Genomic DNA, 144179 nt, shown 5'->3' with positions numbered 1-144179 from the left:
TTGCTCTGCATTCGTGCAAGGTACTAACCCAAAGATTCCGTGTAGTCTCTGACATACGCCTTCTACCCTATACCTCTGGTTAAACCTCCACTGCTTTTTATTGATCTCATCATGCACTGTTCAATTACTAAATTAGGCCAAAGACCAGCCCAGTACCGATCTGTGCGTCTAATGCTCTAGTAACCTGATTTACAGTACTGCTCATAAAGCCAATGATGTTCTGAATTAAGTGAGTGCATGGATTGAAAATATAACCGAGTACTTTTGGCATAATTTATATGGCCTGTTGCGGCAAATAAATTAAACATAAGCCTGATGGCTTCCAGATGTTCGTGCCAGTTCCCAGTTCTCTCTGCTCTGATGAACATTTTGATAATGCTAATGTATTCAAGATATTGCAACCATAGTTTTGCTGTTCTGGATAAACGGAAAGCTGTATTTATAAATTTTCGATAAGATTTGTGAATCTTAAAACTACACTGCTATTGTTTATCTCTTCCAAATCCATGTTTCATTGGACCAATTCCTGATACATATTTTCTAGAGAACTATTAGCTTCATTTTTGGGGCTTTGTTTAAAAAGTAGACTCATTAAGGAAGACTCAACTAAAAAGTGAGCTCTTAGTGCTCTAGCTACTGCTTTAACAGTCATTATATGCGTGACAGAGTTGGTTGTATAAATAAGTTCGAGTAATCTAATCAGCCCTGATCCCTCCATGACCATGCCAATACTTCCTAGGAATACAGTTAGAAAAACGATTTTTGTTGCTAATAATAAAATACTTTCACTCGTCCTAATGTGTGTGTGTGTGTTTATATATATAAATATATATATATATATATATATATATATATATATATATATATATATATATATATATATATATATATATATACAAATGCGATTTTACGAGGAGGAGGGGGGGGAGTTTACCCCCCCCCCCTCCTCCTCGTCAGTATTTTGACACAGCTCAGTCGGCTGACAGGCTAGTCAGGTATTTGACACAGCTCAGTCGAGTAAATTTTCGTTTTGAGAACTTTTTTTCTTTTTTTTTTAAGAAGTCAGTCAGTACTTTTTAAGGATTCACCCCTATATACATATATATATAAATATATATATGTATATATATGTATATATATACATATATATATATATAATATATATATATATATATATATATATATATATATATATATATATATATATATATATATATATATATATATATATATATATAGAGAGAGAGAGAGAGAGAGAGAGAGAGAGAGAGAGAGAGAGAGGCGATTCTACAAATAAAATGAGGGCGGGGGGGGGGAGGTGAGTTCTCAAAAAGTACCCACTGGCTTCTTAAAAAAAAAAAAAGTCCTCAAAACAAAAATTTACCCGACTGAACTGTGTCAAATATCCGACTAGCCGTCTAAATTTTCGTAAAAAACTGACTATAACTTGAAAATCACCTTCTTTGGAGGGTTACTTGTTAACAAAATAACTACGTGCAAGTTTAGAACGTTTTTAAATATTTTTATGGACGTTTTATGAGCTAGATATTCAAACCTTTTGTTAAGCTTAGTAAAATAATTTGATAAAATTGCGAATCATTTTTATGAAATAACTTGCATTTTATATTTATTATAGTTATTTATTAAAAAGAAAGGGAAATCAAATTATAAACATTTAGAACATGTTATTTATTATTTTCAAGTGCATTTTTTGTTCTAAGTTTTTTATTTATTTTGTTCTGTTTTTTATTAATTTATTTAAAATACATAGCTCTGAAAACTCTGCCTCATGATCCGTCATGCATATCAACGTCCCTTGGTATAGGTCAGGGGTCGGCAACCCGCGGCTCGCAAGCCGCACATTGCTCTTTTATCTAAACTGTGCGGCTCTCCAGGCTTTCCTAATTATATGTTATAATCCAGAAATGTCATTAAAACACATTAAACTATTATTCTTTTGACTCTTTAGAAGATTTTCAAAATTATTTTAGGAAAATTGGCTCTCTTTTTAAAATAAGTTGCCGATCCCTGGTATAGGTCATAGTTACCGTTTATGCTTGTTATTTAATTATTAAAATAGCGCAATAATAAATTTAAACGTTTTCTCAAAAATTTTAGTAAAATTTTTATCGAGGGAACATTTATTACGGGAGGGGAAGAAATATTTTATCGCACTGGAAAGTTTATTCGAAAATATACTTTACGGGGAAAATGCTCGTCCAAGTTCATACATTCCGGGGGGATAAAATGTATATAATTGACAGTATTTACTATTACTTAATGTAATGAATGAACGTTTTCTTATAATTATATTATAAGAAAAAGCGCATTCTTATTATACAGTATACATGTACTATCGGACCTGAAAAAATATATAAATTATAAATTTTGGGTTATAAGTTTGAAAATAATGCCGAGAGAAAAAACGCAATACAAGTACCAATGTCAAGAGATTATGTGCAATGCCTTAGCTTGTTCTGATAAATGGAAAGGTCACTGCAAAACGAAATACGCATACATATTTGGGAGGTTAGTAATAAATAACATTTTTAATATATTCCATACAATATGTTAATGCAAGGATGTATTTATTTCAATAATTTCTTCAACATTATAAATATATTGTTAGTACTGGATTAAATGCTAAAAAAAATTCCCCAAGTTAGCAAAATTTGAATCAGAAATTTGTATTTTTTTTAATACTTAAACTTCAAAGTCAAATTCAAAGTAATTGGATCTATAGATCTAAATTTTATGACACTGATTTACTAAAAATTCATTGCTTGATGACGTTGTTGTTAGTACACCAGTGTCAGAAAATTTAACTGATGTAATTGTGGAATGCATCATACCCGACCAAGTTTTCCTTCCTGCAGTTTTAGAATTATCATCTCCAAGTTCTAACGAACAAGTTCATGAGTCTGTAATAACAACTGAAGATAATGTTTGCGAAACATTTGAAACTAAAACAAGCGTTATAATTCCAATGCCTGCATCTCGGCTAAAAGGAAATAGTCAATTCATGTGAAATTGAAAATAGCGTTGAAAAAACATCTGTCGAATCTCAGGACGATATTGATATTGCAATGTTGTTAAATTCTCGTATAATTGAATCTGTTAAAAAGCAATTGTTATTTACAAACCATTTGACTAAAAAAACTTTTGTATTTCCACGAAAAGGTGACTGAGTTTGTTCGCAATCCTTGCTTTTAAAAAAATTACCTGAGGGTGAGAAAAAATCAGAAAATGGATTAGTTATAGTTTTTGGAAAGATAGTTTGTATTGTGTGGATTGTCTTCTGATTGGTGGACCATCAGCATTATTGAACTGGGTCAACAAAGGAATAAAAAATTGGAACAGTGCATCACGAGATATCGTAAATCACGAGTACAGTCGAGAACATCACGAAGCTGAGCTAGCAAGAATTAGATGGTGTAGTAAGAATTGTCAAGATTCACATTATATCATTAGAAAAGAACAGGCAAGTTGTATATGTGTCTATCAAATGTTTGAAATTTTTGTCTACTGAAATGATAGCCATTCGTGGTTACAATTTCAAGGAGAGTAAATTTTTTGAGAATTTTCTGAATTTGATGCTTCATCGGTCAATTATTTAGAAATTTTGAATAGTATTCGTTCAAATGATTTTCATGCGAAACCGGAAATGAATCTATTAAGTCTACTTAAAGTGCGGCGGTTGTTAACTAAAATGAAAAATTTAGTTGTTGAAAAAAATGTGACAGACGTGAAGATCCAAAAGGTGCGTTCCATAATTAGTGATGGAACCCAAGATAAATCTAAAATGAAAGCCCAATGCCTCGTCTTACGCTATTTAGAAAATACACCTGCTTGTCCACGCCCAGTTGAAAGAGTAATTGAAATGTTTACAACAGGTGAAACATCTGGAAAAATTTTGAGTGAGAGATTTTTTTCAATTTTATCAAACATCAAAGTAAAAAAAAATTGGATTATTGGCCAAAGTTACAATGGCGAAAGTAACTGCAGAGACAAACAAAATGGTCTAAAAACATTATTCCTTGTAAAGGCTCCAAAAGCCATGTATGTTTGATGCAGTGCACGTTAATTAAATCTAGTTATTGAATCCGTTTTAAAATGATGTTCCGAAATAACCAATGTTTTAGAAATTATTCAAGAACTGTATAATTTTTTCTCAAGACACAAGCAACATTCTATTTTTGTCGAAATGCAGCAGAATGCCAGATATACGAAATCGTTGAAAAGAGTTTTTGATACAACCCGAAAGCTGAGGTCAGCAGAAGACGGCATTAAAACCGTGCTTGATTGTTATAACTGCATTATTGATGCATTGGAATTTTTGTCAACAAATAGTCATGACTCAGAGACAACAAATTCAGCTAGTGGGCTTGTATATAAAGTAGACGATATAAGCTGTATGATGTGTATGTATTTTTTGAAATAAATATTTGATGTTACTTGGCCAGGCAGCAGATCTCTAAATTACAGTTTCACTTATTAATATTTGTATAAAAAAAACTGACAAAAATGCGAAATAATGTTGATGATCTCTACCGTGACATTGAAAAATGCGCAATATGATTTTGTATCTTCCGCAATATTGACACCAAATTCAAACCAAAAAGAAACAGAAAGACAAAACTCATGCCAGGGGAGACGGCTGCTGATAAACGTATCAATGATCCTGAACAAGCACTTAAATTGGGGGTTGTAATTCGTGAATTGGATGTCATTTTGCAAGAGATGAAAGAAAGATTCAGTGATAGCGATACTTTTTTTTTTAGAAAAAATTATTTTACAACTAAAAGTTTGTTATCATCTGAAATAGTTAGATCGTCTCAAATACAAAGCATTGGTAACTTTTATGATTTGAATGCAAAAGATATTGCAAATGAAAGAAATGATTTTCGGCCAGATTTTCAGTCAATGGTTGACTTTGTTGGCATAGAGAATATATATTCCGACAAAAGGAAAAATCAAGCAACAGCGGCCTGAAACTCTATGTACAAACGAATTTGGAGAACTAAGTAATAACGAGGATTGTGAAAATGATGACAAATGTGATGTTTCTGATGACAATCAAACTTCTAACAAATAGATTGACTATAGTTTTGTTAAGCAATTGCGAGCTCTAGAAGTACTGTCATTCTTTCCTAATTTACTTTGTTTTGTAAAAATATTGACAACTATAGCGGTAATAAGTTGCAGTGTTGAGCGCGCAATGAGTCGGGTGAAAAATATAAAAAATCGATTACGAAGCACAATGATTGATAATTGGTTTTCATCTCTAACAGTTTTAGCGAGCGAGAGAAACATAATGGAGTCTTTGCAATCAAAAGACATTATTGATCAATTTGCTATGTGTTCGATCAAACTGCAAAGGTTGTTAATGACCTAAAAGGAAGAGAATTAAATTCAAGCTTATCAGCAGTACACAGTGTCGGTAACTAAAGTTTTGCAAAGAAAGAAAAAAAAAGTGCAACCTAAAGCTTATTAAAATCTTAAATAAAATTGTTTTAAATAAAAAAGTTTTTATGCTTAACTAACCGGAGTATATAAGCATTTTGTTCAAAGCGCGTATATACTCCGGTACACCTCGTACCGGAGTATGCGTTTTGTTCAAAGCATATATAGCATATATGCGCTTTAAACAAAACGCTTCGCCGTGCCAAAAAATGTTTAACCCAAAACTGGGGGAAAGATAGTTGCTTCACGAGACTTGGGGGGGGGGGGGAGGGTTATAGACGCGCCTGTATATATGTATATATATATATATATATATATATATAGATATATATATATATATATATATATATATACTATATATATAGATATATATATATATCTATATATATATATATATGCATATGTATATATATATATATATATATATATATATATATATATATATATATATATATATATATATATATATATATATATATATATATATATATATATATATATATATATATAAAATCAGTCAAACGGCGGCTTGCGGAATAGTGATCGAAATTTGAAGTTACCCTCATCAACATTTGCTATAAAAATATTAACTTTTTGCTTGTGGTTTCATACTTTTCAATACATTCTCATAAAATTTTTTTCAAAACAAGTTTGACATACCAAGGAATAACTCAAATATTGTTTTCAAAATTATTGATACGGTTTATCATTTCGTCTTATAATGCAAAAATGTCGCAGTTTGTATTTAATTATAAGTTTTTTACTTATTGTATTACATTGATTATCGAATTGAACTTTTTAAATGAGTTATTAGTTTAATAACTCATTTTAAAAGCAAAATTAAACTAAAAAAAAAATACTAATTTAAAGAATGAAACAAGCAAGTTAAGCAAATAAATCATCGTACAACTGAGAATAATGTCTTGAGAGGGGAGGTAAAGCAGTTATGAAATGGAAAAGAAAATCCCTCAACTAAATTAGAATGCTACGAGCTGGACATCAGCCTAGTATTCAATATCTTGAATATTAGGCTTTATTTTACTTTTAATGAATGTGTAAATATCTTCATCAGAAATTTTTTTTGTAGTTGCTGGCTCCATTTCGTTATAAGCAAGATCAGCAATATCAATAAGAGATGTCCAGCTTGTAGCATTTTAATTTAGTTGAGGGATTTTCTTTTCTATTCCATAACTGCTTTTGTTTCTAAAAATAAAAATACCGTTACTTTCAATAAACTTGAAAAAAAAAAATACTTCTATTTAATTAAAACTTAATTTTAAATAATACAGCACAGTATATTCAAGCTTTTTTTAAAAAAAAAGCTTTATATACAGCTGCCTGATAAATTATAAATAGAAAAACTAATTTTAAAAGCTTTACTGTTTTCTGCGAGTGAGTATTGTCTCATATCCGAGAGTTCTGATCTGCTCAGCATCATTATTAATCATTGGGTAGAGAAAATTTTCAGTTATCAAACAGATACCATTATCAAAGGCTTCTTAGACTTCTTGTAAGACAAAGTACTACTTTACCTAATCCAATACCTTTACAAAGTATTGTAAAGGTAGTGGATTAGGTAAAGTAGACGACAAATGGGATAATTGTAAAATAAGTCTGAATCACGCTCGACGGTTAACCCTTTCTATACGAATTTATTGTTTATGCACTCAAGATGTTTCTCCGAAGACAAGTCTGAAAAAGCTTGTCAATTATATTGTTAAAGTTTATGCTCATCATATAGAAAGCTTTCAAACTGCAATATCCCCCCACCCCCCCCCCTCCCCCAGATTCTGTTTTTTACTATTAATCAATTGAATCTTATTAAGTTTGATGATGTAAAAATAATCGTTAAAAAAATTCAAGTTAATGACTAATACCTTTTAGTATCTTATCTGAAATATATCCTTCAGTGACAGAAGTTTGAATTGCTTCAAACTCTACTTAAGGTTGTCTTTGGAGCATCTATTCCCAATTAGTCCACTAATTGGAGCATCTATTCCCAATTAGTCCACTAAAATTTTGGGACCGGTTGTTTTTCCACCTAACTTTTATAATTGTGTCTTCTCTTCTGAATCTGCATTTTTTGAAATTATTTTTACTTTTGACTTAGGACTCTAGCTTACACTTATCCATTAGAATGTTATTAATGTCAACTTCCAGTAACATTAACAATATTCCGGTTTATGTTTTTTATTGTTGCAAATAGATTTTTAACTTTTGTTCCAATGATCTAATCGTTTATTAAAGGCAACCGTGAATTTACAGATAACTAAAAAGATTTTGGCACTTTTTATATTCTAAAACTAAATACTTTGTTCATATTATTATTACGAGACACATAAATTATTTGCAATAAACTAATATCATTTTATTAAAGTACTAAACTATTGAAATTTTCCACAAAATAATAACTTACTTGTTAATAATATTTATACGATTAGTAAAAGGTGCTTATTGTTCACTTTTTTCTATTTCAACTATATTATATCATTCTACAAAGGTAACGTTTATAAAACATAAACCAGTTAAGCATGTAAATCTTGTTGTATAGACTCGGGCGAATTAAAAGGTATATTTAAGAATTATTTATTAGCCGCTTATAAATTTGATTTTTTTGGCGTTTTAAATGTTAAGTTAAAAGCAGTAAAGAGATTTTTCTAAAGACTGCGAAACTAGGAAGTTAAATACTGTTTACAAACAAAATACAATACTTGAGTGCTTTAAAAAACGAAGAAAAATAAATTTTATAAAACAGCGAAAAGTAGTTTACGAAATATGCAAATCCACTAACTCTATCAAAGTTCCGCAAAAAAATATTCAGTTGCAACACTTAAGTTTGCTATTTTTGTTACTTAAGTATGTAAGTAAATATCGAACTTTATGTTGTTTAGCGGTACTTATATACCAAAATCAACCTACCCTAATATATATATATATATATATATATATAGATATATATATATATAGATATATATATATATATATATATAGATATATATATATATATATATATATATACATGTATATATATATATATCTATATATATATATATATATATATATATATATATATATATATTTATATATATATACATATATATATATATATATATATATATATATATATATATATATATATATATATACATGTATATGTATATATATATATATATATATATATATATATATATATATATATATATATTTAATTTACATGTATATGTTTATATATATATATAAATACATGTATATGTATATATATATATATATATATATATATATATATATATATATATATATATTTATATACATGTATATGTATATATATATATATATATATATATATATATATATATATATATATATATATATATATATATATATATATATATATATATATATATATATATATATATATATTTATATACATGTATATGTATATATATATATATATATATATATATATATATATATATATATATATATATATATATATATATATATATATATATATATATATATATATATAATAAGGTTGTGAGTTTCTTGTGGCCCCAAAACCCTTTAATATTTAACGGGTCCCTAATATTTAAAAAAAAAAAGTTTCTCGAAAATAGGTCAACCTGGTACTCAAATGAAGCGAAATTATATAAAAATTTCAAAAATAACATTCATTTTGAAATAATAAAGTTATTTTAGGTTTTACTACGTAAAAATCTTGTTTTTTAGCAAAAAATGAAAGAAGTGAATTTTTCATGATAATTGTGATAAATAAGTTTAAATTTCAAATTTATTTTTCAAAATGAACAATATTTTTGAAATTTTTATATAATTGCGCTTCATTTGAGTACCAGGTTGACCTATTTTTGAGAAACTTTTTTTTTGAAAATATTAGGGACCCGTTAAATATTAAAGGGTCTTGGGGACCTCTATAAATATGTTTTTTTCAAAAAAAATTTAAACCTAGTGTTTTCGTATTAGATAGAAAACATTTAAGGGGTGGAAGCAGATTTTTTTCAAAAAAGTTGTTTTTAGGGACACCCTAATATATATATATATATATATATATATATATATATATATATATATATATATATATATATATATATATATATATATATATATATATATATATATATATTTATATATATATATATATATATATATATATATATATATATATATATATATATATATATATATATATATATATATATATATATATATATATATATATATTTATATATATAATAAGGTTGTGACTTTTTGGTGACCCCATGTACCTGGGTCATTAATCGATAACTATTTGTTCAAAAGTAATAATAAAAACTTTTCAATTCTCTTAATGAAAAAATCGCCCACAAACCAAATATTCAAGTTTGCCATATATGTGCATAGATAAAATTTCAAACAAATTTGTGATCGTTATTTTTTAACTCTAATTTTTTTAATTGGAGAGTTATTACTAAAAAATACAGAAGTTATTTGCTTTAGTACCAGCAAAGTTAGTGGTGTTAGAAAAATAAGTGAATCGATGTGTAAGTATACGCCAAATAAATATTATAATTCAAAGCATGGCATTCCAAGCAATATGCTGAGCAGTTTTCTCAGTCCTACTATTTAACTCAAAGTTCTAACTAATGGTTCATTATATAACCACAAAAATGGATACCAAAAGCACTCACAAGAACACCAATTATGCGCAAAATAGCAATGTTGATACTCTGATATTTTACAGATGAAAGCTACCACAGAATTCGGAAAGCTGTAATCACAGCCGGCCTCAGAACCAGTAAACTGAGTTTTAGAGCTTTACCCTCGTTAGAAGATAACAAGAAGAATTAGATAGCCACTTTCAATTTGACACAAGCAAAAGTCTATGAGTAGAGTCAAAAAGATGAAACATTCATCATCCTAGGCAGGAAACAATATAATACAGGGTACATCTGCGTCCGGCTAATAGATAGGAAAAGTGTGCAAGGCTGGTCAACAGAATTATTCTGGTTAACACTAAAGTTTAAAAGGCCTGCTACAAATCAGTAGCTGGATGCAGTTAACATCTGTATATGTATATATGCATGTGTATGTATGTATATGTACATATATAAATATATATATAAATATATACATATGTATATATAATATATATATATATATATACATAGATATATATATATATATATATATATATATATATATATATATATATATATATATATATATATATATATATGTATATTTACATATATATAGATATATATATGTATATATATATATATATATATATATGTATATGTATGTATGTATGTATGTATATGTACATATATAAATATATATATAAATATATACATATGTATATATAATATATATATATATATATATACATAGATATATATATATATATATATATATATATATATATATATATATATATATATATATATATATATATAATATATATGTATATTTACATATATATAGATATATATATGTATATATATATATATACATATATAAATATATATATTTATATATATATATATATATATATATATATACATACATATATATATATATATATATATATATATATATATATATATATATATATATATATATATATATATATATATATATATATATATATATATATATATAAATTCAAAAACGAAGCAAATTTTTCAATTTGTAAAACCATTTAATTCATAAAATACAATACATGTTTCGACTAACACTAGTCATCTTCAGTTAAAACTAAATATTTAAAATTTGTTAAAATACCTATAAAAGTGTTAAAAAAAGCAATACAAAATATAATTATTTTTGTACAAACTAATAATAATATAATTACAAAAGTACAATAAAATTAATTAAAATGTTTATCATATCATACTAAAGAAATAGGAAATAACGAAAGAGTAGGTTAAAAAGATACGCAATATGTATAAAAAATAGTAGCAAACAAAAATACCAGGTACATATAACCATTCTATGAACATACTTTCTTTGAGTTTTAACTTGAATTTGTTCGAGTTAAAACTTAAAGAAAGTATGTTCATAGAAAAACACTTATCAATTATCATATATATATATATATATATATATATATATATATATATATATATATATATATATATATATATATATATATATATATGTATATGTGGGAGACCGGGGCACATTGGCCCACGGAATAGGTTGGCTCATTCGAGTTTATTCAAAGACTAGACGCTTTAAAAAGCTGGAAATCTTAGTGAAGATTGGTAGTAATTCAATCCTTAAAAAAAAAATTATATTTATTGGACCTTATTTGAGTGCGTAGGGCCGTTTTAACAACTTTTGATACATCAAAGTAAATTTTGAAAAACTTGTTAAACATGTTTATACTCACTGACGTTTGACAGTTCAGCATTATTCAAGTGTCATATTTAAAGCTTAAAGTGTAAGGATTATTTTAATATATAATGTTCCACAAAAATAGTTGATGGTTTAAGAAGAAAGTTGTTCATACTCTAAACATGACAATGGGGCAGATTGGCCCGATGCAACCGGGGTATGTTGGCCATGTGGCCAACTTGCCCCGTAGATTTTTAAAATAATTCGGGTAAATTTGTGACGCAAAAACTGTTTTTGTTATAAAAAATTTAAAACTTGTAAATCATTTTAGATCAGAAATAAGCCTCATAAACAACTTGGTATTTGTTGTTATACGTTTTTTTGGGTTTTATACGTCGATAATAAGAAAATATCACTCGTATACATAATATTTAAATTTGGATAAATAATCTTATTATAAAATGTAATTTTAACTTAGATTTACATATGTCTAAACTTAAGTATTGTATATATTTATATATTATTATTATATATATTATTTAACTTATAATATAACCCCAGCCGGCAAACAACGTTGAAATAACGTTGAACTTACGGTGAAACCTAACGTTGAATTTACGTTAATTTAACGTTTAGAATGAAAGTTTTTTTCAACGTTGATTTATCAACGTTAATTCAACGTTAGGTTCAAACGTTATATTAACGTTGACTCGACGCAAAAAAACGTTACAATAACGTTGAATTTACGTTGAAACAACGTTCAGAATGACAGTTTTTTTAACGTTGATTTATCAACGTTAAACCGGCTGTTAAAAAATGTTTTGTAATCACAGAAAGCGTTGATAAAAACCAAGATTACCATCAAAACGTAGTATGCATGTCTAATAGTGCTGTTGCACTTCTCTATTACATTATTAAGGTATATTATGGATATTAAATCTACTCATAGTCTATACTTAGACTATTTCAAACTTTTTCAGTTTAGTTTAATTAAAATAGTATTATTAAAGCAAGAGATAAAAGTTGTTTTATTGAAAAATATATTTAAATATTACATATATTTACATATAATTGAATATGATCTACAAATAATTGAATAAAATCTACACAAATTTCTTCTCTTTTTATCACCTTTTTGAAATGGAGTGTATTTTAGAAAATCAAACAATATTCCATTGACCCAGGTTTCTTTTGCTTCATTGAATACAATAGAAGAAGCTGTAAATAAAAAAAAGATATTTAAAAAAATCAAAAAAGGCAAACTTGAAAAAAATATAATGAATGGGAAGGTGTTACAACTTATAAAGGTATTCCATTTACAAAGCCATATAAATTAGTGATTCTAAGTATATTTTTCCAATAAATTTATGGTATAAATTACAGAAACATTTTTATTTTTAGGTATAAAAATTGTAATTTATAAAATCCAAGCACATAAAACTAATACCTAGTTGGGAAATTCTCTTTGTTTATGTTTTCTTTTTTCGTAAATAGACATTCTCATTATAACTTTTTTCTTTTGTAGTTGTAAATTCAAACTTTTCACAATCCTGTTTGCTTTCTGTGGAATTGAAATAGTTATGGGAATAGTTATTTATTTTGTATCAACAAAATAACTCTTCCTAACAAAATTATTTAAAAAATAACAATTGTAATATATAAATGTAATACCTGAAGAGAATTTAGTTTTAATTTGTGGAAACTTAAGCCAATTCTTCTCAGCATTTTAGTGTAGTCAATGCTTTGGTACCTGGAGGCCAATAAACAGTTTTATTACAAAACCAATTAAACGGAATTACACCTTCTTTTCCTTGAAAATCTTCATTCCAAACAGCTCCTTTCCACATATTTGATTTTGAAAATATTATATGAACTAATATAAAAACGAAGAAACCATAATGTAAGTGTACTAACAGGCCTAGTTAAACTAGCTAAATCTTGACATTTTATAACCATGATACTTGCTAAACAATAATATTAGTAGAAATTATTAGCAAAGATAAGATTTTCTTTATTTTATAAATTTATTATATTTTAAATTCATTTTTATGAATATATTTATTATTCTATTAATCTGCATAGTTCTGAATATATTATGTTTAAATAACTCAAGGTATCAAAGGAAAATAATGAAAGAATCCCATGTTGCTAAAACATAATTAACTATATAAGAGTAATACGGAATAGTGAACAAAAATAGATAATATTCATTATTAATACAAAATATAATATAAAGTGCATTATAAAATATCACATAACAATAACTTAGTTTGATTGATAATATAAAAGCAACAAAAATTTAAAAAAAAAACATCTCAATAAATAATAAATTATCATTCAAACAATTTTAAAGACCAAATAATAACTTGAAACTTATTTTTTACACATCTTCATTTAATAAACATTAATATTAATACCAATTTTTAATACCACATCATTAGTATTTTTGCTTTTATTAAAAATCAAAATATTATATCAGTTAAGCTTTTCTTATTTTACTTAAAACATCAATTCAATCCTACGTTTTTTTATAACTGAAATTTTTTTTTGGTAATGTTGAATTAACACTGAAAACAAAATATTAGTAGACATCAAGAAAACATTTCTTTATTGAAATATATGTAAACATTTATAACAATCAATCTAATTTCCTTTCTTTTCCGCCACCTTTTCGAAATGGAACGTATTTTAAGAAGTCAGACAAAATGCTATCAATTAAAGTTTCAGTCGCTTCATCGTATTCAATAGAAGAAGCTGTAAATAAAAATAAAAAAGTTTTATATATCTTATAAAGGTATACCTTTCATAGCACCATATAGTCGGGTAAACTTCTGTTAGTATAACAAGAAAAAAAATAATCAGTTCTTATCTGAATAACAAGTTAACACCAGGAATAGCATCTGATTGTAAAAATTGTCTAACCTCGCTCATAATGTATTATAATCATATTAATGAAAATGAAACTGTAGACATTTAACAATAATTGCCCTTAAACCATTGAAATATACTACCAAATAAGAACCCATTGTTCTAATATATACAGTTTTTTTTTTGTTTTTTTTGTTATTCACCTCCTCAAGGCCGAGAAGGCTACTTAATGAGGAGGCTACTTAATAGTGGTTATAACCCTCTCTCAACTCTATAACTCCGAAACACGAACTTTGAGGAACATGGCCGCTGCGCGGAGAAACAAGTTAAGCGCGGTACTACCAGGGACGTGGTGGGGATCGAACTCGGAACGAAAGCAAGTGTGGTGGTCAATACTGTTATTTTGGTCTTGAGACTGTTATACAAAAAGCTGTTTTTGCAGATAGCATAAGGCTTCTGCTATCAGTATTGCTAACAGCTTGTTTACTTATTCACGTGAACAGCAGTGCTCTACTGCCATTTCGCCAGTTTGTGATTCAAAGAAACATCGTTTTTTTCAATTTCAAAACTGAGAAAACACAGTGTCATTGTCACTTTGAGACAAATAATCATAAAGAAATTCTTCACATTTATAATCGCTTTCCGAATTTTTGTCTTCTTCTACTTAACTGATATTTTGTGTAAATTTTGAATTGTCATTATTTTTTCGACTTTCTCTTCTTCACTACTAGAAGATGATTCTGCCAGAGCTAGAACATTAGAGTGGCATTTTCGCCAGTTTCTTAAATAAGCCATTAATTTATTTTGTTGTAAGAACAAGTAGAAATTTGAATACTAAATAAAATGTTTTTGAAAATTCAAAATTTCAAACATAAACACCCTCTGTTTAGCATATTATACTAAAATATTGCTTTATTACTTTTTCGCTTTAACTATTTTTACTTTAAGCACCAATTCAACTGACGGTTTTTTTATTAAGTTTTTTTGTCAACGTTGATTTAACGTTGAAACAATGTTAAATAAACAACGTTTAAATCGTACCCAGCAAGCAAACGTCGTCATGTCAATGTCTTAGGGTGGTTGAAATGTTAACGTCAGAAGTTTCAACGTCTATTTCACGTTGATTTGTAGTTGATAAACTAACGTTGTAGAAAAAGTCGTTGATTCAACGTCTTATCGAGGTGGAAACCTCAACGTCAGAATTTTCAACGTTTATTCCACGTTGATTTATCGTTAATAACCTAATGTTGATTTAATCAACGTTAAATCAACACGTCTTTTTACTTTCGTTTTGATATAGAGACAAATAAGACTTCTTATTAAAATAAAGATGGCTAATCACTCGCAGAAATGTGCTATTTTTAATTGTATTTTATTTAAAAGTGGTAGTATTTACAACATTACATATATGTTTTTCATTTATGGGTAATAATTAAAGATTTTTTAGTTTATAATTTTCGTTTTTTATTCTCCTGGTTGGAAGTAAAAATGCTTCAATTTTAATATTATTAATGATTATTGAAAAGAATTCTCTTTTTCTTACGAAACATTGTTTTACACAGCTTCAATTACAAAAATACATTTTTTTATTTTTTTGTAACTAATAAGTTACAAAAATAAACTGGGTGTTATTTTAAGGTTTTCTTTTAAGTTCCATTTGTATTTGGAAAGGGTGGTTGAATTTTGTAGTTTTCTGTTTACAAATGTAGCCATTCCAGACGATTTTTTTATAATCTAAAAAAACATATATAATTTATATCATCGTATAGAGCTTGACCTGACTTAAAAAATGAGGGGTCATTCGACCTTTGAAGTTAAGCGGATCCAAAGTTATTGAATTTTTTGTAGTGCAAAAATTGATGATTTTTTGACGAAAGGTATAGGGCTTAAGTATGGAAAATTTGCAGTGTTATGGCACCGAAAAAGAGAGTATTTTTGGATCATATTGACTTTTGAATAACTTTTGAACCGTTATTACATTCGACTTGAAATTTTCCATAATGATTCAACAACTATAAGAAAAGAAAATACAAAAAAAAAATTTTTAAATTCTGTCGGGATTGCCCAGAACTGTCTATTTTACAGACTGAGGGTTTTTACTTATTTACTTAGTTTTGGTGTCATATTAACTCTTGAATAACTCTTGAACCGTTATTACATTTGACTTGAAATTTTCCATGTTGATTCACCAACTATAAGAAAATAAAATACCAAAATATTTTTATTTAACTCAGTCGGGATAGTCCAGATTTGTCTATTTTACAGACTGTGGGTTTTAACTTATTTACTTAGTTTTGGTGTCATATTAACTTTAGAATAACTTTTAAACCATTATTACATTTGACTTTAAATTTTCAATAGTGATCCAACAACTATAAGAAAATAAAATACCCCAAAATTTTTTTGTTCAACTGACGAGATTTACCAGAATCATCTATTTTACAGACTGAGGGTTTTCACTTATTTACTTAGTTTTAGAAAATAAAATTTGGGGTTATATTATAATAACACTATACAAATGTGCATAAAGGAACCATGGAATCCAAATAGTACATCATTTTGAAATCATTGTATAATTTACAGACCGGTCAGTAAATTACTGCAAAAGGGCTACACAAACCAACTGGGCATACCGACTTTGAATATATTTGATATTTTTCAACCGTTATTAAATTTGATTCGAAATTTTTCATAATGGTCCCATTTTTATTCATCTGACGAGATTAACCAGAATCATCTATTTTACAGACTGATGGTTTTCACTTATTTACTTAGTTTTGGAAAATAAAATTTGGGGTTTTATTATAATTACACCATACAAATATGCATAAAGGAATCATGGAATCCAAATCATACATCATTTTGAAATTATTGTATAATTTACAGACCGGTCAGTAAATTACTACAAAAGGGCATTAAAATCTGTCGAAATTATTCAGAATAACCTATTTAACAAACAGAAGTTTCTTCAATAAAGTTAAAATTTAATTTTTAATGAAAATAACTTACAGCAAACGAACTTTCTGAAATTTGGAGTACTTACAACTGCAATAGGCAGGTATAACAGCAGAAATTATATCTAAAAATGTAAAAATATTATTATTAGAAACACAGATACACAATAACGTGTTAAAAATATTTTGTTAATTCATTTTAGAAATATATAAATTAGAAACATTTAAAACTAAATAAGTATAAAATAAGAAACTTACTCTTTAAGATTGCTTATGTGAACCTATGAAAACGCCTAAGATAAAAAAAAATGAAAATAACATAGAAAAATGTTTTTATTCTAAAACTTATTTCTTGGCTTTTAGTGAATGATTGGAAGTAGCAAGTTTCAGTAACGAAACAAACTAATAATCATTTTTAACAATAGACACCATCGAGAAGGTAAGCCAAGTTGTCTATCAACACAAAACATCACAACAATAACATCACAATCACAAAACACACAGACCCTGTGGCACTAAACGCTCCTAAGTCACACTTGTGTCACTAAGTAATGGGTTAACTTTTAACCAAAACTAGTGATCATCCTGAAAAGCTTAAAGGTGGCTCTATTTGCAGATGACATAAGAAACAAATGGATTTCAATCATCTTGTTTAAGAACTGACTTGCTAACTGTTGTTACAGAATGGTACTACATAGCATTACATAGAGGTGGTTAGGCAAATTCTACTGCTCTGGATCTCAAAGGCTTTTGATAAAGTCTGGCATTATGGACTTACCCATCTTTTTGCAATTTTTTAAGTTGTCTGTTAATTGTTATCTAGCTATATATGCAGTAGTGGTGTTGTGGTAAAACGCTCGCTTCATAAGCGAGAGGTTCCGAGTTCGATCCCTACCACGCCCCTGGTAGTACTGCGCTCAACTAGTTTCTCCGAGCAGCGGCCTTGTTCATCGAGGTTCGTGTTTCGGAGTTATAGAGTTGAGAGAGGGTTATAACCACTATTAAGTAGCCTCCTCATCTGTAGTGGCCTTCTTGGCCTTGAGGAGGTGAATAACAAAAAAAAAAAAAAAAAATATATATATATATATATAAACTTCATCTAGGCTCTTCCAGTAACTTCCAACTTTAAAAGTAGTTACCTTCTGATGCTTGCTCTACCCCTACTTCTATCCACAATAGTAAAATTGTTCCCAATCAAATTACTGTTGTTGTACCTTCTGATTTAATTTTGAAAATTGCTAATGATGACTTTTCATGCTGTTACCCCAACTTCTATTGCATACATCCCTTTAGGAAATGGTTCTAAAAACTTTCTTATTAAAACGCAATTTAATCAAGTGAATCTTCCAGTTTCTAATTTGGATACTACCTATATTACCTGGTGATTTCACCTATCAAATAAAGACATTTTAATTTGTAACATGTAATTGACGTTTTTGAAGAAGGTAGATATATCTAATGGTCTAATTATAAGCAAGGGTTTTGAGTCTTTAATTAACAAACACTTATGCTCTCCTCTTGAATCTAATAACTTACTTTCTGATCATCACTATGGATTTCAATCGCCTCATTTTACAGCTGATACTACCATTTATTCCTGCCTTGATAAGAACGCAACACTCTCTGATTGCTTGAAGAGGGCATTTGAGCTTAAAAAGGATCTCACTTCTGCTACAGCATTAGGCTCACAGTGGCTGGTGAACTTTAACTCAAAGAAAACATAATTTTTTTCAGCTAATCGTTATCTCCATAATCTAGATCTTCCTATATTTATTAACAGTAATGTACTCCATGAGTCATCTACCCTTCGTCTTCTAGGATTAGCTCTTACTTCCTATCTTTCTTGGAAACTGTATATCAAATCCATTGCAAAATTAGCATCTGCTAAGGTTGCATCTCTTTATTGAGCTCAACACTTTCTTACTCCGGATTTTATTCTTTATCTCTATAAATCTCAAATCCTTCCTAGTATGGAATACTGTTGCCCCATCTGGGGCGGATCTTCCAATAATGCCCTTTCTCTTTTAGTCAAGGTTCAAAAATGCATTGTAAACATAGTTGGACCTGCTCTTGCAGCCAACCTCCAACCATTATCACATCGTCGTAATGTTGCTTCTCTTTCTCTTTTCCTCTTTTCTACAAATACTATAATGAGCACTGCTCTAAAGAGCTAGCGTCTCTTGTGCCATCTACTGAAATTCATTCTCGTGTTACTCGTCATTCAATTAAGTCTTATCCTTTTATTGTGACTGAAATTGTAATAAAGTTGCAAAGACAAATAAATTTCGAAAAAAAAATCAAAAAGAAAAGAGAAATGTTGTTAACAAAACCTCAGATTAGAGGGTGACACAAGTTTATTAACAAAAATTAAAAATAAAAATAATTATAGAATACCAAGACCTGCCGCTGTAGCCAACCATTGTCGCACTGTCATAGTGTTGCTTCTCTTACTCTTTTCTACAAATACTATAAAGGGTGATGTTTTAAGGAGCTAGTGTCTCTTATGCCATCTGCTAAAATTCATTCTTTTATTACTTATCATTCAATTAGGTCTCATCCTTTTACTGTGACTGTCCCTAAGTGCTACAAAAATTCTTATTTGTGTGAGTAATCATTCAGCATCATTTTACTGTATATGTTCCTTCATGGTCTAAAAACTTTTTTTTTCTTTAACAAAACATAAATATACATATAATGACTTACGCGTGCATGAATGCTGTACCAGAGAACACAGACATACATACAATTCCAACAGAACATAGACATACATATAATGACTTACAGGTACATAAACAGAAACTTACATATATTGACTTACGGGTGCGTCAACACCGCTCCAAAGGTCCAACAGAACACAAACATACACATAATGACTAACTGGTACATAAACACATACATACATATAGTGACTTACGGGTGCGTCAACACCGCTCCAGAGGTCCAACAGAACACCAACATACACATAATGACTGACGGGTACATAAACACAAACATACATATAGTGACTTACGGGTGCGTCAACACCGCTCCAGAGGTCCAACAGAACACAAACATACGCATAATGACTGATGGGTACATAAACACAAACATATATATATTGACTTACGGGTGCGTCAACACCGCTCCAGAGGTCCAACAGAACACAAACATACACATAATGACTAACCGGTACATAAACACATACATACATATAGTGACTTACGGGTGCGTCAACACCGCTCCAGAGGTCCAACAGAACACAAACATACACAAAATGACTGACGGGTACATAAACACAAACATACATATAGTGACTTACGGGTGCGTAACACCGCTCCAGAGGTCCAACAGAACACAAACATACACAAAATGACTGACGGGTACATAAACACAAACATACATATAGTGACTTACGGGTGCGTCAACACCGCTCCAGAGGTCCAACAGAACACAAACATACACATAATGACTAACCGGTACATAAACACAAACATACATATAGTGACTTACGGATGCGTCAACACCGCTCCAGAGGTCCAACAGAACACAAACATACACAAAATTACTGACGGGTACATAAACACAAACATACATATAATGACTGACGGGTACATAAACACAAACATACATATAATGACTTACGGGTGCATAAACACAAACATACAAATAATTACTAATCAGTAGATCAACACCGCTGTAGAGGTGAACAGAAGACAGGTATTCATATTATGACTTGTAGATGCACCTACAAAAATATACATATAATGACTCACAAATACCTAAACACAAGGATAGATATATTAATGGTACATCAGCGCAAAAATAGAAAACATAACTTACCAGTATGTTGTCATGGCTGCAGAGGTCCAACAGAAATCAAATATACATATAAAGAATTGTGGGTGCGCAAACACTGCTCCAGATGACCAAACAGATTACAAACATAAAGACATTAAATTGAATAATAATAATAGCAAATATAAATGCAATAAATTGAAGTTGAATTGACATTGCGTCAAAAACAATATTAACAACATTTTTGTTTTTTTCGAATTTCGCCCTCCACATAACCATCAGCCTTTCCCTCTATCACAACACATTTCATCCTCCACTCTTTGACTAACTCGATATCGTATTTATCCTCAAATCCGTCATATAGTATCTCAAACTCGCATTCATCATCAAATTCATTGTCATCTAAAACACTTACTACGAGCCCTGAATACCATACATCCTTTCCACCTTCATCTACCATTTTATGTTTAATTCTTTTTCCTAAAAACTTTGGAACCCCTCCCTTTGATGTGCCTGCTCTTATTATTTTTCTAGTTTCCATTAATAATCTAGTGTCACCCTCTAATCTGACCTTTTTTTTTAATGTTAACAACATTTCTTGTCTTTCATTATTCTGTCTGATGACTGAACATTTTATTGTATTTGCTCGTTGTTCTGGAGCATCTTTTAAAAACTTAAAAATTGATAGCAGGTTTGTTTTTAACGCCTCTATACCAAATTTTTTGTAATTTTCACCTTTTACCTTTTCTCCTAACTGTAGCCACTTTTCTGGAAATTTTTGCTGTAGTACTTTTTTTCGAAATTTAATTTGTCTTTGCAACTTCATTACAATTTCATTTTCAGTACCTAAGATTTGCTCAAAATCCTCTTTACACAAAATTAAACCACCATCCTTCCCAATTTCTGTTGTCAAAAACTCTTTTTCTTCGCTTGCCTTTTGCTCCTTTATTTCCTTTTCTAAGTTGCGCTTGTCCATCTCATCGATTTTGTACTGCAATATATTTGCTTTTTTTTCTCTGTACTTTCTGATATATCCTTTTCTATTTCGCCTTGCTAGTAAAACTAGCCTTGCCAATTCTTCCTGGGATTTCCCATATATCCAATCAGCTGTTTTGTTATTGTTAAACATGATGACACCAGCTGCAGCTACTGTTGTCATGTTAGGTTTCATTTTTAACCTGCGGTCATAAGAAGCAAAGTCACGTTCAGACACAATGTTAGTACGCGGACAGTTTTGAGTTTCCTCAAGGACACCAACATCTGGATTGTGATATTTCCCTCCAGGCAATTGGTCTCTTAACTGACTCTGGATCATAACTGAACACGAACAACATATAACTTCAAGACATTCTTGTGTTAAGGCATCCAAAAGTGGGTCATTACAGTTAAAAAACAAACAATCAAACAATTCATCCTTAGTGAGATATTTGACATCAAAAAATGTAGAACCACTTAACATTATTGATGCATCAGAAGAACAACAAACAAAATAATTAAACATTTGCGACCAAACGGTATTTAAAGAAAAAATATGACCTTCTTCTTCAATAATACGAAAAAGAGGTCCTGATATCAGTTTATTAAAAATTCCCAGAGCTCTGGTTGAAGCATGAAAAATTATGTTGTCAATATCATGCCTAATTGATTCATGAAGGAAATTTGAACCATCAAGATTAAAAACAAATTCTTTAAGATGATCTTTATGAAAATACGTTGCTCCACCAAGTAAAAATATAATGTTAAACCGATGATGCAGAAATGAAACCATAAAATTTTTTGAAAACTTTTTACGCAAAAATGCCCTCCATTCATCAGCTTTCCCGTTCCGTTGATCGCCATGTCTATAGCTTGTAAGTTTTGAAAGTTCATACAAAATATCAAAGGTACGTGAGTTTTGAGAATTTATAAAACCACCATGAACACTACCTTCCTGCTCAACCACTTTTTCCCATTCTATGATTGCTTTTTCTGCATATATTCCTAAATTATGGATAACATGTAAGCCACAAAAAACATGATGCATTTGAGAAATTTTTAATTTTTCATTTAAAGGAAGTAGTTCATAGTTTTCAACAACAAAAGGCAAAATTGCTTCTCTCCAATGTTTAAATTGGCTAAAAAAACTTGAATTAACTATGGTGCGATCTGTCATCAAAGATTTGAATGAAAAAATAAGCTTCCGAAGATCATCCTCATAGTTTTCTTTTTCAGGAGAAAATATCTGAGACATATCAGTGAGTAAATTTTTTAGCTCTCCAAAATAAGATTGTGCCTCGCCTGAAAACATATCTTCTATCCCAAACGTGTAGCTTCCAGATGACGTTGTGACTTGAAAACTACCAATCTCTCTAAAATTATACTTTGTGCCATCTGTATGAAGAACATTGTGTGTACTATCCAATATAGCCTCTCTAACCTGTGCTTTTGATAAAAGGTTCATTTCACTAAAAAATTCAGCAGCCAAAGATTTTTTTGGAAGTGTGCCACATGAAATTCCAGCCATTTTTTGTAGTACAGTTCTGATAACTGATTCAACATTGTTAACAGAAACATTTTTACTTAAAAGGTCATAATATACAGAGCGAATTTCATCATTATATCTACCTCCTTCAAAAACATCAATTACATTTTTTTCAAAAAAGTTAACTCTTTCCTTCAGCTCTTCTGAAAGATTTTCAAAGTAATTTAAACTCTCCTTTAAGATTGAGTCATTCGCTTCATCAGATGTTTTCAAAACAGTGTTTTCAATTTTTTTCTTAAAATACCATGCCTTTTGTCTATCTGATTGTGAACGTTTTCTAGCCAAATCAATTTCTTTTTCTAATCTAAAATTTTTTTGCAACAATTGGTTAATCCTACAATCCTTTCTAACTTCTCTTTTGTTGACATTTCTGACATTTTATTTTGACAAGATTGCTTGATATTTTCTTTTATATTCATTACATCTTTTATTAATTTGTCTGTTTTGTAATTTAAGATAATTAATTCTCTGTTTGTATTTTTTTATTTGATAGGCCAAATCACCTGATAATATAGGTAGTTTTTTATCTGAATTGGAAACTGGCAGATTCACTTCATTAACTTGCGCTTCAAGAAGAAAATTTTCAGAATCATTTCCTAAAGGGGTGTATACAATAGAGTTTGGGGTAACAGAACACAAAAAATCATCATTAGCAATTTGCAAGTTCAAATCAGAAGATACAGAAACAGTAATTTGATTTGGAACAATATCACTATTGTGGATAGAAGTTGGGGTAGAACAAGCATTAGAAGGTGACAAACCAACAACATCCGGAAAAGCACCAATAAAAGATAAAGCAGAGCTTAAAAAATACTTTCTTAAATCAAAATTTTTGGCACGATTTACTTTTGCAATAAAATCTTTTGACTTTTGAAGGCACTTGATCAGCATAACTCTAGATATAGGGTATTTAAACAAGGATGTAAAAAATACTGAAAGATTTGGCTATGTCAAGTTAAATTTATCTTTTTCTTTACAAATTTGTAAAAAATGGCGATTGGTTAAAACCAAATCTGGATTTTTGAGGGATACAATGCCTCCATTAATATTAAGATAATCCATAACAGTGTCAGATACTAAAATTAAAATTAAACTTAATTTAAGTGACATAAAGAAAAATAAGGGGTGGATTATTTTGGTTCTAATAAATTGAATTAATAAAATGAAAAAAATTTGTGCTACAGTATTCCTAATTTAAAATTTTGACTTACTTTCTTGACTTATAGATGGAGCAACCATTTTGGTGAGACTATTGTTAATGTCAACACCTAAAAAAAAAGGAATTAAAATAATTATTACAAGAGTTCATAGTATTTAATCAACAAACAAATAGAGGCAAATAAATATAAAAAGATATAATAAATTTCTTACACAACTCCATTTTCATAAGCTTTTGTTGAATACTATTTTCAGGTTTTTGTTTTGAAAAAAACAGTTTAAATAAGAGCAACCTGTAGTTAAAATAGTAAAAATCAAGATTTTAACTTTCTTGAAGAATGCAGACCTTTTACCTGGGAAAAATGAAAAGATGTATTTTCATTTGATTAAAATTTTAAGAATTATACTTTCACTTTCAATTTAATTTTCATAATCTAACCAAAACAAACGCAAAAATCAAAACAGATAACGTCATTAAATACGCGAACAAAAGCATATATATATATACACATAATTTATATATGCAAATCCTAAGTACCAATTCTTTAGGTAAACTTAAGTAAATACTTGTTTTAAATAGAGGAAAGGCTAAACTTGCAATTTCCACCTGGACGTTTTTCAAAAACACTTTTTTTTTTATATAAATCAACCTTGAAGTTTTTAAACGCTGAGAACTAAAATTTTTTGTATAAATGTTAAAAAACGTCCAGATTCCATTAGATTCCCCGTCCTTTTCTTAATAAATATGGAAAGTTTCATAAAAATTAGATGTGTTTAAGATCTTAGGAATCCTTACCTTCAAAAGCTTCGTTTTAAAAAAACGTTCCCGCGGCAAGTTTTTTTATGAAAAGTGGTCTCAAGATATGGGTAATATATAAATGAAGCCATACAAAGCTTAATACTTTCTATATACGGTTGCAAAGAAATTGAGTAACACTAACTGATGCAAAAAACCTCAAGGCGCTAGCTTAACCATACAAAAAGATATAACAGAGCAAAGTTTATGAAAATTACGTGTTTTTTGTCAAACGTCAAATGTTTTTTGTTAAGCCGTGGAATCGCTAACAAATGATTGTTTGTGGTTTCCCCATCTCTTTTTCCATTCTCTTTCTAATAGTCCAATATATACTTTTGTTTGGGGCTGACACTATACATTTATAAATTACATTTAAGACTTCTTACAACTTTACGTTGTAAAAAAATTATGTAGTTATTTTTATTTAATCTCTTATACAAACTTATATTAATAATATAAGTTTGTATTTATATTAATAAACTTATATTAATAATATAAAATAAACTTATATTAATAATATAAGTTTGCTATATAAGTTATATAGCTCTGAAATCATTCATCGAGCACTGTTGAATATATGAACGTAAATTTTTTACTTATATTTATATATATATATATATATATATATATATATATATATATATATATATATATGTGACAATTTTATAAAAAAATCTTAATATTTAGTAGAACAATAACAATATTATTACCAATATTGCAAAAACGCTATATAAAATATATTCCTGGCTAACCTGATAATATATTTATTTATAGAAATAAAAGTATTCAGTTGATATGTCATCACAGAATATGTAATGGAGAAAAATGAATAAAATAGTAATTGATTTATTTACTGAGACAGATAATACAACAAAAACAAATAAACAATAAATATTTATTTCAGATTATAGAGTTGTTTCAGAAGAATTAATTGAGGAAAAACTTAAAGGTGTTGAAGAAACAGATTTTGACTCAGATTCCAATCTTGACTCGGGTAGTTCTGATTCTTGTGTCTTGAATCATGGAAACGTATAGATATAAATGTTTCCATGATTCAAGACACAAGAATCAGAATCAGACATTAATGACATGAAAAAAACAGTAAATGGAAATCTTCGTGAAAAATTAGCGGAATGGGTTGTTGTGAACCAAACTTCTTATTCTGCATCAAATCAACTTCTTTTTATTTTGAGAAACAATGGCCATGCGGAACTTCCAATTATTGAAAACTCCATGTAACATTCCTCTGCAGAATAAGTGTGGTGGCGATTACATTTATTATGGTTTGGAAACTAATATTTTAAAACATTTAAGTAAATTTCCAGATCTGGAGAAAATTGAATTAGTTGTGAATGTTGATGGGACGCCATTATTTAAAAGTACTTCAGTTGCTTTATGGCCCATACTTTGCTCATTTTCAAGTATTCAACCATTTTGAAAGAGCAAACCTTCTTCTGAAGAGAGCTTTATGTTTGATTTTGTAAACGAAATTTTGTTATCAATTATTATGTGGTCTGTATTATTAGGGTGGTAAACATACATTATTGATATAAGTGTGTCATAGACGTCTCGAGTACCGTATGGGTTTGCGCCTTATGGTACAGTATGAACACAAGAAGACCTCCAGCTTTTGCCTAAAACCGACATCCCAAAGTTCCACTCTGGGTCTACACCAGGGTATTTTGTTAAGGTATCCCATTCTGTTATCCCAAAAGGACTATTCTTGGAGTATCCTGTCAGGGCAATTGCCACAGACTTCTGAATTGACACTGGGACCAGAGGACACTTAGTGGGGCTCAGTACAACTTGCATACAATTGTAAGTCACTTTTTTGACATAAGTGGCGATAAGTGCAGTGCTTTGTTGCAGTTTAACAAGGGTCAGTGAGAGTTGTGAACTGTTTTGAGTCTTATAGATGTGTATGTAATGTAGACAGTCAATGCAGTGTTCTTGTGTGTCTACTGTATTATAATGTCTTGATGGTATGAGTTGTTAGTATAAAATTGGTTGAAAGTCATTAAAACTAGTGTAACGTAAGCTAGACATGAATACTAGAAGTCCGATAACATGTATTTTAAAAATAACAAACTATTGCAACTTGATAATCTGGAAAATTGAAATAGAATGACACCAATATAGTAACAATAACTTGTATATTTAGTTAACAAACTAATAATCTGTATAAATATTTCACAACTCATATTCTAAAATTATATGGAATTTTGTATTTTGAATAAGTTATAAGATTAGCTGTGAATATGTCATGTGACTGTAATGTTACCAGGAGTATCTGAAGTGGAGTAAAATTATTTGTTTTCTAAAACAGTTAGCAGGTAGCCTCTAGTCAGTTGAACAGACTGTATGTATAGCATGGCTGACTTTGTGTCATATACAGTGAATATTTAATAATAAAAGATAATGGTAGGTTTCTTTACTATATCATTTGTGAGTTTTAGCTGTCCTTTAACTTGCTGTTGTTTTGTATGCAACATTCATTCAAGTAAATCATTTAATATAGTATATATATTATATATATATAATATAGTATATATTATGTATATATATGTAATATATACTATAATATATGTATTATATAGATGTACAGGGTGACCACAAAGTATCCGCACAGATAAAGAGCTTAATAAAAAGCATGTAGAAAGTATTTGGAACACAAATTTTATTTTAAAACATTTATTGAACTATAACAATTATGATTCAAAGATTGAATTCGAATTTTCCTCCATCAGCAAAATAACAGGCCTGTAGGCGTCTCGGGAATGCTTCGACGGTGGCGAGCAAGTAGGCAGGGTCCAGAGAATCCCAAGCTTTCAGTAGTGATTTTTTTAAACTTTCAATATTTTTATGCGGTTTTTGGCATGCCTTTCCTTCTAGGACGCTCCAGACTGAGAAATCCATCGGGTTAAGATCGGGGCTCGATGGCGGCCATTGAGAAAAGTTGATAAAATCAGGAAAAGTTGCCGCACAAAGGAGAAACGCGCACCATTCTAAAAAAACCAATTGAACATAGTTTACAAAGTATATAAAGTAAAGTATATAAAGTTTATGACATAATATTAACCAAAAACAACAAATAAATAAGAAAATACATAAGTGCTTTTATGCTTATATTTTCACAAGATGAAACCGTCTCGTGTGCGGATACTTTGTGGTCACCCTGTAATATATACTATAATATATGTATTATATAGATGTAATATATACTATAATATATGTATATATATATATATATACATATAAAATATTTATATGTTTATATATATATATATACATATATATTTATATTTATATATATATATATAAAATATATATGTATATATACTATATTTTATGTATATATATAATATATATATATAAATATATATATATATATATATATATGTTAGTTATATTTATAAAGTACTTTCTGTTTTCAAACTCAGGATTTCAACATATAGTATTACGGAGGTTGGTCCAAATAACTTTGCAAATAAGCGAAATATCTAAAAAGTTACACACAATTAATGGAACCAGAATGGTTAAATGTTTACAAAACAGTAATTGGTAGCTATAATTTTAATTTTAAGTGTTGAAAATTGGAAAAGATATTGATCTATATATTTTTATATATTTACATTTCTTTTTAATGGCTGCCTGTTAAAAATAAATGAATTTAGTTGAATTCACAAAAAATAGATATAAAAACTCAAAAAATAAAATATATTAGTTTACATTAAAATTGTAAACTTCATGTATTCTTATGAAATAGTGTAAATTGAAGATATTCTTTCCTCCTTTCTATACAATTTTATTCACTTGACCAAATTTGAATGTTTTTGCATTTATTTTTTAGAATCGATTAAGCGCTTTGAGCCTAAGGCAAAAGACAAAGAAACTAGATTATTTAGAGCCTCTTGCCTAAAGTATGCACCTTATCGTTTGAATGGAGGTAAACGGAAATCTGACAACCACGAAATAGACGATGAAGACACGAAAGTGATAAAGAAAAAAATCAAGATGAATTCGTAGTAGACGATAACGTTGAGTCAAGTGAAAGCGGAAGTAGTTTCGAAAAAGAAAAAGAAATTATCTCCTTTGTAAAAAACTTTAACATATACATTTTAGTAAACTTTTTATAGTGTTATGTTTCAACGTTGTTTTTTTGACGTTGAATCGATGTAGATATTAGAACGTCAATTTCTTGTTTTCAAATCAACGCTTAAATCAATGTTTATAAATCAACATCAGTTTAATGTTAATTTATTGACGTTGAATCAATGTTGATATTTCAACGTCGATTTCTTGTTTCCAAATCAACGTTTGTAAATCAACGTCAGTACAACGTTAATTTAATGACGTTGAATCAATGTTGATATTTCAACGTCGATATTTTGTTTCAACGCTAAAATCAACGTCAATAAATCAACGCGTTATCGACGTTGAATCAACGTTGAAATGCTTGCTGGGTAACGTTGTTTTAACATTGAGACAAGTTGAAACAACGCTTCGACCAAATATCAACGTTGAATTAACGGTTGGAATGCCACAGGTGACGTTGTAAAAATAGAGGGAACAATGCACGGCTATTTCTTGCAATGTAAAAATGGGCATTACGTCGCGAGTTAAGCAAAAAAAAAAAATTTCCGCTTAAAAAGTATAAAAATTTATTAAATTTGAAATAATAGTATTTTTTTTCTCTAAACGCTTTTATTTGCAAATAAAAAAAGTATGAAAGGTTTGTCTTTCCTTTTTAAATACTTATTTACATTAAATAGATCAAAAACTTATATTGTTAAAATATTGCTAATCATTTGGTATCACTTTTCTGTTGTTTGCGATATTTACGGAAAACCTGTCTTGGGCCAACTAAGATTCTATAACATAGCTACATGCTTGATTGTTAAAATTTGGAACACTTATCAATGAATGTCCATTCTTTAAGATTCCTACGTCATCTTGATGATTTTTTTACTATAACCTAATTTTTAATGCATTTATACTTCTAAATTTATCTCTTTCAAAAATAAAATATAATATTTTTGATGGATGACGTAAGTTATTGAAATTTCGACCTTTTATGCAGATGAAAATATAAAAATTATTTTATATTTTCATCTGCATAAAAGGTTTTTGCTATGTTATAGAATATGTTTTTAAACTTGGCGTGTTTAGCACTAAATTTGATTTTTGCGTGAATTTTTGTTTATATTTTGAAGCAATGACGTAAGATTCTTCACATAATCTTAAATGTGTAACAAAATCACACTTTAGTTTTATTTATTTAATTATATATTTATTTACGTAATTAAGCTTATCAACTTTGTGAAATTCTCTTCATAAACTTAAATACTTTTTAATTATGTCTTTAATATCTTTAAGGTGGCACACAACTGAAAAAAAGCAAGTTTTTTGAAAAAAATCAATTTTTAGATTTTTGGGTATTTTGATTCTATAACCATTCCTTGAACATATAAAAAAAAAATTAGTCTCAAAAATGATATAAAAGTTGATTTAATATCATTTTAGTAGATGACACTTGAAAATAAATTCCCTAACAACGCCTTAGCAACCATCAGTCATAGGAGTTTTTCTGAATTCAAAACAGTAAAACACCATCACAAACTTGGTTTTAATTTGTTATACGCAGACTCTTGTTAGTTTTCAGTTTTAAAAGTCATAATTCAAAATTTTATTTACGAACAAGAGTGTTTTTAATCTGTTAATGTTAGTCTTTTATACTGTAACTTTTCTCTCATTTTATACCAAATAATTTAAAAATTGATTTCAATTTAGTTGGAATAAAGTTGTTTTTAAATGAATAAACAAGGAAATAAAACTAAACAAAATTTATCAAGAAGGATAAAACGAAAATGGAATGGTGTTGTTGGAAATAAAAAATCATCTTCTTCTTACATCTTATCATCGACGATGACATCGTCCACAACTCAAGCAGCAAGTAGCTGTTCTAGTGAAAGGAAAATCAAACCCAACTACTCGAATACATTTGATTCTGGAAAAGATAACTATTTTGTTTTTATTAATTTTTCAATTCTTAAAGAACTTATAGCTAAAACTGCATGCAACAACTGCTTTCAGCCATTACTTTTAACAGATGTTGATTCCAGTAGAAAAGGATTTGCACATTTGTTTCAATTAAAATGTGAACACTGTGATTATGTTAAAAGATTTAATTCATCAAACAAATCAATAAATGCTAAATTTGATGCAGTAACAGCTAACTCACCATATGATGTTAATATTCGTGCAATAATAGCTTTTCGAGAAGTAGGCTGTGGTTATGGAGCTATAAAAACATTTTCATCTTGCATGAACTTAAAATGTATATCTGAAAATGGATTTCAAAAATTAAACAAAACTATTATGGTAGCTTATAAAAGTGCTTCAGAGAAAAGTATGTTATTAGCGACTAAGGACTCTAAAAAAGTTGACATTGCTCAGGATATACCATGTGTAAGAGTTTCAATTGATGGTACATGGCAGAAACGCGGTCACAATTCATTGCACGGTGTAGTTACTGCGATTTCTGGGGATAAATGCATTGATATTGAAGTTTTGTCTAAGTACTGCATGGGCTGTAAAATGTGGAACAGTAAAAAAGGAACTCCAGAATATCAGTGTTGGATAATTGATCATCAATGTGAAATAAATCACAAATCTTCGTCTGGAAGTATGGAGTCTGCAGGAGCAGTAACAATTTTTAATCGCTCGGTTAAAAAAAATAATCTAATTTATAAAGAGTTTCTAGGTGATGGAGACACTTCTTCATTCAAAGATGTCAAAAACTCAAACCCTTACCAGGATTTTGACATCACTCCAATAAAACTTGAATGTGTAGGTCATGTGCAAAAAAGATTGGGTACACGACTTAGAAATTTAGTCAAAGCACACAAAGGCACTAAAACACCTTTATCAGGTAGAGGTAACCTAACAGAAAAATGTATAAATTCTATGCAAAACTATTATGGCATGGCCATTCGTCAAAATGTCAACAACTTGTATGCTATGAAAAAGGCAGTTTATGCTATTTTATTTCATTTTACCAACTTTGAAAACCAGCAAATGCAACATCAGTTTTGCCCAAGAGGATTGGCAAGTTGGTGCAAATATTGGGCTCTAAATAATACAAATTACAAATCAAAATCATGTATACCTATCTGGATTAAGAATCTTATTTTACCAATCATCAAGGATCTTCAGGCTGATGATCTTCTAATTAAATGTTTGCATGGAACGACGCAAAATGCCAATGAAGCATTAAATTCTATTATATGGTCTCGCGTACCAAAGCACACATTTGTTAGTAAGTCTACAATTGAAATGGGAACATACTCAGCAGTGCTGCATTATAATGATGGTGCTAATGGTGTATTAGAAGTTTTAAAATACTTTGGCTTGAGTGGAATTGTTACATTAGCTTCGTCAAGTAAAGTTGACAAAACCAGAATTCGACATATGAAGTCAAAGTCAACGGATAAAAGTAAAATGCAGAGAAAAAAAAATAAGAGCAGTTAAAAAAGGTTTCATAGACGATCAGCAAATAAAAGAAACAACTGATAGTTACATCTCTGGTGGATTTTGATAATTTTTATGTTGTTATATATTTTTTTCTTATTTTTGCTTTTTTCTCAATATGTATTTTTTTAAACTATGAAACACATTTTCTCATTAACAAAACAGAATTACATAATACAATTTTCAGGATTTGTTTATCATAATATAATACTTCATTTAACCCTCAGAATTTTCATAAAAAGTTATAGAAAGTGAAATATTGATGTTTATAGTGCTGAATTTATTGATATTTCATATATATATTAGGTGATTTTGTTAGAAATGCAATATTTCATGAAATAATTTAAATTATAAAAATTCCCACGGTCAAACAGGGTGAAATATGATTAGGAAGCTATGTTCAAAATTTTAGTTTCAGTAGTTGAGGCAAAATTAAGTTATTAGGTTTTGAAGATTTACTAAAAACACATGTTTTACAACCCATTTTTGGCCATTATGGATAATAAAATTAATTAAAAAAAAAAATTATCTGTTTTTTATTTTATTTTAATATAAAATAATTGTCATTAAAAAAAAAAAAATCAAAATTTTGATTATTTACAAAAAAACTTGTTTTCAGTTGTGTGCCACCTTAAAAAGGATAAATATATTTAATTTCCAGGTAAGCTCTTTTTTTTTTTTTTTTTAAATAACAACATTTTATGTAATATTTGGCAACTTTGTTGAATGACTTTATAATCCTTCTATCGATTCAAATTAGGTTTAAGTAAAATTTTTTGCTCTAAAAATGGTCTAACAATCCTTATAATATATATTAAACAACAGGAGTATTTTTTTTTTTGATTATTTTTGCTAAAAAGTAACATTAAACTTTTCAAAATCAGCTAATTTCTGCGCGTTTATTCAAAATTCAAAGAAACTTTTGATATTTCATTGAATGTTAAATAAAACAATTTATTACTGTATATATTCTTTTTACAGAGCAAAATTATCTGTAATATTTCAAAAATTATAACAGTTTTGGTAACACCTCTTAAGTATTAATAAAAAAAAATAACAAGAAGCCGTATTCAAGAAAAATCAAATATTAAATAGAATGATTTAGCCTCCCCAATCACAAGATCTCTCTCTTATCGGATATTTTTTTTCTTTTTCTCTTTAATTTAAAGGCGGTTATTATCTCTAAGGTTGATTAATAAGCAAGTAAATTATAAACTTATTTAATGGGAATTTATATTAATTTTTTTGTAAACCTAATAAATAGGAAAATAACATATAATTCAGGTATATATTGTTTTTAGTTTTCCTCCCAATTGTAAGTAAAACTTTAATATCTTATATCGAAAAGTATGACCATTCAAATATATATATTTATTTAACTTTTTAAAAGAAAAGTTATGACGTATAAATTTTATTGCAAGTTATATGTTGCAAAAATTTATTTTTATATATTTGTTTCTTTATTAATATTTTTCCAACGAATTTGTTATTCCACTTTTTTTTTTTTTTTTTTTTTACGAATTATTTCATTGGATTAAATCAAATTTAATAAATAACGTTTGCTATATATAAAAATGGATCAATTAGGTAAAGTGTTTAAAATTTTTGATATTTTCATTGTCTTAAACTTATTTATTTATTTATTTTCGATTACTTTTTATTTTATCTTTTCGAGAAGAGAGACTTTATATAGGGGGGATCGGGGCACGTTGGCCCGCTGTTTTTTCTTTGATGTGTAACTTTTTAGCTTTTTGTTTTTTAATTTATTTTTTTTTTGGAAAAGGGTTGACTAATCCCTAGACTATCCGGAAAAAACATTGATAAAAGTTCATAATAACTTTTCAATACATTTAAAAAAATTTTTATTAGGTCATGTCGGGTGGGTCAACCTAACCCGCTATCGGGGTAGGTTGACCCAAGGATTTGGGCAGGTTGGCCCACATACAACTTATGGCCGATTTCGAGGTGGGAAAACGCTTATTGAGCAAAAACATCCTTACAACTTGATGAAACAAACAACTTTATAACTTGATAAAACAAAATTGAAACAAGTTTAAAACAATAAACTAGAAAAACATGAAGTAAAAACAAATTATAACAATAACATTTTATTTAACAACAGTATAAACATTTATAATCTAAACCCTTTGCATCTTTTTCTACACAACTCAATTGGGCCCACTGTATCCACACAGCACCTGGAAGGCTGTTTGAGAACGGTTTAAAGCAACTAAGACACAAGACATCTTCCTCATTATCATCTTTGTTTTTCTTGTTGCGGTTTTCTTTTACAAGTTGACTGGCAAAAACTTGCTTGTTTTAAAGTTACTTAGACCGGCTTCTTTGATAGAAAATCGTTTTTTATGTTTTGAGCCCTTCTGTTTTTTTTTCTTTTGCTGCTTTCTGTTCCTGTTCCAAGGCTTTTTTAACTGGTGTATCAGCTAATATAGCAGAAATTCTTTTCCGATTTCTGAGCTTATTAACATAATTTTTTCTAGGCTGAGCTTTTTCAAAAGGCCTCACTTCTTCAGAAGATGGTATAAGTGAAGTGTTTGGAGTAGCACCTGATGTGCTGTCCAAATCTGGAAAATTTCCTTTCTTAGATTTTGATTCATTTGAATTAAATTTTTGGAACTTTTTTTTGTTTACAATCCACAGATGAAACTTTGTTGCTAGGTGTTTGTATACAACCCACAGCCGAAACTTTATTTCTTGGTGTTTGTTTAGTGATGCTAAAATCTACAGATGATAGCATTTTAGTGCTATGGTCTGGTCTATCTGTTAAATATGATGGCAAAAAATTTACTTTCTTAAAAATATCTCTGTTAAATGGATAAATATCTGTTGCTTGGAAACCACTAATTATGTTCCTGGGAGTTATAGTTTTAGGAAATACTGTTTTTACTATACCAGGTATGTCGTAGATAGTCATAGGCCGTTTGTTTACAGTAACCCGTGCATCACATGCGAGTTCACAAACTTTTTAAAAGGAACATAAATACTTCTATCTAATGGTTGTAATTTATGACTACAGTGTGCTGGAAAAGATAAAAGTGTGATACCATTTTCTTTACAAAAATCAAGTACTGCTGCATCAAGATGAGAGCTGTGGTTGTCAACCAATACCATAAAAGGGCAATCATTGGAACAACGTGCATGGATAGAAAAATGTTTGATGTGTTTAAGAAATTTTGTCTCTGTCATCCATCCTGGAGAATGTGCTGATCCTTTACATCCTATTGGTCCATCAGTGAGATTTAAAATTAAGTCTGGGAAAGATAAAATATGGAGTATGCTATTGCCAATCACACTAACCGTCAAAGTCATAGTCACTAATGCTTCTCTTTCTGCTGATGTTACTCAACCTTTCTGGCGAAAGCCTCTATGTGCAACAAACGATTGGGCCACTGCACTGTTGCGATTCTAGTCTCATCAATGTTCCAAATATCTGAAGCACTTAATTTTAACCATTTTAAAACATTGTTTAGGTTGTCAAAAAATAAATTTACATTATGTTTATTAAAACTTGTGTACCGAGCTAAATTTGTTGCGAATAGAAAGCTTTGGATGCCTTTTCAAGAATCCGGAGAACCAGTCACTACCAGCAGATTGAAGTTCTGTCCATGAGTGAGGAGTTTTCCTGCCATAAGCAACAACATGTATAAGCAAACTGTCGAACTTCTTTCGGAGAAAGATCAAAGTAAATATCACTTGCTTTCATTAGGTATTCTACAAGCAAAACTTACTGCTCAGGTTCAAATACCTAAAGAAATATAAAATATATATTACCATTCGACATAAACATTAAAATCATATTAGGTATCTGTCCCAGTCTAAAAAAAAATTCAAAATTTTAAATATATCAAAGCAGTTTTTTATATTGAAGTACCTAATTAAATGTTTAAATAAGTTATAGTACTAAATTATATTCAAATTAGTTAGAGAAAATAGATATACCTGAAATCTTTTGGCATAGCAAAACTTGTGCCAGGTTTTTTTAATCTAATTTAGGTGATAGTAAAATTCTCCCTATAGCTACGTTATCAGACATATGTTCTGCATTAGGCTTATGTACTGTTGAAAGTAACATCAAACTCAAGTGTGTTATCATTGTTAGATTTTGAAAGAATCACTTGGCAATCAAGTTCTACTTTAGTTTGAACCGAAGCATTAGATATAGATGACAATCTTTTGGATGTGCAATACTTTCCTAGAGTCTTACGTGATACATTAAATTCTCTACTAACTGCTCTAATTGATCTTTTATATTTTGTAACTTGTATCACTGCCAATAGCATTATTTCTTCTGACACTTTTCCACATGACTTGCAAATATAATTTCGTACCGTTTTTAGGTAGGTCCAAAAAAAAATGCAAAAATCAAAAGTACATTACTTTCTTAAGACATGTACCAGAAAAAATCTGCGCGGTTATTTTAAAGGATGTTTTTTTAACTATTGTATATCGATATTGAATGTTATATATATTTTGAAAGTAAATATATTATTATTCTTAAATTTCAATTTTTAAAGTTTTGTACGTGAGAACGCACGCTCTTTGCGTTTTACACTCGACATCAGCTTTTGCACGGTTTTCGGCTGGACTTTCTTGGTAACTCTAATCCATTTATTTTTGAAATCTTTAATGTTTCTGGCTTCTTTTACATTGAACCTTAGTTTTTTTTTGACAAGAGTCCAATATCTTTCGATAGGATGTAGTTTGGGACAATTTGGTGGATTGCAGTATTTTCCAACGAAATCTACTTTATGTTTTCTAAGCCATTTTAAAGTTGTCCAAGAGTAGTGGCATGATGCTAAATAGGACTAAAATAACGGGTTACCCATGTGTGTTCTTAAAAACGGCAAGACGTTTCTTGAGGCATTCTTATATGTATATTTGGTGTTAATTGTTCCCGTAGTCACAAAGCAAGAGCTTCTTTCACCACATTCACAAATTGCTTGCCAAACTAAGAATTTTTTAGCAAACTTTTGCATTCCAATGCATTTATTATTGGAATTCAGTTTCTTGCGATTAATTGCTGAATAATATGTGTCCTGGAAGAGATCGAAAATATGCAGCACAATAAGTTTTATCGTCAATAATCAAACAAGATTTTTTTCTTCCATTTCCTGATTTCCTTTTGATTGTGCCAGTGTCCTGAAATCGTTTCACAACGCTCTGCACTGTTCTCAAAGCAACCTGCAATTCTTTAGAAATTTTTTTGTTTGTTTGGATTTTCAACGAGAAAATGCATAATTTTTTCTTGCTTCTTATCTTGGTTTAATGACATTTTATCAAAACTAATTGTTTAAATAACAGAGTTGTTTAAATTGAATAACACTAATACAACGACATTTTAAAACAATTAGCTATTTAAAATAATGCACGGTTTCCGTAAACACCACATCAGAACACGCGCAGATTTTTTCTGGTACATGTCTTACCAGTTTTATATTTAACTATTTCTTTTTTATTTAGTTATTTATATACCTGCATACTTATATATTTAAAAAAATACATTTTCTTTTTTTTCTTTTTTAAAATACTAAATACTTATTTACTTTTAATCATTAATAATTTACATAACTCATGTCATATTAAATTTATATCATATATAAATTTAAGTGTTAAGCATGAAAAGTTAAATGTTTTATATATAAAGTATTAAATTTATATATGTAAGTGTGACTAGTATGTAAAAGTTTAAATATCAATTAAATTTACATATCTAAGTCCCAGCCGGCATCTCTACGTTGTTTCAACGTTGATATTTGGTCGAAGCGTTGTTTCAACTTGTCTCAATGTTAAAACAACGTTACGATTTAAACGTTGTTTATTTAACATTGTTTCAACGTTAAATCAACGTTGACAAAAAAACTTAATAAAAAAACCGTCAATTGAATTGGTGCTTAAAGTAAAAATAGTTAAAGCGAAAAAGTAATAAAGCAATATTTTAGTATAATATGCTAAACAGAGGGTGTTTATGTTTGAAATTTTGAATTTTCAAAAACATTTTATTTAGTATTCAAATTTCTACTTGTTCTTACAACAAAATAAATTAATGGCTTATTTAAGAAACTGGCGAAAATGCCACTCTAATGTTCTAGCTCTGGCAGAATCATCTTCTAGTAGTGAAGAAGAGAAAGTCGAAAAAATAATGACAATTCAAAATTTACACAAAATATCAGTTAAGTAGAAGAAGACAAAAATTCGGAAAGCGATTATAAATGTGAAGAATTTCTTTATGATTATTTGTCTCAAAGTGACAATGACACTGTGTTTTCTCAGTTTTGAAATTGAAAAAAACGATGTTTCTTTGAATCACAAACTGGCGAAACGGCAGTAGAGCACTGCTGTTCACGTGAATAAGTAAACAAGCTGTTAGCAATACTGATAGCAGAAGCCTTATGCTATCTGCAAAAACAGCTTTTTGTATAACAGTCTCAAGACCAAAATAACAGTATTGACCACCACACTTGCTTTCGTTCCGAGTTCGATCCCCACCACGTCCCTGGTAGTACCGCGCTTAACTTGTTTCTCCGCGCAGCGGCCATGTTCCTCAAAGTTCGTGTTTCGGAGTTATAGAGTTGAGAGAGGGTTATAACCACTATTAAGTAGCCTCCTCATTAAGTAGCCTTCTCGGCCTTGAGGAGGTGAATAACAAAAAAAACAAAAAAAAAACTGTATATATTAGAACAATGGGTTCTTATTTGGTAGTATATTTCAATGGTTTAAGGGCAATTATTGTTAAATGTCTACAGTTTCATTTTCATTAATATGATTATAATACATTATGAGCGAGGTTAGACAATTTTTACAATCAGATGCTATTCCTGGTGTTAACTTGTTATTCAGATAAGAACTGATTATTTTTTTTCTTGTTATACTAACAGAAGTTTACCCGACTATATGGTGCTATGAAAGGTATACCTTTATAAGATATATAAAACTTTTTTATTTTTATTTACAGCTTCTTCTATTGAATACGATGAAGCGACTGAAACTTTAATTGATAGCATTTTGTCTGACTTCTTAAAATACGTTCCATTTCGAAAAGGTGGCGGAAAAGAAAGGAAATTAGATTGATTGTTATAAATGTTTACATATATTTCAATAAAGAAATGTTTTCTTGATGTCTACTAATATTTTGTTTTCAGTGTTAATTCAACATTACCAAAAAAAAATTTCAGTTATAAAAAAACGTAGGATTGAATTGATGTTTTAAGTAAAATAAGAAAAGCTTAACTGATATAATATTTTGATTTTTAATAAAAGCAAAAATACTAATGATGTGGTATTAAAAATTGGTATTAATATTAATGTTTATTAAATGAAGATGTGTAAAAAATAAGTTTCAAGTTATTATTTGGTCTTTAAAATTGTTTGAATGATAATTTATTATTTATTGAGATGTTTTTTTTTTTAAATTTTTGTTGCTTTTATATTATCAATCAAACTAAGTTATTGTTATGTGATATTTTATAATGCACTTTATATTATATTTTGTATTAATAATGAATATTATCTATTTTTGTTCACTATTCCGTATTACTCTTATATAGTTAATTATGTTTTAGCAACATGGGATTCTTTCATTATTTTCCTTTGATACCTTGAGTTATTTAAACATAATATATTCAGAACTATGCAGATTAATAGAATAATAAATATATTCATAAAAATGAATTTAAAATATAATAAATTTATAAAATAAAGAAAATCTTATCTTTGCTAATAATTTCTACTAATATTATTGTTTAGCAAGTATCATGGTTATAAAATGTCAAGATTTAGCTAGTTTAACTAGGCCTGTTAGTACACTTACATTATGGTTTCTTCGTTTTTATATTAGTTCATATAATATTTTCAAAATCAAATATGTGGAAAGGAGCTGTTTGGAATGAAGATTTTCAAGGAAAAGAAGGTGTAATTCCGTTTAATTGGTTTTGTAATAAAACTGTTTATTGGCCTCCAGGTACCAAAGCATTGACTACACTAAAATGCTGAGAAGAATTGGCTTAAGTTTCCACAAATTAAAACTAAATTCTCTTCAGGTATTACATTTATATATTACAATTGTTATTTTTTAAATAATTTTGTTAGGAAGAGTTATTTTGTTGATACAAAATAAATAACTATTCCCATAACTATTTCAATTCCACAGAAAGCAAACAGGATTGTGAAAAGTTTGAATTTACAACTACAAAAGAAAAAAGTTATAATGAGAATGTCTATTTACGAAAAAAGAAAACATAAACAAAGAGAATTTCCCAACTAGGTATTAGTTTTATGTGCTTGGATTTTATAAATTACAATTTTTATACCTAAAAATAAAAATGTTTCTGTAATTTATACCATAAATTTATTGGAAAAATATACTTAGAATCACTAATTTATATGGCTTTGTAAATGGAATACCTTTATAAGTTGTAACACCTTCCCATTCATTATATTTTTTTCAAGTTTGCCTTTTTTGATTTTTTTAAATATCTTTTTTTTATTTACAGCTTCTTCTATTGTATTCAATGAAGCAAAAGAAACCTGGGTCAATGGAATATTGTTTGATTTTCTAAAATACACTCCATTTCAAAAAGGTGATAAAAAGAGAAGAAATTTGTGTAGATTTTATTCAATTATTTGTAGATCATATTCAATTATATGTAAATATATGTAATATTTAAATATATTTTTCAATAAAACAACTTTTATCTCTTGCTTTAATAATACTATTTTAATTAAACTAAACTGAAAAAGTTTGAAATAGTCTAAGTATAGACTATGAGTAGATTTAATATCCATAATATACCTTAATAATGTAATAGAGAAGTGCAACAGCACTATTAGACATGCATACTACGTTTTGATGGTAATCTTGGTTTTTATCAACGCTTTCTGTGATTACAAAACATTTTTTAACAGCCGGTTTAACGTTGATAAATCAACGTTAAAAAAACTGTCATTCTGAACGTTGTTTCAACGTAAATTCAACGTTATTGTAACGTTTTTTTGCGTCGAGTCAACGTTAATATAACGTTTGAACCTAACGTTGAATTAACGTTGATAAATCAACGTTGAAAAAAACTTTCATTCTAAACGTTAAATTAACGTAAATTCAACGTTAGGTTTCACCGTAAGTTCAACGTTATTTCAACGTTGTTTGCCGGCTGGGGTTATATTATAAGTTAAATAATATATATAATAATAATATATAAATATATACAATACTTAAGTTTAGACATATGTAAATCTAAGTTAAAATTACATTTTATAATAAGATTATTTATCCAAATTTAAATATTATGTATACGAGTGATATTTTCTTATTATCGACGTATAAAACCCAAAAAAACGTATAACAACAAATACCAAGTTGTTTATGAGGCTTATTTCTGATCTAAAATGATTTACAAGTTTTAAATTTTTTATAACAAAAACAGTTTTTGCGTCACAAATTTACCCGAATTATTTTAAAAATCTACGGGGCAAGTTGGCCACATGGCCAACATACCCCGGTTGCATCGGGCCAATCTGCCCCATTGTCATGTTTAGAGTATGAACAACTTTCTTCTTAAACCATCAACTATTTTTGTGGAACATTATATATTAAAATAATCCTTACACTTTAAGCTTTAAATATGACACTTGAATAATGCTGAACTGTCAAACGTCAGTGAGTATAAACATGTTTAACAAGTTTTTCAAAATTTACTTTGATGTATCAAAAGTTGTTAAAACGGCCCTACGCACTCAAATAAGGTCCAATAAATATAATTTTTTTTTTAAGGATTGAATTACTACCAATCTTCACTAAGATTTCCAGCTTTTTAAAGCGTCTAGTCTTTGAATAAACTCGAATGAGCCAACCTATTCCGTGGGCCAATGTGCCCCGGTCTCCCACATATACATATATATATATATATATATATATATATATATATATATATATATATATATATATATATATATATATATATATATATATATATATATATATGATAATTGATAAGTGTTTTTCTATGAACATACTTTCTTTAAGTTTTAACTCGAACAAATTCAAGTTAAAACTCAAAGAAAGTATGTTCATAGAATGGTTATATGTACCTGGTATTTTTGTTTGCTACTATTTTTTATACATATTGCGTATCTTTTTAACCTACTCTTTCGTTATTTCCTATTTCTTTAGTATGATATGATAAACATTTTAATTAATTTTATTGTACTTTTGTAATTATATTATTATTAGTTTGTACAAAAATAATTATATTTTGTATTGCTTTTTTTAACACTTTTATAGGTATTTTAACAAATTTTAAATATTTAGTTTTAACTGAAGATGACTAGTGTTAGTCGAAACATGTATTGTATTTTATGAATTAAATGGTTTTACAAATTGAAAAATTTGCTTCGTTTTTGAATTTATATATATATATATATATATATATATATATATATATATATATATATATATATATATATATATATATATATATATATATATATATATATATATATATATATATATATATGTATGTATATATATATATATATATATATATATAAATATATATATTTATATATGTATATATATATATATACATATATATATCTATATATATGTAAATATACATAATATATATATATATATATATATATATATATATATATATATATATATATATATATATATATATATATATATATATATATATATATATATCTATGTATATATATATATATATATTATATATACATATGTATATATTTATATATATATTTATATATGTACATATACATACATACATACATACATATACATATATATATATATATATATATATATATATACATATATATATCTATATATATGTAAATATACATATATATATATATATATATATATATATATATATATATATATATATATATATATATATATATATATATCTATGTATATATATATATATATATTATATATACATATGTATATATTTATATATATATTTATATATGTACATATACATACATACACATGCATATATACATATACAGATGTTAACTGCATCCAGCTACTGATTTGTAGCAGGCCTTTTAAACTTTAGTGTTAACCAGAATAATTCTGTTGACCAGCCTTGCACACTTTTCCTATCTATTAGCCGGACGCAGATGTACCCTGTATTATATTGTTTCCTGCCTAGGATGATGAATGTTTCATCTTTTTGACTCTACTCATAGACTTTTGCTTGTGTCAAATTGAAAGTGGCTATCTAATTCTTCTTGTTATCTTCTAACGAGGGTAAAGCTCTAAAACTCAGTTTACTGGTTCTGAGGCCGGCTGTGATTACAGCTTTCCGAATTCTGTGGTAGCTTTCATCTGTAAAATATCAGAGTATCAACATTGCTATTTTGCGCATAATTGGTGTTCTTGTGAGTGCTTTTGGTATCCATTTTTGTGGTTATATAATGAACCATTAGTTAGAACTTTGAGTTAAATAGTAGGACTGAGAAAACTGCTCAGCATATTGCTTGGAATGCCATGCTTTGAATTATAATATTTATTTGGCGTATACTTACACATCGATTCACTTATTTTTCTAACACCACTAACTTTGCTGGTACTAAAGCAAATAACTTCTGTATTTTTTAGTAATAACTCTCCAATTAAAAAAATTAGAGTTAAAAAATAACGATCACAAATTTGTTTGAAATTTTATCTATGCACATATATGGCAAACTTGAATATTTGGTTTGTGGGCGATTTTTTCATTAAGAGAATTGAAAAGTTTTTATTATTACTTTTGAACAAATAGTTATCGATTAATGACCCAGGTACATGGGGTCACCAAAAAGTCACAACCTTATTATATATATAAATATATATATATATATATATATATATATATATATATATATATATATATATATATATATATATATATATATACATATATATATATATAAATATAAATATATATATATATATATATATATATATATATATATATATATATATATATATATATATATATATATATATATATATATATATATATATTAGGGTGTCCCTAAAAACAACTTTTTTGAAAAAAATCTGCTTCCACCCCTTAAATGTTTTCTATCTAATACGAAAACACTAGGTTTAAATTTTTTTTGAAAAAAACATATTTATAGAGGTCCCCAAGACCCTTTAATATTTAACGGGTCCCTAATATTTTCAAAAAAAAAGTTTCTCAAAAATAGGTCAACCTGGTACTCAAATGAAGCGCAATTATATAAAAATTTCAAAAATATTGTTCATTTTGAAAAATAAATTTGAAATTTAAACTTATTTATCACAATTATCATGAAAAATTCACTTCTTTCATTTTTTGCTAAAAAACAAGATTTTTACGTAGTAAAACCTAAAATAACTTTATTATTTCAAAATGAATGTTATTTTTGAAATTTTTATATAATTTCGCTTCATTTGAGTACCAGGTTGACCTATTTTCGAGAAACTTTTTTTTTTTAAATATTAGGGACCCGTTAAATATTAAAGGGTTTTGGGGCCACAAGAAACTCACAACCTTATTATATATATATATATATATATATATATATATATATATATATATAATATATATATATATATATATATATATATATATATATATATACATATACATGTATATAAATATATATATATATATATATATATATATATATATATATATATATAATATATATATATATATATATATACATATACATGTATTTATATATATATATAAACATATACATGTAAATAAATATATATATATATATATATATATATATATATTATATATATATATATATATATACATATACATGTATATATATATATATATATATATATATATATATATATATATATATATATAATATATATATATATATATATGTATATATATATATATATATATATATATATTAGGGTAGGTTGATTTTGGTATATAAGTACCGCTAAACAACATAAAGTTCGATATTTACTTACATACTTAAGTAACAAAAATAGCAAACTTAAGTGTTGCAACTGAATATTTTTTTGCGGAACTTTGATAGAGTTAGTGGATTTGCATATTTCATAAACTACTTTTCGCTGTTTTATAAAATTTATTTTTCTTCGTTTTTTAAAGCACTCAAGTATTGTATTTTGTTTGTAAACAGTATTTAACTTCCTAGTTTCGCAGTCTTTAGAAAAATCTCTTTACTGCTTTTAACTTAACATTTAAAACGCCAAAAAATCAAATTTATAAGCGGCTAATAAATAATTCTTAAATATACCTTTTAATTCGCCCGAGTCTATACAACAAGATTTACATGCTTAACTGGTTTATGTTTTATAAACGTTACTTTTGTAGAATGATATAATATAGTTGAAATAGAAAAAAGTGAACAATAAGCACCTTTTACTAATCGTATAAATATTATTAACAAGTAAGTTATTATTTTGTGGAAAATTTCAATAGTTTAGTACTTTAATAAAATGATATTAGTTTATTGCAAATAATTTATGTGTCTCGTAATAATAATATGAACAAAGTATTTAGTTTTAGAATATAAAAAGTGCTAAAATCTTTTTAGTTATCTGTAAATTCACGGTTGCCTTTAATAAACGATTAGATCATTGGAACAAAAGTTAAAAATCTATTTGCAACAATAAAAAACATAAACCGGAATATTGTTAATGTTACTGGAAGTTGACATTAATAACATTCTAATGGATAAGTGTAAGCTAGAGTCCTAAGTCAAAAGTAAAAATAATTTCAAAAAATGCAGATTCAGAAGAGAAGACACAATTATAAAAGTTAGGTGGAAAAACAACCGGCACCAAAATTTTAGTGGACTAATTGGGAATAGATGCTCCAATTAGTGGACTTATTGGGAATAGATGCTCCATAGACAACCTTAAGTAGAGTTTGAAGCAATTCAAACTTCTGTCACTGAAGGATATATTTCAGATAAGATACTTTAAGTTAACGGGTGATGCGGAAGTTATCGGACAAAATAAAAGCGTCAATAACTTATTTATAAATAAAAAAACAAACTACTGTTATACTTTTTTTAAATAAACCATTTATCTTTTTATAAAAATATATTATTTTTGATATGAAAAAACACCACCATCTGCAATTGATCTCAATTTTGCTCTGACGCCTTTCATATGCGACTGTAAAAAGTTTAAATTAATTTCTTGTAGTTTTAGTTTAATGCGACCAATCAAAACTTGCTCAGTTGAAGCTTGCCAATCTCCCTCGTAAACCTTCTGTGCCAAATGTGCTTTGGAACACATTTGGGGGATTGGATTTTTTATCAACGTAGTAGACATATTGGTCCATCCAATTTAGAGAATCTTTAGAATAATGAGAACTTGCTAAATCTGGCCAAAATAAATAGTTAAAGTCTCCATGATACTTGTGAATAAATGGAAGAAGTCGTTTTTCTAAACATTCGTTAATATAGATTGATGAATTGATCGCTACAGCTTTGGAAGTGCGAAATATTGGCTCGGACATACCACGGTCAGATGGCTATCCACATTAATAATTTTTTTGGAAATTTCTCTTTTCCTATAAAACTAACACTTTCTGGGCATGTCTTTTTGTTATTTGTGTAGTATCTAGAATTTCCAGGCATGTTGTCCCCTGCAAAACAAAAGTATTTTTCGTCATCGATGACTAGAAGCGATTTTGTGTTATAGAGTTGGTTAACTAGTTTCCTGCTTTTTTTCTTTGCCTTTATTTGTTGTTCTATAGTGTATTTTAGAGTCTTTTCACGTTTTCTATATTTAATATTCATTTTTTTAACTGTCGACTAATTGTCGATTGATTTACACCGATATAAAAGGGGTCAGTCAGAGAAAAATAGGTATTTAATACCTATTTTTCTCTGACTGACCCCTTTTCGATTGTTGACAAGTCTCGTTAATTCGGCTTTCTTTTCTCTAGTCCAGGATATCGGACGACCAGGGTGCTTTCTATCAGAAAACGATTGAACAGTTTCAAGTCTTTTTAGGTTATCATATATTGTACTTCGAGCAAATCCTTCCTTTTCAAAATGATTTACGATTTTTTTTTTTTAATATTAGGTTTATTTACAAAAAACATTTTTAGTCGCTTTTGAAAAGATTCTCGTTCAGCTGCATTTAACCTCATTTTAAATAATTGTGTTTCAAGTAATAAAGTTTATATTTTATAGAACGTTTATGCCTACGCATAAAACCACAAAAACTAATTATTATGCTCAAATAATGAAATTAGGATTTGTCCGATAACTTCCGCATCACCCTTTAATAGTGCAAAAATAAACATAAAACGTCAGAATGTTTAAAAGAATAATTCGTGTAAGATGATACATCACCTTTTACAAAACAATCTCATTAACAAAAATCAACATGGTTTTGTTTCTTCAAAATTTTGTATAACCAATTTACTTAAAACAATTGATGAAATAACGAACCATCTCAACAATAGTATAAGATGTTATCTATTTCGTCTTAGAAAAAATCTTTGATAAGGTATCACTCATAAAATTAATGCAAAAAGTTCAAAATTATGGTTTTTCAATAAAATTAACCAAACGGTTAACAGTTTGTTATCTAATAAAAGACAAAGAGTGGATTTGGGTCAGATACATTAGAATGGAAAGAAGTTTTAAGCTGCGTTTTTCAGGGTTCGGTTTTGGAGCCAACTTTGTATATTTATAATATATAACGTAAGTCATTAATATATTATATTAATAACTTACAAGATGCATTGAAATTTAATTAATAGAATAATTGAGTTAAAATCGTTGCTCAATTTTATGCACAACAATAACAATTACATTCCTTTAGTTGTATTTAATTCCTTAAATTTATTTGATTTGGCATCTTTTCTTCAGCTTGCATTAAAATACTAAATTCATAAGGGTTTGCAAGAATATCTTCTTTTATACTGTTCATCGTGTTTAACCATATTTCATAAGGTTTTTTTTCCTACATAATGATACCTTTTCTTAAATAATAAAAAAACAAGGGAATCTTTTTATTGTTTATACGTAATCTATTATCAGTCTCTTTTTTAATTTCCTTTTCTTGGACCACATACATTTTATAAAATTTGTTATAATAGCTATACGTTTTTTATAGTTGCTTTAATAAAACAATAAATGATATATGATATATAATAAAAACAAATGTCTATGATAAATTATAGAGATATATAGATAAACATTTTTGAGTATACACATCGAACCTCGTCTTTATTTATGAACTCGTAATTTGAGGCCGCCTTTTAATTTCATGTTTAACTTGTATACTCAATTCTTATTTCAGTAACAGATCCAGCATTATTTGGTGTTTGAGACTTCCGGACATGGAGCAAAAAAAGTATGGAGCAAGCTCCAAACATTTGTATGGTTATACTTATGTCAAATAACGATGCTAGGCAAAAAATTGCGATAATTTTTTTGTATTATTCTCAACTAGACTGTTATCTCTCAGCGTTCAAAAATTATGACCACATAAAGATTTAACCCCTCTCAATTTGAGGGGGGTACAACTTATATGTGGTCAAAATGGCGGTTGAAGTTTAAGGGCTTCTTTGATCACAGCTTCCAATCATCGCAATTTTTTGTAAAACAGTATTATTTGACATAAGTATAAACATAAAAATGTTTGGAGTTTGCTCCATGTCTGAAAGTCAGCACCAAAAAATGCCGGATATGTCAGGAAATACGACGTATTACCTTCGCAATCTATTCAATAACATCGTAAATGTTGGAAGCGTTTTTTTAACGCTGAAAAGAAAAAGTAAATTAATTGTTTTAGGAAATTGTTTTACATTTAAGAAGACGTAATAAATAATAAATCAAAAAATGTATTTTTTATAAAACAAAAAAAATACTGCACTCGTTGTTCCACAATCCCAACACCGAATACAGGTGGAATGAGAATCGCATTTTTAACGTTACTTTTAATTTTGAACCAAATTGATTTCACCCGGTTTAACATTAGACTATAGGGTTCTAAACGTAACAACTGAGTCGGCGAATTCAATCACCCGTTCCAAACAAGCGTGACATACAGCATTGTCTGTTAATCTTCTTAAACAAATCTTCTTAACGATTGCCGGATGAAATCCACTGGTGAAACAGGAATCTGTATTAAATAATCCTCTGCGAATTTCTATCATCACGACATTTGTTGTTGATACAGCTGCAATCAAATGTATGTTTGCACCTTTTGAAGCAGGTGTTTTCATTATTGCTCTTCCCCGTTTGGGACGTCCTTGCATTTTTCTATTAAAAAAGTTAAAAAAATTTTCATCCAACCAAACTAACTGATGACCATTTGTGACACGTTCGTTGATGTTCCAAAATATTCAGCTCTTTATTATTTGCTTTTATTAATGTCTATTGTACAAGCTTCTTACGCACTTTTTTATAATGAAAAAAAAAATCTTCGAGGTAAGTGGTGATTGTTGTTGCGTTCACGCTAATATTAAACTGTCTTTTTTTTTTGAGTTTTTGTTTTGATGACCACCAATGTCAATGGACAGTCACTTTCAATCCATGTTAGCGTTTCTTTAACTTGATCTTTAATCAATTTATTAGATTTAAAAACACCTCTTTCGATAAAATTTGATTTTCTGTCTCGAACCCATTTGTATGCTATCTTATATTTGACACCTAAAGTTTGAGCCTAATCGTCATTTCGCTTAGCACATTGAACAACTCTTCTTCTGTCATTCGGTGAAGATAAAAGGTAGTATTTTCTTTCAATTTAATTGGTTGTATGTATTTCATGCCAACAAATTGGAAAAGTTGATTCTGGTATTTCCCAGGGCCGGATAGAAGGTGAGGCGAGTCGGGCCCCGAACTGAAAAGGGCCCAGCGGAGACCTTTAGAATGCTATTAAAAGAATAAAAAAAACAAATAAACTGTTTTTCATTCAAATTTGGAGCCTGTTTAATTTAGAATATTTTAATATTAAAAATATTTGAATTTTTTTTTTTCGAATTCTGAAACTATTAGTTGACTTCTCGCAAGAATTAAGAGTATTTAATGACGCGATGTAATATTTTCTACTTAAACGAGTTCAACAAACGAGTAAGTTTTCAAACTGGATTTGAGCACGTCTTAGTTAAGGCAAAAACATTTGCAGAAAATTTAGAAATATATTCCGAATTTCAAAATAATCAACTCCGGAAATGAAAAAAACATATTAATTACAAAGGCAACGAGCCTATTATAGACCCTTTAAATACATTCAAAATATATTTTTTTCTTATTAATTTTAGATAAAGCTAAACAATCGCTAGAAAATTGTTTTGAACTATTAAAAAATCATAATTTTTTAATTTTTCAAAACATTTTTTTAAAACGATCTTGGGTTTTTAGAAAGATTTCAAAATACCGAAAAAAAAGAACTAAAAAGTATGCAGCAGATTTAGAAATCCGACAGATTCTAAGATTATACCAACAGATACATATGATGATACTGTAAAGCCGGAAGCAGACTTAGGCAGTAATATGTTACTTGAAGATATGGAGGCACTAGAATCTCTTCTTTTATCTAAACTCTCCCAAAAACCATTTAAAATGTTACAATTTTTATCTGAGACATGATGACAGAGCAACGGCATCTTCAAAACCATTTATTGCCCTTTGCGTATATTTAAACATATGCGTATATAAAACAAATTGCTTCTCGAAAAAGATTATTTTTTAGATTAAACTTATAAAAAGTTATTTAAGATCAACAATAGTGTAGGATAGACAGTTTAACAACCATATTGACTGAAAGTCAACAAGCAAGACAGTTGGATTTGCAAACTACTTTACAAGATTTTTCTGAGAAAAAACTTAGAAACGTGTAAATTATTGCTATTGTCTATGTTTTCTATTTCTATGTTTACTTAATGTATATTTTCTTATATATATAACCTTATGTATATTTAATAACAATCAGTTAAATTAATTCTTTAACTTATATACTATTTTCGTGATAAAAATAATAAAACATGTTTTTTTATTTAATAGAGTATTTTGAAATTGAGTATATATATTTAGTAATAAACGCAATTTTACCCTCGTACATTAGTATACCTCACTCCCTTTTTTTTTAGGCTTTCATTTGAGAGCCCTGCAAACTCAACTCGCGTCGGGCGCCGCTCGTGCTTGATCCGGCACTGGTATTTCCAGAAGCGGATGTAAGCAGATTTGATGAAATAAACACGGTCATAGATTCAATTTAAAAACATACTTTCGGTTCATAATATATTGACAAATAACACAATGAGCTTTCAATCGTATTATTATTGCTTGTGCATACAAATGCTTATTAACTTATTCAAATTCGTGTTCCTGAACACCTTTTATAATGAACTTACATTTAACCTTACATTGTGAATTCGCAATTACAAATTATTCTCATTTACATGAGCGATTTTTTAATTACAACTTATGTCATCTTAATTACACATTGTAAGTTCTTATTTATATGTTATATTTCTCAATTATATTTTACAATTTCTTAATTAGATGTTGTGTTTCTTAATTATATATTGCGATCTCTTAATTACAACTTTTGTGTTCTCACTTACACCTTGAAAAAGTGTAGACGAGTATTCAAAACTAACAAAATTATTTAGTTTTATGGATATTTTATTTCCTTAATATTTTCTGTAGAATAATAACTATCTTCTATTAAAGTGTTTCAGAAGAACCACATTTCTTAAAATCCAAATGCACAAAAATCTGCATGTAAAAGGATGGAAAAAAATAAATGTCCAATTAAAATATAAAAAGTACCAGTTGAATGTTTAAGGAAATTTGTAATTTGGGGTAAAAAGTTTTTTAAATTAACTATTTTATCATAAAAATGTTTTAGCTGATGGTAAGCTAGTTTCCATTACTAAAAGTTATTTTTATAAAATTTAAAAACACTTTTTCTAGTTTTAGAAAAATCTGGTAGCAGCTTGTTTTGATTACAGAAGGATTTTTTTGAAACTATATGGAAATGACTAATGTATAAAAAAGGTTCAAATTTGTGTCTCGATATTGAATCTCGCGGTTACTAATTGAAATAGTTCTAAAACCGAATCTTATTGTGTGAGAAGATAGTTTTTAACTTTTTTGGCATGTAATATAAAAAATTACTGACTCTTACTTTTTAATATAATTATTTATTACAAATTTAAAGTTAAATGTCAATTACTTTTGCTGTATATATACTTATTTGCCGTATAGTACGATATACAAAATATACATTCACGCACAATTTAATAAAATTGTACCTAGTTTTTTTTTAAAATCATGCGGTCAAATTCTTTCCAGAATTTGACCTTGCGATCAACCGGAATTGTTGGTTTTATCACAAAATATTATTTGCAGTGACGGCTAACAAAAATCATAAAAGAAATCAACACGTTATAAATAAAATAAAGCAGAAATAGCGATAAAAGTTTTTATTTTAATTTAAATTATCAAAAATTTTAGAAAACTAGCATATATTTCTAGTTTTCAAGAAAAAAAGGTATTAAATAAAAAACACATAATTTTTCTAATGTAATTCTATAGTTTAGAAAACAAAGACTTTCTCACAATAATTTACTTTGGTGACAAATCAAGTAACAATCGTTTGTTTTTTTATTTATTTTAAGTATTCTTTTAAAAAAATTGTTGCTGTAGTTAAATACTTAAATGCCACCAAGGTTTCCGAATGAATAAAAACATTTTATAACGATATTAATATATATGTCGTCTGCTTTTGGATTTATTTTAGTTTTTTGAAATCTTTTTATTTGTTACAACATAAAAATTTAAAGCTTGGTTAAATTTTTTTTTTCGCTTTAGCTCATCAGCAAATATGGAGCTAAAACGGTATTTTAACAAAACTTTTGATTCCGTTTTGAAGTTCTTTAATTTAAAACACAATCCTTTTTTTTGTTGTTGTTAAAAATGTCAAAAAAGTTGAAGATAAAGTTGAAAATGTGGAGAAAATTAAAGAAAAGTGTAGAATGTAATCAAAGTTTTTCCCAAAAAATGAAAAAATACATTGTACTTGAATGAATGAGTTCAAACTTGGAAGAAATGCAACACAAACGGCCAAAAACATCTGCACAGCATTTGGAGAAGGTACAGTAAGTGAACGCACAGCACAGAAGTGGTTTCAGCGATTCTCTTCGGGAGATGAGTCCATCGAAGACCTGCCGCGTTCTGGACGCCCATTGTTGGTTGATGAGGATGAACTGAAGGACGCTGTCGAGTCTGACTCCAGCCAAACTTGCCAAGAACTTGCAGTGAGGTTTGCTGTGAGTGTTGAAACCATCCGCCTGCATCTGCATGCGATTGGGAAAGCGTGGAAGCTGAGTCGGTGGGTTCCGCACAAATTGTCGATCGACAACAAGAAGCAACGGCTTACGATCTGCACATCACTCTTATCACGCCACAATGTTGAGCCTTTTCTTGATCGTTTATTGACATGCGACGAAAAATGGATTGTGTACAACAATACCAAGTGTTGCTACCATTGGTTGTCCCCCGATGACCCCATCCCAAAGACACCCAAGCCCAATCTCCACGAGCGGAAGGTTTTGCTCTGCATTTGGTGGACTACAGCTGGTGTGGTGCATTACGAGCTGCTCCCAACAGGTCAAACCATTACTGGACTGGTCTACTCAGCACAGCTGCAACGAGTTCACGACCTGTTGCTTGTAAAGCAGCCTGCACTGGTGCACAGGAGAGGAGTTCTGCTTCTCCACGACAACGCGAGACCGCACACCGCTCGCGCGACTCAGGACAAGCTCCAAAGCCTTGGTTGGGAGAGTTTGCCTCATCCACCATACTCGCCAGACCTCTCCCCTACTGATTTCCATTTTTTCCTTTCCCTGGGAAATCATTTAAAAGGACAGCAGTTCCGAGACCAGGACGCGGTTGAAATGGAGTTGAAAGCTTTTATAGACTCAAAGGACCGAGAATTTTTTAGAAGTGGAATAAATAAGCTTGTTTTACGTTGGGAAAAGGTTTTAGATGCTAATGGTGACTATTTTGATGAATAAATGTACTTACTTTTGTCGTTTTGTGTGTTTTTATTATATACGGAAAAACCGCACGAACTTTTTTGGTTACCTGATACTTTCCTATTCCGCCAAAACAAAATGAAGCACGTCAGAAAATTATCTAGGACTTATAATAGAACATTTTAATAGACAAACAAATTCTTTCAAACAAATTAAAAATAAAGAAAAAAAAAAAAAAAAAAAATTATTTAAATTTAATTTATCATTAAAACTCTTTTAAAATGTGGGATTCAGTTTTTTCAACAAAAATGTTTGGTAAGCTCTTTTGTCAGACCTCTATTTCAACGTTGGGCGCTTTTTGCGTCCGCTAACTTGTATTTATAAGGGTTATGTCAATTGAGATATATAGGATAGGCACAGCAAAGCGTTTAAGCATCGAATGACTTAAATGAGGATATGCGTGGTGAGTGTACATACATCAACTGAGAGTTAAGGTTAAAACAGGCAGTCTTGCAAATAAAAAAATAGCTTTTTCATCTTTGCGGACCTTGCGGAAGGATAGCATTGGAATAAGAGTTTGACAAGAGAATTCTACCAGAATGTTTGGCTGTATTAAATCTAACCTATCAGATAAGTAACAATAAATGATTAAGTGCTTCTTGTTGCCGTTCGTCGTTTCGCTCTGAGCATGTGCAAAATTACGGCGATGTGCCATTAAAAGTTATGAGAAATCTAATAAATAAAAATTAAGAAAATGAGCTCTGTGCGAATCCGCTTGTGATAATATAGAGATTATTAGATTTATTCAATGAGCTCGAAATGACTGCTCTCTATCTTCACGAAGATGTAAAAGAACTTTTGTCAGGGAAAACTTTAGTAGTTCTTGGAGATTCAGGTAAAAAGGAATGAATTTAGCATACATTAAAAATAGAAATAATTTTTCATGAACTATTCTATTTAAAAAAAAAGTTTATTATCATAAATTATTATACCTTTATAATTAGAGTTCACTATTTAACCAAAAATTTAATATGTCTATATTTTGTTTAATACATGGTAAATAGTAAAATAAAAAGTTTAGGTTTGCGATTCTAAAAAAGTTGAAAAATATGAAAAAATTTAAAAAATTCATTTTTTAATTTGACAAATAAATTTAGTTTTATAACAAAGAAAAATGTTTTGCTCAAAAAATTGTTGCAGATTATGAAAATTTTGTGCTAAACAAAATTTTTATGAAATTAGGTCAAAGAATCTATTTAAGTTGCTCTAATATGTTAAAGATACTGAAGTTTAAAGAAGCTATAAGAAAAACAAGAGCATTTGTCATCTTTTTAAATTATTTACTAACTTTGTTTGTATTAATTTCATAAAATGATGAACTATGTATTAATTATAATATGTGGTAGCATTTTTCAAAATAAAAGTACTCTTCTCTTTGATCCTTAAAGATTGTACAAAGTTTGTTTTGAAGCACATGCCACTCTTAAGGGGTTTGTTACAAAAATAACAATGTGTTGTTGTAGCTGGCTGCCACTCATAATGCACTTGTGATTTTATATTATCAATCAAACTATATTGCTAGTTGAAATTTTTTTATTTGTTTTGTCATAATCCTTTTTTATTGAAGAAGGCCAAGCATGCATGACTTTATCAAGACTTTAACATGTCAAGAGCAATAATCCTTGCATTGCAGCCTCTATTTAATGCACAATAGAACAGGAAAATCAGGCAGTAAAATAAGATTCAATTAAGCACTTATTAAATAGTTTAGAAAATATTGAAGAGAGTTCTGGAAAATACTTTTGCAAGACTATGATAAATATGTTGTCTGGGGAACAGGAATGATCTAATAAAAAGCAGTAGAAGAATTAAAGAGAGAAAGCAAAAAAAGCCTCTGTAATTTTGATGTTTAAAAATGGATTAATCTGTTTCTCTGGAATGACAAGAAGAGTGTGGTCATAAGATTTAAAATGCAAATTAAAGGAAAAGTACCTTGCTAATAGTTCTCTTTATCCTTGGGAGAAGTAAAAATATCAGATCCATGTGTTTAGGCTGGAATGTTAGATTTGCCTTTGGTAATGATACTGTTAATTATTTTCTAAAAGATCATTGCGCAGTACGAACTACCTAAAATAGAACAAAAATAAGTTTAGCACAAGCTAGGGTCAAATTCAAACACAAATCAAAGAGTGAAATTAAGTAATTATGATTTTCTGGAGAAAAATTAAGTTAGAAATCTGAGTAAGAGATTAAGAAACAATCTTCACTACAAGTAAGTGAATTGATATAGAAGTATATATCAATCCCGAGCCAAGCATGTGACTATTGGAGTCTTAGCGAATCAAGAAGTTTTAACACTCAGCACTCAGATCAGAAGATAAAATAGTCGAACTCAAATTAGTCTTACAAAAAGCAAGTAAATATAGTGATTTTTCAAAAGGTGCATTTTAATAGATGAAAAGATGATTTGAAGACCACAAATATATGTAAAAGATAAGGTTATTCCATGTAATAAGACCCAGGCCATGTCACCATACACCTCCGATTTTGCTGATTTTTATACAGTCAAGAGACTACTTAGTAAAGTTAAAGTTCCTGTAACTTTCTTCTAAATCTGATATTGGTACTGTTGATAATTAGGAAAAATGAAGTCAACAGTAATTTCCCAACCTTAATCTGTTAGAGGTCAGCATCAGGTCGGCAAAAAAGATTTGTTATAAAGGTTTTATCATAAAACATAGAAACAAGGTCAGCAATTTTTTGCTGACCTCAGAATTAGGTTGGCATTGCCAAATGCCTACCCTAATTCTGAGGGCTGAGATCCAGATGCGATTTTAAGGGGAGTGTTCTACCCCCAATAGAAATTATTATTAGCTTCCACGCAGAGATTTAAAGTAATCGAAATTCAATATCGCTCTATGTTGAATAAAAATCTCAGCACGAAAGAACAAATGATCATACTTATATTTATAAGTTAAATTTAGCATGACTTACTTTATGACCCCTGATAAAACCTTAGACCAAAACATTCTATACTTTTAAGAATGGCCTAAAAAATGCTAAACTAGAAAAGAAAAAAAAATTGGAAAAAAGAGACAAATTGCAAAAATGTTTTATTTGAGAAAAAAAAAAATACACAATACCCTTTTTTTAAAAATTTCAATTCATCTCCCCAAGGCCACTACAGTTGAGGAGGCTACTTTAATTGTGGTTACAACCCCTCTCAACTCTATAACTCCAAAATACAAACCTTAACAAACAAGGCAGTTATGCGGAGAAATAAGTTGAGTGCGGTAATACCAGGGACATGGTAGGGATTAAATTCGAAACTTTTTGCTGAGTCATCAGATGAGCACTCTACCACTGCACCATTACCACATTAAAACGATTAATTCAAGCTCTCTCTCTCTCTCTCTCTCTCTCTCTCTCTCTCTCTCTCTCTCTCTCTCTATATATATATATATATATATATATATATATATATATATATATATATATATATATATGTATGTATGTATACATCAACCCTCAGAAATAAGGTCGGCACTTGGCAATGCCAACCTAACTGCTGACCTTAAAGTGTTTAAGGTTGGCAAAAAATTGCCGACCTGGTTTCTATGTTTTATGGTAAGATCTTTGTGCTTAATATTTTTTGCCGACCTCTAAAAGATTGAGGTCAGCAAGTTATTGCGAGGGTTTATATATATATATATATATATATATATATATATATATATATATATATATATATATATATATATATATAAAATAACTTTATCCCTAAAAAATTGTTTTTAACTTCAATTGTGTTTAAAGTATTTTTTTAAAACCCTTCACTTACTTCCATGCCTCCTAGTTTTATAAACATTAGATTGTAGTTTTCCTTGTGTATCACTATAAAACCATAAATGTTAAAAAAAAGAAGAAAAAGTTAAAATCACTATTATTCTCCATTACACTTTTACTTTAACTAGTTTATTAAGACTAGTGTATTCTAAATAACATGTTACATAACTTTATTAATCTCAATGCTAATGGTTTAGGTTATCAATATTACAAGAAACAAATATATTTTAAATACAAAATTTTTTTTATAAAGTGATCTCCAAATCCTGAAACAGCTGTTCATATCATACATTTTCGAAAATAAGTTTGAGTATATTAAACTTACCAAAACAAGTTGTTTATTTGAGGTATTAACAAAAAGTCTCATCATTTTGTTTCAAACTATGTTCCTTTACGATTTTTTTGTTCATAAATTTTTTATATTTATAAAAAATTTTGAAACATTTAAAAAATTATACTTTCCTTTTTTTTTGATTGAATAGTTTATTCAGGAAAATTATATTGTTCAAAAAGAATAACCATTAGCACACACACATTAGTTAATACCATTTCAAGTCAAATAACTAATTTTTAAAGATATGAATCTGCCTTTATTAAACTCCAGCATGCCTTATTATTCAAAATTGGGACAACCTTGTATTGCTTCCTTGCTAAACATATTGTATGTGAGGTTCTTAGTTTCTTTACAACATAACAGACTTTAGCCAAAAGTTGGCCAATGTATGTTTTTTTGTAAAGCATCACAAATAGCTGGCTGCAAAATGTGAATAACACAGCGCATCAGCCTAATGTCAGTAGACAAATGTTGAGAACAAACTCCTCTTGTTCTTCATCCTGCTAAGCTTTATCTAGAAATTTCTCTTCGCCTGAATATTTGTTTAAAAGTGTGATTGCTCTAATCATATATTCTGCATTTTTAATCACATAGTCTATATTTGCATATAATATTTTAGACCTTATTTTAGATAAAAAATGCAATAGCCTAATGTGAGTTTGATGTTGTAAAATTCTCTTTATTTTTTTATTTTTTAAAGCTATTAACTTTTTTAAATTACTGCAATAATATTAACTAGCTGGCTGGACCTTGGTAAATCAATTCCGAACCAATCTTTTCTATACTTATTCCTTGCTTTAATATTTTTTAGTAAGCAGCAGAGAAATAACTATATACATATAGAAAATCTATACTTATTTACTTTTAAAAGGTATGAAAAAAATTTTTTAAATTGACTTTAAAAAGCTTTAAACGTTTCAGTAGCTGCTGCGCGAGTTGCTATTTATCAACAGATTGGATATTAGTACCTGTCTAAATATTTAGATTACCCACCTGAAATTGGTTAAATAATTTCCATCGGTTTAAAAAATTTTTAAAAACATGAGATGACTTAAATATGTCAAATAACGGACTTACCATGACCCTTATACTGGTCATGATGAGTCTATTCCACTCAGACCATTTTAATAATTTTGCTTTATTTCAATAAATTTAAAAAAGAACAAAATATAATTTTCTTTTATAACTTCTATGAAAAACATAAGAAAAAAAAAAGGAGAGGAACCTCGTTATTTTTTTCTTTAATAAATTTCTATTAATTTTTTTCAGACCATCTGCAGCTTTTTAGGATCCTTGCCCCGTTAATTTTAAAGAAAGTTAAAAATCGCATTTAAAATCTTTTTCTATAAGAATGAAAGTTGTCTTTTTAATGTGCGTTAAATGTACAGGTTTAACTAATTACTTAAGCACATTTATAACATAAGTATCTCTATCGTGACATGCGCAAAAAATTTCCAAAGGTGTTTTCATGTATTTAAAATTTTTAAAAAGCTTTTTAAAAATTTCTCTCCCTTTTGTTTGTTATAGTATGTAGTATCTTTATATATGTTAGGCATATAATATCCATAGGCCTTATAAAATGTTTTTTATTCTAGAAAATTAGGAAAGATTTAAAAAAAAAATTAAGTGTGTAAAGTGAAAGAATTTGAACTCACACAAAGCACTTTAACCACTTTGACATGCTTTATCATCTTTTAAAACTGTTTAATAAACCAAAGACTTACTAAACTTTATAAAACAGCATATAAATCCTATAAATCAAAATTAAGGAGATATTGCTGAAGTGAAATTATCAAGTAAAAGTAAATCTGTAAAATTTGATATAATTTACATAACTTGAAGTTTACATGTAAGATATTTGCTTAGACTTTTTTTCAAGTAGATAAAATACAAATCATTACAAGTTGTAGTTTTTATAAAAATGCCTAATGGCTTTGTAAAATAAAAGATATTTTTATTTGCACATTTGCATAGACTTTCGTCCAAATTGATAAAATACAAATCATTGCAGATTGTGATATAAAAAAAATGCCTAATAGCTTTGTAAAATAAAAGATATTTTTATTTGCACATTTAATAATAAATTAATAAAACATAACAGTTTTCAATAGTTTTCATATGTGTGACTATATTGAACAAACATGTCATCTGATTAATCTAAAAAAACTAATCGATTTAAAAAAAGGAAAAAATACACCGCATGTATAAACTGGAAGTCAATTTACATAATAACAAAACAAAATATTGATATTTTTTTAAATTAATTACTTCTATGTTACTGATTATAGAATAATTTAAAAGTTAAAAAATGATAAAAAGTAGCTTAACCAAAATCGCTTACTGTTTATGTAAAATCGCTTGAGGCGGACGTAAATCACTCTATGCATAAAGCTTTAAAACAAGGTCTGTATCTTTTTAGATCTTTTCAGATACCAAATCTATTTAGACTAATTTCCACTATTTTTTGATAGCAGCAAAGTTGTCCTTCTGTATCTATCAGTGCCAAAGTTGACTTTTTCCTGCATGATAACATTGAATATTTATTCCCAAATAGTTTTTTTTTGGTGTTCTGTGGCTGCATTCATTTTCATAATAATAAATTTCTGTAACAATATTTCCTTTATTTCAGCTTTCTCTTTTTTTTAGTAAATTCAATCAAATTGCGTACAGAATCGTGTCCGGTTCTGAATCCAAGAGTTTTACTTAATTGGCTTCTAGCCAACAGAAATCAATCATCCATAAATGTTTTCAACGAAACTGTTGTTCACTACCATTTTAATAATTCCCATTTTTAAAGTTTTAGCATTAACTTGATTTATTGTGATAGGAAAAGAATCTATAGTAGACTGTTGAGTTTTTTTAGTAATGAATGTGATGAAAATGAAGATTTTCTTTTGGTCATAAGCCTCATTTCGGATTCAAAAATTTTATAATCTGATAGGTGTGATCTTTCCAAATGCCGTTTCATATTGTAAACTTTTGGTTTTTTTATTTGCATCATTTATCTTTTCTGTAATCTTTTATGTTGCCAGTTTTGTATTTTTATCAATTGAAAAAAACTTATCTAAAAAACTCTCAGGGTTGTTTGAGTTTAAAGCCATTTTTATTAAAAACTATGGAAAGCAAAATAAATAACAATTAATCATTATATAGCACTATAATTAACTTGCATTGAAAAACAAAAAGAAAATCGCAAAACTATTGGTTTTTAAATAACTTATGGAATCATCTTCACTATCAAAAAAACCCTTTTATTTAGAGTGAAACTGATGCATTACTTTGGTGTACATTTTTAAAAATTAAATTTAAAAACTGATTGTTTATAGTATATTTTCGATTAACTAATTAAAATCAACGCATAACTTTATAGCGACTCACACAAACATTAATACTGCTAATAAACATTCAATTAAAAAAGCTTTAATATTTTAAAATAAAAGTAAAAACAAAAAAATATTAAAAAAAAAACTTTTAAAGTTAAAATAAATAATAATAAAAAAAGTATAAACAAAAGTAATATCTATAATCTCAAAAAAATGTTTAAAAATCTTTTCTTAATTTTATTTGGAACTCATGCTCACCTGTATAAATTTAGTTTTAAAATGATTCAACTAATTAAAAAGAGTCAAACAAATCATTTGACTTAACACATGGATAAAGTATATTCGTTAACTAATCATTGACATTGTTTATAAGTATTGTTTTAAAGTAACTTATCATACTCAACAATATGAACCACTTGTCATATTACAAAAAATAATTGGATAAAAATTAGATTTAAAAAAAAAGCATACGATGTTTTGAAAGTAAACAAAAACAATTTATAAGCTAATGTATAATTTTTAAATAAAAATGAAAATATTATTTAACAGTTTTATTTTATATGTATATATATGTATATATATATATATATATATATATATATATATATATATATATATATATATATATATATATATATATATATATTTAATATCAAATTATTGTAAAACATTTAATATTATAATAATTGCTCATTTACCTTTTTGTTTTTATTTATAAAGCAAATAAAAAATCCAATATTTAGATATAATAAATATATAATGAGTGTAATTGTTTAAATTCTTTAAGAAAATTTTATATAAAATAATAACTTAATGGAACTTTGATATTTCAAAATATCAAAGGATGGAGCTGGCTCCGACAAGAAATATTTTAGCTTCAGCACTAGCTCTGCTCCATGTAAACTTGCCAGTTTCGGTTAGCTCCAGAGCCGCTCCAAAGCCCTTCCATCAACAGTCTCAGATGACTTGATTAAAGTTATGGCATAGACAGCAATCAGAATAATGACAAATTATGCAACAGTGGTATGCTGTTTGTTTTTAAATAAAATTTGTTTAGATTTTTAACTTATTGTCTAATATGCAATATTCATATTGTTTGCTAAATGATCAAGAATATAGAAATTGAAGGACCTCAACTTCATTAAAAAATTACTTGTTTTAATAACTTTAATATGCAATAATGGTTTTTTAATTACCATGCTGCAAGCAATCACTAATAGAGTTGAAAATTACTGGAATAAAAAAGATAAAGTTTCAACAATTGACAGACAACTTAAAAAGTTGTAAGTTATATGAACCAGGATTGCGAGATAAAGGAAGCGTATTCAAAAGTACTGATGTTCAAGGAAAAAAACTAGACAAGTAGGAGTTTTTGGAGCACTTAGCAACAATCATAGTAAAAGGATGAAACTTGATTAAATGATGAGTAGCACAAGAATAAATTTTAGTAGATGGAACAAGAGACGCTAGCTCTTTAGAGCAGTGCCCATTATAGGATTTACAGAAAAGAGAAAGAGAAGCAACATTACAATGATGTGATAATGGTTGGAGGTTGGCTGTAAAAGCAGATCCAACTATGTTTACAATGTGTTTTTGCATCTTGTCTAAAAGAGAAAGGATATCATTGGAAGATCCTCCCCAGGTATAGCAGCTATTCCATACATGGAGAATCCTGATTAAGAAAATGGCGAGCACGATTAGGTGATGCAACCATGGCAGATGCTAATTTTCCAATCGATTTGAAATATGGTTTCCAAGAAAGATCAGAAGTAAGAGTTAATCCTAGAAAATGGAGTGTAGATGACTCATCGAGTACATTAACATTCATAAATATAGGAAAAAATTAAGTTTTATCTTAGTTAAAGTTCACCAGCCACTGAGAGCTCCATGCTGTAGCAGAGGTCAGGTTTATTTCAAGCTCAAATGCCCCCTCTAAGCAATCAGAGAGCTTTTAGCTTCTTATCAAATCAAGAATAAATGTTAATATCATCAGCAAACAATGTTTATTGTAATATAATAGACTACATCATGCTGCTTGCCAGAGAAATGATTAATATACTTCTTTTTTTTAAAAAACATTAAAAAAAACATTCTTGTAGGTAATGGTGGATGTGATAAACCTTGTTACTGTGCTAAATTTTATATTTACACGTTTATGGAACTGAAATCAGGGTATATTCCTTATTAAGAAAGTTGTAATTTCTGTAACAGATTGTACTAAATTTAAACTGTATTATAAAAAATTTGATTAAGTGGCAGAAAAATTTTTTCTAAAAAAGATTAATGATTCATTTTATATCAAAGAACTACAAATTCAAAAACTTTTAAAGTTTAATCCTTGGTTTAAAGATTTAAAACCTCCAATTGCTGTGGCATGCAACTAAATCTAATTGCAAAAATAAATAAATTGATAAAGTATCAAACCTTAAAACTTGTTGGTTGCCTAAAAATAAAAAGTGTAAAAATACACATACACTTATTTAATTTTAAGTTTTTAATAGCTTGTTGCTTAAGTATATACCATAGCAGTATCATTTTAAGTATGGCCGCATGGTGATTAGAACATTTGGCAAAACTTGACCACAACTTTAATGCTTGTTGGTCCATTTATACTGACAGTTTGGTTATGTCTTGGTAATGAAGTGTTTTTGAAAGGGCTGAAACCAGAACAAAAAGAAAGAGTAAAAAAAATGCCATAATGCCAACATGTAATGAAACAGTTTGCAAGGTTTTATTTTTTTTTTGATGTCTTATGTTTACTTATTATTATATTATATAAACTATATAAAAGTTCTTTTTTTTTTTTTTTTTTTTTTGAAATATATTTTGAACTATAGGTTTAGTAATAGTAATGAGGAAATCACTTAGACTGTTAGATAAAGTACTGAGTACTATCTGTACTTAGTACTTTATCTAACAGTCTGATAAAGACTGTTAGATAAAGTACTATATTATCTGATAAAGTACTGAGTACTATCTGAAATCATAACACATTCATTAACACTCGGGTCTTAAAAGTAAGTTTTTTTCTGTTGAGTTTTATCTCTTCCAAAGTTCACCAGACCTTCATGCTCTTTGTGAGACCAGGTCTTTGGAGCTGCTCTGGAGCTGGAGTCAGAGCTATCTGGAGCTGGTGTTTTTACAAGGAGCTGAGCTGGAGCTGAAATATTTCTAGGCAGATCTGGCTACGGGGCCGGCTCCAAGCTAGTTCTTTTCTTTGATAATTTGAAAGATCAAAGTATGAGTATTTTATGTTAAAGAAATTCCTATGTACTATGAAGTTATTTTTTATATGATAATTTTTTTTTTAATTAAACTGTAATTAATAATGTCATTTAAAGTTTATGGTTTCTAAATGAAACATTTTATATTTTGATATTGATATTATTAGTACAGATTGACTGTTAAATATTTCATGCACCTTCAGCTGATGTATATCAAGTTGTTTTTGTATACATTCAAAAAAGCCTAAACGTTTTTTTAAAAGTTAATTTTGATCAAATTGTTTTTTGTAATATGTCATGTAGTTTATGTTGCTGCATATATACGATATTTTAAAAATTTCTTTAAAACATTAGAGATGATCACACTTTTAAATAAAAATTCAGATGATGAAAATTTTCTAGATAAAGCTATACAAGACAAGGAACATGAGGAGCAATTATGACAGGAAATGGACAAGAAAAAAAGTGCAGCAGTTTGGGAAATAAATCTAATCTTCGTTTTTTAAGAAGGCTGTAAACATACCATGATTGAGGTGATGTGCTGTGTTGTTCACACTTTGCTGCTAGCTAATTGTGATGCTTTAAACAAAATATACACTACCCCACTTTTAGCAAAGGTGAAGAAACTAAGAAATTCATAATATATTCCTAGTCGCAGTTTATGTTAATGTTAGTTGTAGAATATTGTTAGAAGAGAATCAGATATATGAGCAAAACAATCCCAAAAACCATTAGCAGAAAATAACATATGAAAGAGATGCCAAAAATATAAGAGTAAGTCAAGAAATAAGAAAAACTGCTGAATCATCTACAGCACTCCATTCAGTTTCTATCTAATTCTGATGAAGAATTAGATAAGTTTGAAAAAAAGCTTGATTAAAAAAAAATTGTGTGGCCAAAATTATTTTTTTTAAATAAAAGTACTTTTAATACAAATTTTATGGAAGACTGTCACGGCCAGAAGAAAAGGAACATTTGTTCTACAAGTGAAATCAGCTTTTGAAGGAATTGAAAAACACCCAAAAAGGATACAGTGATGTGCAAAGTAGTCACTTCTATGGCTCTCTCTCAAGCAAGTGTAGAGAGACTATTTTCTGCACTTATATCAAGTTCGTATTAAGCAATCATGATATAACCACCAAAACCTGATATTTTATATAACATTATATTATTTTGATTGGTGTCCTATGGAGCAGATCCAGAGCTGCTATAGAGTGAGATTTAAAAATTTTAATGGAGCCTAAGCCTGGAGCTGGAGCTAATTTATTGACCTCGGCCCCAAAGCCCTGTGTGAGACTAATTTAAGTTCAGCTGTCTCATGTTGTGATCTTAGTGTTGATGGTTATCTTTGTTTAATTCGTAAATAATCACAATAGTCACATGCTTGGCCTTGGCATTTTTTTTAAATTTGCCCATTTGTCAGGAAACTAGGTTTGAATCCACAAACTATTCTTTTACCTGTTTTTGTTTAGCACCACTTCACTCTATTCCCTTTCTCCTTGTTTTATATCACTCTCCTTCATCTTAAGCAATTTGATTAGAAATAACATCGAAAAGAGCACAGGCTCTTTTCGAAGTTATTTCTAATCAAATTGACCAAGCCCTTTTTCTTTATCCTTCAGCCAATATCATTGTTGTTGGTGACTTTAATGCTCATCACACTAAATGGCTTGGTTCTAGTATCAGTGACTTTGCAGTAATCTCTAATGCAAATAGTCAACTTTCCAACTCACTTTCCAGACATTCCGAATCATTTGCCTTCTGTATCTAAGGTGATTTCCTGCTTAAACTCTTCTAAAACTTCCGGAAAACATACCTGTTATAGTCTTGCAGAAGTGTTCTCCAGAGCTGTTGCCTATACTTTCAATACTATTTAACAATTGCTTATTAGTCTTGTTTTCCAGTCTGCTGGAAAGTGGTATCTGTTATACCTATTTTCAAAAACTCCACAGAGAGATCTGACTTGTCTATCTACCGTCCCATTAGTTTTATCCTATAATACACAAAGTTTTTGAGTCTTTATTTAACAAATGCTTCATCTCTTATCTTGAATCTAATAACTTACTTTCTGATCATTAATATGGATTTCGATCTTGTTCTATTGCTGATTTGTTAACGGTAATAACTGATAGGTTTTATTGTGCATTAGATAGATGCGGGGAGCTCTTGACATTTCTAAAGCCTTTGATAAAGTTTGGCATGCTGGTCTTATCATAACTTCTTATGGTGTATCAGGTAACATCTTCAAGATTATTGAATCCTTCCTTTCTATTTGTAGTATGAAAGTTGTCCTCAATGGGCACTTTTCTTCATATCCTGTAACTTCAGTGGTTCCCCAAGGTTCTATCCTTGGCCCTATACTTTTTTTAATTTACATTAACAATCTCCCAGATATTCTCGCATCTAAGGTGGCATTGTTGGCTGATGATACTACCATTTATTCTTGTCTTGATAAAAAGCCAACACTCTCTGATTGCTTTGAGGGGGCATTTAAGCTTGAAAAGAACCTCACTTCTGCTACAGTATGGGGCTCTCAGTAGCTGGTGAACTTTTACTCAGATAAAATTCAAAGTTTTACAGCTGGTCCTTATCGCAATAATCTTGATCTTCCTACATTTATGAACGTTAATGTACTTGGTGAGTCATCGACTTTTCGTCTTCTAGGATTAACTCTTACTTCCAATCTTTCATGGAAACCATATATCAAATCCATTGCAATATTATCACCTGCTAATGATGCATCTCTTTATTTTGCTCGCCACTTTCTTACTTTAGCTTGCATTCTTTATCTCTATAAATCTCAAATCTGTCGTTGTATGGAATACTGTTGTTGTATCTAGAGCGAATCTTTGAAAGTTGCCCTATCTCGTTGAAACAGGTGCAAAAATGCATTGTAAAAATAGTTGTACCTGCACTTGCAGGTAACATTTAACTATTGTCGTATCGTCATAATGTTGCTTCTCTTTCTCTTTTCTATAAATACTATAATGGGCGCTGCTCTAAAGAGCTAGCACCTTTTATGCCTTCTACTAAAATTCATTCTTGTGTTACTCGTCATTTAATTATGTCTCATCCTTTTACTGTGACTGTCTCTAAGTTCTCCAAAAATTCTTATTTATCTAGTTTTTTTCCTCGAACATCAGTTCTTTGAAATTCGCTTTTTTCATCTTGTTTTCCTGATTCATATAATTTTTTCAAGTCGTCCGTTAATCGTTATCTTGGTTTATAAACTTCATCTTTTCTCTTTCAGTAACTTTTACTTATAATAGTAAAGATGTAAAGATAAAAAAAATAATAAAAATGGTTTTTAACATAAAGTTTAAAATTAAATTAAATTGTAAAGCAATACTTATAAATACGTCTATTATGCAATTTAACTTTTAATGAAAAAAATATCAAAGCTGATATAAGTTACATTTATATGCACAAAGCATTTTCATTACATAATGAATTCTTGTAACAATATCTTTACACAATTAAATTTAATTTACAAGTTTACAAGTTACATAGATGTTACTATATTTTGTTACACACTGAATTCTTGTAGCAAGACTCACTTTCCAAACAACCCTAATCGCTTACCTTTATTCCTTTATTTGTGTCTTGTCTCTGACCCTAGCTTGTGTTCCGTTTCTTCTTTTTCTCCTTTAGGTTGTTTCAATTATGCAATGATCTCTATAAATCTTTCATCTTGTACTTCTTCTTCAGACTCACCATATCATTGCACTACTTACTATTACCCTAAAGCTGACTGTGATTCTTTTTGTAATTTTTTTTTGATGGTCCTTGGGCTGATGTCTTTTCTCTCTCTGTTATAAAATTTTGCCTCCATGTAACCTCCTGGATCCAGGTAGGAATAGAAGCCTTATTCCTTGCTATCGGTTTTAAGTCAAGTCTCATACTATTCCATGATTTTTACCTTCTTGTGCAGCTGCTTTAACTAATTGTAATCATTTTTTCATCTTTTTCAAAAGGACAAATCTCTTGTGAATAAATGCTTATTTATTATTGCAAGAAATCAATGCAAAAAGGTTCTATCCGATGCTAAGCTCCATTATTGTCAGCTTACTAAATCGTGTATCTTATCTCAGAAGTTAGGCTCCAGAGACTTTTGGAAAGTCTTCAGCAGTATCTCTAACAAAGGTAAGTCTAACATTCCATCTCTCATTTATTGGACTTGTGGTTCAGACAACATTCCTATCATAGTCTTACAAAAGTGTTCTCCAGAAATTTTTTCAATTCTCTCTTAACTATTTAATGAGTACTTATCTGAATCTTGTTTTCCTGCCTGATGGAAAAACGGCATCCGTGGTTCCATTTTTTAAAAACTCTTGTGAACATGCTGACCCCTCCAACTCTAACAGTCTTCTATCTGTTGTTGGCAAAGTCTTTGAGTCTTTGATCAACAAATTTATAACGTCCCATCTTAAGTCAAATAACTTTCTGTCAGGTAATCTATACGGTTTTCTGTCTTCTCGCTCTACGGCTTATTTGCTAACTGCTGTGACTAAAAGATTTTTTCGTGCATTAGATGGAGGTGGCGAGGCTAAGGCTGTTGCTCTTGATATATCTAAAGCTTTTAATATAATTTGGCATGCTGGTCTTCTCTATAAGTTTGCTTCATAATTTGTATCTGAAAAAGTTTTTGAGACTATTAAATCTTTTCTTTCTAACTGCTGTATTAAAATCATCCTCAGAGGCTATCACTCTTCTTCATTCCCAGTAACTTCTGGAGTAACTCAAGGTTCTATCCTTGGTCCTGTTTTATTTCTTATCTACATTATTGATCTTCTTGACAACCTTATATCTAAAGCAGCTCGATTTGCTGATGACTCAACTTTATGCTTCTGTCTTGAAGAAGTGAAAGAGTCTTCTCTTTTTAATCACTTAGATCAAGCAGTGGTCTTGAATCTGATCTCACTTCTGTAACAGATTGGGGTTTGCAGTAGCTTATGAATTTTAACTCCAACAAAACTCAGTTATTTACTGCAAACAACTATCTCATTGCTGTTGACATTCCTATATTGATGAATGGCAACCCTCTCACCGATTCCTCTTCTTTACATCTTCATGGGTTATCATTTACTACTGACCCCTCATGAAAACCACATATACAATCGATTGCTAGGTTAGCATATGTTAAGGTTGCTTCTCTTTATTGTGTTCACTATTTTCTTACTCCTGATTCCATTCTCTAACTCTACAAATCTCTTATTCGCCCCTGTATGGAATACTGTTGTCATATTTGGGCTGGTTCTTCTAATGATGCTCTTTCTCTTCTAGACAAGGTCTAAAAATAAATTTAAGTATAGTTGGACCTGCTCTATTTGTCAAGCTTGACCCTCTCTCAAGTCGTAAAGTTGCATCTCTTTCTCTTTTCTTAAAATACTATCATTTTCGCAGCAAAGGAGCTATTATCTCTAGTTCCACCAACCTAAACTCATTCTTTCTTGATTGGTCATTCAGCAAACTACCATCCTTCTACTGGGTCTGTCCCTGCATACTCTAAAAACTTGTATTCATCTAGTTTTTCCCCTGCACTTCAATCCTTTAGAACTCTTTCCCATCTTTATGTTTTCCTGAATCATACAACCTACAACTCTTCTAGTCTTCTGTCAACTGCTTCCTTGCTCTTTAACTCTATTCTTTATTTTCTAGTAACTCCTAACTTAATAGATGTTGCTTGCAGCCTTGTTGGGAGTGAGTCTGCATTAAAAAAAAGACCTGATAGCTTTTAATTCCTTGCTCAAGAGTCATTTCAGCTCAACTCATGTTATGTTTGACACCATGCTTTTTTTGTTTTTAATGATTGAATATCATACATAAATAAAAAGAATCTTCACTTCACAATTTTTTTCAAGTATTTTCAATTTTTATAATGGCAAGCACACACATCTGAAAAATGTAATAAACAATTTTTAATTCTTTAGAATTATCGCTTTTAATATGTTCAATTGTTAATTTTATCACACTGTATGTCATATCTTCATTGTATAATAAATCATTATTGATCAAACATTGAATCACATTTAAGAAACATTTTGAATCACATTGTTTACTTTGTGGTAAACTACTGTTGAATGTATTAGGATGTAGAGTTTTGTTCCAGTAAAAACTCTGTATTTTGTGTTGTACTACAAACTTATAGTTTTTAGAAAAGTCACACAATTTACAAGATATCTGTATCATATAACTTGAAACATAAAAATATTCTTTTATATATTTGTTCAGCCAAGAAATTAAAACCAGTGTTAGTAATTCAATTTTCTGATTGCAATTGGAACTTTCCCCTTGATTTTATCATATCATTTGTTTTATATTTACCTTGTTTAGATGATTTATTAAGAAAATCTACTTATTTTAACTGAACAGGATCTATATATATAATCCTTGTAATTCCTAATTTTACTGTTTGTTGAACTTGTTTGAAATTTTTTTTAATTCTCCAGCCAATATTTATTTCTTTACCCCCTCCTAAAAACATAATAATTATTATGATAATTAAAACTTCAAATATCAAGCATATATATGCTACAGTAAATATTTTTCAAATATATATTTCTCTACCTTATAATTACAAAAGTTATAGTTTCAAAAAAGTTTCATGGTTAAATAATAATAACTATTCTTTTTCCATTTATAATCACACCAAGTTATATGATTTTTGGAGTGATGCTTACAACATATTTATAATGTAGTCTAACTGTTGTATTTTCATCCGTTTTAATCCCAGAATGACTATCAAGTCTTTTTTTTTTTTTTTATCATTAAAACTTGAAGCTTTTATTGACATTTTTAGATGTCACATGTTTATTAGAGACAATTTTTTATTGTATATTAAATCAATTAAAACTTTATCATTCATATTCATATTTTATTTTTTATTTAAAAAAAAAAAAAAATAAATAATTTAAAAATTATTATTATAAGTTCCTAAATTGACAATATTTAACTATTAAATATAAACTTTGTATAAAATAAAAAATGTGTTTTAAAAATATCAATATCTCTAAAACCAGAAGAAATTGGGCTCTAAATTTTGGATTGAAGTTTTTTTCATTTATTTTAAAGCTTGTATACCAAAAATCAGCAAAATCCAAATAGCATGTTGTAAAAAAAATTTTTTCGGTTGAATTGACATGGAATGACCCTTGTACATCTTCAAAATTTTCTTGAGTCATGTGAAATAAAGAAAAAAGTTCCAACAATATCAGTGAAAACAAAGTGTTTCAAAACTTTTTGGATATGATCAGTGAAAACAAAGGTATTTCAAAACTTTCTGGAGATAACTGTTGTTGTGATACAAAAAAGTTCATATTTATTTTGGAACTAATGAAGAAATTAAATAACACCTGTCTCAGATTTTTAAAGACTCTGGAGAAATTTCTGACCCCTATAACTATCTTCTGATCAGTCTTCTTTCTATTATTAGCAAGGGCTTTAAGTCTTTTTTAACAAATTTCTAACATGCCATCTTGAGTCAAATAACTTACTGTCTGACAGCCAATATGGTTTTTGATCTTCTTGTTTTATGGCTGTTGCTCTAGACATACCTAAAACTTTTGATAAAGTTTGGCATGCTGGTCTTCTCCATAAGCTTATTTCATAAGGTGTATTTAAAAATTTTTTTGATATTATTAAAGCATTTCTTTCTAACCACTATATTAATGTAATCCTAAAAGTCCAACAGTCTTCTTCATTTCCTGTAACTTCTGGGGTACCTTGTAGTTCTATCCTTGGTCCTGTCTTGTGCCAATCTTAAATCTGATCTCACTTCTGTAACAGTTTGGGCTTGCATTGGCTTGTAAATTTGAACTCTAACTAAACTCAGTTGTTTACTGCAAACAACTATTGCAACATTGTCGACATTCCTATATTGATGAATGACAACTCTCTTACTGAGTCCTCTTGCTAATGTCTTCTTGGATTATCGTTCACTACTAACCTCTCATGGAAACCAAATATACAAATGAGTGCAAAGCTAAGGTTGCTTCTTCATCAAGCTCCCCATTTTCTTACTCTTGATTTCCCTGTCTACCCCTATAAATCTCTTATTCGCCTCTGTATAGAATACTATTGCTATATTTGGGCTGGTTCTTCTAATGATGCTCTTTCAGACAAGGTCCAAAAACTCATTGTAAACATAGTCAGACCTGTTTTATCTGACAAATTTAAGCTTCTTTCCTATCATCATAAAGTTGCATTTCTCTTTTCTAAAAATACTATCATGGTCGTTGCTCAAAGGAGATATTATCTCCATCAAATAAAACTTATTCCCATTTGACATGTCATTCAGTCAAGTCACATCCTTTTACTTTATCTGTCCCTGCATGCTCTAAAAACTTTTATTCGTCTAGTTTTTTCCTCGCACTTTAACCCTTTAGAACTCTCTCTCATCTTCATGTTCTATTAATTCTTACAACTTGTTGGGAGTAAATTAAAATAAATAAATAAAGTTGCTACTGATATATGTTTCATTTTTAGTTTAGTTGTTATTATAAATTTTAAATTTAGGAAATCTAGAAAATATTTTAATAGTTTGATTTGTTAAAGTTGTCTAAAGAAATTTATTTTATTTTTTATATTTTTTTATTCATTCAGTTGAACGTTCTGTATACAAGGATTTGGTGTGTCTTTTGCAAGAAAATAGATATCTCTCAGAACAAGAATTACGTAAAAAGGTTAAAGTTTATATATTGTTTTTTAAACTATTTTATTTACAAGCGAGCCTAATAGCAGTCTGGAAATATTAAGAAGAGTGCAGTAAAAACTTAATTTTATGTTTTTGTTTGCATTGTGTACCCTCTTACATAACTTTATATGGTGATAAAGGTTCCTTTTTTTTTTTTTTGGAAATGCTCAAACAATTATTTTTTGCAGGTTTTATCTCATTTGTTATTTAAAAATTTTTTAAAACATTGAAATGAACATGGAAAAATGTTTTGTTCATTGAAATAAACAAAACATTTAAAAACTATACTGCAGCTTTTCATCAAAATCCCTTTAGTTAAAAAAAAATTTAATTAACTTATATATATTTTTTAAAAATTTTGAAAAGTTATTGAAATATATTTATACTTGAAAAAAAAAGTTTATTAAAATCATTATTTAAAAAAATGCCTCAAAATTAATATTTCATAAATTGCCTTATAAGTTGATATTGGAAAAATGAAAAAACTAGATTATATTTTAACCTTTTTTATAGTTATCGGATAACTGTTTCGTATAACTTTGTTTTAAAGTTAAAAGTGTTTTTTTTTTTTTTTTTTTTTACAGCTTATATTTAACTTCACAGCTTTTTAGTAGTTTTATCAATGTTAACTTTTATTAAAATTAATTTTGTCAAGTTAATTTAACTGAAGCCCCCGGCAGCAGGCTATTTCAGTGTGACATCAGAGTGCTCATCTAAATTAGCAATTTAAGTTTTATATGTGTGTGTGTGTGTGTGTGTATATATATATATATATATATATATATATATATATATATATATATATATATATATATATATATATATATATATATATATATATATATTAGTGATGTACGGATAGCACTTTTTTGGCCAATGCCAATGGATGGGACCTAAATCAGAGCCAAACCATTATTTTAAAAGATATTAGAAAAACTCAAAAATGTACATTTTTCAGTTGTTTTTACTATGAAAAGAAAACTTTCAAAAAAATAAATACAATTTTAGAGGAGTGCTTTTTATTTCAATTTTAAAAAGAAAATGGTACTATCATAAGCAGTTTACTTTAAATTCTTTATTAATTTATCAGTAATTTAGATATCTAAACAACAATCATATGTTGTTTAGATATCTAAATTATTTTTAGATAATGAAGTTGTTTTTAGAATTATTTTATTTTGTGATGTTTGATCTCTACCACATCCCTGGTAGTACCGCGATTAACTTATTTCTCCGCACAGCCGCCTTGTTTGCCAATGTTTTTATTTTGGAGTTATAAAGTTGAGAGAGGGTTGTAGCCATAACTTAAGTAGCCTCCTCGACTGGAGTGGCCTTCATAGCCTTGGGGGGGGGGGGGTTGAATTATAATAAATTAAAAGATACATACAGATAACAATGCTTGAATAGGTTACTTTTAATTATAACAATAGAACAACACAAAATAAAATTATTCTAAAAACAACATGGTAATAAAAGTATAAGTACATTCAGCTGTTAAATTAAAGCTTATAAGCATCATCTTAAGAATAAACAATATTGCCTGTAAACTAAGTCAAAAAATTTATCAAAAACATTCTAAGTAATGCTTAAAGTTTATTTCATTTTTTATTTAATTATTATCATAATGCAGGATAAAAATATTAAAATGCCATCAGTTGGAAAATCGGTAAATTAATAAAAAAAGGCTGATACCAATTCTGATTGTGCAAAAAGTGGCCGAATAAACTGTTGCCGATTAATCCGTACATCAGTAATATACAGTCCCTGGCCAAATTATAAGACACGCTCGAGTTTTTTAAGAATTTATCGCATTATACCAGTTTATATGCAGTACATTCACATTTAAACATGGATGTGATGGATTTTTATGTAGGAAGTTTATTATACAATTCCTGTTTGTATGTATTTTCCATATATGGTATTACAGTGTAAGTCAATTAGTACATTAACGCGTACAAGTCGAAAGCTGCTCGAGTTGCGTTTGCGGTGGCTTCAGTTGCGGACGTGTTTATTTGAAGTGTTTGTTTATTTAGCAGTTTTACAGTACATATTACGCATTTAACTGTTTATTTCGTGTGCAACGTTTATAAATAATAATAAGTTTGAACACTTTAATGGGTAAAAAAGCTGATCTTACACCACACAAAAAAGCTGAAATAAAGGCCCTTGTGAATGCTAAAGTACTTTCAAATTGCAAAATATCACGAAGATTGGAGATATCTGAAGCTAGTATACGACGCATAAAACAGAAAATTGAGTCAGGGGAAGAATTGATCCCAAAACGAAAGAAAAAATGCGTCAGAAAGCCTATTTTCACTCCAAGGGCAAAAAGATCTTTAAAGAAAATTTACCTTGAAAACAGATTTGCTACCACAAAACTGATAACATTGCAACTCCAAGGTGTTAATGTGAATGCTTCTGAACGCACTGTTCGAAGAAAATTAATTGATTTAGATTTTAAGGCCTGTCGCCCTGCCAGGAAGCCCAAGTTAACACCTGCAATTAAAGCACCAGGTAATAGCCCGGATCTGAACCCCATAGAAAATGTTTGGGAGTTGATGAAAAGAGAAGTGGCTAAAGATGTCATTACAAACAAATCTCAACTCATAGAAAGAATAATTTATGTCTGGAATCATCATCCTCAAATGCAGGAGACGGTACCGTCCTGCATTGACAACATTCCGCGCAGAATTAAAGCTCTTCTAGCGGCCAAAGGTGGCTCAACAAAATATTGACATTTAAGTATATTTATGTCCATTTTCTTTAAAGAGTCAATAAATACATATTGTTCTTTCATAAGAATGTTTTATTTGTAATATAGTAGAGATAATTAAATGGATAAGCAAAAAACATATATTGCACCTGGTAAATACACAATTCCTGTATGGTATCACAAGATAATTTCCATTTTTCATTAAATTTTCTAGTGCGTCTAATAATTTGGCCAGGGACTGTGTATATATATATATATATATATATATATATATATATATATATATATATATATATATATATATATATATACACATATACAAAATTCAAATTTTTCTAAATTTAAAAAATTTGTAATAGAATTAGCACGGTGCTTTGGATCATAGTCTTGCTGGAAAATCCAGTCATGTGGCATTTTTTCTTTTCCATGTGGAAGCATAACATTCTTGATTATCTCTAAATATTTATTCAGATCCATTACGCCTTTGATGCAACGAAGTAGACCGACATAATCACAATTAAAAGATCCCATTACATTGCCACCACCATGTTCAACTGTTGGTATTTGATACTTTGGAGCAAATCTTTCACCTTTTGGGCGTCTTACCAGGCTTAATAAGTAGTGTTATGCTGCTAGCAGTTTACCTACGAAATAGTGATTTGCAATCACTATACTTATCATAATTCTGACAAATTTGGTTCATTTAAAATAAACTTTTATTTCCTTTTTAATAAATTTTAATAAGTTTGCAAGTTAATAAAATCTCATAAATTTACTGAATTGTGTGCTTCCATGTAATTAAGTGTCTTGATTAAAAATCTTTTTGTAAGTTTTTAAATATTTATAAAATGTTTTTTACTGAAACTCATAAAAAGCATTATAAGGGGTTTTGAAAAAGAGCTGTAGTAAATTATTAACTTATAAGTTTTTCATAATATATTGTTAATAAATAATAATGTAAGTTTGTTATAAATTTTGTAACATAAGCTAAAAATTTGAAGTCAATTTAATTAAATTTTTTTTAATATTTAATTAAGGCTAATTTAAATTAAATTTTTTTTTTAAACTATAGAAATATATTATAAAGAAATAGATATATACATTTCAATATTTTAGTATGATTTGGTAAGTTTTCAATGTTTAATTAAAGTGGTATATAGTTATGATTTTCATGATATTCATAAGGAGAATTTAATTAAATTGTTTTATAAATTTTAAGAAATTTTTTTGAATTATTAATAATAATGAGAATTAACACGTTGACAAAATTTTAAACATTCAAAAAAAAAATTTGTATGGAGGTGGTCTGAAACAAGATACTAAAAGTTAATAAAAAATTTCAATTTTTTTATCACAAGAGTAATGATATTTTGACTGTGTAAAATGTTTTTCATAAACTTAGATGTTGTTAAATGAATTATGTATTGATACAATCAATAATTGTATCAATACATAATTCTATTAATAATTGTATCAATACATAATTGTATCAATACATAATAAAAATATATCACAACTTTTTTTATCAACTTGACTGCTGTTGATTGAGTTTAAGTAAATGCAACAGTTTCCATGGTTTCCACAAGAGTTTAATAATAATCCAAAAAGACGTAAAGAAGAGGACTCAGTGAGAAGTAGTGAGTAATGAGAGTTAATAGGTAGCGAATGATAATCCAAGAAAATGTAAAGAAGAAGACTCAATAAGATACTATAACTTACATTCAACATCCATTGGTAATTGCCATTATTCTGAATTATTTTAATATATCATTTAATTTAGCCATATACATACACCCTTTTTCTAGTTAGGTTTTGCATTATCTATACTTTGTAGTTTAAAGTATTCATGAATTTGTAATATTCTTAATTATCTTTATTTTTTGACTGAGTTCACCACAGCCAAGGAAGTCGTTGCAGTTGACTGTGTTCACCTCTCCAAGGCCAATGGAGTCACCTCTCCAAGGTCGAGGAAGTCGTTCTAATTAAGGAGGCTGCTCATTTTATATTTTTTAAAATTGTCGTTACAACCCCTCTTAACTCTGCATTGATATACCACTAAAGCACATACACACATTTATATATTGTTTATATAAACTATATAATAAATTTAAAATCTAATTCAAAGTGATCTCAAAGAGCAAGTTGTATTAATATTAAAGAAAATGTTTAAAAAATGTTTAGACTGAATTTTTTTGAGTACAACAAAATAATAAAAGTATACCAACCAAAACTAACTTTGTAGTTTTAGTCAAAGTTCGCCTTCTACATTTTAGTCAGAATTCTTTAAAATATACGCACTTTTCTTGACTCGATCCACAGATTTTTTATTCAAGTATGTTTAATTTTAAAGAATTTTGGTATATAAATGATGTCATTAAAGAAATATTTTACTCATATTTTTAACGCAAATTTTGCACAAATATGAAAATAAAGTAGCTAAACTAATATATGATATTATATATTTTAATATATGAATATATATTTATATATTAATGTATATTATACAAGTATTTTATTATATAGAATTAAACAGAGGAGTAACAATGGCTGTCTTAATTATTGGAAACAAATTTCCTCAAAATCATTTTATGAAATATTTATTAACGAGAAATAATGTTGAAAAATTTAAGCTTAGTTATAATCGAAAAATTTCTACATAATCTGGACCATTTAATTGGAACTAATTTGACTGAAAAAAAAGTATAGCTTTGTCGCAAATCTATTGCCAATCAATGTCAACAAATCAAATTAAATTAGAAACTAAAGGTCAATCCACACAAAAGAATGGTTTGAAGAACAAAATAAAAAACTCACTGCATCAAATTTTGTTACAGTTTTAACTCCAAAAGTAATATCCGACTTCATTGTTAAAAAAGCTTATAAGAAACTGTTAAAGTAGTTTACAATCACAAGTGGAGTATTGAAAATGAAGATATTGATTTGAAAAGTTTACAGAAAAACTGCTACCCTCGGAATTAGGAAAAATGAGGTCAACAATAATTTACCGACGTCAATCTTTTTGAGGTCGGCATCAGTTTGGAAAAAACTATTTGATACAGAGGTCTAACCATAAAACATAGAAACGAGGTCGGCAAAAAATTGCCGACCTCAAACACTTTCAGGTTGGCAGTTAGGTTGGCATTGCCGAATGCTGACCCTGATTCCAAGGGTTGAAACTGTGATACTAAAAAATGTGACTTTCTTATAAAACCTAAATGGCATGGTTAGGTTGTAGCTCTGATTGGTTGTGTATTAAAACAGCTACAAAATGATTGAAGTAAAGTGCCCTTTTTCAAAAAAAAAAATTTCTGTACAAGAAGCTTGTACCAAATAAAATTTTTGTATGGAACTACCAGATGGTCAGCAAAAACTAAAAATCAAACAATTTTACAATGTCAAGGTATAATAGCTATTACAGAAACAATAATATTAGCTATAATAATTATTATTATAATAGCTATTACAGAAACTAGGAAAATACACACAAATGAAGACTTTTTGTGCAATTAAGTTAGAACAAGAAAACTGGTTCAATCAGATTTTAAATACATTTTATTTTAAGTTTATGACTAAAAAAATATTTGAAAGTATGTAAAAATCATAAGAAATTAATGTATTATTTTATTCTTCAATATTTTCTTAATTGGGAAATGCATAAAATAATAAGTTTTTAACAGTACACAATATGTAAAACTCCCACTTCTTTATTTATATATATATTTCTTTGTTTAACAACAATGTTTGGTGCGTTATTATTTTTTTTTAGAAGTAAAATGTAGTGCAAGATTTACTCCAATAATATAATTTTTATAATTTGAGTTAAAAAAATTTAAATGGTGTGGTGTAAAATACATCTATTAGGACAATCTCAGTTCTTTCAATATTTGACATTTTACTTTACTTATTTTTGCTGTTTACCTCTGTGTGCATACAAATACCAGAATGCATTGCATTCAAGGGGGAAGGTGAATTAAACATGCTTGAATAAATTTATAAAGTTTGTAGATTATAAAGTCTGTAGATTGCATTAAAGAAAGCACATTTTAAAGACTTAAAGTTCTGACTAAAATAAAGAATTCCAGCTTAGACTAAAATTGCAAAGTTTGTTTTCTTGGTATACATTTATTATTTTGTTTTAATCAAAAAAATTCTTCACAAACATTTTTTTTAAACATACTCTTTAATATGAACATAATTTGTCTCTAGTATATGACCGGGGTTGATATTTGACTGGGGCCAGGGCTGGGTTTGATAAAATATAGCCGGGGCCGGGTTTGTGACTGTTTGATTTTGTATATATATGCATTTATAAACTTCATTATGATCAACACCATCATGATTATGATCATCATCATTATTATCATCATCATCATTATTGTCATCATCATCAACAGCCGCAGCAGGTTTTAGCCTTCCTTTTTTATGCTGTTTCTCTAATCATTGTCAATTCTCAAACAAGCTATCATCTCTATTACAATAAACCAAAACTCATTCTTGCTTGTCTTCTTATTCAACAAGTTGCATCCTTTTACTGTATCTGTCCCTATTTATTAAATACTTTGCATAAATGTATGTCAGAATTTAATAAATAGTTAATGTAAATATAAAATAATAATATATAAAGAATTATAAGTTTATTTCTAGCCCCGTTTGTTTACTACTTTGTCTTGGCAATTAATTTTGGATTATGTTATTGGTATTCCAATTGATAAATATGGAATATATGTGTGTTTAAAAAAAATTTATTATGAAGATTTAAAATAGAAATACTGAAAAAAAAATCAAACTATTGGTTAAAGTAGACTTAGGAAGACAAATGGTAGCAATGATATTTATTGAATCTAAAAAAAAAAACTTAAAACAGTGCGACACACATAGAAAAATAAAATAGCTCTAGAAAATCAAAGATCAGACTAGAGTTGCAAAAAAATTCTTTTTTTTGGGTCAAAAAAACGTCAAATGTTTTTTGGCGTTTTTTTGGTTATATTGGTGTTGTTTTGCTTATTTTAACAATTTTTTAGATTTTGTTTAGCATAAATTTTGAATAGTTCTCCTTTATTCTACTATATTTTTAGTATATAACCATTAAAAGCACAATTAGATGTATAAACACCAATTTAAAATAAATTTTTAATAAAAAATTAAATTAGCTTTAAGTTAGTTATATATCTATTCATAATGTATGGAAATGTTAATTTGTCATGTTGTTCTAACAATTGTGTTTGTAACTCTCATTATGTATAGAAACTATTCTTATCCAATAAGAAAGTTACCATTTTAATTTTCATAATAGAAATATATTAGTATATAATACCATGCAAATTTAATATCAGAATCTATTGAGATTGTTTACTTATTTGAGCATTTGTATATTGTGTAGTAATTTAGTCTTACATTGTTTGTTTGTTATATTTGTCAAAAAAATATATTGCTAGTAGACCCTTATAAAAAAAACCCTATACTGAATTTAATTTCAAGGAAAATTTGAAAATTTAGGATTATTATTATTTACGGAGTTTCCCAGACCACCTTCATCTGATGATTCGTGATTTATTTATTTATAATTTATTAACTGGATTTTTTTTTTAATTACATTAATTTTTTTATCTGGACATTTTTAAAAAGTACTACATCAGAACACTTGCAGAATTTTTTAACATGCTTTGTTTTTCAAGTTCATTTTTTAGACATAATCTTATGCCAAAATTAATGTTCAACTTTTTCCATTTTGCTAATTTGGTTCAGAGGTTTAAATAAATGGGACAATTTTTATATCTAAACTAAAAAACATTAATTTCTATAATTTTTTTGATATCTTTATTTAAAAATATTTTTTTAAATAGGTTTATATAAAAGCTTTTAACACAGTTTGGCATACTGGTCTTCCCCATGACGTTTTATATTAAGTATCTGGAAAAGTTTTTGAGATTATCAAAACATTTCTTTCTAACTGCTTTATTTAAGTCATCCAACAAAGAAGGCCAACAGTCTTATCTATTTCCAGTAACTTCTGGGGTACCCCAAGGTTTTATTCTTAGTCCTGTTTTGTTTCTTATCTAATTTAATGATCTTCTCGACAACTTTACATTTAAAATAGCTGTTGATTTGCTGATGATTCGACTTTTTACTCCTGTCTTGACAAAAAACTCTTTTTCTTTTTAATAGCTTAGATCAAGTAGCCGATCTTGAATCTGATCTCACTTCTGTAACAGATTGGGGCTCACAAATCTTAGCTTATAAATTTTAACTCCAAAAAAACTCAGTTATTTACTGCAAACAACTACCACAATACTCTCGACATTTCAATATTATTAAATAACAACCCTCTCACTGAGTCCTCTTTTATACATCTTCTTGGATTATCGTTTAATACTGACTTTTCATATAAACAAAATATATCATCGATTGCTAAATTACCATCCCTTTATCATTATCGTCATTTTCTTACCCCTGATTCCATTCTCTACCTGTACAAATCTCTTATTTTTCCCTGTATGTATTACATGTATTATTCTCATATTTGGGCTTTTCTTCTAATGATGCTCTTTTTCTTCTACACAAGGTCCAAAAATGCTTTGTAAACATAGTTGTAACCACTCTATCTGCTAAGCTTGAGTCTCTTTCCCATAGTCGTAAAGTTGTATCTCTTTTTCTTTTCTTTAAACTCTATCATGGTTGCTGCTCAAAGGACTTATCATCTCTAGTTCCATCAACAAAAACTCATTCTCACTTGACTTGTCATTCAGCTAAGTCTAATTCATTTACTGTATCTGTCCCTGCATGCTCTAAAAAATTTCATTTGTCTAGTTCTTTTACTCGCATTTTAACCCTTTGGAACACTCTTTCATCCTCATGTTTTCTTGATTCGTACAACCTTAAGTCTTCTGTCAACCGTTTCCTAACTCTATAATTCTATTCTTTTTTTCCCTAGTAACTCAACCTAATAGTGGTTTATTGCAGCCCTATTGGGAGTGAATCAGAATATATATATATATATATATATATATATATATATATATATATATATATATATATATATATATATATATATATATATATATATATATATATATATATATATATATATATATATATATACACACACACACACAGTACGATCTCTCTAATTCGAATTTCCTTAATTCGAAAACCTCCATAATTCGATTAAATGCAAACTCACCGTGAAATGCGTTTAAGAAAAATCAACTTTCTATAATTAGAAAATCTCTCTAATTCGAACTTTTATTTTTCCCCATAAAATTTGAATTAGAGAGATTCTACTGTATATATGTATGTATGTATGTATGTATATAAATATATTAGATATATTTAATAAATATATAAAAATATATATATATATCAATTATTAAATCTAATTAAATATAATAAATGTAAATAAACAATGTTTATTGTGTCAATATATAATACTAAAATCAATAAAGATTAAATTGAGAAAAATAAAATTATCTAAGAAGTTTTTATACAGGACTGCTTCAATTATGTTAACCTTTAATCATACCAAAATGAAAAATAATTTCAGAATTATTTGTCCTATTTAAATCAGAAGTTAAAATATGAACTAAGATATTGTCATTAAAATTAAATTTAGTAGCATAAATAATGAATTTTTGAATTCATTATTTATGCTGCTAAATTTAATTTGAAATCATTATTATGCAAAAAAAAAAAAAAAAAAAAAAAAAAAAACGGACCCCTGCATTTTTTTCTCCAAAAAAACTTTTTTTTTCAAAAAGAAACTAATTTTAATTCTTTACTAGACTTAACTCTTCTTTTTACACAAATAAAAACTTTTTGCATGAATAAATACAATTTTTTGGTGTTTAAGATAGATAACTTCCGGAGCAAACTCCAAACATGTATATTTATACATTGTATATTTATACTTATGTCTATTGGATATATATGAAATAATGATGCTTTTCAAAAAATTGCAATGATTGGAGGTTAGGAACAAATAAGCCCCAAAATTTCCTCAAATTCTGTAAAGGTAAGTGTTAATAAAAAAGTTGCGCAGTTAAAAGGGTTTTATTGAAAAACACTTTTAAAAAAAAGCAAGCGTAAAAAATAAGTTTTCATATTTCTTATTTTAATAATGAACTCTAATGTCAATGGACTAATATAAACCTTTAAGAAATTAAAATGTTGTAAAATTGTCTTGCTGGCCTCATATTTTATTTTTATATGATTTTTTACATTTTCACCAATATTTGAAAAATAAAATATTGCCATTTTTGTAGTAAAATCGATAAACTGAGCTCAAAATCACAGTAGGGAAAAAATTATATCAGTTTTAGAGTGCTAAGGGTCTCTAGATTACATTACACAAAGAAATTACTCCAATATAAAATTGGTTTTAAAGGGTTTTGCCCACCTCTGGCCCACTGCGCTTCTAGAAAACAAATTTTAATTTTGTGACAAAAAACTTCTTCAAATCAAAAGAATTGGGGAAAAAGTTAAAGTTGATTGGTTATTGGTGATCACACTCCATACTAGCTTTAATAATAAAATAGTAAATAGATAATAAGTTTTTTTTTATTCATAAAATTATTTTTTTATTTATAATTTTCTTTATAAAAAATATTTTGTTTTGTTTTGTAAAATTGAAGTTAATAAAGTTTCCTGATTTTATTAAAAAGCAAAGTTTATTTTGAAATATTTTTTTTTTATAAAAATTGCATTTTACATTTTTATTTTAACTTTAAATTTAAAGTCTAAATTTTTGATTAGCATTGTAAGCCTAATAAGATTTTCAACTAAAAGGTAGGGTTAGATGCCATCATTCGTTCATACACTGGCTGAGGAGCAGTATAAGGTATATACTGTATATATAGTCCTGGTCATGACATTAAAGTGGAGGTAACTCTTATATAAAGGTAAATGTAGCTTTTAAGCGGCAGTCAAGACAAATTTTTAGGGAGAGAAAAGCTCTGATATAAGACTCAACAGTAGGTTGTGGGTAAGGATTTGAGGTGCTCATAAACATTGGATGGTTTCTTGCTAGTTGTAATATAAAAATACTCAGTTCTAGTTTGCAAAAAAGAGCCAGGAATGTTAACCAGTTGTAAAAAATTGCTGTTCATAATGTCATATACAAATATAAAATAGGATTGTGAAACCTCGTCTAAACGACACTAGTATGAAAATGGGCATTGAACTAGAAAAAAAATTTAAAAAAAGTTATAATAGTAATACATAGACATATACATATAAAAGAATTATAGAAAAAAAATACATAGACTGACATGTTTAAGTGGGACAGAATAAAAAAATACATAGACTGACAGGTTTAAGTAGGATTTAAAAAAAAAACATTTATAAAAGATTTAATATTTCAAAATATGTGCGGGGTTATGAAATATTTCAATATTTGTGGATGTTATGAAATTTTTATGTTGTGATTTTGTTGTCATAGTTTTCTATATCCAATGTAATCAAAACAGTCTTTTTCTGATTACAAAAATTCATAGATATTATGATTATTCATAAATGTTCATAATTTCACGTTTTTGTAGTATACATGACATGATTTACAAATAAGAAAAATATTTGTTGAACCTGTGTAAGTAATGTTTAATTTGCTGCGATTTGGGAAAACAAATATATGAATCAATGAATGTTAAAAGCGCGGAAGTCCAACAAATTAAACTTTCGGGAAACTAAATTAACAGCACTACTTCCTCAGTAAATTTTTTTTAATGGTTTAACAATTTTTTTTTGAAGGGGATAATATTTTTCATCTTAAAAGCAAACATAAATTTATTTATATCTATTTTTAGAGAACCTGTAAACCAATTAAAACTGTGGACTTCAGCTCTTTTAACATTTAACAAATAATTACTGCTTATTTAATTATGATTTTAATTTTGGGCAATAGAAAATAAAGTCATAAACTGCAATAAATCTTCACAAAGCGTATATTTATGAATTGTTTATACATTTTAACAAAAAATATAAGGAAAAAAGGTCTACTACAGAAATTTTATCAGCTATGATTAATCATTTTCCCTAACATCTTCTGCTTCCCCACCGTAGCTTTCTGCTGTAGACTATTGCAGTAGTTCATTATAAAATTCAATATGATCATGTGGGATATACTTAATACACTTTCTAAAGTCAAACAATTTAGCAGATTTTATTGGAACCTTTCCGTTTGGGTAAAGAAGCTGTTCTGGCAGGTTCACTTTGTTTTGAGTATTTTTTCTCATCATAAAAGTATGTTTGACACTACCATTGATAATTTCACTGACTTTACAATCATCTATGTTGTCACGATTGTATTGAAAATGGTGAAATTTGTTTATTGCAAACTGAGTTTGTTGTTTTCTGGGTTTGCCCATTGTTTCGATAGAAGTAACATTTCTTTTATAGTGGACACCAACTTTTAACATCAAATACTAGAGATGAACTCTCTACATCAACCACTAAAATAATGTAATAAAAAACTCTGGGGAGGTGAGGGGGTGTTACCCCTTCCCTTTTCCCCCATCATATGTCCATGACTATGAATATATACTATACTAGTTATTAAATAACACTGAAGTTTATTGTTTATTGATTTTCAAAAAAAATATCCTTCATTACAAAATTTACCTTTTAATCCACTTATTGTCAGTAAGCGCCATAAAAAGTTTTGAAAAGCAATGGTTTTTATATTGCCCCCACAATTATCGGAATAAAAGTTGAGTTCATCATACTCTTGAGGACAGGTAGTCAGGTAGTGCAAAAGAAAAGAGCAAGTTTCATTTGGAGACTTTCTAGCCTGCCCCTCATGATAAAGGTAGATTGTTGCAACGTTTCTCTTCACATCATGAATAGAAAATACACTAATCGTTAACTGCCTTAGGTAAAATAGTTCTTGCACAGGTATTTTGGGTAGCAAAATGTTTTGCATATAATCTACTGCTAGGGACAAAACATTTACATTTTTTTCTTCCCTAGCACCCTGTACATCTTGTTTTATGGCTTGGTAAAAAAATTTTGCGCGTCTGAACTGGCTGCAGAAGTTCATAAATGCATCATCAAGGTTGTCTTTGCCAATAGATTTAAAAAACTTTCTTGAACAACTGAAAAAAACATGTTGTAATTTTACTTTTAAAAAAATTATAGGTACCCTAGTCTAAGAAGCAAAATAGAGTTTAAGTTAATATACGATAAGTGAATGTAGACTACCCTTAAAATGTCATTCTATTGTCTTAGGCCTACAAATATTTACAGCATAAACAAGCAATCAACAACCTAGGTCTATAGGCCAACTATAAATTACAGAGCCTAAATCTGACCAATTTTTAGACGAATTATTACAATTTGGCAGGCCTATTATTAATTATTGTGTATTATCTCTTATCTGCAGGGATCTGCGATAGACTTTGCATCAACCTTTTGTCCCCTGTGGTTTTCATATGCCACACTAGTAAGCCTAGATTTCTTAATCTTTTTCCTTTTATAACTATCTGGGTTTCTTATCTTTTTTTTATAGCTTGTATGATCAGACTCGCTACCACTATCACCCATTTAAAAAAGCAGTTAATCAACTCAACTCACTATTAAAATGATCACACATAATAAATCAGCTTTATTCACCACGCTGTTGTACAACCAAAACAAGAAAGTGAGGTTACATTTGGTCTGCTGTCTTCAAAGCAAAGTTTCTTGTTTTTTGTTAAAAGTTTTAACAAAAAACCAAAACTTTTAGACACTATATAGGCTAGAGAAAACTTTTGACAGACATCTTTTTAACACAAAATGATGGAGCTATCCTTTGAATATAGAAATTTGCAAAAAAACAATTTTGTAAAATATTTGACTTCCGCCCTTTTAACATTCACCGATTCATTTACTCTATTTTATATAAATGGCAACCATAATTTAACAGCATAGTCATTAGGGGCTTCTAGGAGTAATAACAATTTTGCCAATACTTCCTAAAATATTTTTTTTATTCAAGTATTTTATGTAATAGCTTTTAATTATGCATAAAATAGGCACAGCACACCTTGTTTTTACAACATACCTAGTTTGTTTTCTAGCAAATACGTTTTTGTAAAAATAAAAAAGGTATATGCAGCTGTATTTTTACAAGTCTTTGATCTACTTTTTCTTTCTGCATTTACCTTCCCCTGGGCACTACCAAAGTCTTACTCTTTTCTTCTTTTAGTTCATTATATCGTTACTTCTCGATAACCCTAAGTACATTGAACATTTTACATTTTATCAGACAGTTTACAATAAAGCTTGCATTACCTTTATTTACATTATACAAAAGGTTTGAAAAAACTGAAATTTCTAAAAATGGGCATTCTTTTCCCCTGCAATTTAAAACAGTTTTGTTGTTGTGATTTAAAATAGTTATTTTTATTGTAATGTAAATGTGAATGTGAAAAAGTTTTTGTTTTTTTATGTTATCTGTTGTCATAAGTTTAAGAATTTTGCAAAAGTAGATCACTATATTTTTTCTGTTTTCCACAAGACTAATAATAGCTCTTTTATTTTCTTGTATTATGTTTATTTTTAGGGGGAAGAGAGTTTCATTGGAGATGAGTTAGTTTACGGAGGCTGTAAAGGAGAACAGAAAAATTCGGTCGATTATAGAGAGTGTCGCTATTTTAAGAATGACGATGCTTGTTGCCGATATTATTTCATTACTATCTGCTACGGACCTTATATTGAGGAAGTACTTCAAGAGTTAAGTCAGGAGCCAACAGACATAATAGTTATGAACTCGTGCTTATGGGATGTTCACAGACACGGTAAAGCAGGCGTTGAAAAGTACGAAGAAAACTTAGAAAAGTTAGTTTCTGCATTGCAAAGACTTATTCCAGACTGCCTTTTTATTTGGGTTACTACACCACCTGTTCATATAAAATCAAAAGGTGGTTTTCTTATGCAACCTGGAACTGATTTAGTTAAAATTAATGAAGTTCGTTATTGCAATGAGATTGCACGAGAAGTGTTCCGTGAGGCAAATGAAATTGATAGTCGTTTTCGGATTGTGGACTTAGACTATGTTTTTAGACATTTTGAACATCATCGTGCCTCAGATGGCGTTCATTGGAATGCAAGAGCACATAGACGTATGAGTAATATGATATTAGAGGAAGTTTCAAAAGCTTTCAGCAAGGAGGTACCTAGAGTTTTAGGTGGATGGGATGTGCAACCTTATTCTATTCCGTACGAATCTTGGGAAAATCGTCTTGCAAAAAACTGGGGATCAACCCCTTTTGAATATGATATATCCCATCCAAGTAACTGGGATTTTATGTCTGGACTTGATTTTCCACCTGGGACACATATGAATCCTCCAGAAGGTTTTCCACCGTTTCATAACCCTCACTCTGTTCCACCATTTGGGACTCCACCTTTTATTGACGATCCAAGTGGGTTGTTAAGAAACTTGCCTTTTTATGATTTAGATGATCTTGGTCATGCTCGACAACAAGTTGAGTATCAATCAGAAAGCCGAAAACGTAAACGCCAAGAAGATTCGGAAACAGATGTTGTTCCTGAAAAACAATATCGCTTTGGTTTTACGAACTCGCATATTCCTGTGAAAGGCAAAACAAATCAGAATGGCGAGCAGTCTCCTAAGTTTTCCATCATTGAGGTTGACGGCAAAATGAAAAAGCTTGTTCAGATAGACGATGACACTGTAATACACGTTATGTTTACAGATAAAGAAAAAGAGGAATACCTAAAAGATCAAGCTAAGAAACTCGAACAAGAACGAATAGCCAAAGAGAAAAAAGAGCAGGAAGTTGCTTGGTTAAAAGAACAAGATCAAAAAGAAATCGATAGTGTTTCGGGTATCGATAATGAATGTTTTCAAAACCAAACAAAAAAAATTAAAATGGATTTTAATGAAGAAGTTTCAGCTAAAATTTCGGCATTAGCAAATTTTTTCCTAGAGCGCTATTTTAAAAGCTCAGTCGAAACGAATATTTTTAATATCGTTCCTCCGTTGACTGTGTTAGCTGCTCAAGTTTTATTAAAATTGCATTTTTGTAAATCAAATCAAAGTATTGCTAATCATACTTTGCAAAATCATAATCAGCGAGAATTAAACTGCAATGGATCACACAATTCTGTTACATCAGTTAGCAATTACTCTACTCCTCAGCAGAGAGATATACCAAAAACTAAAGTAGATACTAAGGCATTATTAGCTATGCCTTCTCCATTTGCTAAATCAAGAGTAAACAGTAATAGCATAGAAAGAAAATATGTAGAGTTATCTAATGAGCCAGCTTGTAAATATAGTTTCGATGAACCCAAGGTTTTAAAAGAATCTGAGGTTTTTGTTAAAAATGAGGAATTAAAAGAAACTGAAGTGTTAGCTAGAAACGAGTTTTTAAAAGAATCTTACGCATTGCCTGAAACTAAAACATATTTGAACGTAAAAACAGAACATTTTATACCTGAAAACGAAAATAATTCTGTCGAAAGTTTGGTAACGAACTTCGTGGAAAATTTATCTCCAAAAAAAGAAATTGAAAATTTACCTGAATGTCCTGCAAATAACGTCTTAAGTACACCTAATAAAGTAGATACTTTCATTACAGCATCGGATAGTTCTGAAACTTGCTCTAAATTATCTGAAACAACTTCTTTGACAGTTAGTAATGTAGTCTCTTCCACATTGGATTCGGAAGTTGACTGTTCAGAAATAGACACTTCACGTCCTAAAAAGAAAAAAGATAGGAATCCCAACGAAACGAAAGAAGAAAGACGTTTGCGAAAGAAGTTAAGGAGAGAAAGAAGAGAGGAACGTAAACGTTTAAAGGAAAGTAATGAGTTGTCTCAATCGCAGGTACCTCCAGTTGTCCAAACTGAAGCTATGTGGGATCTTTCTTCAAGTGAAAACCTGATTAGCAGACAGCGAAGTTCCACTTGGGGACCAAATTACATGTCTTTATTTAGTCAGTCTACAAGTTTACCATATAATCAAACTGTAAACAATCAAGCAATATATTATCAGCAGACTATTCAGCATGGCTCTCGTCAGCATGGTACCATAGATCAACATGAAATATATAAACAACAATTAGAACAACAGCAGCAACGCCTCGCTATTGCGCAAAGACAAGCTCAACAGCAAGCTTTGTTATTGCAGCAACGCCAACAACAAGAAGCTGCTTATCAAAAAGCGCTCGGTAATAACATTGTTCAACCCACCGTTCCTCAACCGCAATTGTATATAGACGAATACGGACAAACGTATACTTTAGAAGAAGAAACTTTCATTATGGGACCTTCGGGTCAAATTCAAAGCTTAAATAGTTCATACATACAACAGCAAATGCAGGGGGCACAGTCACCATTAATAAATCCCTCTTTGTTATATTTGCAACAGTCATCAAAATTTTTATAAATATAAAAAAAAGAGGGTATTAAATTTATTTTTCTCGCTTTTCTTTTGAATAATTTTCTTATGTTGCAACAAGTTTAAGTCCTTACGGGAATGATGTCGCTGCAGTGCTGTTTGTGGTCAATACAATTGTTTGCATATTTTATATATATTGTTGTTTTTGTCGTTTACCGAATGTTTTTTATATAGAAAAATATTGCTTGTAAATATTTTGTAAATATGTGGTGCGATATTTCTTTTCAAAAAAAAAAAAGTATATATATGATCGTTTTCAGCAATAAAATTTGCATTTTAAAAGGATGTTAGTTTCCAATCAAATAAGTTATTTTGTTTGTTTGTTTTTTTGTTTTTATTATTAATATTATCTATCTACATTTTCTTTATGTTAAAAAAGGGCTCATAATGTGTAGTTCTTTTTTAACAAAAGTTATTATTTATATAAAAGAAGGCAATAATAATATAAAACAATCCATTAAAAACAAAAGTATAAATTTTTCGCTTCTACAATTCTTTAAGAAATGTCTAAAGAAATTACAAAAAAATAGTCTCAGATCCCTTTTCCGTCTCCTTATTAATTTCTATTCTCCGAAAAATTTGTACGCTTGTGCCTAACACCAAGCTCTGTTTTTTATTTCTAGACTGCATGGCTTATTTAACAATTCTTTAGAAAGAAAAACATATAACAAAAAAGCAATGCGAATAGTATACAAAAATTGTAATTTTAGCTAAGCCTTCTGAACTAAAATCTTTGAATAACTATTCAATCTGAAATAATTTCAATAACAAGGTACATAAACATTTACATGACCTGAACAAAAAAAGGACAATAGGCTAAGCCTTGTATTTGTGTCGTGAGTATTTACATAACATAATTACGGGGTATTATCATAAACTTTACTAACTGTAACTTGAAAACTAAAATATTCTATTTCGTTATTTAGTTTCGAACAGTAGTAGTATAAAACTTAACTTAATGCCTTTTTTAAGGGAGGGGGCATGATTCTTAAGCATTTTTTGTATTCTAATATCAAAGTACACTGTTGACTATAAAGACCGCCAACATTAATTACGGTTATTATAAGTATTAATTGATATCATTGTTAGAGATCCGATTTGTTTTGTTATTTAAAAACTTTGGCATGTAAATTTGCCGAATGGTCACGTACGAACGCCTGAGGGAAGAATGAAGTACATCAGAACAGAGGAAAATTATTTTTCGAACAAACCATATTTTGACAGTTGTCAAGACAAAAATAAAGATTAATAGAAGAATATTTAAAAGTTTACTAGTAAGATGACAAAAGTGCAAAGCACCCAAACAATACTTATGATAATAAAAAATATAATTTTTTTATAAGCACTTAAATGAACAAAGATAAACAACAAATATTTACAAAACAAAATATTTACTGCAAAATAAAAAGTATGCATACAACATTGTAAGGCTTAAGAATGTTTATCCCGTCAAATATGCGTCATCGCCATTGCTTTATCCCTGCGACTTTATTCTAGCTTACACAATCCAAATTTAAAACTTTTTTAAAAGACTAAAATAAAATTTTTTTTTATTCCCTTTTTTTTTTTTTGGTGAAAAGAATAACTCAAATGAAGTTAACCGCCTTAACTTCATTTGAATTATTCTTTTAAGACAAAAACATTTTAAAATATTTACTATACTAATGTATATATGGTACACAATCAAACAAAAATCGAATAATTGTTTATTCTGCTCAAGAGCAGAATGTAAAAGAAAACACTAAGTTAAACTCTTCTTCTATAATTAGTATAATAATAATATCATCTATTAATGCTTACGTGTAGATTTTAGGTTGTAGAGGAGTATTTTATGATCCAGAGCAACTCGGTAGTTACTTTTAATATATTAAAAGTAACTACCGAGTTGCTCTCGATCTTAAATATACTCCTCTACACCTTAAAATCTACACGTTTAAATTCTAAACATTTAATACTTTAAAATCATTAAATTCTACACATTTTAATCTTTAAAATCGTAAAAATTCTTGTTTTTGCTAAACTCTTGGAGCTGAGTATTAAAAAACTTCTTATCTGCCCAAGATTCTTATCATCCAAGTTTTCTAAACAGTTAGGAGTCATCCATAAAGCATGTACGCTTTTTTTTGCTTTTTTTTGTGATATTTTTTAATTTAGTGTTTCCATACTTTTATAATTGACCTAATATACACCATTTGCAGACCCCTCATATACGCCATTTGCAGACCCCTTCTTCCTCTCCAAGTGTACGTACTTTATGGACAATCCCTCAGCAGTCAGTTCCATTTTTTTTTCTATAAACGTAAAAAAAAGTTATTTTCTTACGTTCTTAAGTTTGAAAATAAATATTTATTTTCAACAGTTTTACATTTCTTTTATAAATATAAATTACACATAACACTTTTATTAAAAAATCTTTTTATGATGTAAAAGTACTATTTATAGATTACACGAAAACGGCTTTTTATCAACACCAATTGGCGATTTTATCCATTGAATCGCCTGTTGTGCAGTGACAAAGTAAACGTCGTTTAACTTTCGAACATCATTCATAAACCTTATGACAGCTAAAATAAAAATGTTTTTTTTTCATTAGTTAGAATAAAAGAAACCTTAACGAATTTATTTATGAGATAAATTGAAAAATTGATCAGTTGAAATAAACATACCATCTTTCCTATAAGCTGCATTATTGAACCAAGACGAATGGCTGAACATTGGGAAAGGTTGTTTATTATCCTCGTAGCCTAAAGTTGGTCATTAACATGTTATACGTGTTTTCTTCAGTTTCTAAATTTGTACACTCATCAAGCATAGTAGCAAACGTGGTAGCTGATTCGTCACATTGCAATGTAACCAATGGGATTTCCCATATTCCAGGATACGCAACTAAATGAACGTTTTAAGAATTAAATGCTTTGATATGCAATTACTCGAACAAAAATTGATATATGATAACTCAATAAAAGTAACACTATAGCATATATAAAATTGTTACTTGTTGGGCAGTTAGCCATGTAACATGGCAAAGAAGGTAAGTAATCCAATGTATATGACCACCATCGTGTACCCGGATTAGTTCCCAAAGAACTGTCATACAAAAACTGATTTTCAGTTAACACTTTAAATGTATTTTCTTGGCTTGCAAGAAATGGAGTTCTCCATCCAAGTGTGGTAGTTCCAACTTCTTGCTGAATAGTATTTTTTTGTGTTAAAATTTCCATTTGCAGGTCTTCTAAAGCGGCCTTAAAATGAAATTTAAAAAATTTGCTGATAAATAAATAACTTTGTCGAAACTTAAGGTTTTGTTTGTAAATAGTTTATCAAAAATTCAAAAAGTTTGAATTAAATGTTTTGATCTACTGATGATTATGTATTTCACAAAAAAGAGGAAAATTACTGTATTTACGGAACTTACTGTTTTACTCCACCATTCTTCTGGTAATCTGTGAGTTGCCGAATGATCTGCTATTTCATGGCCTATGAAATATTAGAGTATCCTTTAATATAATATTATTTTTGTGCATTAAAAAGAAGAGAAAAGCGCAGAATGTAACACTCAAATGAGTGTATCTAAAGTAAAGTTTATATTAAAACCAACTAGAATGGTATGAAAAGCTCTCGCTTAAAGACGACGATGTCATATAAATATGGCGGTTAAACAAGAACATTATAAAGTAGAAAAAACTTTAAAATGTAACTTTATACGAAAATAATGTTATAATAAAAAATTACTTATTGTTTGCGGATACCTTTCCTTATTATTCATAAAAAATTTCCTTTGGTTTTAAACATTTTTATGTCAAAAAAAACTCAAGAATTATCAACACTTAAATTCAAAACTACAAAGTTTACTAACCGCTCTGCTGTAATTTCTTAACGTAAGCGTAGTCGGAATTATCGCCTTGCCCCTAACTCCCTAATATATAGGGTAGATTAGGGTAATATGAATACCTTGGTAATATGAGCATACTCAAAGATTTCTTAGATGTAAGCAGTGAAGTTAAGTTGCTTTGTATTTTTTAAATCGACTTTATGTGGCGGTAAAAGGATCAGTACAATTAGCGTAAATTTATATGCAGTAATTAGCGGCTATCATCTAATTAAAACTCTGTTAAACTTTTTGCGTTGTCAAAATAATATCATCACGCATGAATAAATCAGTGGCGAGAAATTTTGGTGCTAAAATAATGAAATTAATTTATTTATAGAGAAAAATATGCAAGCTAAAAATCCAATTCATTTTTGTTTGAATAGTAATGCATAGGAAAATTTAGTTTTGACTTTATTTAAAGATGTGCTTTTCATTGAAATTACCTAGTTTAAAGTCCTAAAAAACCAGTTGTTTTAATTACTTTTGAATAAAAACAAAACATACTAAAAAACGAAGCAATTTTTTTTTATTGCAAAAAATATTGTAGTATTGTTTTAACAAAAAATAGCTTAAAATTTGATCTTTTAATGTTAAGTTTTGTTAATAACGAATCATTATATTACAACAATTAGTTCTAATTATCAGGTTGGTATTTTTTTACTTAATGTTATTTTTTTGAGTTAATTTAAAGTGCTCATATTACCAAGTGGTCTGGGTAATATAAACATTTTTCTACTTTTTTAAAACCACTTTGTTTTTAAGAAAATAATTTTGGGTGTCCAAATATCTAAGTGGATCATAAGGAGGGATCCCTAAAAGTTGTTTAATCATAAAAATTTTGGATTCAGCATAATTATTTTTGAAAATATTCCAATTTTTGCTTAAGGTGGCACACAACCAAAAACACAAGTCAATTTTTTGAAAAAAAATCAATTTTAGGATTTTTTGGAATTTTGATTCTATAATCAATTCCTCCAACATATAATATGAAAATTAGTCTTAAAAATAATATTAAAAGTTGATCTAATAGCATTTTAGTAGATAACAGTTTTAAAAAAATTCTCTAACAACGCCTTAGCAACTATTTGACATTTTAGCAACGTTTGAGTTTTTATGAATTCAAAACAGGAAAATATCATCACAAACTTAAATTTTAATGTGTTATATGCAGACTCTTGTGAATTTTCAATTTTAAAAGTCATACTTCAAAACCTAATTAAAGAACAGAAGTGTTTTTTGACTAGTAATGTCAGTCTCTTATGTTGAAACTTTTTCCTCATTTTGTATCAAATTATATAAAAATTGATTAAAATGTAGTTGAAATAAAATTGTTTTTAAACAAGGAAATACGAGTAAAAGAAATTTATCAAGAAAAATAAAACGAAAATAGAATGGTGTTGTTGCAAATAAAAAGTTTAGCATTTCATCATCATCAATTCATCATCACGAATCAAACAGCTAGTAGCTGTTTTAGTGAAAATCAAATTAAACTGTTCGAATATATTTGACTCTAAAAAAGATTGTTTTGTTTTTATTAACTTTTCAATTCTCAAAAAACTGATAGCTGAAACTGCATGCAATAACTGCTTTCAGCCATTAACTTTATTAGGTGTTGATTCCAGTAGAAAAGGATTTGCACATTTGTTGCAGTTGAAATGTGAACAATGTGTCTAACAGAAAAATGTATAAATTCTATGCAAAACAATTCTGGCATGGCGATTTGTTAAAATGTATACTACTTGTATGCTATGAAAAAAGCAGTTTGTGCTATTTTATTTCATTTCACCAATTTTGAAAACCTGCAAATGCAACATCAGTTTTTTCCTAGAGGATTGAAAAGTTGGAGCAAATATTGGGCTCTCAATCATAAAAACTACAAACCAAAATTATTTATACCTACCTGGATTAAGAATCTTCTTTTACCAATCATCAAAGATTTTCGAGCTGATAATCATCTAATTAAATGTTTGCACGGTACAAAACACAATGTGCTACATTATAATGATGGTGCTAATGGTGTACGAGAAGTTTTAAAGTACTTTGGCCTGAATGGAATTGTCACATTAGCTTTATTATGTAAAATTGACAAAACGAGAATTCGACATATGAAGTCAAAGTCAACGGTTAAAAATAAAATTAAAAAAAAAACAAACTGAGAGCAGTTGATAAAGGTATCATGGATGATCCACAAGTAACAGTTACATTCCTAGTGGATTTTGATAACTTTTATGTTCTTTTTTTAATTTTTTTTTCTTATTTTTGCTTTTTTAGCAATATGTCTTTTTTGAAACTTTGAAACACATTTTCTCATTAACTGAACTCTGGCTAATTATGAAATTTTCAGGACTTGTTTATTACAATGTAATACTTATTTTGACTCTCAGATTTTTAATGGAAAGCTATAAAAGATGAAATATTGTTTAAAGTGTTAAAATTATTTATATTTTATATAAATGTAAAGTGATTTTGTTAAAAATGCAATATTTTTTAAATTATTTTGAATAACAAAAATTCCCATGGTCAAGCAGGATAAAATATGCTTCGGAAACTATGCACAAAATTTTACTTTGAGGTATAAAGACAAAATCAAGTTATCCGATGTTGAAGTTTTGCTTAAAAAACAGCTTTACAATGTTATTTCAGCCATTATGAATTTTTTTTTCAACAAAAAATACTTTTATATCTTTTTTTTTATTTAATTTTTATACAAGTTTGTTTTCCTCAAAAAAAAATTATTAAAATTTACAATAATTAAAAAAAATCTGCTTTCAGTTGTATGCCACCTTATGCTCATAAGGTGCTCATATTACTCTATACATGCAAAAGTTAATATAATTTTTATAATAAAATGAATTTTAAGTTTACAAAACATCAAATTACAAAGACAGAATTTTGATTGATATAAAATGAATTACTACAAAATTTACTTTTTTTACAAAAAAAAATTATTCTTCCCTTCCCCCGGACAATATTAGACCCTAATTTAAAGATCTTAAAGGTCTTCTTTCCTCGTCAACCTTTTTTTAGATACGTTTTTTTTATATAGAGCGAATTTTCAGCAATAAATTAATAAGTATTTTCATAAAAATAAGTTTCAAGTTATTCCTGATCACTGTGGCATGGTAAATTTATAAGATTTAAGAAATTAAAAATTTTAATTGTTTCTATAAAGACAAAAATTAATAAACCCTTGACCGTTTTTTTTTATTGAAGTTTACAATTTTACAATAAGAAGTATTGAACATTAATCGTTAAATCAAAAAGCAGATTTAAATTTTTTTATTTTCTACCACTTACTAAGAGTTAATCAAAACATACAAACGGTTATGTAAGTATAGAAATGGCCGGTGTGAAATAGACTTACCATGCCCCATATTACACTGGTCATATTTTTAAATCTGTTTCCACGTTTTTCAAACTTTTTATACCGATTATAACTAATCGATTGTAACACATTTCAAGCGGGTATTCTAAATATTATTCAGACTGGTACTATTATCCGAACCGCTAATAAATTGCAGTTCGCGCAACGGCTACCAAAGCGTTTAAAAAATTTTAAAGTTAATTATATTATAAAATTTTTTCATATCTTTAAAAGGCATACAATATGTATAGTTTTTCTTTATATGCATGTATATAATTTATTTCTTTACCGCTTTCTATAAACTACTAAAGTAATGAATAAGTATAGAAATGGTCGGTGTGAATAAGACCCGTAGTTAACGGGTCCGTACAGCTAGTTTTTTTAATTTGTTAACTTTTTTCAAATTAGAAATTATGTTTGTATTAGAACTTATGAAAATTTTAAAATATTTTTACGAATACTTTTAACACTCTTACTCTTTGTCCTTCAAGGCGGATTATGATGAACTTGTCTTTGTGGACCTTGGTATGTGGTCTTTATATGGCAATTAGCCAGAGAAAGATAAACCACAATACCTCTTGTATATACTTATTCAAATTTTAAAAAAGTTTTTAAAAAGATACCAAAGTTCCCTAATGTACAAGATAAACTTGAATAAAAAGTTACTGAAAAATATTACAAATTTGTTTCCATTTTTTATGTTTTATTACTGCAAGTTTTATAAACCCTGTAAAAGGTTAGTAAAACCTGGGCGCAATATCTACTGTCTATAAAATATGACGCCCCTGATATTATTTATTGTGTTTATAAAATATGACGACCCTGACAGTATCTACTGAGTTTATAAAATATGACGGTCCTGGTAATATCTTTAAATAAAACAAATAGTAATAACATTTTAATACAACAGTAGAAATAAAATAATGCATTAGCAAATAAATATCAATACAATAAGTAAAATTTATTAACATAGTTTTAAAAGTCTCATGTAACAGGTTAAAAATATTTGAAAAGAAGATTATATATTAATTGTCATATATTAATTCATAATTACAGTGTATTTATATTATTACAATATCTTCCAATTTACAGTATCATTATCTATAACATATTACACTAAGAATATCTTTCAGAAACATCAAAGCAAAAAAAAGAAAAAGGAATACTGGACATTTCGACAGAATAAATCAAAATTAGATATCAATCAATGGATTTGCAGTCGAAGGTAAGTCTTGCAAAAATAAGTTTCTAAAGAAAAACAAGATTACTCATATTTTTAGCTCAGAAAATAAAATAACTGGTGTCAATAATCTCATAAGATTATTAGTGCTTGTTAAAAGGTTGACAAAGAATTTATATAACAAAACGAGAGACATTAGTATTTACGGAAACATTTAATGTATAATATTTCTGGTTTTGATAACTGAAATACTTTGATTAAACTTATTGACGTTAGAAGTTATAATAATTTAAAATTTACAACGCATCCTTACTTTTTTTAAATGAGGGGATGGATTTTATGCTTTGTACGTAAATTTTGAACGCAAGAACTAAAATTAAAATGGAAACACTGACGAAAGAATTGTTGATAAATGAGAATGAATATTTGTTTTGATTAATGTATAGAACAATGTCACATCAGACTATAAATCCAAATAAAATTTGTTAGACATCTAAAAATAAATTCCCGGTGGAAAAAAAAAGAAACAAAACAAAAAACAACATAAATTAACATAATTAAAATTGCAATATAAATTAACTACAAGGGATTTAAAATATATTCAAGCGAATGATTATTTTTAATAGATTATCTATAATTTTTAATAGCTTCATTTTCAAAAACTTTTTGATGTGTATATGTTTCTGTAAATGAATTTTGCACAATTAAGCAAGAAAAAGTAAACTAACCTTGCTTATACTTTTCAATTTGTTTTGTCATTAAAAGGAACGTTGTTAAATCGCTGTAAAAGTTTGCAAGCTACTGGAAAAAAATCTTCATACCACGATTGTTTAAGCCAATTTATAGTGTCTTCGTCTATTTCGGATTTCTCATAATCTAATGCTAACACAGGATCTAAAAATTAAAAGAAGAAATATGTATATATATATATATATATATATATATATATATATATATATATATATATATATATATATATATATATATATATATTACCAGCAATCAGCTTCAAAATTATTTATTTAGTATATATTATTATATATTAAACCTATAAATTCATTAAGAATTGTCACTATGTCGTCGCTCTCTTCTTGATTAAAGAAAAATTCAATGTTAGTTAGTTCGTCTGTATAGTTGCAAAATATTTGGCATATAAGAGCAGCAAGACACCAATCATTCTCACTAAGATTTCTCAACAAATTGATCAGTCTAAAAAGAGTTAGACAGACAACCTTGAGATTTTTAGACAAACAATATTTAAAAGTAATTTTTTATGTTTAATTAAGATTTTTTTCTGCGTAAAATTAAAAAAAAAATGTAATACGGATAGAAAAGTTCTTTTAAAAGTTAAAATAATACTTTGGAATAACATTTTGTTGTTTTAAAATACATTGTTTATCAACCACCATGTTCACAAGAAGACCACAAACAGAAAACAATAATTCTTGATTACTTGAATCTAAAAGTTCACTAACATTTTCTCCAACTAAAAACAATCAAAAAGTTTAAAAATAATAAAGATATAAGTGTCTATTAAGATATTTTACATTTTTTACATCTTAAACTCACTCAAGTTATGCACCGCAACTAATTACCACCCACCCTACCTAGTCACCACCCACCTACTCTCTCAAACCTGTAACATGTAAGCGCCCTGTAAATCATGATAAATATTACACAAAATAAATTTAAGTTATTATAAAATATCACATCATAAAAGAATAAATTAAGTGCAGCACTTCTCACACAATGAGTGCACCACTGCTCAACCCTTACATTAAACTATAGAACACTAATAATGATTACGTTAAACTGCAAAACACTAACAATGGCTACGTTAAACTACAGAACATTCATAATGACTACGTTAAACTACAGAACACTAATAATGACGTTAATCATTATATGATGATCAAAACTTACAGTTATTTTGAATAAGTGTTTCTCTAACATCTTTATTTTGGGTAAGGTTGCCAAGAGCTCGTAAAGCTTCAGTCTTAACTTCCACGGAAAACAACAGCTTTATAATAGCTAAAAAAAATTATTATAGCAACCTCAGTGAAATAAATTCATTGCAAATTATATACAGTGATAGCCAGTGATTTCTAGGAAAATGATAGCTAGTGATTTTTAGGAAATTTCAGAAGTTTCAGGAGAAAAATTTTGAATCTGGATAAAAAAATATTTTTTTTGAATTAAAGGGAAAAAATAACAATTGAGAGAAGCCTATTGAAAATCATTATAAAACAGTTTAATTAGGTTAATTTCGACAATAGTGTCTATCAATAATACCTCTCTTAAGTGATAAGCTCTTTTTTAAATTGCATTATCTTAATAATAATAATATATATAAAGGGCAATGTGTGTTTGTGTGTGTGTTTGTTTGTTCTCTATAGAAATCCGAACCGCCGGACCGATCTCGATGAAATTTGGCATGGGGGTAGTCCTCGAGGGGGAGAAGGTTCTTAGCTGGGTTTTGACCCCGTACCCCGATCCCTGGGGTCAAGGGGACCCAAAAACAGGCCTCCCTGACCCCGGGGTCAGGGGGGACCATTTTTTGGGCCCATTTTTGGGCCCATTTTTGTGTACAGATATCAGGTAAAAAAATTATATACCATCTTCTCCTATTCAGTACAAGCATTTATATATATCCTATCACAAAATGTTTTTTCACTGTTTCACTGTTCACAAATAGTTTATTTCACTGCCAATGCAGTGTATTATTAAAAAAAAGGTTTATATATTATAAATAATATATTTATCTTACCAACAAATTTTTTCTTATAACTATAACTACTTAACTCTTTCTCAAACTAATTTTTATGTAAGAGAGAAAAACATCTTATGCAGAAGAGAAGAGCATCTTATGCAGGAGAGAATACCATCTTATGCAGGCGAGAAGAGCATCTTATGCAGGAGAGAAAAGCATCATATGCATGAAATAAAAGCATCTTATGCAGGAGAGAGAAGTATCTTATGCAGGAGAGAGGAGCGTCTTGTGTAGGGGAGAAGAGCATCTTATGCAGAAGAGAAAAGCATTGTAGACAGAAATAATTATGGTTGTTCCAACAAGACTTTATAATGAGTGACATTTATTAGGATCTGGAAGTCAAACTGTACATTAATGTATGTTAAAAATGAGGTCATAGTAAAGCACATGCTTGTAAACAAAAAGTTCAGAGTTTTTGAAACCCAACCATCACTACAGTGCTCAACTTTTCCATCCAGGCAGGAAGGAAAAGTTGACATCTCCAAGAATGAGTTATAACAATAAAATGAGTCATCTCAACTATGATTGGTCCCTCAGCTATGGTAAATAGAGTTAAAAAAAGTATACATATGTCTGTGTAAATCTCTTTTTTGTTTTTATTTTATTCTGATTTGCTTCTAACAAGGCCGCAAGCAACCACTATTAAGTTATAAATTACTAGGAAAAAAAAATTGTGTTATAAAGCAAGGAAACGGTTGACAAAAGTATAAAGTAATCAGCAAAAAGAGCTACTTTAAATGTAAGATTTTCGGGAAGATCATTAATGTAGACCAAAAACATAATAGGACAAAGAACTTTGAGGTACCCTCAAAGTTACTGAAAAAAAATATGAGTGTTGGCCTTTGAGGATGACTTTAATAAAGCAGTTAGAAAAAAACGATTTGATAATCTCAAAAAGTTTTCCAGATACACCATATAAAGCAAGCTTATAGAGAAGCTTAGCATGCTAAACTTTGTCAAAAGCTTTGGATATGTCGAGAGCATAACAGAAAGGCATAACAGATCAAACAATAATTGGAGGGGTTAGAATGTTCTTCAGAGTTTTTGAAACTCGGAACAGATGCCATTTTCCAGCAAGCAGGAAAACAAGACTCTGCCAAGCACTTATTAAAGAGTTTAGAGAGGATTAAAGAGAGTTTTGGAGATTTTGACTGTGACAGACTGTGACAGACTGTGACAGACTGTGACTGAGACAGACTGTGACAGACTGTGACAGAAATGTTGTCTGGACCACAAGCCATAGAAGAGTTTATTTGAGATATGATTTTAGCAATGGAAGCTGGAGTGATTTGAATGTCTAACAATTTGTTAATCTGTTTAATTAGAATGGAAGGAAGAGAATGGCCATAAGATTCTAGAGTCAAATTAGAAAAAACGTTCTTTGCAAATAATTCTGCCTTATCCTTGGGAGAAGTAATAAGATCAGTTCCGTGAATGAGAGATGGAATGTTAGACCTGACCTTGTTAATGACACTGTTGAAGATTTTTCAAAAGTCTCGAAAGCCTAACTTTTGAGATAAGATGCAAGATTTAGTAAACTGAGTATAATGGAGCTTAGCATCAGAGAGCACCTTTTTACATTCTTTGCAATAAAATTCTTAAATAAATTATTTACTTCATTTTTTTTTTTTTTTTTAAACATCTTCACTTCCAACAAGGCTACAAGCAACCACTAATTAGAGTTGGATGTTACTGAAAGAGAAAAGATGAAGATTGTAGAGCAAGATAACGATTGACAGAAGACTTAAAGGATTGCAAAATATATGAATCAGGAAAGCAAGATGAAGGAATAGAATTCCAAAGAACCGATGTTTGAGGAAAAAAACTTGAGAAATAAGAGTTTTTGGAGCACTTAGGAACAGTCACAGAAAAAGGATGAGACTTAATTGAATGACAAGTAACACAAGAATGAATTTTAGTAGATGGCACAAGAGACGCAAGCTCTTTAGAGCAGTGCCCATTATAGTATTTAAAGAAAAGAGAAAGAGAAGCAACATTACAATGATGTGATAATGGTTGGAGGTTGGCTGCAAGAGCAGGTTCAACTATGTTTACAAACCGTTTTTGCACCTTGTCTAAAAGAGAAAGGGCATCATTTGAAGATCCACCCCAAAAATGGCAACAGTATTCCTTACAAGGTCGGATTTAAGATTTATAGAAATAGAGAATAGAATGCGGAGTAAGAAAGTGTCGAATATATCAAATCCGTTGCAAAATTAGAATCTGCTAATTTTGCATCAGATTTACATGGTTTCCAAGAAAGACCAGAAGTAAGAGTAAATCCTAAAAGATGATAGGGTAGATGACTCATGGAGTACATTACCATTCATAAATACAGGAAGATCTAAATTATTGCAATTACGATTGGCTAAATAAAATTAAGTTTTACCTGAATTAAAGTTCAACAGCCACTGTGAGCCCCATGCTGTAACAGAAGTGAGATCCTTTTCAAGCTCAAATGCCCCCTCCAAACAATCAGAGGGTGTTGGCTTCTTATCATTACAAGAATAAATGGTAGTATCATCAGCGAACAATGCCACCTTAGGTGTGAGATTATATGGAAGATTGTTAATGTAAATTAAAAAGAGTATAGGGCCAAGGATTGAACCTTGACCCTTGAACCCCTGAAGTTACAGAATAAAAAGAAGAGTGCTGTCCAGCGAGGATAACTTTTATACTACGATTGGAAAGAAAGGATTCAATATTCTTAGCGATGTTACCAGATACACCGTAAGAAAAAAGCTTATGGAGAAGACCAGCATGCCAAACTTTATCAAAAGCTTTAGAAATGTTAATAGCAATGGCCTTAACCTTTCCACCTTTATCTAATGCATGATAAAACCTATCAGTTATTACTGTTAGCAAACCAGCTGTAAAACGAGAAAATCGAAATCCATATTGATGATCAGAAAGTAAGTTATTAGATTCAAGAGGAGGGATTTTTTGTTAGTTAAAGATTCAAGTGTTTGTTAAATAAAGATTCAAAAACCTTGCTTATGATAGGAAAAAGACTAATGGGATGGTAGTTAGACGAAACAGATCGCTCTCCAAAATTTTTGAAAATAGGGATAACAGATGCCGCTTTCCAGCAGGCTGGAAAACAAGACTTTGATAAGCACTTGTTGAATAGTTTTGAAAGTATAGACGACAGCTCCCGAGAACACTTCTGCAAGACTATAATAGGGGTTGTCCGCGCCACAAGCTGTAGAAGAGTCTAAGCAGGAAATCACTTTAGATACAGAAGCTGGAGTGATACGAATGTCAAGCAATGGATCAACCTGTTTAACGGCAATATCAGGCAGAACACAACTAGTGAAATCAAGAGTTGATATTGTTGAAAAATTCTCAGCAAACAATTCAGCTTTGTCTCTAGGTGAGGTGACAAAGTCTGAACCATACAAGAGAAGTGGAATTATAGATTTGCCCTTATTATTGATACTTTTTAATCTCCAGAAGTCACGATTTTTGTGGTGAAATATGAGATTTCATGACCTGAGAATAGCGGGCTTTGGCGTTAGACAAAACCTTTTTACAATGTTTCTAGCAGTTATAAACAGATGTCTGTTTTCTAGAGAATTGTTTTGCTGATAGATATGGAAGTAATGGTTTTAATTGGCAATCGCAGCAGCACAATGAGGAAAACCATAGAGAAGAGTGAGGCTTGAGCTGGAATTGTCAAGAGGAATTAAAAGATTCCATATCAGCCTGAATCTACAAAGTTATGTAAGAAGCACATTTGTTAGCAGGAAGACAAAAGGTTTCTACCCAAGGGCCATCACAAATAAAATCACGGAAAGAGTCAGCTTTAAGGTAATTGTAAGAGTTACAATGATAGGGGGATTCAGGTGATGAAGAAGAATGAAATAATAGTTTTAGAGAGATCAAACTGTGATTAGAAGCACCTAAGGGTGAATGTGGAGAAACTGAACACCGACTAGGATCAGAAACAAGGCATATGTCGAGTAGAGAAGGTAAATGATTCGGGTTGTCTGGAAAGCGAGTTGAAAAGTTGACTACTTGAGTTAGGGATTGAGAAAGGCAAAAGTTGTGGGCTTTAATGCCTGCAGAGTCACTGACATTAGGGCCAAGCCATTCAGTGTGATGAGCATTAAAGTCACCGACAACAACAATATTGGCTGATGGATAAAGAGTGAGGGCTTGGTCAATATGATCAGAAATAACACCAAAAAGAGTGCAGTCTTGAGATGAAGGAGAGCGATATAAAACAAAGAGAAAGACGATAGAGTCAAGTGGTGCTAAGCAAAAGCACATAAATGAATAGCCTGTGGATTCAAACCTAGTTTCCCAACGAGAGGGTGAATTCTTATGAACGTAAATGCCCAGGCCAAGTATGTGGCTATTAAAGTCTTTACGAATTAAAGGAAGATAACCATCAACACTAAGATCACAAGATGAGACAGCTGAACTCAAATTAGTCTCACTTGAGCAAGTCTGGTGAACTTTGCAAGAGATAAGACTCAACAGAAGTTACTTCGAAGACCGCGAATATTAGTGAATGATAGGTTTAGAGAATTTGGTGATGATGATGGTTTTTTGTGTTTTACAGTTTTTGGTACTTAATTCATTTTTAAATTTGTTAAATTTGTTAAACTCAAAGCATAGATTGTACTCAGTACTGTTTAATAGCCCAAGCAATTGCCTCATTACTACAAATAAACCCTAAGCCGTAACAAAGGGCTCCAAATATGGTCTTGGCAATGCACACCAAAAGTACAAACAGGGACACCATCCATGTACAACATGGCACTGTTAATACTTTGATATTTTTCAGCTGTTGATGGAATCAGCCTTTCTGAGAGCTACAACAGAGTTTGGGAAACCTGACTACCAGCCAGCCTCAGAACCATAAAACTGACTTTTAGAGCTGTACCCTTATTAGGAGATAATAGAATGAGTTGCCTAGTCATAAAAACAGAGACACAAGCAAAACCCATGCATTGAGTCAAGAAGATCCAGCATTCAACATCCTAAACTGGAAACAATCTATTAAAAATACATCTGCACCAGCCTAATAGATGAAAAAGGGATGCGAAGCTGGTCAATAAATAGAATCTGTTTACCCCTTAAGTCTTTGCCTAGGAACCTTCTACAAGACAGTAGCCAGATGCATTTAATGTCTGCCCAAGATGAGTATTTTTATCAAGACATCATCTCTAGCATTTACTCAATCAAGTGCCCTAAAGGCTGGGGGTGATTTAGCCTTTGCCTAAAAAGGTGTATCCTACAAGGCAGCAGGACATGAAGCAGATTGTACTGGTTTACATGTTACCAGTAGCAGGATAACCTGATTTGACAAAATTTATTTAAGAACTTTTATTAAATAATCATTTTTATTATTCTTGCAATAAAAAATAGCAGTTTGTTCTCGGAAGAGTTGTTTTTATGAAAAAGATGAAAAAAATGATTTAATAAATAGATATAGCAGCTGCATAATGTGAAAACTATAGAGTAGAATGAGGCTTGACTTGGAATCAACAAGAAGGAATAAAAGCTTCCATCCCAGCCTGAATCCAGGAGAGAGAAAAGACATCAGCCCAAGGACTATCATGAAGAAAATCATAAAAAGAATCCAAGTCAGCTATAGGGTAGTAGTAAATAGTTCGATGATAAGGTGAGTCCAAAAAAGAAGTACGAGATGAAAGATTTATAGAGATCATTGCATGGTCAGAACCACCTAAGGGAGAAAAGGGAGAAACTGAACACAAGCTAAGGTCAGAGACAATACATAAATCAAGGAAGGTTAATGATTAGAGTTATCAGGAAAACGAGTCACAAAGTTAACTATCTAAGTAAAAGATTGAGAAATGCAGAAGTTATAGACTTTAGTGCCAGCAGGGTCAGTGGCATTGGGGCCAAGCCATTCAGTATGACGAGTCTCCAATAACAACAATATTACCAGAGAGGTAAAGAGAGAGGACATGATTGATTTGATCAGAAATTATATCTAAAAGAGTGCAGTCTTGGAATGAAGGAGAACGATGAAGAATAAAGAAAAAGGTGAAAGATTGAAGAGGTGCTAAGTGGAAGCACATAAAAGTATGATCAAAGGAATCAAACCTGATTTCGTACCAAATAGGTGAACTGATGCGTATGTATACACCCAAGCCAAGCATGTGACTATTGGAGTCTTTGCAAATCAAAGAATAATACCCATCAACACTGAAATCTGAAGAAGGAAATAGCAGAATTTAAATGATTCTCACTAAGAGCAAGCAAGTCTGGTGCTTTGCCGACCACGAATGTTTGTATAAAGTATATTAAAACAGTTAAGTGGTGGGGATGGTTTTTTATGTCTAAAATTTTAGGTTACTTTTGGCATGATTTAAGTTTAAAGAGAACTTGACTCAATCATAGATATAGCACAGTCTCCTAAGCAATAAGTTATGCAGTCGTCTCAGTCCTGCTAATTAACCCTAAGTTGTAACATAGGAATCCTTTAGTGGACTCGACAATGTTCACCAAAAGCATTAACAGGGACACCATTCATGCACAACATGACACTGTTAATACTCTGATATTCTGCAGCTATTGATGGAATTAGCCTCTCTGAGCTACCACAGAGTTCGGGAAACCAGCCAGCTACTACCTTAAAATGACTACTTTAAAATGACTAAATTGCAGTAACTCTAGATACTTTTTATAAATGTTTAACAGTTAAACTTTTTTTACAGTGATTAGATTTAAAGATATAGTTTATGTCAAGAGTACAACAGAATTTATCAAATTTATAATTGAGGAAAGAGGTATCGACAGCCTTAATGAAATGGTAAGAATATCTTTAGATAGTGGCCAAAACTTCTTAGAAGTGATCACTAATGCTTTTGATCTAAAAAAATCATTATTCTTTATATAAAAAATATATGAAGATTCTGGCGTGAAACCTTATTATATTCTTGTCATTGTGGAGATGGTTTCAGAGATAACAACATATAAACAACAGATAATCTCCAAAAATTATTATCTCCTCTTAACTTGAAGAAGTTAGTTTTACACACATTATTGATGTGTCTTTCTTCGCTTTGGCTAACAGTACAATCAATCAAAAAAAAACAATCCCCAAAAAAAGCCCTCCCCAAAAAAAAACAGAATTTTTTTATATGAATAGAATATGAAAGATATGAAAGTGTTCATTACATATTAAAAAAAAAACAGAAAAAAGTTTCTTGGATTTCAAAAGGATAAAAGAAAAAGAGAGTTTTATATTTCAAAAGAAAACTCAAATTCTTTTCCATGATTAAAAACTACTGATCCGGGTCCAAGTATACTTTAAGTACAATATTTTATTTATGATCCATTGATTATGATTACCTATATGATTAACTACAACATTAACACACCATTTTATTTATGATCCATTGATTACAATGCTATAATGCATGTAATCAATGATTATAATGCATGCAAGTATTTATCACTTACCTTCAGTAATAGAAACTCTTGTTGTAGAGAAATAGCATTCATTTGTTGCAAAGTATGCTAAATTGTTAATTGTTGCAATCACATTATTACGAAGTTCAAATGAAACATTCTGGTTGCCTAAAACAGAATACTAAAATATTAATCCAAAACATTATAAGTACTTTTTGAATAAGTAAGAACATAAAATACAATAAAATAAAATAAAAGAGAGTACCCAATATAATAATAAAAGTATCAATGCATTTTTTTTTATTACAAAAGGCTTGGGCACACTCCTTGCTCATTGATAAATTTGCAATCACTCGAACAGCCTATAATAATGAAACAGACAATAACACTTTAAATTACTATTAGTTGATAATTAAATGATATAAAAGGTTATATAATAATTTATTGTAAATTTAATTTATTGTAAGTTATTATTATAACAAACAGTACTATATATTTGTATCCCACTTAAGCCTAGTATGAAAATAACAATGTTTTTATTAATAATTTTTTATTAATAAAAACATTGTTATTACATTTTATATATTAGGCGGACTTTCTGCCTAATATATAAAATGTAATATACAATGATAATGATTTTTTTGAACATTAAACAATAGATTTAATAGATTTTATATAAATATTAATCCCTTAATTACATTAGTTAACTCTTTAAGTGTTACCTAATGTAATTATGGTAACACTTAAAGTGTTACCTAATGTAATTAAGGTTAAATACAAATTTTGTATAACTTAAACTTTTAAACTCATGGTTAAAAATATTAGTTTGTTTTTTGTGCCAGTTGTGCATGCTATCCTAGTGCACAAAGTAACTTTTACAGAGCTAAAATTTTATGTAGGATGATTTTAAATATTAGTCTATTTTTTTAAAATAATTTTAAAATTTTTTCATCATTTCTATATTTCATAACCATTATAAACACTCAACACTGCTAAACATTAAATGAAATTTGAATGAAGAACTAATTAAACATATTTTATGTTTTGCTTTATTTTTAAGTTTAAATTTTTTTTTAAAGTTTTATTGTGTGTGTACAGATTTCTCTTTTTAATAAAAGAATAATAAAATTATTCTTACCAAATTGTAATGATAACATAAGTATCAACTAAATTGTTTATTTAAAAACAAGCTTTTAAAATGTTTTCTTTTCAAATATGAAATACTCATGGTAAGTTCACTTTTTAGCCAAGAAGCTACATAAACACATACAAATAAATTCTAATGAAATGGTTCACTCTTTTGCCAAGATTTTAAATAACTGTATACAAATAAATTTCAAAGTTAAAATTATTTTACAAAAATCTAACTTTTAATAACACAATGCTTATAATATAAATAAATCAATAAAATATTGAAATATTTTGAAATACTTTAATAACTAATTATAAGTAACTATTGTAACTATATTATTTCTAAAAACAAGATTGATAATTTAAGTAACATCGCAACTATACTATTTCTAAAGACAAGATATTTTAAGTAACAATCCTTGAAAGCTGTAAAGCGGATAGCAGAATACAAAAACATTGAGCAAGCAAAAGTTAAAAAATGTAATAATTATGACCAATATTATATTGTTCAGTGGTCTTTTCAGTACAGTTGATTAATCAGTGCAGCATTAAATGGACCAACCAGTGTAGTGTTGAATCGGTTGAATTGCACAGCAATGAATGTAATATTGATGTTCTTTTATCAAAAAGAAATCATAAAAACCACGATGTTGAAATTGACCGAGCTTACCTTAGACACATTTTAATCTTGGTTTAAAGTTTTTACAGTTTTTAAGGGTCAAGACTTATTTTTTGATACTTATGTTAGAAAAAGTTTTCTGTTCATTCTAATGGTGAGAAATGAGAGCTTAAAAATAAGCAAACTCTTATGTTAAAACATTTTTTCTAAATACAAAAATAAAATAAGATGAAATAAATATTACAATTTTAGTCAAAAGTTTCAATCAAAATAAATCAGGAAGTCAAATTACAATAATCACTAACATATTGGTTTGCATTATCTGCACTTGTGCATGTTTTATGTGCCAAGCTAGCTATCACACAAAACTGTCTACAACAGTACGACATTCATTGTCTTGATCAATTTCTTCACATATTGCACACAAGTCATTATTTGATTTTATCCACAAATATTTAAACAACCTTTTTAATCAATTACAAAAAAAAAGCATCACTTTTCCAACATCGAAATTTTTTGAATTTTTAGATCTTTATAGTGTCACATTTTTCAAAAAAGTTTTTTATCTTTCACTTTCAGAAAAGTTTTTTTACTTTACCAAAGTTGATGATTTCAGAAAGCCTCCTATCAGTTATATCAGTTGAAATGGAAGAAGATCTTTTTCATATTTTTTAAACAAGTCTTTTAATAGAATAAGGGAGTATACTCTTTACTTTCAGGGAAATACTTGCATTTCCCTAAAATGATGTTAAATTATGATCCAACACTTTTTTTTGTTGACGCGTTATTAACAAACCAAAATTGCATAACTATTTTACAAAAATAACTTTTTTTAATTTATTTTTTATATAACATATATAAAATTTTTTATAAACATTTAAAAGTAGAACAATATATTTTAAAGTTTAAGATTTGAATTATTATTTTGCAACTTTAGTGATTTAAACTAAATAAGTTACTTAAAAATCTTTACATATCATTTTTATATTGCTGTAAAAGTTTGGTGACTGCTTTTATTGAGGTTTTTGATTACTTGACACTTTAAAGTTTTTTTTTATTAATAAAATATTCTTAATTTATTTGAACCTGGAAAGTTTACCCAATATTAAAAAACTCACATAAACGAGAGAAACATAAAATATCCTTTTTACCTAAATATATCATACATAATTATATATATATATATATATATATATATATATATATATATATATATATATATATATATATATATATATATATATATATACATATATATATATACATATATATATATATATATATATATATATATATATATATATATATATATATATATATATATATATATATATATATATATATATATATATATATATATATATATACAATGTTGTACACTGGATTTTTAGATGTTTGAGTTTTGACACTTACAGGCATTGTGCAAAAAAAAAATATTTTGCAAAGAATTAGGGTGATTGGAGCTTGGGAACAAAAAACCCCTAATTTTTGGGCCCACCCAGTCGTTAACGTGGGAGCAATGAGTTTATAAAATATTTTCTTTACTATTTTCATCTAAATTCATATTCCTCAACAAATTTCAAGTTTCATGCAATAATCTCTTAGTGTTCAAATCTAGTGGTGGAAGAAAGGAAGGTTTTAAAGATATAAAACTAGTTAAAAAAATGGTTAACAGTTTTAAGAACAACCCAAGCCTTTTACTAAGGGAATGCGCAAAAATATATGGATTTTCTCATAGTTTTGTTGCAAAAGTTAGAAACAAACATAGCTTTCATTCTTTCAAAGCACAAAAAGTGCCCAACCGTTCTAAAACTCAATAAAAAAGTGCAAGAACCAGCGGCAAAAAGTTGTATGACAATTTTATTTCTAAAAATTTCTGTATTATTGAAGACGATGAAACTTATATCAAGCATAATCATCAACAAATTCCTGTTGCTGTTTATTTTATTGCCAAATATAGAGGAAAAGCAGATAAGAAATTTAAATACACAAAACATGACAAGTTCGCTAAAAAAGCTTTGATTTGGCAAGCTACTCGCAGTTGTGGCAAAAAATCAGCACCTTATTTTTCTCCCTCCGCACTTTCTGGTCAAATATATGTTAAAGAATGTTTACAAAAACGCCTTTTACTTCTCATTAAATCACACAATAACAGACCTGTGTTCTGGCCTGATTTAGCTTCAATTCATTATTGTAAACTAGCTATGGAATGGTATAAAAAGAATAATATGAAACTTGTGCCTAAAACAGAAAATCCTCCAAACTGCCTAGAATTGAGAGTTATTGAAAAGTACTGGGCTATTATTAAAAGAAAAATGAAAAAAACAAAAAAGTATTGCAGAAACATTAAAAATATTAAAATATCATTTAAAAAAGCAGTCAAATAGTTTTGATTCTTATTCTGTGCTCAAGCTTATGGGTACCACTAAAGCAAATGCTCGAAATATTATTAGATTCCCACAGGAATAATTAATTTTTCTTTTTAATGTTTGATCTTCTTATATTATTGTATTAAAATTATTACTTGGTTTGAAAAATTAATAGTACTTATACTATTAATTTTTATTATAATAAAAAATTGAGGAGTACTTTTTAGTTGTTTTTCTACTTTCACATTTATTTCGTGCACACACTTTATCTTCCAAAATGTTTCACTTTCATTGATGGACTTTGTTTTGACATTGTTGGGACTTCATAATTCCTGAAACTAGCATCACGGTGTCCTTTTCCAAACCACTTTATTACATAATCCTTTGGATTAAAATTAATAACTGGTGGACCTACTAATCAAATAAACATTAAACTCGGCACAGTAAAATTACCAAAAAGTTTCGCAAAAAAGACTATATTCATAGTAGAAAAAGAACTCACATTTCACACTTCAGAGGCTAAAGCTCATTAAGGATTTTATTACAGTCATCAGTGGCAAAATACTCATGAAATCCTTGGACTGGTGTTTTTGCTAATTGCTAATTGTCTAATGTCACTGTTTCCAAAGCATGGATCTTGTTCTGCAAACTATTGTGATTGATCAAAAAATTGCAAATTTTTTATCAAAATATTGTATTTTGCTTTGTTTGGACAGTTCTAGTTGTAATCATTCTAGAACCAAGATTTTCACTTACTTTACTAAAAAATTCTTTCTGATTAGTCTTTGAAACTTTACCTATCTGCAATTGTTGTCTTTAAATTCAAACTTTTCTGCTGCAAGCTGTGTTTGCGAATAATATTCACTGGAATTATTTCTCATTGATTGAAATACATGGTATTTCAAGGTAATTAATCAATGTGGCTTGCGTAAAGAAGTTTGGCTTGTAATTTTTTTAGAAAGATGTTTTAGTTCTATTAAAGCATTTGTCCCTTGTTTAGTACAAAATTGATGTCACACAATTTCTTTTTAAGGCCCGTGAATTGGGCTCTATCTTCTCTATTATGTTTTAGGTCCAATGAAGATTCATTAAAGTGTTGATACAATGCTGTATAGTTATTCCAAACAGCCATTACAGATCTTTATAACACCCATCTGGTACCTAAAATTTGTACAATGGAATTCAATTTCACACCATTGCAACAATTTCCAGCTCCTTTTTGTTTTTAGGAGATGCACTGTAAACAGAACACAACTTATCAAAAAACTTTTTCATGTGACAAATTGGTAAAATAATTCGCACAACATTATTCACTGCTAACTCTAGACAATTACTACAATGCCATAAAATTAAATTGGGAAACTAATTCAAAAGTTAACAAGCCACACCTACCTTTTTGCCAAGCATATTAGAAGTACCATCACAAGCAAAAAAGACCCATTTACTTAATAAAAATATAATATAATAAAAAGTTAAAACCTAGACAAATTGAAACACCTATAAAAGAGTTTGCTATAGAAGAGGCTTCTGTGTTTATTAATTCGAAAAGGTCAAAAAATATACTATTAACGATATTTATTTCTGAAACCACTTGCAAGTAGATTGAAAGAGCAGATTTTTTCATAAATCCAATTTTACCATTGTTATGTCATATATAGTTTACAAGCTTTGTATGCATTTCATTAGAAATATAATGGACAATACCAGCACATGCATGATCTGATTATAAAATACAACTCATGTCTAACCCCCCCCCCCTAACACTCCAGAAAAAGTATATATTTGCCTAGCAGAAGGTGAATGAAAAAAAAGATGGGCTAACCACAAACACTCATTCATAAACAAAAGATGAAAAATTCAACCACCCTTTTAAAGTATGTATAGTAGATAAAAGAAAACTTAAAAATAAAACTCAAATTAACCTGGTCAATAATTAATTAAGTACCAGCCTACAGAACTTAACAAAAAAATGCTTGCTTTGCCTTCATGAAAAACTTTGATAATATCATACAAAGGTACGCAAGAATTATTAAATAAAAAAACAGAAATAATATATAAGTGCCGTCACATAAACAAGTTCTTGCTTGACAACCATGAGCCCAAAGATTAAAAAACCAAATGCTCGCAAATAATAACAGTTTTATAATTGTTTTTGAACGTCACAATGTTTATTAAGAGTTTATTATTATTTTTTAACGAAAAAAACAATGTATTTTTTACCTGCTGATTGCTAAATGCATGAAACTTTTAGTAGTAAAAATTATGTAGTTATTCTTATTTAATCTTGTCAAAAAATCAATTATATAGCTCTGATATCATTCATCGAGCACTCTTGCTGAATATATGCTCACAGCAAAATTAAACTAATATGAAATAGTTTAAAAATAAAGTATCATTTAAAATAAAACTTATTATTTTTCTATGAAACTTTTAACCTAAAATTATTATAGAGTTATGTCTTCCAAAACAGATGTTTACAATTTATTTTTTTGCATAATTTATTAGTCACGCTTTAACAGCTTGTTTATACTGAAAATCCAAGTATTTCATTTTAGTGAATAACAAGCCAAAACACAAGATACGTTAATGTCAAAAGATGGTCCATTCAGTATAACCAATGGTGGTTCATTCATTACATTAATAAAAATGCACATGTTTACCCATATAAACACAGTAATCAGTATATCAAATAACTTTTATTATGCTATCATCCAAAGTATTGAGTATATATCTATAATATTATATCTATCATATAAAATTAATATATTATATTTATTATATCTATAATATTAATATATTATATATATTATATCTATAATATTATATCTATAATAAATATTAATAACCAGAGTCAACTTTTCTTTGTATTTAGTAAGTTTAAAACCCAGAAAAATTAAAAAATATATTTTCCATAAAAAAACAAAAACAAAAACTTGGATAACTGCTGCTTTTCTTCATAAAAACTCAGACATACTAAAGAGTCATTGTGTAAAGATAAACTTGCATTAACTAAAACATATAGAGCTGGTTCCTTCATTCTTTATTTAAAAAAGTCCATTCAGTGCAACTTTCCCCACATTAATACAATTGTATTATTTTGCATTTGTATATATTATTTGTATGTATATATTTGTTTATAATTTATGTATTTGTATATATTTGGTTTGACAAAAATGGATGTCAAGGTCATAATAAGATATTACAGAGATAAATGGCTTTTTTGATTTTTGTCGCACTTGTAGTTTTTATAAAAATATATTTTTTGAATAAATATTTTTTAATATAAAGTTATTTAAAAAAAAATGTTGTGTCAATTTTTATTGGACACACATTAATACAATTGTTATTTTACATTTGTATATTATTAATATTTTATTTTTATATTATTATTACTATATTTATTTTTATATTATTATTATTATATTATATTTACTCTTGTAATTATTTGTTCTTGTAATTATTCTACAATTTAACACATATATATAATATATATAATAAATTTGTATTAATTTTAGAGACTTTTAATATATTTATGTTGTTTGGAGTAGATCCCCATTTAAAAACATACCGCTATTTTTATTTTTCATAAAACACATTAGTTTTAACAAATTTAGGATTTACCAACAAATTTAAAAAGTTTACCTAAGATATTAATTGTTTAGAACATACAACCATTTGATTTACAAAAATATAGAAAAAAATACGGAAAGGAAATGAAATATTCTTAGCATGGAAAATGCAAGATTTTAAGTACAGAATACAAAAAAAAATGTAATATTTAGATCAAATAGTCAGAAAAAATATTTGGATTCAGTATTAAAAAAATAGTATTCAATTCAATATTCAGAAAGATGTCAGATGACTTAAAAGTGAGATTTAATATTCCAAGTACAAAAGAAAAAAATTAGCGCATTATATAGTTAATTAACAAGGGTTTATTTAATAATTTATAAATGTTACAATAATAACAAAACGTTAAAAAAGCAACATCAAAAAATCCTTGTGTGCTTATAGTTAAACAAGTACAAGAAATTACAAATTTGCAATTTAGCATTAGGAAAAAATTAGAATCTAAATATTTCTTTGCGGTAGTGGGGTAGTGGTAGATGCGGTAGTGGGGTAGTGGTAGATGCGGTAGTGGTAGAGTGCTTGTTTCATAAGTGAGAGGTTCTGAGTTCGATTCCCACCACGTCCCTGGTGGTACCGCGCTCAACTTATTTTTCCGCACAGCGACCTTGTTCGTCAAGGTTCGTGTTTCGGAGTTATAGAGTTGAGAGAGGGTTATACAATTAAGTAGCCTCCTCGTCTATAGTGGCCTTCTGGGCCTTGGGAAGGTGAATTAACAAAAAAAATTTTTTTTTTTTAATAATTTGTATCAAAAAAGTCAAAAATGTGAACATTAAAATCGCTAGTTTAAAAAATAACGAATACCAGATATATTAATTGACAAAATAATGTTGATAAGAATTATTCTGTGATTTGAGCACAAAATAATTATTATTTGAAAAAGTGGTTCTGCTTTTTATCATTTGAAAAAGAGGTTCTGCTTATTCAAACATCTAAAACTACAAAATTTGCATATCATAAAACATTTGTTCTAATAGAAAAGAAGAGAGCAATATTTATGAGCAATACACATATCAAAATTATACACATATCAAAATCTACTAAGTTATTTAATAATTATTATTGTTCTGTTCTTTTAAGAACATTGAGCACTCTATTTTGTAGAATATAATTAAAATTATTTGTAGATGTGTGTGCAAAGAACAGATTTTGTCAACTTAATGTCATCCTTATTTTTATCAAGTTCAAGTTAATAAATGCGTTATTGCATTATTAACTTTATTAACAAAACAGGTAATAAGGTTTTGTCTTGGCATTATTGGTAAACTTATTCTAATGCTATTTTGTGTGTGTGTCTGCGGTTATTAAAGTATTAAAACTTCTTTCTTGACTCTGAAGCAAGTACTCTAACCACTGAGCCACATCTGCTATTATTTACTAACAATTAATACTTTAACTAATATGATAATAGAGATTATATTTAAACAATATAAAAAATGTTATACAATTAATAAAATAAACATATAATAATAACTTAATAATAACTAATATCAACTAAGAAAAACTTATAACTACTAAAAATAGTATTAAAACACTTAAATTATTTGTAACTAAAAACTGTTCATACAAAAATTTATGCGATTAAATAAATATTAAAATGTTATTTTTTACAAATATTTGTTGTTGTTTTTTTTACAGAAATTAACAAAGTATATAGATTTAAATTAATAAACTATAGAAATTCATAAAGTATTAATAACCTTAATTATCACATCTTCATCTTTACTTACAACTTTTGTAAGTTGCAATTTACTTTCTTCAACTTTTGTAAGTGGTTCTATATCAAACTACAAGTACAAACGATTAAAAAAAAATGCAAAACAAAAAATTAAAACATTAATTAATTATTTATACACATAATATTTTTTATAAAAAGTTTATTATATAAAATTTCGAATTGCATTATAAGTTAGTTGAAAATTAACTTATAAAATTATTATGATATATTTAATAAAATTATAAATTAACTTTATTATAAACTAAATTTTACAGTAATAATAACAAAATGAATATTTTAACTAAGTTTTTAAAAATAATTATGAAACAGTGAAAAATGAAAATGTTCCAAAGATTCTTTTTTACTAGAAAAAAGATTTATTTAGATCTACTATCATAAGGATTAGTTACTTTTCATACTTCACAATTCTCTGTACAATATATCAACTTTAATAATAACAATAATGATAATAATAATAATAATATAATATATATAATAGTATAATATATATAATAATATCATATATATAATAATATCATATATATAATAATATCATATAAGGCATGCTATCGGAAAAATCTGCCCACCTTTTGCGGTGTGGTAAAGCTAGTTAACAGTCGTTTTTTGAAATTATTTTTTTGTGTGTGGTAGTGTTTGTATAATAGAACATTTTGGCAGAAAAAAATAATTAAAAATATTATTTAGTTTCAAAATGTCAACCAAGCAAACTAAACAAAGATTTTTGATTGTGGACAAACACTTAAAAAATCCAACTTTATCGAATAGAAAGTTGGCGAAATTATTAAAAATTCTAAGAAGAACTGTGGATACTGTTCTTAAAGGGTTTACATAACAGAAAAACAGAAGAGAAAACAAGGAAGTGGTAAAAAAAAATGCACAGCAAATCCTAGAGCTCTGGAACGGTTGGAGACTTCATTGGAAGAACATCTTGATTGGTCTGAGCGAAAAAACTGAAGGTTTCCAATTTTTTTGTACACAAATGGCGACAGAGACTTGGATATCAAAGTTTTAAAGTAGTTAAAATGCCAAATCGAAACGATAAACAAAATTCAACCGCAAAGAGTCGAGCTCAAAAGTTGTATGACAACTTGTTAACAAAACATAATGGATGCATTTTGATGGATGACGAAACTTATGTTAAAATGGATTTTAAACAAATCCTTGGGCAGTGCTACTATGCTTCTAAAATAAGAGGAAATGTGAGTGATAAATACAAGTATGTAATGACTGATAAATTTTCGAAAAAATTGATGATTTGGCAGGCACTTTGCTCTTGCGGCAAAAAGTCGCCAATTCATGTTTGTTTGGGCACAATGAAATCTTCGGAATACGTGAAATGTTGTCTTTCTCATACAAAACGACTAATTAAAGCTCATGTTGGTTCCAAAAAAGATGAATCCTCCAAACTGCCCCGAATTATGTCCTATTGAAAAATATTGGGTTATCATAAAAAAGAAATTGAAATTAAGTAGAAAAACAGTAAAATCAGCTACAGATTTGAACAAAAAATGGGATTACGCTGCTAAAACTTACAAAAATCATTCTGTCCAGAAACTTATGGGAGGCATCAAAAAGAAAGTCAGAATTTTTTGTAAAACTTAATTTTTTTTTGTTTTTTCCCTATTAATATGTAATCTTTACAGTCCTAATTTTTCAGAAATATATTGATTTAAATACATTTAAGCTTTCTTACATGGTGGGCAGATTTTTCCGATAGCATGCCTTATATAATAATAATAGCAATAATAATATAAAAGAAACAATGCAATGATATTGTAATGAAATAATGTCATTGAATGAAATTGCAATAACAATGTAAATATAACCTTGTAAATAATAAAAAAATTTTAAAAAAGAAAGAAAAAGAAACTAAAATCAATTGAAAAAAGAAAAAAAGTTAAAAGATTAAACATTAGGATATATACACCTGAAAAATAGTAGTTTTAAAATAAATAAATGCAAAAAAAAAATAAAAATAAGGAAATTAATAAATAAAAGAGAAAAGAAAACAAACGTTATAAAGATTTTTTGTTTTGTTTTGTTTTAATTTAATTAACATCCATTAAAAAAAAAAAAAAAAAAACTAAAAAAGTTATTTCCAGTTTTTTACTTGGGGAGATTTTTTCTCAAGACTCGCTTGAAGATGTCTCCTTGTCTTTGAAATTCTAGCACTCTATTACATTTTGCAAAGTTTGTTCAATTTCTTTGAGTATTTCACTCTCTGAAAGTGTGATTTTTACCTTCTTTTTATTTTGCAAAAAAAAAAAAATTTTAATTTTATGTTTGACAACAACAAAGTTTTTGTATATAGGCAACAAAAAAGTGTTGAAATCCAATTTTTTTTATACCCTATTGGTGGCTATTTTTTTTTCAAATTTTATAAATGCTCTTTTCTATTTTTATAGAACAAGCATTCTTGAATAATTTATTTTGTAACATCCTTCTAAAATGCTCAAGTGGGCTAAGAAGCCATCAATTTTACCCATTTGCCCAATTTATGACTGAGCACTTTTTTTGGATTTAAAAAAATGCTCTTTTCGTATTGTTTTAAGACAAATACTCTTCAACAAAAAAGATTTCGTTTGATTAGCACAATATAAAACCCAGCAGTCACTTTGGCTTACAGTGTGTAAATATGTGTAAATAGGGCCAGAATCTTTAGTTACTCCAACTAGTTTTAATTCACTCGTTTTTAAAAATTCAGATAAATGCACAGAACAATTATTTTTTAATTCAATTGTATAACATTGTTTGTTATACTTATATTTTTTGTATCATTGCACAATCAAACTAAATGAAACAATTTTTTTTTGTTTTACAAAGTCTGAAGCTAGCTCTGGGAATATAAGCAATATTGGTATGGAAGAATTCTTATTTTAATGTACAAAATGAAAGAGATATATGACACTATTTCCAACTTTACAGAGAATCACTCCACAGTTAGCATGTGATGTTACTATTGGTATATTACACCTACCTCATATGAAGCAGATTGTACTGCATTATGTATTATCAGTAACAAGGTGACCTGAAAACGGTTATGTGCTTTGATCAGGATTGCAACACCTGAATAACCCTATAATCACTGCGTCATTGCTGCTATTTGAAATTGAAAGAATTGAATCTAAAGGATCCATTGCGCATATAAATACATAAAAAAGATTGCGTCTACGACTATCTTTTTAAGCATGATTAATTTTATCTGACCTAAAAAGTTTATTTCTACTTTCTGAAATTTATTTCTACTTTCTGAAGCTTCTTCCATTAGCCAGCAGGAACAATTAAACTTGATATGATTTGTAAACCATGTATTAAAAGTTTGTTTAATGTGGGAATCATAGGAAATTTTCTATATAATTGAACATATTAAGATGCTGTTAAGAAGCAGTAGCCATTAAATTTGATTGGGTCAAATGGAAATTGATAAGAAATTCACAACAAAAGTATTCTTAATCTTTGAATAAGCTCCAAATCAATATCTAAAACTTAAGACAAGAGAATTAAACCTTTCCATCAATTAACCTTAAACACAGCTTACATTCAATAAATAGTTTCCAGACTTCAATGTAACCACAATCTCTTGGAGTTCTGCGATTTTCCTATAATTTGACTTTTTCCTTTAATTTGATGACAGCTTCTTTACTTTTACAAATTCAATTCAAAATTAGAATAAACTCTTTGTTTGGATCTGCGGGACAACTCCAAAAATAATATAGTTGGTCTTCCTATTTTCACTTTTTCTGAATTGGATGGCTGAGGGTTAATTTTAGGCTCTATTGGAAGCTCATATTCAGTTTGAAGCCAACTTCATGGTAATTCATGAACCTTGCAGAAGTTTTCTCTGTTTTCTCCAAGGCTTGTTGTATCACCTTTTAATATTTTCAATAATTTCATTAATAATATCTTTTACACAACTAACTGTCTTATTTACTTTTGATTTTTTCTTTTAAATTACAAAGTCACATTGATTATTAATAGAAATGCCATTTATCGTTTTTTTAAAAACATTTAAAAAAAAAATTAAATGTAAAATTTTTAAACAGAGAAATTAATGAATTATAGAGTAGAGGACTAAGTTTATATTTAACTGATCATAGGTTTAACTATTGCATGTTAAATTTTTTTATATAATTTTTCATAAAATTCAAATTTAAATAAAATATAATTGAGCTATAAAATTTAGTTATTTTGAATTTTTATTGAAATTAATAAAATATATAAAATATGTAAATATAAAAATATATTTACATACTTTCATAGATTTCTTCATTATCTTTTTACAGATATATAGATTAGTATGCTTATAACAGCAGTTATGAAGTAACTTGAACATAACAGCAACTATGAAGTAGCTTGAAAAAGTTTCTGCCAACACGAGTTTGAGCTTAATGTGTACTCAAAATCAAATATTTTTTAAATCCAAAATAATTAGTTTTAGGTGCAGCTACAAATAATTAGTTTTTGGTGCAGCTACAAATAATTAGTTTTTGGTGCAGCTACAAATAACTGAATTGGTATCAAAAGTTTGAAAAAGTAAAAACTTTTTATTATTTTTGACCATTTTTTTCTTTGATAGGTCCCATTTGTGGAAATGGTCAAAAAAAAATTTTAATTACTGTTTATTTTGTTCTTGCAATAATATAATATCTACATGACATTTAAAATAAGTACAACAAATATATATTTTTTAAATATAATTTTATTTTATTAAACTAAAAACTATAGACTCTCAAAAATAGTTTTCTTGAGCCTTATTTACTAGAGCAATTAATCGGCATCGGTATTGCCTTAATCAGTCACTTTTTGCACAATCAGTGCAAAAAGTGGCTGTTTAATATCAGAATTGGCCCTTTTTTTTATTGATTTACTGATTTTCTAACCGGTTGCTTTTTTTAAATTTAATTCTGCATTATGAAAATAGTTGTATGTTAAATAAACCTAACTCTCTTTTATATAATATAGGTATATTTTTTATTTTTGAGACAAAATTATAGAATTTAATATCTACTTTTTAATAACAAATTCACTTCCAAAAAGACTGCAATAAATAATATGTAATTTGTTAACAGGAAGAAAAAAAAAGAAATAATAAGAAAAAAAATAAAATAATAAAATAAAATAAGAAATAAAAGAAAGTTAAATAACAAGAAAACAGATGAGAGAAAACTCATGATGAAAAACATAAAAAACTTCTAAAGTATTTTGTTTGGGTTAAAGATTTTTTCTAAGTTTTTAAAAGTTTCTTTGACATGGTGGAACAGTTCCAGTAAAAGGATACAACTTTGCTAAATAATGAGTCACAAGAAATTGAGTTTAGGTAGAACAAGAGTTTTGTGTTGGAAAAAATAGAGTTTTTTGGATTGTACAAGAGATGTGTGAGAGACTTACATTGCTTGAGCAGTAACCATGACATTAATTGTAGAAAATAGAAAAAGATGCAACCATATGATAATTGGGAAAGAAGCATGAGTTTGGAAGCTAGAGCAGGCCCAACTACATTTACTATGTGTTTTTGGATTATGTCTAAAAGAAAATGAGTAAAATCATTAACCAGCAAAAATATGACAGTATTCCATACAAGGATGAATTAGAGATTTATAGAGATAAAGAGTGAAATGAAAAGTAATTAAATGGGAACATCATGCTTTCTTAAAGAGAGATACCATTTAAGATTAGCTGCTTTTTCTTTTTTAAGTAAGCTAAAATTTTTGGACCAATATATATGGTTGTCTCATCTAGCAAATAGAGCAACATTAGGGTTAAGATACTAAAAGGAGCCACTTTAGGGGTTAGATTATTGGGAAGATCAATAATTTAGATGAGAAACAACACAGGAGTGAAGATGATCAAGCGGTCATCATCTAAGGCAGGAAAAAATGTAACACAGGTTCAAATCTATCCTTGCTTATTAATGAAAAGAGAGCTGTCTTTTCATTAATAAAATGAAATTTTTTTTAGGGTTAAGCAAAAATTTTCTGCTAAAACCTAAAATTTTTGCCTAGAAAGTTTTCTACAAGGCAGTAGCCGGATGTTAACATTTACCAAGAAAAATATTTTCATCAAGACACTATCTCTAAGTTAAACTCAACCAAGAACTCCAAGGCAGTGTGTATTTAAATTCAGAGTTACAAGACACAGAGGCATCTGCCAGGTTATACTTGATTGCATGTTATCAGTACCTGGGTGATCATGATGAACTTGATCCTGATTGACCTGTAATACTCAGTTTTATATTATTGATTATTCTTATAATTGATTAATTAATCAGTATCAGAATCTGTATCGGCCCTTTTATATCCATCGGTATTGGTATCAGCCAAAAATGTGCAATCAGTACATCACTAATAAATACCAAAGCAAGCAATTAAAATAAATAATTTATAAGTATATATTTTTCACAAACACCACATTTTATTTAGGAACAAGGGACACATTTATTATTTAAAAAGATACTACTGTGCCAACATTTGGCATAGTAGATCAGGACAATGAAACAGTATATGTAATTTATTATAAAAAAATAGTACATACCCTACATTTTTCCACATAGAGGTTAACTACTGATACCACTAAATCTAAACATTCTGTTTGAAATGTAAAAATGTTCCTACATTCAATCAAGTATGATGCTAAATTTCCAATGATAAAAAATATACGAACAGCAATATCCTGTATATAAAAACAGCATATAAAACAATATTCTACATTTAAATAGTTAAAAGAAAATAATAACCGTTTTGAAATAAATTACTTTATTCAAATGGTGTTTCCGGAGTAATTGAACTTGATTTTTATAAAATGATTCATTGTGTAAATGGACACACCACTTTTCATTTACAGTCAATTTGCTAAGTTAAAAAATTATGTTATAAACTCAAAACAAAGAAAAAATAAAATAGTAATATAACTATAACAAGTAAATAAAGATTAATACTTATTAGATACTAATTAATTATTATATTAGATATTAGATACTAAATACTAATTATTAGATTTAGATAGATAGATTAGTTTGAGGTCGACTCAAACTGTTTGCTGACCTCAAACTGTTTGAAGTCGGCAAAAGAAATTTGACACAAAGGGGTTACCATAAAACATAGAAAAAAGGTCAGCAGTTTTTTGCCAACTTCAAACACTAGTTAGGTCGGCATTGCCGAATGCCGCACCTAATTCCGAGGGTTGCATACTATACTTATTTTAAAACATTTAGAATTTAATTTATATCTACTTATTTATTACTACAATATTTACTTATTTATTCAAAATATCAAATTATTTATTCAAAATATTAAATTAAAAATATTAAAAACAATATTTCTATTGATGTTAAATAACAGCCATACATTTTCATGTTAAGTTAGTTAAATATAATTTTTTATAAAATCCTAATTTAAATAAAATATATATTTGCTACTAAATTTAACTGCCATAGTTATTTAAAATTTAATCTAAAGTCCTTATTCATTTTAATCCATATCATAGTTTAATTTGTAGCAAAAATATTTTACCTTATGACTCTGCAATAGCTCAGCGCAATTCCTTCATCTTCATTGTAAATATCTATTGTACTGAACAAAACATGAGGTATTTTGCAGGAAACAAATTCTTCATGTAGCGAATCTTCATTTGCTAAATTTGCAAACGTTGAGACCACCTGGAGTACATAAGTCTTGCTGACGTAAGAAAGAATTTTTAAAATCATATTAGAAATTTTTTAAATTAGAAATTCATCAAATAATAAAAGCTTGTAATGACAAAATTTTCATTTACTAAATAAATTTTAATATGTAACACAAAATGTGATGTTATGTAAACACGTGCTGTTTTATTTTTTTATATAGTTGATTAAATATATGAAAACTTTGATTAAAAATTTTAATAATTGAAAAGTTTAAAACTTTAAAACTTTTAAATAAGACTTTTGAACACATTTTAACTTTCAGTAAATTCATCCATTAGGTACTTCCATAATTTTTTCAATTTCAGAAAAACTTTGTTTCACCACTTTTTAAATTTTTATTTACTGCTAGAAAATCTTTTGCTGAATATATGGTAAAGTGTTGGCTGTCAAAAAATTATTTAAAACGGGCCTGTTATTAATTTCCCATTTTTATACTGCGCCTTACATTTTAGCTAGATTTTAATGAACAATTACAGTTTTTAATGAACATTTGATACATGTTTGAAGAAGCCTGATGCATGTTTCAAAAAGCTTAAAGTTTCATGCTATCGTTAAGTGCATCAAGTCAATAGACAGCATTGATCCTGTGGAAGATCAAGAATTACCACTCCAAAAACAACATGATTTGCCATTTGTCTGTGAAAGAAATTCAGATTTCAAGCTTACAAACTGTTGGTCAGCTGCCTCCTAGTGTGAATATTAGTACCCACACAGTTGAAAGATAATACCAAGAAAGACGGGTCATGCTGGTTTACACTTTTTACATCAAGGTGAGACTTTTGAAAACTTTACCTTAATTAAATTACCTTAAACAATGTGTCTGATTGGTTTTGAACTACAATTTTTGTTATTTTTATGCATAGCATGGCAACTTTCCATCAGACAAAAACTTTGAAAACACGGTTACCAGAATATTCAAATAATGTTCTTGCTTAGTGGACAGGCAATTCATCAGATTTAAAACCCTTTCAAAAACAGTTAGGAAAATTGAAAGCAGAAGCTTCTAGAACCAAAGAATAGAACCAAACCTCACTAGCAGATCTAAGAAAAGTCTTAATGAAAAAGCAGTTCTGTATAAAGCACATGTTGTAAATAAGAAAATGTGATTCTCTTGATGTCTCAATACTGCAAAGAAATGAGACTGTTCAAAAGGTTCAAGGAGACTGTAAAAAGTACTAAAATATGTTTTATGTAAAATATGTTACTTATAAATATAAAAAAATTATTACTTATAGCATATATAAAATGTTAAGTGCTTTTTTTATTGTTTTATGTTCTGTTTTTTAAATTAAAATATTCTCAAGTAATAAATGTGTACACATTGTTCAAAATAAATAGTACAAAAAACAGTTTTTTTAAATTAAAATATTCTCAAGTAATAAATGTATACACATTGTTCAAAATAAATAGTACAAAAAACAGTTTTTCACTATTAATATTGTTTAATATTTTCACTAATAATATTTTCACTATTAATATTTTCACTAATAATATTTTCACTATTAATATTGGGTGGCAAAATCTTTTTGACCATAACAATTTATATAACTTTTATATAAAAAATGTTTCATTGTATAAAACTGATGATTTGGACTAAATCTAAATTATTTTTAAGTATTATCTTAAGGTATTAATTAGTTTTTTAATTACCAGTACATCCAATTATCAATGTATTAAAGCAAAAAAATAATAATTTCAAAATTTGTATAAAAGCTTTCTTACCTGAAGAACAGCATGAGGACAATCTGTTGTTTGATTTTTTGCTTTGTAAAACTGAATTAAATTTTTGTTAGAAAATAGAAAATTAAAAACCAATTAAAATAAAAAAAAATTTTAAGTGAAAAAGTTTTTAATATTTTAACTGAAGTAAATTATTATTTTATTCAAAGTTAGTTACTATATACTTAAATTTTTTTGATTGCCAAAAAATAAACTTTCTTGAAAATCTTATTGTTCTTATAAAATAACTATGGTTTCCAGGCTTTATTTATTACAACAAATACCAAAAAAAGAGATATATGTATATATAATTTAAAATATAAAACTTTGTATTAGTGTTTATTTTTATATTATTTTATTTTTAAAATAAAATATTTTGAGAAAATAAGATGAACGCAGAAAATAAATAAAGTTTAATTTAAAAGCCTATGTTAAGGCATCTTTTAAAATGTAAACATGTTAATATTATTAGATTGACTAGAGTTCCGAAAAATGTAAACATGATATTATTACAACTAAGATCAGAGCTCTACTATCCCTTCAACAAATATCTGATATCATTAGCATTGGAATATGGTCTTTACAGTGCAGAACAGGTGGCTTCTTCCATGATCAAGGAAAAAATAACCATAGAAATTAATTCAGAAGATCAATATAATTTAGCTAACTGGGGACATCCTCTGATAATAAGAGTTGGTCATTCTGAAAAAAATGAGATGAAATCCAGCAATTCTCCTTTAAAATATTTTTGCAACTTAAAATAACTTTTGATTTATAAAAGATCTAGAAAACACTTTCTACACTTCACAAAATTACTGGAAATAGAGTATTACTGATAGGAGTGACAAAGATAATGTCTGATTTTGAATCAACAGTAAGAAGTTTTTAAAATGCTCAGTTCATGAATTTGAAGTTGGTGATCAAAATGTTGGTAAAAACCATTATTGAAAATACGTTAATATCTTTGATCCAGATGAATTTAAAGTTAACAAGGTTAGATTAGAAGCAGAAGTAAACGTATAAGGAGATTATTTTGGATTTGGTGTGCAACGTATGCAGTTTATTGCAATTACTTAAGATATTTCTGAAACTTATCAAAATATAAAAAAAATTCTAGATATTCTCCAGCTTGATAGACTGGCTTTTTATATTGTATGGGATTTAAAATTAACTAAAATGATTATGGGGTTTATATGGCCATGGTGGTATCTATTTATGTTTAAACTGTGAAAGTGAAAATGATGTAAATGCAGAAACTCTAAAAGCATTTGAAAGCCTTTTGATCTTCATCTTTCTGAGCATGAGGGGCCAAAAGAGAAACAGTCCAGCTTTGTAAAAATCTTACTCAAAAAACACTTTTTTATCTTAATAAATAAAACACCACTATTATAGTTTTATTTGTGGGTTTGTTAATGTCCTCAGTGAACTAGTTTTTGTTCTGTGGCCAAACTTTAATCAGCTGCTGTCTGGAAAACAAATGTTCAGAAATCACATAGGGTTTAATGGAATGAACTGTAACATGATACTGCATAAACTTAGATACCTAGAGATTGTATTTCTAAACAACTCTATTACCTATTACTATATGTTTCAAAGACTTTAAGACTGTTGTCATGGGTGACTGCTTTGGTGATTCCATTTGTCGTAATCTTGAAAACTTAACCAATGATAAATATAATAATAGAGTTTTGAAAAGACTATAATTACACCTTTCCAATAAGATTTCCAAATGTTAGCCCACATTGTTACTGTTTGTAAAGAAGATTTATATGGCCTTGCCAGATTTACAAAACGAACTAGAGAAGCCATTTGCTCCAAATTTAAACCAACTTGGGCGAGATATGAAAAATGTACTTTTCTTAACTTGACAGCTCATTGATTAACCAATAACTCCCATCAATAACCAGTAGTTAGTTAACTTGATGTATTAATCAAGATGGAATAGTCAGTGGTAAATGTTTAACAAAATTTTCAAACAGAAGTTGAAAATTTTTATCCAATTTGTATTATTGATAATTCTAAGCTAAAATCACTTAAAATTAATGAATGGACTATTTTAGAAAATCTATTTCGATTGGAAAAATATTTAACAATATTATAAATTTATTAAGTAAAGATAAAGTGAACACATCTTCTATAACTCTAACTGTACAAAGTATACAAAGAATGCTGGTTCAAGCTTATTTAAAAACAGAAAGCAAACATTGCCTAAAATTGAAAACTGAAGTTTAAGCTTCTAGCTTATTTATGTCTGGAAACAACTATACCACAAGATTTTCCTTTAGCACAGCAGGAAGCAAAAAAAAAGTCATTTCTAACAATTAGCTCCCAGAGCTTAGAAGTATTTATCAAGTCATAAGAAGGAGATCTTTTTTTAAAAGTGTTAAGTTGTGAAGAACAAGTTTATTATCCGCAAAGAAACAGGTTGGCTCAAGAAACAGGAAAAAGTCCTAATTCAATATTAATGGGTCAAAATCAAGAATTTGTTTACCAAGTCTGAATCCTCTGAATAATGTAATCTTCTGAATAATGTCGATTACTGGGTTACATTCTTCAAGTCTGAATAATGTAACCCAGTAATCGAAACCCAGTAATCGAAACCCAGTAATACCCAATAAATCAACAGCTCTACACCTTAACATAGCTTTTTATGTTTGAGAATAAATATATGATTTAATAATGTAGGCTTGTATTTTTAAACATTTTAATAATCAGTTTATTTTTTTTTCTATTTATTTCACTGTTTATGCAATAGTATTTTATTGTACATTTAATATGAAATTAACAACAATAAATCATAAACTTACATAAGTAAGGTTAGGTGTCACTCATATAGTTAAAAACTAGTTAACGGAGTGAAAAAAAAGTTAAAATAATAATTAAAATATAAAGAGAACTTTAAATAATAATAATAATAAAAACAGAAAAAAGAAAGTTAAAAAAAAAAAGTGCTCATAAATAATAATAATAATAATAACAATAATAATATTAAAAGCAATGATAATAACAAAAATAATGATAACAACAATAATTATTAAATAAATAATATCATAAATAATAATATTAAGACAACTACAAAAAAAATAATAATAATAATAGCAATAGAAATAAAAATAACAGTATAAAATAAAAAATTATATTGGTTTTATTAATATAATGCATAACTATGAATAAAAATAGAAGACATTATAGTTACATTAAAGTGATACTTGATACTAAAAAAAAAAAATATTAGGGTAATAATAAAAATATTAGGGTAAACTATTACCTTTTCAATAACTCCTAAAACATTAACTAAAACATTAAGAACATTGCACTGGACAAGTTCAGGAATAATTTTGCAATTTTCTGAGACAAGCTTTAATGTTCCACATAAAAAAATTAGACATTTTAATCGCTCTGATTTATCTATCATCTTTAGCACTTGAAGTATGGCATCTAGTCAATTAAAAAATTAAAATTTTACATTAGGTAATAAGCTTTTACTTAGCCTTTTATATTTTTTATACAATTTTTTTTTAGACAGATTTAAAACCTTACCAAACATTTTCTCTTTCACAAAAAGTAAATCATTCTCTCTTTCTTGAGCAAGGTGGAACAAGATTTTTGACACAATCTCTAAGTTTTTCCCCGTCACTTCCAGCTATGATTATAAAATTGTGTTTAAAATATGTGATACCAAAGCTAAAGACCCGCAAAATTTATTTTTACCTAAAATAAAATTATGTTGAAAATTGTGTCTAAAAAAATAAATTTTTTCTCTCTACATATATATAGTAGTGGGAATCAGCTGGTTTTCACTGGTTTCTGCAAACAATTTCTTAAAAAATTTTAGGTTTGCAGAACCAACTCTAGGAGCTACTGTAGTTTCTCTTCTATTTTTATGGTTCAGAACTTTAAAATTTAGAAAAATATAAGAACACAGGTCTAAAAATTAGTAGAAAATGCTCTAATCTGAGCTAGATGGATGTCTAACAATGGACTAAACTGTTTCTCTGGGATAACAGAGAACTATTTATGCTGATGTAATTATTTTATATATTTCATAGACTTTATCAACAACTTTACTAAATATTCGCAGGGATGCGGAGTCCCTGCGAATAACAAGCAAAAAAAAAAAAACGATTATAGAAATGCTTACAGCTAAAAACAATTTTGAAAGTTTTAATAGAACCAATGGAATTTTTTCTTCTGAGCACTTAAGTGCAGTAGATAAGACTTCTGACCTTTGTTTTGGTTCTAATTTGTTTTTTCCTAGCATATCTTCAAACTGCAGTGTTTTAAAAAGAATATCAAAGTTTATTATCAGGGAACCATAATCTTCATGTAAATGATTTAGTTCCATTTGTTTTAACAATGGTGTAATATTTTCTTCAAATCTTTTTCTGTCATACTTTGAATGCAACACTTTGCTTTTATCTTCTGAATTATTACACTTATTCAACCAGGTTTTAACATAGTCTTCTGTTTCTTTTGTAGTTGTGTATGATGAAACTTTAATAATTGGTTCTGATATACATGATTGTGTCAAGGAAGGTCGGGATTTTAATGAAGGCAACAAACCATGAGTGTTCTCAGATTTTATTGAGCTCTTGTCAATTTTCACCACTTTATTTCTCTATTAAAATGAAAAAAAAAATATATATATATATATTAAAGCAAAGAAATTTTGGAAAACAAAAAACTTAACAGGTAAATTTAAAAAGCTTTATTTTTATCTGGTATTTTAATTTGTTTTAGGTATTTTAGTATTTTAGAGAATTATATTTGAAAATAGTTTCCTAATTTGTGTATGTTTTGACTAATGATAAAAAAACTAATACTATAACCAGAAGTTTATATAATAACATAAATAATAATTTTAAGTTATAAAGACAATGATAGTTTTGCTATTTTAATATAGTTAACAATTATAATTAATTGTTAACTATTTTTTCAAACTACTAATAATTTAAAAAAATTGTTTAACTTTAAAACTTTTTAAAAAATAAATATTGCATGAATATCTTACAGGTATCACATAACACTGTTGCTGTACAAGTTCTTCACCATCTTTAATAGGTGATAGCTTTTTGCCTGTTGATGGCCGTGAATCAATAGAAAAGGAGCTAAAATTACAATTTTTTCAATTTAATTTTAAGAACAAATTGAAATATATTAAATAAATAAATTCTAGCATGAAACAAAAAATTAAAACATTCCAATATAATAAAATCATAAAAAAATCATTATTAAAAAATTCTTTGGTACATTCAAGCTGTTGAAAAAACATGTCCAAATTGTCCATAAGATTCAAGCTCAAAACAAATTAAAAAAAAATAAGTGCATAGAAAGCAAGCAACAAATAATGGCATACAATATCAAGTCAAAATATGTTTCCAATTAACTGATCTCTAAAAAATACCATTGGATAATAAAAATTACTATGAGTGATAATAAAATTTTTACAAACTATTTCGTAGTATTTGTTAGTTTTTTAATACTTGTACTTTAAAATCTTGTAGCATTATGTTGAAACCTTCCTTATTTTTTTTAGTTTTTGGTTTTAAATTTAAAAAAATTGAATTTGTTTTTACTTGCTGTTGTTGTTTTTGTTTTAATGTAGTTAGTTTTTATTTTTTATACAAATATGCTTATTTACTCTAAAATAAAAATTTTGGAGTAAGTAAATATGCAAACAAATAAATTTTTAATTTAACCACATATGTAGCAGACAAATATAACTTGTTTGAAAAAGAATTTTATTTTAATAAATCTATAAAACAATAAATATAACATTGAAATTTAGAAAAAATTACCTAACACAGTACCTTTTTCAGGACCCTAAACTCAATTATTCTAAATTGTCTTATAAGCAAAAAATATTTTATGACTTACAATTTGGATTTCAAACTAATTAAGTAAATGTACCTTGGATTAGTTATACTAATAACTTCATAAGCCCTTTATGATAAAGGAATGTTTAGAGCTGGTATCTTCATTGACTTTAAAAAAGAAGTCCCTCAGGGATCCAAATTAAAACCTGTTATTTCTGATTAATTAAAACAATTTGACTAATGTTATCAAATTCTGCAAATTCAACCGCTTGCTTATGGTAACAATATACTTTATTTTAACAAGTTGATATAAAATAAATACAAATATGTTAACCATAACTTTAAAAATCTCTATTACTGGTTAAATGCCAACAATATTTCATGTGATAGAAACAAAGCTAACATTATTTAAACTAATGCGTAAAACTATAAAATTTACCACCTAAAAATTGTAAATTATTATATTTATATACCTATATCTTGGAATATTATTAAATAAAAACCTAGCTTGAAACTATCAAATTAAAAAACCATCGCTTAAGTAGAACTTTAATTAAGTTAAGACTTTTTGAGAAAAAAACTAATATAAAAATATCTAACAATATTATGATAATAACATATTATAATTTGTTATGATCTCATCTTACCTAAAATTGCTTATCACAGAGTCAAAAACCAACCAATTATAAAGTGACTATCTATTATTCAACAAAATATCTTTATAACTAAATCACTTCCAATATAATTTTCCTGCTGATGAAGGGTTTAAATAACTCTGAATTTTTAAATTTTAGATTTAACTCTATACTATCATGTTATAATACAGAAAACTCTTTAATATATAGTTTCCTTAATTATAATATATACCTTTAACATATAAAGACTAGTTTAAAGAAAGTAATACTCATAATATATTCACAAGAATTTCTAGGTCTAACTAAAAAGAACTAGGTTTAACACACTTATAACACTAACTATTGTGATAAATTCTCATTAAAATAGAAATCCGTTAAAAAAGATTGGAATTTTTTACAAAACCAATTAATTAAAACCTGTTAATTCATTCCATGACTTTAGCTAACATTTTCTAAACACTTCTTTAATCTATAGCGTGCAGCTCCCGTGTTAATAATTTTTTTAATAACTTATGTCGTAATAGTATGGTATAAACATAACTATTCAGTCCCACTACTCTAGCTAACCATAAAAATTTTAAAAACTAAATTTATGTCAACATGTAACTAAAATAAGTGATCATAGCATTTACTTAATGAAGTAATAAAATAATTTTTAAATAAGGTCTTTTTCACATACATACCTGAAGTCTAATTTGTTATCAGAAACTAACAACCTTGGTAGGGAATCTAGAGGAGTATATGGACGTTTTGTATCCAAAGAGCGTATTGTTGATCTTGCTTCAGCTACAATTTGAGCACTAGATTTTGTATGGAACTCATAAAATGGTCGGCTAATAGGTTTTTGAGTGCGTAAAACCTTTGGAGGACTTGGCTTCATTTTTAGTTTTAATACAGTTATGCTTTATATTATCAAAGTTTAATATTATTTACCTTATTAAATCGGCATCATTTTATTTATTTTCTTAAATCGACTTATCGGTGTGTTTATTTTAAACAAAGTAGATATTATAAATAAAGATGGATAAAGAAGATGAGGCGTCGCAATTTTTAGCTTGCGCACGTGGGTTATTATTTTAACAACTTGCGCTCACTCCGTTTTTTGAGTTAAATCAAAACGATGTACATTGTTTTTACTCATTACTTTTTACATTACTTTTTTTACATTACTTTTTACATACTTTTATGTAAAAAATAATGTACATTGTTTTGAGTAAGCGCATAATTACATATATTGTTATGCGCAATTTCCTGACGTTTGTGAAGTATTGGAGTGAAGAATATAAATACCATGAATAATATATATTTAAAAAAGTTATATATATAAAAAAATTCATCCAAAAATAAAATGTTTGTTTTATCATGAAAGAGCATTCCAGGAAGTGACTCTTGTTGTACATGTTCGTCGATCGAAATTAATACTTTTTTTAATTTGTATTATTACACGATAAAGATTTGTATTTATACACGATGAAGATTTGTATTAATACATGATAAAGATTTTTATAAAACATACATTGAAGACTTATAAATTCAAAAACTAAATAAAAAATTAAGAGACTTTTTGTCAGCAAGTCAGTTAAAGTGATCTCCAAATTGCTTGAATTTTAATACATTAATCAGAATATAGAGAAAACTTGTTGGGAAAAATTTTTCGAAAATTAGTTTTTTTTTTTTTTTTTTCGGCACGGCAAGAAGTGCATATTACTAAAGCTGCATTTAGGAGGTACAACGGGTACAGTTGTACCGGGCGGCAAAATTGTAGGGGTGGCGGCTACAGTTTTGAGGAATTTATAAGAGTGCCAATATACTTAAAAGAGTATCATACTGATCTAGTACGCTCGTTTTCTAATAAATTTTTCTAATAAATCTTTATTTTAGAAACCATTTAAAAACATTGGAACTGATGTTTTCAAAACGATTCAACACATGTGTACGTTTATAAAACAAAATAATTTTACAAGTGTTTATCCGTATGAAGATATAGCACTAAGAATATTATGTACACCTATAACTAATTTTTAAAGAGAACGTTCGTTTTCAACATTAAAAAGAGTTAAACTCTACTTAAAATTTTGTTCTGTATGAGTATAGAAGAAGACATCCAAAATAAATTACAAAGATATAATTGAAGAATTTTTTCACAAGAAATGTAGAAAAAAGTGTTAATATGAGTTTTAATTTAGCAAATTTGTTAAATGCATTTTTATTTGTATTTGTTAATGATATTTTTAAATATTGGAGTAGTAAAGTTATTTTACTATTAGTGGTAGTAGCAGTATAAAATGTTAAAATTCTTAATTTTTTTTGTTTCATTAAATTTTTCCTGTTTTATAAAATTTGAAAATCTGTAGTATAAGGCAAGACCTATGTTGTCGCAAAGTAATACTTATATATTTCTCTTTTATGTATAGCTACCTCATATGTGCTAATATAGATTGGGCAAGTACGCATATAACCAAATTGAAAGTTTTATATCGATGTCAAAAACATGCTATAAGACTAATCTAAAATAAAGACAAATTTACACACGCAAATTTACACACACAAATTTACCCCTATTTACAGAAATGAACGTGCCTAATACTTATCAAATTAACATTTACCAAAATATATTGTTTATGCTAAAATTTAAATTTGATCAAGTACCATATTAATTTATAAATAACTTTTTTTATAAATAACGTTAATAAATATATCACAAGTAAAACAGGAAACTTTATTACGCCATTCAAAAAAACAAAACTTAAAAGTCTCATCTCATCATCAGTCTTTTCACAACTAGAAAAACGTCATAAGTAGAATAAAATGTTTGAAAAAAGTTTTAGTATATTTGCAACGATAATCTTTTTTAAATAGTTAAAAGAAATATTTATAAAACATTTTTATTTTGTTGCATTTAATCTTAATTAGCTGACCGAACCCTTAAAAATACAGGTCTTTGTAATTCTTTTCCACACCGACCTTTTCAATATTTTTTCCTCATATATATATATATATATATATATATATATATATATATATATATATATATATATATATATATATATATACACACACATATATTTATATACATATCCTTGCTTTTCGGACCAGTAAAATTTAAAACGGGTCTTTATCAAACCGACCATTTCTTTACCTATTTTTTATTTACTTCAATATTTTTTAGTAAAATTCAGAAAAATTGCTGAAAATTCAGGAAAAAAAAGAGCAAAAAAAATTAACATGCTCATCTATTCCGCATATGTAGAGCTTATAAGAGATTTAAAACTAGGCTTTTTTTTCCCAAACCCAAATCATCGATAGCTCAGTGGTTTAGTGCGCTGTCATCAGTGTCGTTTCGGAGTGTTCAAGAACTTTCCTTAGCGTATTAAATTTTGGAAATTTTTCAATATTGCTTATATATTTATAGCAAAAAAATATATACATACCAAATAAGACTTCTAATTGTTAAGAAAATTTTTTAAAGTTTTCTCATACTACACATATACTATACACAGTTGTTCCATATACCGCCTGCAAACTTAACGTATGCCTAAGACGTTTACATTTACCGAGGTTTGTACGTACCGCTATACGAATAGCGGAACTAAGAAGATGACGTAATTTTAGCAATCAGAAATTACCAAGGGAGGACAAATCTAAAATCAAAGTTTCGAATTTTCGACTTGGATGGACAGTATGTCAATTTTTTTTCCATCTTGTCAATTTTTTTAAATACAATATCATAAATACAAAAATTCAAAAAAAACAGTTTAAGCGAAAAAAACTTGTAATTATTAGAAAAATTTTGTTATATTACACTTGATCCTGTATAAAACTTTATATAAGCGGATTTTCTACATTTGCATATAACATATTTGTTATAATATGTTATATTAAACGCAACAAAGCTGCGCTTATTTAGAGAAGCCGCTTGAAAAGTGTTGATTAATTGCAATCGGTATAAGAATTAATGAAATGTGTTTTTCAATTACATATATAAATTCAATAGATCAGTAATTTAATGCGTTGTCATCGGTGTCGTTTTGCGAGAGTTCAAATCCGCCCTTATCCAGGACCTTCCCGAAGAGATCTTAAAGATTTTTTGCCGACAAAAATCTAAAAAATTAAAAAAATAAACCCATTGCCAACTGCCAAAATATAGATCCAATTTTCCCGACTAATAAATTACGTTGGGGGTTTAGACACCCTCCTACGCCTCTTCGGGACGCCTCTACCCTTAACACAACATATTTTTAATTTTTTCAATCTGATCGTATATATTTATGGCAAAAAAAAAAAATATAGCAAAAAAGACTTTTACCTGAACATATTAATAACAAGTATCTCTTTCATGACATATGCACAACAAATTTCTCCCGGTGTTTTGTTATTTTAGAAATTTTAAGCTTTTTTAATAATTCTCTCCCTTTTGTTTGTTATAGAGTATAATATCTTTACATATGTTATTTATATAATATCTATAAAACTTTAAAAGTGTTTTATTTTGTATTTTAGAAAAATCAAAAAAGAATTAAAGAAAAAAAAAAGATGCCAGTGGTAGTATTCGAACCATGGCGTTTCCTCCAGAAACTCTGCAAGCTAAACACTCGGCCATCCAGGCGTGCTGTCTAACGTAAATTTTAAAACTATATAAAGAAAAAAATAATTAATAAAACGGAAATAAATGCTATAGATTAAAATTAAGGAGATGTTGCCGCAATGCAGTTTGCAAGTAAAATTAAAACTGTAAAACTTGATATATGTTTTAACAATACATAGTTTGAAGTTTACATAAGTTAGATATATGCATACACCTTCGTTCTCGTTTTCTTATGAAAAAAGTGCTACAACTCTTTCTCGCCATTAGCTCAGTTACAATGGCTGCCAAGGGTTCTGTGTCAAACATGCTCGAAGTGGTACTACTACTACAACTACTAGACTACTAAAAAATTAGAAAAAATCAATTTTTCAAAAATTAAATTATTATAAACAGTAACTGTTGTAGAATCTATACATATATAGATATAGATAAAAGAGATTTATTTTAGCACGGTAATTTTGCTTCCCCTAGCAACGCTCATAGCAACAGCTAGTTAAGGTTGGAAAACAAACAAACAAGCAAAAAACTTTAAAGCAACTAGGAAAAGGTTCGATGATAAATACAATGATGAAGAGTGAGCAGTATATGAAAAAGGGGGATTTCAACCTGTTTTAATATGTTTGTATACTGAATACTTTAAATTTTATTTTTCTCTGTTTTATATATATATATTTTTTCTTTTCTTATTTTTCTGTTTAACATGGTATAAATATTATTTTTACAAGGCACGTTTAAATACATATACAATAGAAGAGAATACATAAATAAATACTGAAAATTACATAATAATTAAAATAATGTTAAAGTAGAGAGGGACGCCCCTCTTTATAAAGAGGCTTTATAAAAAGATTGTGATAATGTAATGTTTTCATAGAGCCCCATTATAAAGACTAAAATAGTCAAAACAATTAAATAAAAAATAAACAAACAGAAAACAAAAAATATAGCCAAACGAAGAAAAATTAACCGTTAAAATAGTCAAACAAATACTAAAAAATGTAAGTTTTTCTTATAATCATATTTTGAAAATTTCTTTTTTTGTTTGAAACTTAAACGAACTTAAGGACTTCACCATTAATTTATATAAATTATATTTCTAATTTTCTGGCAAAAATTGCAGGAGCTGTAATTGTTCAATTATAATGAGCTTTAATGTCCTAAAATAAAAATTTTATGTCCTAAGATAAAAAAACTAGAATACAATATTAAAAAAAAATTTTTTTTGGTCAATAATATAAAAAATTCGATTTTTAATTAGGCACATTGAAAAATCTTTCGATGCTTTAAAATAAAAAATTTTCAACAAAAATTTTTATTTCAGGACATTTATTTACATAAAAGTAATAAAACTGCAAAAAATTAGAACTTAATAAATTTTACTTCTTGAGATATCTTTTCCAAGATATTAGCATGTTTTTGACCTAAAATCACCAAAAGTTAAAAAAAAACCTTGTTTTAATGTATTTATAATGTTTGAAGTAAAAAAAATCAAGCGAAATGTTGTCCGATAAAAAATATATTTTTAGTCATTGTTACAATAAAACTAAATCATTTTATTTAACTAAATCATTCACTAAAATCCTCGAAGAAAAAAAAAAACGTTGTATGAAAAGTTTTTAAAAAATAAAACTTATAAAAATGAAATAAACAATTCACATTATAAAAATATATTTCAATAAACTAAAAAAAAACGCCAAAAAACTTTATTACTCAAAGTTGTTAGAAAAAACTAACGGAAACACTAAAAAGACTTCAGGTCAGGCCAGAATATATAATTGTCGTCTAGATGATTTCCTTTGATGAAAGGAATAAGTCTTTTTTTGATACACTCGCTCAGGTATAATTCTTGCTTGAGCGATTGCTTAGAAGGTACAAAAAAAGGTATAGAAATACCTTTAGCCAAAACGCAAATCCAGACCAACACTTTTTGCTCATATTTTTCAACTGGATCATATCTTACGCTTGGCGGTGCACAGTGGGCCAGTAGGTTGACAAAATGGGAAAAATTTTAGTTGTCTAATCTTGAAAACCTATTTAATTTTAGTATCTACATATATTAGGAGAAATCTATTGATAATTTATTTATATTAAATCCCTTAGTTACCAGGACTCTAAGCAGTTGAATATTGAGATAAAATAAAAAAATAAAAAAATTATAAATAAGTAATTAACGGTGACATCAACGTTGTGTTATATTTCAATTACATCTACGTTTTTGAAACAAAAAATTAGTACATGTTATTCTAGAGTATTTAGAGATAAGAAAAACCAATGTGTGAAATAAATTTGTCATAGCATGTTATCTCAGTTATACTTTGAAAATCACAGATTAAAAAAAAAAATTTCTTAAGAAACTTATTTTTTGCCGCACAATAACTAATAATTACCACAATTTGCCATGTGTTGTCTTATATTTATTTGAGCTATATGATGCTTCAATCGAGTTTTAATTGATTGCTCGTCCCCTTAAATCCCCGTTCAGATTTTATGTATGTTTTAACTTGGTTGCTATGGTACTAAATTTTGCATAGCAACAACTCATTTTTACATTAACGTTGTTTTAACAGTATTTTACTTGCGCTAAATACACAATATTGGGGGTATGTATTAAAATGAGATTCAGAATTCTTATGAGGTTAACTTTTTTTGGTTACTATGGATACCTTACTTTGCATAACATAGCAACAACATATTTTCGGTAGTTGTTAGTAATTTAATTACTAACACTGACAGT

The 144179-nt window shown here is 28.2% G+C and overlaps 4 protein-coding genes and 3 long non-coding RNA genes across 15 annotated transcripts; 4 read left to right on the top strand and 3 right to left on the bottom strand.

Moving 5' to 3' along the window:
• Window positions 1–12828: 12828 nt before the first annotated feature.
• On the bottom strand, window positions 12829–13880 carry LOC136078204 (uncharacterized). Its single transcript, XR_010637605.1, has 3 exons — window positions 13471–13880; window positions 13247–13360; window positions 12829–13017 (listed from the first exon to the last, which is right to left on the bottom strand). It is a non-coding gene; the product is annotated as an uncharacterized LOC136078204 (long non-coding RNA).
• Window positions 13881–14319: 439 nt separating this feature from the next.
• Window positions 14320–26287, bottom strand: LOC136078202 (uncharacterized). 8 transcript variants are annotated; one of them, XM_065793426.1, is made up of 8 exons: window positions 25871–26287; window positions 25288–25427; window positions 25128–25184; window positions 21441–24992; window positions 21265–21345; window positions 17880–17914; window positions 17677–17746; window positions 14320–14553 (listed from the first exon to the last, which is right to left on the bottom strand). In XM_065793426.1, the coding sequence occupies exon 4, from the start codon at window positions 23896–23898 to the stop codon at window positions 21628–21630; it is 2271 nt and encodes a 756-aa protein (XP_065649498.1). In that variant the 5' UTR covers window positions 23899–24992; window positions 25128–25184; window positions 25288–25427; window positions 25871–26287; the 3' UTR covers window positions 14320–14553; window positions 17677–17746; window positions 17880–17914; window positions 21265–21345; window positions 21441–21627. The 8 variants fall into 8 exon arrangements, with proteins under 8 accessions (XP_065649498.1, XP_065649500.1, XP_065649494.1 ...); XM_065793428.1 differs by having other exon boundaries at window positions 21275–21345; XM_065793425.1 differs by lacking the exon at window positions 14320–14553 and adding an exon at window positions 16313–16401.
• A 2987-nt stretch (window positions 26288–29274) lies between these two features.
• Window positions 29275–29999, top strand: LOC136078205 (uncharacterized). Its single transcript, XR_010637606.1, has 2 exons — window positions 29275–29431; window positions 29721–29999. It is a non-coding gene; the product is annotated as an uncharacterized LOC136078205 (long non-coding RNA).
• Window positions 30000–41045: 11046 nt separating this feature from the next.
• LOC136078203 (uncharacterized) lies at window positions 41046–42096 on the top strand. Its single transcript, XR_010637604.1, has 3 exons — window positions 41046–41454; window positions 41565–41678; window positions 41908–42096. It is a non-coding gene; the product is annotated as an uncharacterized LOC136078203 (long non-coding RNA).
• Window positions 42097–54468: 12372 nt separating this feature from the next.
• Window positions 54469–55461, top strand: LOC136078721 (histone-lysine N-methyltransferase SETMAR-like). Its single transcript, XM_065794511.1, has one exon. The coding sequence runs from the start codon at window positions 54469–54471 to the stop codon at window positions 55459–55461; it is 993 nt and encodes a 330-aa protein (XP_065650583.1).
• A 615-nt stretch (window positions 55462–56076) lies between these two features.
• Window positions 56077–93272, top strand: LOC100211039 (uncharacterized). Its single transcript, XM_065793420.1, has 3 exons — window positions 56077–56317; window positions 74751–74830; window positions 90087–93272. The coding sequence occupies exons 1-3, from the start codon at window positions 56242–56244 to the stop codon at window positions 92937–92939; spliced, it is 3009 nt and encodes a 1002-aa protein (XP_065649492.1). The 5' UTR covers window positions 56077–56241; the 3' UTR covers window positions 92940–93272.
• Window positions 93273–101082: 7810 nt separating this feature from the next.
• Window positions 101083–137870, bottom strand: LOC101235917 (armadillo repeat-containing protein 2). Of its 2 annotated transcripts, none has more exons than XM_065793419.1 (17): window positions 137544–137870; window positions 135421–135517; window positions 134551–135027; window positions 133950–134052; window positions 133678–133847; window positions 130413–130463; window positions 128518–128663; window positions 127761–127857; window positions 127541–127678; window positions 120972–121058; window positions 111791–111887; window positions 111577–111693; window positions 103290–103397; window positions 102726–102852; window positions 102415–102575; window positions 102095–102260; window positions 101083–101434 (listed from the first exon to the last, which is right to left on the bottom strand). In XM_065793419.1, exons 1-16 carry the CDS (start codon window positions 137738–137740, stop codon window positions 102109–102111), a joined length of 2325 nt encoding a protein of 774 aa, XP_065649491.1. In that variant the 5' UTR covers window positions 137741–137870; the 3' UTR covers window positions 101083–101434; window positions 102095–102108. The 2 variants fall into 2 exon arrangements, with proteins under 2 accessions (XP_065649491.1, XP_065649490.1); XM_065793418.1 differs by having other exon boundaries at window positions 128518–128678; window positions 137544–137840.
• Window positions 137871–144179: the final 6309 nt, after the last annotated feature.

Source organism: Hydra vulgaris, chromosome 03 (genome assembly GCF_038396675.1).
Source record: "Hydra vulgaris chromosome 03, alternate assembly HydraT2T_AEP".
NCBI classification, from domain to species: Eukaryota; Metazoa; Cnidaria; class Hydrozoa; order Anthoathecata; family Hydridae; genus Hydra; species Hydra vulgaris.
Note: the sequence above shows the minus strand (reverse complement) of the source record. Positions and strands in the feature narration are given on the sequence as shown.

What these genes read in the sequence shown, in the direction of transcription:
- LOC136078202 (XM_065793426.1), bottom strand. Translation starts at nt 23,898, where the DNA reads ATGGCTGGAATTTCATGTGGCACACTTCCAAAAAAATCTTTGGCTGCT.
- LOC100211039 (XM_065793420.1), top strand. Translation starts at nt 56,242, where the DNA reads ATGACTGCTCTCTATCTTCACGAAGATGTAAAAGAACTTTTGTCAGGG. An exon ending in AGTAGTTCTTGGAGATTCAG is followed by an intron (nt 56,318 to 74,750) that starts GTAAAAAGGAAT and finishes TTATTCATTCAG; the next exon opens with TTGAACGTTCTGTATACAAG. An exon ending in AACAAGAATTACGTAAAAAG is followed by an intron (nt 74,831 to 90,086) that starts GTTAAAGTTTAT and finishes GTTTATTTTTAG; the next exon opens with GGGGAAGAGAGTTTCATTGG.
- LOC136078721 (XM_065794511.1), top strand. Translation starts at nt 54,469, where the DNA reads ATGAATGAGTTCAAACTTGGAAGAAATGCAACACAAACGGCCAAAAAC.
- LOC101235917 (XM_065793418.1), bottom strand. Translation starts at nt 137,740, where the DNA reads ATGAAGCCAAGTCCTCCAAAGGTTTTACGCACTCAAAAACCTATTAGC. An exon ending in ATGAAGATGTGATAATTAAG is followed by an intron (nt 111,888 to 120,971) that starts GTTATTAATACT and finishes TCATTATTATAG; the next exon opens with GCTGTTCGAGTGATTGCAAA. An exon ending in CAACAAAATGTTATTCCAAA is followed by an intron (nt 102,576 to 102,725) that starts GTATTATTTTAA and finishes AACTCTTTTTAG; the next exon opens with ACTGATCAATTTGTTGAGAA.